The 113,235-nt window shown below is 39.9% G+C and overlaps 2 protein-coding genes across 4 annotated transcripts; one reads left to right on the forward strand and one right to left on the reverse strand.

Moving 5' to 3' along the window:
• Positions 1-8,036: 8,036 nt before the first annotated feature.
• Positions 8,037-97,469, forward strand: mtor (mechanistic target of rapamycin kinase). Of its 3 annotated transcripts, none has more exons than XM_067591519.1 (59): positions 8,037-8,196; positions 8,638-8,780; positions 9,078-9,186; positions 9,382-9,614; positions 10,262-10,462; positions 10,602-10,736; positions 10,815-11,090; positions 11,956-12,064; positions 12,358-12,541; positions 12,895-13,023; positions 13,273-13,517; positions 14,772-14,981; positions 15,119-15,324; positions 16,151-16,273; positions 16,499-16,582; positions 16,789-16,965; positions 17,402-17,494; positions 18,021-18,155; positions 19,089-19,218; positions 25,076-25,326; positions 25,460-25,546; positions 27,766-27,933; positions 31,796-31,908; positions 32,297-32,459; positions 32,938-33,030; positions 33,624-33,767; positions 34,349-34,491; positions 34,928-35,090; positions 36,654-36,799; positions 59,106-59,181; positions 63,261-63,400; positions 66,635-66,735; positions 67,478-67,593; positions 70,452-70,529; positions 71,113-71,220; positions 75,357-75,482; positions 76,570-76,701; positions 78,377-78,492; positions 81,635-81,752; positions 82,318-82,515; positions 83,062-83,162; positions 83,370-83,466; positions 83,766-83,864; positions 83,988-84,110; positions 84,332-84,514; positions 85,136-85,270; positions 87,538-87,712; positions 89,592-89,727; positions 89,933-90,080; positions 92,526-92,648; positions 93,207-93,289; positions 93,392-93,464; positions 93,553-93,627; positions 94,254-94,389; positions 95,422-95,487; positions 95,583-95,663; positions 95,933-96,013; positions 96,468-96,573; positions 96,906-97,469. In XM_067591519.1, the coding sequence occupies exons 2-59, from the start codon at positions 8,652-8,654 to the stop codon at positions 96,919-96,921; spliced, it is 7,725 nt and encodes a 2,574-aa protein (XP_067447620.1). In that variant the 5' UTR covers positions 8,037-8,196; positions 8,638-8,651; the 3' UTR covers positions 96,922-97,469. The 3 variants fall into 3 exon arrangements, with proteins under 3 accessions (XP_067447620.1, XP_067447622.1, XP_067447621.1); XM_067591520.1 differs by lacking the exon at positions 8,037-8,196 and adding an exon at positions 8,362-8,509; XM_067591521.1 differs by lacking the exon at positions 16,789-16,965.
• Positions 40,498-44,035, reverse strand: angptl7 (angiopoietin-like 7). The gene is made up of 5 exons (XM_067591517.1): positions 43,488-44,035; positions 42,135-42,235; positions 41,823-42,017; positions 41,375-41,570; positions 40,498-41,267 (listed from the first exon to the last, which is right to left on the reverse strand). The coding sequence occupies exons 1-5, from the start codon at positions 43,846-43,848 to the stop codon at positions 41,098-41,100; spliced, it is 1,023 nt and encodes a 340-aa protein (XP_067447618.1). The 5' UTR covers positions 43,849-44,035; the 3' UTR covers positions 40,498-41,097.
• Positions 97,470-113,235: the final 15,766 nt, after the last annotated feature.

Consider the following 113,235-nt stretch of genomic DNA (forward strand, 5'->3'; position numbering starts at 1 on the left):
AGAACCAGATGTTACCTGATGAATCCTTGCCCAGGAATCCGTGACTCATACCAAGCCCTCCTTCTGCTTAACAAAAACCCCTGAGAACACGTGGAGGAATGAAATGGGGAAAGGGAAAGAACATGGAGGTGGGAGGGGTGGGGTTAAATCATGAAGTGCGTGACAGGGGGAGGGAAGGATGAAGGTGGGAAGGATTAGTAGATGGATGGATGGTAGATGAATAAGGTGGGTGGAGGAGTAAATGCAGGAGTCAGCTCACCTTTTCAACCTCCCCACTCTCTCCTCCTTCAGTCTAGATGGAATGACAGGTTCCATCATGGGGGAAATATTTCAAAAGCATGGCTGAGTGAAGGGGCAAAGCAGAAAATAAACAGGAGTGACGGCGGAGGAATCAAAGCCTTGGACTGATGAAAGTGCGCCCAACATCCTGTCTGTCACTTAGTAGAGGGGGCTGAATGCCTGTTAGGACAAGAGCCCTGTGCGCCAGTGAGTGTGCATACATTTGTGGTGCTCGAGTGGTTTTTATGTGTGTGTTCAAGTCAAGTGACTGCATGTGTGTCATCTTCCTAAAGCATTCTTCCTCGTCTTTCTTTCTCTCTCTCTCTCTAACACACACACACCAGCTCTCCAGTGAAAGCATATTTCTAAAAGAAAGGTGAGTCTTGCTGATTGAGTGTGTCGATGTCTCATCTATGAAATATGTCTGGCCCGGCTAGGCTTGAGGGAAGGAGAGGGGCCCCCGGGTGCAAAGGTAGGGATCTGCTCCCCTTCCCACTGTCGTTAGGTTGCATTTCGTTTCCCACCCCCTCACCCTCTCATTTTCTCCATGTAAAGTGTTGTAAGGCTGCTGGGCTCTCTTGGCGCTTCTCCTCCCTCTGCAAAACCACATCACACACACACAGTATTACACATTATCATACATTATCATACAGTAGTGCACATACAAGGCAGGCTTACCCACATGCACTCTATGTACACACTTGCAGTGTCAGATGCACTCACACAGACACACACTGCTCTACCATGATTCCAGTAAACCAAATGGGTTTACTCACCTGCACATGGGTGTTTGGGTGTTAATTTTGGTGTCAATTACCAAATCATGCGCCAATTATCCGCAAAATCATCAATGAAAATGTACATTCATGTCATTTTTCTTTCTAACATAATAAGCTTATTATTTTTGAATAATAAAAAGACTTCAAACTATATACAATATTATATAATTATTATATTATAAGACAACATTAAATAGTTAACCAAAAGCAAAATCCGAAGAGAAAGGCTTTGATTGCAATCTCTGTGAATATTATTTTTACTGGAATACAGGGGTCTATCAGAATGAAAGCTTATGTGTTTATATAACTTAGTAAACAGATTAATCACTAGAATTTAAAATCCTTCTCCTCACCTACAAAGCCCTTAATGGCCAGGCGCCATCATCTCTTAAAGAGCTCATAGTACCCTATTACTCTACTAGAACACTGAGCTCCCTGAATGCACGTTTACTTGTGGTTCCTACAGTCTCAAAGTAAAATGAGAGGCAGAGCTTTCAGCTATCAGGCTCCTCTTGTGTGGAACCATCTTCCAGTTTAGGTCTGGGGGGCAGACACCCCTCTATGTTTAAGAGTAGGCTTAAAACTTTCCTTTTCGATAAAGCTTATAGTTAGGGCCAGCTCAGGTTTGCCTTGGACCAGTCCATAGTTATGCCGCCATAGGCCTAGGCTGCTGGGGGAACTTCCCATGATACACTGAGCTCCTCTCTCCTCCTCCCCCTCTCCATCTGTACACATTCATGTACCGTTAATGCATGTTACCAACTTAGCTTCTTCCCTGGAGTTTTTGTGCTTTCTTGTTTCATAGGTTCCTATGGATCATGGTAGTGGACCTCCTAGTTATGGATCGCAAGCTTCCATGGGTCATGGTTGTGAACCCCAATGCTGCCGTGGTCCTGCTTGATGCCCATGCCTGCAATTATTATTATTAGTCATATTTCTATTATAATTATTGTTGTTATTGTTATTATTGTTGTTATTTTGTTTCTCTGTGTCTCTCTCTCCCCCTCCCTCCTTCGTTCTCTCTCAACCCAACCAGTCAAGGCAGATGGCCGCCCACCTAGAGCCTGGTTCTGCTCGAGGTTTCTTCCAGTTAAAGTGGAGTTTTTCCTTGCTGCTGTCGCCAAGTGCTCATTCATGGGGGAATGTTGGGTCTCTGTAAAATAAAGAGTTGTAGATAGACCTGTTTGAAATTTATTTATTTAAAAAGTGCCCTGATTTGGCACTATATAAATCAAACTGAATATAATTGAATTGAACTAAATAAAAGAAATACAACTGTGCATGTGTCAAGGTGAATTAAGTCCCCCATTCACTAGAGTGCAGCAGAAACCGCTGCTTGCACTCTTGTACCAAATTGAATACAGTTGAAACAGGTTATTTTAAGACTGTTTTTAACCAGATGCTTGTGTGTGGCATTAACTTCCATATTAAGTGGTGGTCTCTCTTTTAGAGGCTTGTAAAGAGCAAGTTTAGTTCAGCTGCAGTTTTAGTTCTCTAAATGAAAGGCTCATGGTCAGACTTTAAGGCAAGTGTTGTTCCAGTTATTAAAAGTTAACAATTATAAGTTGAAGTCTGCACTTTAACTGTTTAAAAAACATTTTTGACAGGGTCATAGTAGCAATATCACCTGCTGCTTTCACATTCAAATAATTGTGTCAAAGAGGACACATGCTGTCATGCTTTCATGATACACTGCAAAATAAATCATTTTTTTCATTTTTTTGGTAATGATTGTTTTGCCTGAGAGCAATCTAAGACATCAGTGGAGGAAACTCAAAATGAAACTTGCTGGGAGTGCAGTCTCAGTACAATATCTTCACATAGTTGTCCAAGGTTGAGGGGTAAGTCAGTAAATACTACAACAGCTGGAGGATCAGCAGTTGTGGTGGATGATGAACAAATGGCTGCGGGGTAGCTTGAAAGATGGCTGAGACGCAGTTCTTTTAAACAAAAAAGCAGCATTGGATCCTGTCAACACAAAAACTGAAGCCAGGTCCCACAGAACACACAGAAACTGAAACTACAACTGCAGTGAAGACCAGCAAACCTCAGGACATGACCAAATATCAAGACCCTGACACAACCTATGACAGAAGAAGTAGGTTGGGTCTGGAAAGTCTCAGGAAGAAGAGAAAACATTGCTGGAAGGTTCCACGTAAGGAACGCTCATACTATTGAGGCATGTAATGCTGTAAGGCTAACTGCTGAATACTTTGCCCCATCCACTAATCTGAGCTATCACCGGGCTGGCAACTGACACTACTTGAGGTAAACCTACATCACTGGACAAACTGCATTAATCATGGTCACATTACATCAATTTTTCCCCAAATTTTTGACATTTAGAATCCTGAAATATGTCCCTAAGTAAATTGTTTTTTTTTTAAAAAACAACCCATTTGGTTAGACCTAGGCCACTTGCTGTATAAATCATATCCTATAACTGTCACCAACAACTAAAAACCAGTGACAACAGTAAATTGTTAAAACCAGTCATTGTTATAGCCCACATCTTTTAAACCCTTTTGCATGGGACTTCCTGAAACGACCCTTCATGATCTCTACATTCCAGTGTGGCAAACACTGATATACCTGGGTCCTTAAAAGAGTGAGTGAAATGTTTGTTTGCCAGAGGAAACATCTACCTTACCATGACCTCATCCTAATGACAGCAGAAATGTTAAAGATGATGTTAATTATGTTCATTTTGATGATGAAAATGTATTTGACATTTACGGTCCAATTGCTATAACTGAAAAATAAGAGACTACAGATCTGATTGGTGTGTTGCACTGTGGTAAATGTCACCTCTCAGGCCCAGAGCTACATAAAGTCAGATACTGTGTGTGTACCTCTTAGTTATAAAAGCTTATTGTTTACCTGGACAATGTCTCCCCCCTGAGGTTGAAAATGATTTACACTGTGAAGGATTTTCAGCCACACATGTACATAGTAACTGCATCTAAACCTATATTTAATATGTCCAGCTGTAATGATTTCATTTCACACCAGTTTATTTTGTGTCATGTCTTATGTGGAAGTTCAGTGCCATTTACAGTTTTTCATGTGGGCTTGAACAAGTTGCTCTCGATACATTCAGACTCTCATCCATTGATTCTGAATGTTGACAGCCATGTACTGTATGTACTTACACAGCATGTACGTCTCTCTATTTCTGTAGCACAATGGACATTACAATCTCGTAATTTTTATGCTCATCTATATTTCATAATAGTTTAATTAATCTTTTTCTTTGTGACATTTTCCGGTTCTTTTTAAAAAAAAAAAACTTTGAAGTAGTTTTATGGATGATGATTACAAGAGTGCAAACTAAGAATTTATTTTTTAGAATTCTCTTTTTATTGAGATAGATATTCACATATCCACCAAACATTATATTGTCTCATATACAGTTTTTTTAAACATGAAAAATATCCAAAAAAATGAAAGATACATATGAATTAAACTAAAAGGACTGATTTCAAGATACTGTATACACAATGATGCATATATCTATATATACCTATATATAGATCTATCTATCAATCTATCAATCTATCAATCAATCAATCAATCTATCTATCTATCTATCTATCTATCTATCTATCTATCTATCTATCTATCTATCTATGTTTATAATACATACACATGCACACACACACATATATGTATGTGTACATATATATATATATGTATATACACACACACTTTCAATTAGTCGTTTAAATCAAATAAAGAAAAGAAAAAGAAAAAGCACAGTGAATAATATTCTCAACTCTCTCTCCATGTACCTACATCTACCCTGTACCTTACCCCGTACATTACAGTTTTACTTCTGTCAGAGTAGAGAGTCTAAATATGTTATCAGTGTAGCCAGTAAAAGAACCTTTCAAAATCTGTAGCGATGAACCAAGGGGATTTGTGCACTCTCTCATGTAAAGTCTGACCTAATTGCTGATATATATTCAATCCAGTTTTCCCAAATTCTATTAAATCTGTCCAGTTCCAACCTGGAAGAGCATATATATATATATATATATATATATATATATATATATATATATATATATGTGTGTGTGTGTGTGTGCCAACCTACAAACCCAATCCTCAGTCTCCTCAAGGTACCTCTGTCTTCAGGCATTTTCTAGTAATAGCTTTTTTACTTGCCATTAACATTATTCTGAACATATGTTTGTCTCCAAATCTTGTAAGTCCTGTGTTTCTTTTCCCCAGGTACAATACCTCAAATATAAGTGGAAATTCTACCCTCTGTGTTTTCTCCGTACATTTCTTTAGTTCCTGCCAGTAAAGGGGAGGGGAAATCCCAGAAGACATGGAAGTGATCGGCTTTATTTGCTCTGCATAATCTCCAACACCTCGTATCTTGATATTTTTCTGTACCAGTGTTAAATAAAAAATCTTGTAATATTTTTCCATCCGTAATCTCTCCAAGATAAGGAGCAAGTTGTTTTCCACTGTTGCTCATTAATCTCTTCCCATTCATCCACTGATAACACAATATCAGCTTCTTTCCCTCACTTCTCTTAGTGTATCATTTCCTTTTAAATATTCCACTCTTTTATATAATTTTGAGATTAACTTTCAACCCAAATCTGATTTATATGCAGAGGTAAACATTTAAATAATTTCTAACTCCAACCATGTAGATTCTCCCTTCTCATTGTTCGTTCTAAATAATGTCTCAGTTGCAAGTATCTATGAAAGTCATGTTTGGTTAAGCCATATTTATCCTTTAATTCTTGAAAGCTTTTGATTTCCCTCTTTAAGAGCTCCCAATATATCGTAGGTCTCCTTTCCCAAGTTTTAAACACCTCTTGTCTGTTCTATTTGGTATAAACTCTGAGCCATGTGTGATCCATTGTAACACCCTACTCTGTGCTTTCAGGCTATTCTTTGTGATTATTTCAAACCAGATCTTAAGAGATATGCCCAACCATGCATACATTATCACCCAGTATAGCCTACATAGGAACGCCATCTGTTGTACTACTTTTGATTTTTTTCCATCTTGCTGAGTTGGAGGGATTGCACAGATTCAACAGAGTTTTTATTTGTACGGCTTGATAATAGCTCTTTAAACAAGGGAGAGCTAACCCTCCCTTAATTTTGGGTAACTGCAAAATTCTGTACCTGTCCTCAGTCTATTTCCTTGCCAAATACATCTCGAAATCATTTTATCACCTTCCATGAAATCTTTGTTACCTCTACTGGCAGAGAGAAAGTACAGTAACCTTGGAAGTATGTTCATTTTAACCACCTCAACTCTCGAGATGATGCTCATAAAAGGAATTAGACTCCATCTTCCAGTATCAGATTTTATTCTAGAGAGTAATTTCCAATCAATTCCATATCTCTCTCTGGTGGTTTGGTCTGGCCTATAATTAAAAGTAATAACCTGTGTTTATTGTACATTTAATAGTAGACCATAGTCTGTAAGAGCTGACATAAGTGCAGGGAGGGATGTAGTGGGTCTTGATAGGTATACCAGGACATCATCGACAAATAGCACTATCTCCTGCTATCTTCCCCCCATGTCTACACCTTTTATAGTTTAATTTTGTTTTATCCTTTGGTTCAGAGGTTCCAAAAAAATGGCAAAGAGAAACCCTGTCAACAACTCATTCTAGTGTGATAGAATTCGAGAGACACCCCATTAATCTTGATCCTCGCCATTGGTTTATTTAAATTAAGAATTTCATTATACCAAGTGAATCATTTCTCATATGACAGCAAAGCTTTTTGACTTTGACTTGACCCTATGTTAATTCACTGTGCCTCGATTTGTGGCTCTGCTTCTACAATCTGTACGCTGAATGTGATAACTATGGGGATGTTCTCATCAGTCTCATTTTATATCTTCTCACAATGAAAAAAGAAAGTTTTCAAATCCTTCACATATTAAGAGCTAGGGTGAATAATTGCTTGATTTTAAGGAAACGTCCTGAGTTCCTAATGCAACATATATAGAGAAGTATTAGCAGGGCTGGATTAACTGCTTGGGTCAAAAATAAACTGCTGGGCCCCATTTAACCCCCTTTACCTCCTACTCCCTGTGCAGGTGTGGTAATTCATTTCATAATGTACAACATATAAAGACAGAACTGAAATTATGAAGGTCTTAAAAAAAGGTGTTTTACACCAGGAAACTATGTCAGAACTGACTCAAACCTGTCAGGTTAAAGTGCCAATCAAAGTTTTATTTGAAATAGACAAACATAATACAAAAGCATAAGATGTGGAACTTTAGTTGCATCAGTAGTGTAGGAAATGTATGAATGAGTGAGGAACATACTGTATATGTGTGTTGAAGGCAGCACTGGCTTGACACACTGTGGTGTGCTGGTGCCATGGGACCCCTGGTGTTCTAATGCCAGGGGCCATTGCCTCATTTTGCCAAATTGGTAATCCAGCCTTCATTATACCCTTTTCACAGCAGACATATCTTTTACATATTATAGCAGGAAAGCACATGTGATAACATAAAAATGGGCTCCTTTGCATTCGAGTGTGTCAGAAAGGCATGTCAGTGAGCCAGTAAGCACAATGCCATGGAGCTGGAATACCTGAGTGAAGTGCGGCCATCATTAATCTTATTAATTACTGTGCTTTTAATTTGTCAGCCATGAAAAAGGTCCGTTAATAATGACCACAGACTGTATATAATACTTTACTTTATAATACTTGAATACTTTATATGCAGTCGATAGTAATGTATATATAATGTATATATAAATATACAGTCTATGGTAATGACACGTTCAGATGGTGTGGTAACTCATTTATATACACTACAACCTCCAGGAAAATGTAGTGGAATGAAAAGAACCATATTTCTGTGAATATGTGAATAAAAGTATAAAGTCATACAAGTACAAGTCATACAAATATTCAAGTAAAGTGTCACTACAGTTGAATCTGTTCTCAGCTGCTCTGCGCAGGCTGCGCAACTTCACGCTTGTGAAGTTTGTTGTCGTGCTGGAGTCGGTCCAACTCATCAGAAGAGATACATACATACAGCTAGCTCACCTTGCCCTGTACCGGCCGTGTAGTCGTACAATGAGAGATATTCCGCAAGAGTCGAATAGCAAATAAGTGGCCGGCATATTACTGTGAACACGTAAGTGATACAAAATGGTTACACGACTTTACCACGTAGCTAACGGTTTGCTATATCAGGTAGCTTAACGTCAGTGCTAGCTAACGTTAGCTAAACAAAACCAGCATGATACACTCACCAGGCTCTGAAATAGCCTGCGCCAAACCTGTACTCCTTGGACGTGCTAGGGTGTGGAGGATGCTATCTTTCCAGTTTAGCGTAATGTCTCTGTTTGGTGTAAATTATGTGTTACCTTACAAGCTTGATAATATGTTTTACTAGCTAACCAGACTTGCTAGCTAACGTTAGCTGTAGCGTCTACAACATTGACCTGGTATGTTACCAACTCAGGACATATATTCTGTCTCTCTCAAGTGTAGCAAATTTATACTTGTCATTCCTTGTTTTGGCAGCCTAGCACGTTGTAGTGAAAGCATATCCATTTTATTTGTCTCCTTGCAGATAAAGTCGTCCAAATGGTGATCATGTCAGGCACAGCCACTGTGCTGCAACAGTTTGTCAGTGGCCTGAAGAGTCGAAATGAAGACACCAGAGCAAAATCTGCCAAAGATCTGCAGCACTATGTGACTACAGAGCTCAGAGAGGTATGAGCAAAAACATACGTGGACATAACATAAATCTGCTGTGAAGTATCATTTCAGAAGGACTGCACTTCCCCACTGGAGCTGGAGAATGATCAGCTGTTTACACTGTGTTTCAGGAGTGGATGTGACTCCAGCTTTCCTTTTGTTATAAATATTACATAAAGTGCAGGGATAATAAGAAATGTTTTTCTTTTCCCAGATATTCTAGACTTTTTAGATATCCTTTTGTTGCAATCATCAATTTTGGTTTCCTCTTAACTGGTTTTTGTATTACTGGTTTGTTTGTGCCATCCACAGTTAAGCCAAGATGAAGCCACTACATTCTATGATGAGTTAAACCACCACATATTTGAGCTGGTATCCAGCTCTGATGTGAATGAGAAGAAAGGAGGGATTCTCGCCATAGGTAAGCCTAGAATAAGTAAATAAGTTTACTTTTATCTTTTACTTAGATTTAGTGGTATGAGCTTGAGATAAATTACTGCGCTTGGGGAACTGTTTAGCTTTTAAGCATTAAATGGTATATAACAATATACACACAATGAACCTATTACAGTACATACAGTATACACAGTAACTGTGAATTGATTATTTCTTCCAGTGAGTCTGATAGGAGTTGAGGGAGGCAATGCCACCAGGATCAGCCGCTTTGCCAACTACCTGCGCAACCTGCTCCCCTCCAGTGACCCTGTGGTGATGGAGATGGCCTCTAAAGCCATGGGCCACCTGTCTATGGCAGGGGACACCTTCACTGCTGAGTATGTGGAGTTTGAGGTGAAGAGGGCTCTGGAGTGGCTGGGAGCGGACAGGAATGAAGGCAGACGCCACGCTGCAGTAAGTGACTAGCAGAAAGCAAGGACTGTGTTGTTTGTTGTTGAAATACCACCACTTCTCTGTGGTGTTTATGTGTGGTGGAGATGAGGGTAGAGGACAGCCTTACTCAGGACTGTCCCTTTGCATTGTTGCTTTTTTTTCTTTTTTTCACTTTATAAAGCTGCACTAAGCACGTGACTCATAGCGGGTTTAATTTTCCTTGCATGGAGAACCCATTGCCATTCATGAGACAGTGTTGGATTTTCCTTGTAATACCAGTGTCGTTTGGAGTTAAGGCACTATTACTACTCCCTGTTATTCACTTTCCTCAAGTATTTGTAAATGCATGATTTTTGTGGAAAGATTTTGTCATACAAACCTTAAAGTTTATAAAAACTTGCTTGAAATGAGCTACTATTCCAGCTAACAAACTCACACTTTTTTCTTTGTTGTAAAAATACTCTCTATTACTTAAAAGTGAAGCAGTGAACACCTGTTGTACAGTTGTACACTTGATAAAGGGTTGAACTTAAGAGCACTGTTATGATATGATTACTACACAGAGAGGTCTGAAAAGCACAATGTTACCATTTATTTACACTCTAACAGAGTAAACCTAAGAAATGCAATTAATGACCAGTTACAAAACGATATTCTGTCTGTTCCAGGTGTTGGTGTTGAGGGAGCTGGCTGTGAGTGCGCCCACCTTCTTCTTTCAGCAAGTGCAGCCCTTCTTCGACAACATCTTCTATGCAGTATGGGACCCCAAGCAGGCTATCCGAGAGGGGGCTGTGTCTGCCCTGCGAGCCTGTCTCATCCTCACTACACAGAGGGAGACCAAGGAAATGCAGAAACCACAGTGGTACAAAGTATGGCATTCCACTGTATCCTGTCAAATCACATTTTTTGTCCTCATTGAAGTATTTTTCATCAGTATATGTTGTATTTGCCAGGGGGAAACCAATGTCCTTGTAATAGGTGACATGGATGTTTATTTTTCTGTGACAGCAAACCTTTGAGGAGGCAGAAAAGGGATTTGATGAGACTTTGGCCAAAGAGAAAGGGATGAATCGCGATGACAGGGTCCACGGTGCTCTTCTTATCCTGAACGAGTTGGTTCGCATCAGCAGCATGGAAGGAGAGGTGAGGGTTGACCTCACAGTAGAAACACTCTCACATCCAAAAGCAAAACATCGCACTCACTGTCTTGTCTCTCACTAGCGCATGCGTGAGGAGATGGAGGAGATCACACAGCAGCAGCTCGTCCACGATAAGTACTGCAAGGAGCTGATGGGATTTGGAACCAAGCCCCGCCACATCACACCGTTCACCAGCTTCCAGTCAGTGCAGCCACCGCAGTCCAACGCTCTTCTGGGCCTGCTGGGCTACAGCACACCTCAGGGCTTCCTCAGCTTCGGGGCCACACCAGTGCCTGCCAAGAGCTCGCTGGTGGAGAGCAGATACTGCCGAGAGCTGATGGAGGAGCGATTTGACCAGGTAGATTTTACAGCATGGGTCTGGCTGCAATAACTGGTCAATCTGACAGTTATTGTGTTCAGATTTGATTATTTCGCTCAAGAAAAATGCATATCTTGTGATAGAAACTGAAAGTCTTGTTATTGTTGTGTTACTTCAGTGATAAAGTTAACTCTATACTACTATACTGCAGTGTTCTTTGAATAATGCAGCAATAGTTTAGTTTATAGTGTTCAATTTTTTTGTACTGCAAGGGAGTAAATTGAATTGAACTTGGGTATGTTTCAAGGGTGTAGTTTGTGGTGGTGTCGGACTGGAACGCGTTACTTCGTAAGGTGGTGATTTGTCCACTTCTTGTTTGCGTGGGGGTTGATTACTGAATGTTTGCTTCAACAGGTGTGGAACAGGCTTTCAAAACTCTCTCTGGCTTTTATTTTTATCGGAAACAGTGCTCTATTTTTGGGTTGCCAATACAGGCTACAAAGTTGTTTATTACCCACTTAATGCAAAAATGATGTGCAGTCTCCTGCACAAGATGTTTTTATATACAAGATACTTGCAATAATCCTCAAATTTTTTCATCCCAAATTGGTTCAAGACTTCACTTCACCCAATAGCCGATGAAGATGGCCAAGAACAAACTGGGTCATGGGACAAACTATAAGTTATTGTACAATTAAGTAGCACGTTTTGAATATAAATATAATTTTCGACTGTCAAGGACTGTCAAGAAATAGAAACTTATATTCAATATCATAAATTAGGCAGAGTAGCTCTCATAGTATAACAGAGGGACAATGAAGAGATTTAAGACACAAGGTCAGAGCTGTTTTGAGCACCTAATAAATCATAGTTGACATAATCTTTCATGCTGTGATTTGTTTAGGTGTGTCGGTGGGTGCTGAAATACAAAACCAGTAAGAACCCTCTGATCCAGATGACCATCCTCAACCTGCTCCCACGCCTTGCTGCCTTCCAGCCACATACCTTTACAGGTGGGAATAGTAAATGATCCAAGATCTAGTTGAATCCATCTTTGATAGAGTAACTTGCAGTCATGCATTCTTTCCAATCATTATATCAACTGGGCTATTTTGGTGGTAATGGACAAGAAATGTAAAGAGATCATGAACACTTTTTGGTCTTGTCTGTCCAAATGTCTGTGGGCTTTGCCATAATAAATTGCATATAATATCTCCTAGTCAGTTGATTTATGTGTTGCAGCATGTATGAACCCCTACATATGTGTCTAATCATTTGCACTGTGGTTCTTCCATCCACTGTGCAGACCAATACCTGTCAGACACTATGGGCTACCTGCTGGGCTGTCTGAAGAAGGAGAAGGAGAGGACCGCAGCTTTCCAGGCTCTGGGGCTGCTGGTAGTGGCTGTCAGGGCAGAAATCCAGCCGTACCTCTCCAAGATCCTTGAGATCATCAAGGCTGCCCTGCCACCCAAAGACTTTGCACACAAGTCAGTAATTACAAACATGAAATTGGTTCTAGCTATGTGTTGTATCTATATATACTATAAATTGTATTTCTTCAGATTCAGACATACATAGATATGTTTTGATTTGCCTCATATATTTTAAGAGTTATTTTAGTTTTGTAGGTTTTGGTTGTGTTATGTTTGAGACCATCCTCAATCTAATTTCAAATCTGTTTATAAAAAATCTTGAGTCCAATTTTGTATCCAGTTTTGGCCATATTTTGGGAAGTCCTGCTTTATGTATCTACTTGTAAAAATAATTTTGGGATACAGTCTATTCTATGAAAGGAAATTTAAAATTGCCTAATGCATGATCCTGTCTTCCATGTGAACAGGAGGCAGAAGACCATGCAGGTAGACGCCACAGTGTTCACCTGTATCAGCATGCTTTCCAGAGCCATGGGTCCCAGCATCCAACCAGACATCAAGGAGCTGCTGGAGCCCATGCTCGCTGTGGGCCTCAGGTAGGACAAAATGCTTCCACCATAACTCAGTCTAATGTATTTTTTTAACTTCTGTCAATTTAAATAAGTAGCAGTATCGAAATATAAAGTTTGATCTACACTATATGGCTTTTAAAATTATGTCTTGGTTTGTAGATTAAAAAAAAACAAACTAACTTCACACTTGTATGTCCTTATCTAAAGGTGATGATATTGTGTCTATCCATTGTGTCGGGCCAACATTTTCTAAATGTGTCCCTGTCCGTTCAGTCCTGCATTGACAGCGGTGCTGTACGACCTGAGCCGTCAGATCCCCCAGCTGAAGAAGGACATCCAGGACGGTCTGCTGAAGATGCTTTCCCTGGTGTTGATGCACAAGCCACTGCGTCACCCCGGCATGCCCAAAGGCCTGGCTCACCAGCTGGCCTCGCCAAGCCTCACCAACATCCCAGAAGCCAGCGACGTAGGAAGCATCACACTGGCACTACGCACACTGGGAAGCTTTGAATTTGAGGGTAAGAATGTTGAAATACAGCTGAAGAAATCTTTAAAAACATATTGGGCCTAAAGCAGGACTTTCTCTTAATTTATTTCTTAGGAAACACAGGAAGAGAAAACCGACGTTATTGTTTATACATAAAGATATCTACATACCGTGTAACTTTAAATTATATAAACTTACCGGCATAAAGATGTTTATTACTGATGACAGCAGTTGAAAATTATAATTTTCAAGGATGGATAGTGGCACAACAGCCCTAGAAAATCATAAAACATGAAAAGACATAACTGATACAGGTAATGTGTTGGTGTCTGAATGAAATGTTGTGGTTTTAAATTAAAGGCATAAACCATCAGGCATAAGATTGGAGCCATAGAAGGTGAAGAGAACACGTCCATAATACATGATTAAGTAACTAACAAGAACTGCAGAAGTGTTTGAAGAGGTTGTGTTCATCTGTTCTCTGGACTGGACCTATAGAGTTTTAAACAGCATGCCATTGAATCACAATAATAGATAGCTCAGATACTTGGAGTGAAATGTAGACTTTTGTGCGCTCCATGTTACCTTTTCAAATGTTATCAATATTTTCCTTATAATTTAGGAGAGGAATGTTCTTGAAGAAGTAATGGTCAAAGGAAATTAAATCATCAGTTCAGTTCAGTCGAACAGAATCTGGGCACAGTGGTTTTAGTATTTCTGTCCACTACAGCGGTTGTCCATATGTAATACGTTAGCAATAATAAGGACAGCAGTGCATCGGGAATTGGGCAGTCCACATTGGAAGAAAAATGTGGAAAAATTAACATCCACTTCTTTGATGTTTTCCAACTGTTGGCTGTAAACAGCAGACCATGGTAAAGTAATTACATCTCAAAGTCTGTTGTCTTCCTGTAGGTGATGGAACGGCTGGCTTTTGTTTTGGGTTATTGGTAATGGCTTATTTATAGTCTTCTTTTAAATATGACTCATTCCTAATTGACTTATAAGTCAAATTGTAGTACAACACTGGACTTATTCAGAATTTAGTTGTGAAATCCAAAAATTGTGTGAAATAAACCAGATGGTCCTCTCTGGATCAAGAGAAAAAAATACAGGAAGAGTCATGAGTCAAGTTCTGTTGGCTGCACAGAGTCCAAAAATGTCCAGACACCTATAAAAGATTATGTGTATAACTGCCCTCATTTACCATAAACCACACCTATCTAAACAATTATTTGCCAAATAGTTCAGGAATTATTCTTTTAACTCTCTGTTCTTTCATCAGGACACTCCCTCACCCAGTTTGTGCGCCATTGTGCTGACCACTTCTTGAACAGTGAGCACAAGGAGATCCGGATGGAGGCAGCTCGGACCTGCTCACGCCTCCTCACCCCCTCCATCCACCTGATCAGTGGCCATGTTGTCAGTCAGACAGCAGTGCAGGTTGTTGCGGATGTGCTAAGCAAGCTGCTGGTTGTTGGCATCACTGACCCAGGTAACGCATGAAAGAAGAAGAAAAGGAGGAGGAGAGGGAACACAACTGTTGACACCTGTGATGACCATGATGATGAGGGTTATACGAGTGATAAGAGTTTTAATGTCTGACTCCTCCTTGTCCCTGTTGTCCTGTAGATCCAGACATTCGATACTGTGTGCTGGCGTCTCTTGATGAACGCTTTGATGCTCACCTTGCCCAGGCTGAGAATTTGCAGGCGCTGTTTGTGGCACTGAATGATGAGGTGTTTGAGATCAGAGAGCTGGCCATCTGCACAATCGGACGCCTCAGCAGCATGAACCCTGCCTTTGTCATGCCCTTCCTACGCAAGATGCTCATTCAGGTAGGAGAGGCACACAGATCATCAACATCAGTAGTTTAATGAGTTCTTTAATTGTAGCTTTTTTCCCTTTTTAAAGGGGAGTTTGTTGAATTGTTGAATGAAAAAAATTAAACAATCTGAGCTTAATTCTTTTAAACATTCAATTTGGCACACTGACATAGCTGGAAAGGGCAACGACAAATGTTTACCAGCTGCAGAAAGAGTGACATATTGTCAGTATTAAGGGTCATGTCGGGATTACAGTCCATCTAGTCAGGTTAGTTGCAGGCATGATGATGTACCAACATGGGCAAGAAGAATAAGGCTGTCTTGGCTAAAATCGGCCAAAATGTTACCAAATTATTATGTAGGATATTTTGAAAGATGCTGTACTAATAAAATATCTTCACACAAGTCCTTAAATGAAACTATAAATATAGCACTTGTGTTTCTGATGATGCTACTTTTTAGCCTGCCTTGGAAATTAAATTGAAGAACAAATTTCAAACACATTAGTTACATTTTTAAATTCATAAATTAACATGGTTTTGAGTGTGTATTTTAGATAATTATTGATTATATTCCCTGAGTGGATAATGTCATCATGCACATTTATCGTTACATATATTAGATCACTTGTTGTCTGCTATTTCCATTGGATACCTTTAGAGGGCAGCAAAGGCCACAATATCCTGCACAGCTTAAGACTCCAAAGTATACTATAACACCTAGTAAATGTTTCTTTTTATGAGACCCTGCTCCCATAACAACACGATGTACATTATAAATTAATCTCATTAAGTTGTCTACTTTGTTATGCTTAACTCTGTTTTGAATTTTGTTGCAGATCTTAACAGAGTTGGAGCACAGTGGTGTCGGCAGGAACAAGGAGCAGAGCGCCCGTATGCTTGGTCATCTGGTCTCCAATGCCCCCCGCCTCATACGGCCATATATGGAGCCCATCCTTAAGGTACAACTCTGCTAATTGTCCATTGCGAAGGTGTATAAGTTTATGAATGTAGCCAGAGTTTTACCTGAGAGGAGGATGTGTACTCTCTGAAGAAGAGAAGTTAATGTCCATTCCAACCTCATTTCCTGAAGCTCTTCAAATATTTTTTTTTCCTGACTGTGAAACTAAAGCCAAGACTAATGGAAGCGCTGGGTTAAGTAACCTCTTTACCTTTTACTTTTGCAGGCTCTCATTCTCAAGCTAAAAGACCCAGACCCCAACCCTGGAGTAGTCATCAGTGTCCTTGCGACCATCGGCGAGTTGGCTCAGGTAAGGGCAGACTTAATGTTTCACTTCCTTAATGTTTTGTGAGGACAGTGTTAGCCTGTGTTTTCCATGTTGATTCATTATTACATTATTTCAACATTTATCAACAATTTTAATGCAAGCATTCTGAGCTTGTCCTTTTCTAAGGTCAAATGTAGAGGGTAGAGCACCACCCATGGATGTGTGCCTTGCTCCAACCTGTTGTCCAGGTGGTTCGATGGTCCCCACTGAAGAGTCAGGGAAGCAGATTTAGAAGCAGGCAGTCCTTGCAGTGCAGACAGAGTGCAGGAGATGCGCAGGTAGATCAAGTGTTCTTGGTTGAATCAGTGCAGGAAGAGACAGAAGCCCAGCTGTTCAGGAACCAACTCAGGAAGATGCAAGAAAACGTAGGGAATAAATTAAATACATTTAAAATGCCATTAAATGCCATGCATGTTCTGTAAAAAAAAATATGTATACAAGCCAAAAGCCCCTATGTGTAGTGAAGATTTCTAATTTTGGTCACTCGCAGTATTAAAAAAAGACACTATAGTAAAAATTGCAGGCAGCAAAGCATCCCCCCTATTTTTCCTCAAACAAACAAAAAAAAGACATCAGAAAAATATGGAAAATGCTTAACAACAAATGTTCTTCACATAAGGGCTGTGGTTTGATCTTGTCAGTTTGAAACTGATGTGGGATCACCAGTCGTTTTAATGTCAAACTGTGTACCAAGTAATAATTCAGTCCTTTGTAGATTTCAGAACATCCTATTCACAGAAAGTTGGACAGATTATAAGGATTCTTCTGTTTTGATTGTTTCTCCTGTGCCTGTCCTGTCAGGTGAGTGGCCTGGAGATGAGGAAGTGGATGGATGAGCTTTTTCCAATCATTATGGACATGCTGCAGGACTCCTCCTCATTGGCTAAGCGACAGGTATGTGAAGAAATTAGTGTCTACTTCATCTGGTTCTAATCTTCTTGTCACATCTCTTCCCAGCACCACTTCAAGCTCTGAAAAATATTTGTTTCTCGGGTACAGTAAATACACATCACTTTCAGTAAACATAACAGGACATCAGATCTGGAAACATTTAAAGCCACTCAGAAAGCATTTTGAGACGATTGTGTTTCTGGTATTTCCTGTTTAAACAGGATTTTGTGCCAGGAACTAACACAGGGAGGGTTTATTGAAAAGCATTAACCAATGATGCATCAATATGGAACTGAAAAGTTGTTTGAATCGATGGCAGGGGCAGGCAGGCAGGATTACTGGTTGGGATTTATATTTAAGACTTTTTAATACGGTAGATGAATAACACAATTCACTAACTTTTTAGCGTTGTTTGTTGAATAGGTTTTACATGGATGATTAGCTAACATTGTAAAGAAAAGTGCATCCTAAACATGCTTTATGCTCCAACGGCATTGTTCATGAGAATCTGCCTCTGACTTTCCACCAGGTGGCGTTGTGGACCTTGGGCCAACAGGTGGCTAGTACAGGCTATGTGGTAGAGCCCTACCGCAAGTATCCTTCCCTTCTGGAGGTGCTGCTCAACTTCCTGAAGACAGAGCAAAACCAGGGCATCAGGAGAGAGGTATGCATGGTTGCCTCCATCTCGGGTCCTTACCTTTTGTTTCCCCCACAGTTTTCTTGACAGCAATGTGAACACAACTCTATGGCTCAGCGAGTCATAATGAAGCCAGAAACCCTGCCTGTCAACATATACTAAACAACCGAAGGTTTGTTTAGATGTATGGACTTTGACTAGTGAATTATAATCACATGAATACATACAGTACAACTCTATGCACATTTTCCACAATTATGTGGAATTTTTTCCTAAGTCATTTGCTGTGATGTAATTCATATTTTTTTCTTTCCTAGCCTATTACATTATGTGAGGCTCAGAGAGCACTTTGTCGCTGTGTATGGTCTGTGGCACAAATCCTGGCAGGCCAATTATCCAATGACAGTTGTGTACTTTGTGTGGTTTGACTATTTACTCTATTCTGCAGCATCTATGCTTCTTGAGGGAACTAACTACAAACCTTTTACAGCAACTATTCATATCTAGAAGGGCTGAGTGTTTGGTACTAAAAAGATTTATTAGGGGTAGAGTGTATGTTGTAAATTTTTATTAAAGGCATACTTCACCAAAATCAATTCACCAAATCTGTTTTTTTGAGTATCAAATACTCACCGTCTGTAGTCTTGAAAGGTGGCTCTGCATCCTTTTTACGGAGAGCAGCAGCTGCAGTCAGTTTGGATTTACAGCACTTTCATTGATTCCACCGGGGACCTAGAGTCATGGAAAAAAGTATCAAAACATAGAAACTGCTCAAACTACTGATGCAGTGTACTCCACTTCTCTGTTGTTGATGCCCATACTTATGTTTCAAACAATCACTTTGCTCAATATTTCAAAAAGTCGAAATTTTCTAACTATCCACAAATAGTGGAGTGACATATTGTTTCCAATTCTTCCACTGAAAGATTGCTAACTGTCCTTGTTGTGTATCTCCAACAGGCCATCCGTGTACTGGGTCTTCTCGGAGCTCTTGACCCCTACAAGCACAAGGTGAACATTGGCATGATTGACCAGTCACGAGACGCCTCCGCCGTCAGCCTCTCTGAATCCAAGTCAAGTCAGGACTCAGGTAGGCCTGTGATCACTATTACTAATCTCAGTTTTGGGAGCAATTTTAGTTGTACATTTTCACAATGAGTCAGCGTACCAATTACTTAAACTTTTTATTTGTGTTCCTCAAAGTAATAGCAGTATTGAATTCTCAGTGCAACAGCTGGAAAGTCTCTAAATCAACATGGACCCCTCTTGAAATCTTATGTGTGGTCTTCACACACTCCCACACTGGGTCTATCCACTGGGAACCTTGTTGTTGCTGTGATTTCAGTGTGTCAATGTGAACCTGATGGATAGTATTGTAAAGAGGTAGTATTTGTGATGTCTCTTAAATCAGATTGAATTTAAGGGGCAAGCAAACCACAAGGCAGAATTTGCAGTGTATTATATTTTCACATTTTTAGCCATTGTAGTTTGTGTTTTGATAGTAATTAAAAATATATATATATTTCCACTAAGGCATGGAGGATATACTGTATTAGCAGATCTGAAACCCTTTCAACATATGGTCAGATGCATCTGGAAACATTTATAGGATGTCTCTATATAAATATAAACACCCAGATCCAACCAGGACGTGCAGAAATCTGGCAGCAGGCAGCCTGGACAGTAGAACACTAAGTAAAGGTTGACTGAAGTAACTTATGGAAAAAATAATGTTGGTTTTAAAGGTTGCAAAACTTATGAAGGTGCAGTTTGCATTTTAGGAGATGCATGTAAATGTCATTCCGAAAAGGCATCTGAGGTGTAAAATAAAGCATTTTCAGTTGATCAGAAATGGTTTCATCAGTTCATCTGCAGTGTTTGGATTGATTAAATGTCAGCTTAAGATTGAGTCTCATGCATTTTTTTGTCACACTCATGAATGATTTAATGATGCAAAATAGCTGATGTGAATAGAAAAGGGGGTGATAGTTAATATAATTTCATGAGGTACCTGTTCACAGGGATTTGATACATTCTCTGCTTCCCTGAATTGAACAATATTTAATTGTGAAATAATTGGGAAATTGAATTGAGATATTAAACCATTTGTGCAGGTGTGTTCTTTACACATGGTTGCATGTTGAAACATGAATACGCTAACAGAATCTTCTCAGTTAATCAGTGCTATGGAAAGAGCTGTAAGTAAAACACACCTTTCCAGTTTTGCAGCACAGTTTTTCTGGGTCAGAATATAATCACTCCAGAGAGGAACTGATTTCATCTTCAATTATCTGAATTGCTGAATGTGTCTCACATAACTCATTGAAACCCTGTCTGGCCAAAAACACTTAGGATTATCCTTTACAGCTTGGCTGTCTTATATTTCATAAATCTACAGTTCATTAGAAGGAGAACACAGTGAAGTGATATGTCTACACAGTCAAGACAAAACACAATTTTTAGAGGTCTTGCCCCTGAATTTGAAAAGTCAACATCAAATGTGGCTTTGGTTTGCGATTTGCGTGAGCCTTCGATCTTCGGGATCTAATTCCTGGGTTCTGTCTGATCAGGGGGAAATTTGACCGGCACAGCTGCAGTGGGATCTTTTAGAGTGGACATATTTCATTTAAGGTGACCCACTTTAGGCAGATGTCTCTTCAAGCGTCTGTTTAAATGACTAAGAAGTGTAAATGATTTACATTACTATTTTTATGAGAGAGAGTTGATTACTGATATGGTCCATATTGTTTAAATGTATTATTGTATCAGCTGAATCATTCATTGTCCTAACACACATTGAAGAGCATTTTTCTATTTCTGTCTTAAGTGTATTTTTAGCCATGCTAGTGTATGGCCATAGAGATGGAATGTCGGTCTGTCGGTCTACCGCTGTGGTCCAGACTGAAATATCTCAACAACTATTAGATGGATTGCCATGAAATCTTGTACAGACGTTCATGGTCCCCAGAGGATGAGATCTACTGACTTTGGTGTTGCCTCTAGCAACATCAGGAGGTTGACATTTTGGGATTGAAATATCTCAACAACAGTTGGATGGATTGCCATTAAATGTGGTACACTCAATCATGGTACCCAGAGGATGAACTTTTGGTGATTCCCTGACTTTTTATCTAGTGGCATCATCAGGTTCAAATTGTTATTGTCCAGTACTTTGGTTAATGACCATATATTTGCGGAACTAATGACATTGCCAGCAGCCTTTGCTCTGTGTTAAGGGCTAATTACCAAATGTTAGGGTGCTAACATGCTAAACTAAGATAGTGAGCATGGTAAACATTATACATGCTTAACATCAACATGTTAGTGTTGTCATTGTGAGCATGTCAGCATACTGTACTACTGTATAAAACATTAGCATTTAGCTCAAAGCACCGCTGCACCTAAGTACAACCTCTTTTAGCTACTTGCATGACTATAGACTCAGTTTTGTTTCAGTATGTTTGTCATCACAAACTTAGAGAAGCATTTTCATGCCTTGGCAATGTCTGTATATAAAGATAAATATGTGTCAAAATCATACCAGGTTTCACATCTGGGTCATATTATTTTCCACCAATCTCCTTCTCCCCCCGCTGCGCTGACTTTCACCCCCTTGAATTACTGTTAGACAGTAATGGATAAAAACACTGAGGTCAGGTAGTCTTGACTCTTAATGTAAGCAAAGGTATCCATAAGAAGTAGTAACTGTCTTCAACTCATCTAAGAGAAATAACCTGATACTGATAACGTGTATGTCATGAGAATGACACTAGAGGAAAGAATACTGTGTCACCAAAACATTAGAATTCATTCTCTGTTGACCATGAAAATTCTCTTTGTAATCTGGTTTTTGACCAGATCTAGATGAGATCAAGCTGTCCCTAAAAAGACACCATCTCCTGGAGATTTTGAAAATTCACAACAATGACAATAAAACTGCACATCTGTATTGAGTCATGTACATTGCATATGGAGAATGTAGGTCTCCACTTGTCTGCTCCAGTCATATGTCTCAGAATATGACCTTGTACAATACTGTAATAGTTTTACCAGTTTGTTCCCCAGCTAAATGGACTGCAACGAGAATTGGAGGCTGTATATCTGTTGGCAGATTTGTCAGGGTCATTGTCTGGCATTGTCTAGCCTTTCTGATGACATTTATTTTGTAATGTGGGAGGTCACTGGTGAAGCCCATCTCCTCACCTGACTTCAAACTAGACCAATCACAGAACTTCAGGGTCATAAAACTGATGAAATAATGCATATTCCTTATTGGTTAGTTGCTTTATTTGCATCTGTTATTATGGCTAGGAAAGTTTTTTTTTCCTGCACAGCTGAAACCTGAATTACTACAGCACTGCTGCCTCACTTAGCTACACTGATGCCTGTTTGTGGGCTGTAAAGATACAGATGTGTAGCCATCTATCACCGTCATTAATCTGGACTTGGTGAAGGCCAGAATACTAAAAGATCCAACAGCAGAGCTACCCTCTTTAGCCTACAGGCTCTGTGCCAGTCTGTTATGTCTACAGTCCAGTCTGAAGGGAGACAACTGGAGCAGCTGAAACTGTACTCCTGCAGAAGGCCAGTGAAACGCTGAATACCAGACGTCTGTATTCTCAGCTCGCCTTTAAAACTCAATAGCTCTTCACAGATATATGGACAGACTGACCCCATATGCATTGCCTGTCACAAAAACATTAATAAAACTACTTGTTTAAAAATAAATATAGCCGCAAGCGGCAATAAACAGGGTCTAGGCTCAAATGGCAGTCTTTGACTTAATATGACCTTCAGAAGAATTTGAAAACATGCCACATGCATAAATTTCCACATGGTTGGCAAGTTTGAATTGGCCGCCTGGAGATTCAAACCCTGGACCTTTGTATACCCAGAAAAGGCGACTTACTGACTGTGCCACTGGGGAGACATGGTTTCCACACACCTTCTTACAACTTGAGCCAATGACATCACATGTGCCAGACGGGTAGCATATGAATGAAGACCTGTGGAGATATAGATGTGAATTGACTTTTCATATTTTGGAAAATATAGAGTGCTGCACTTCTGAATTGACCATAGGTTGCAGTGAGACAAACTTTTGTCACAGTTCAGTGGATGTGCTGAAAAAAAAATCAGATCTGTAGGGTGATTTATTTTAATTTTTTTAAAGTTTGGAATGTGAAATGTCTAGAAATGTAGATTTGTTGTAATAAGCCACGCCCACTTAAAATTGATCATCACCAGATTTTATGCATTGCCTGAGTCATCACTCTAGACTGTGCAAACCAAATTTTGTACAAATCTCTGCAGCCGATTATGAGGTATAAACTTCTCCCATTTGTGGTGCCCCCAAGTGACAGAATATTGCAGGATCATTTTCAGAGATCTTTTTTTTTTTTGTCTGAGTAGTGGGTGAGATTTCCAACCTATCTGCCAAGTTTGGTAAATGTAATTTTTATGGTTTCGAGACCCAGATACTTTTAGGGCACAAGGACAAGAAGAAAAATAAATAAATAAATAATCCTAACAAATACAGTTGGGTTCCAGCAGCTTTGCTTGGACCCCTAAATATGGATTATAAATGTTAAAAAGGCCACCACTGTTGCTTGGTTTATTTTAAGGAATACACAAAATTATGTTGTCTAACTCTGGGCATGAATGCTGAAACCCTTCTCAGATTTTTCTGTACTTTTTCTGTACCCACTAAGGTGATTCTGAAAGAGCTTATTACAGATTGCAGCAATTTCTTAAATTTGAAGGTAAAGGTAAGAATTACCAGACATTCAGACCAAAAATAGCACTGTTTAGAAAAAATACAATGAGTTTGAAAGCTTATCAAACACAAAACACACCATAGCAAGTGTAGACTCTTCATGTTCCAACCTTAATCTATCAGGAATGTAAGCGTGGACGTATTTGATTGGCCAAGGGTGACACTTTGGATTGTGCTTTGGCAAAAGTTCAGCTTCTGCTTTTTAGCTGGATGGCCAGTTTTTTTCCTCGAGCCATTAACATCAGATTACTGACTGTCCCAATGAAGAGGTCTCATTGAATTGAATGAGGGGGGTTTGATTTTTTTTTTCATGCAGTGTTATTGTTGGACTGAACTCAGCCTCAGCCCTGCAATTCATTGTAAATTTCGTGTAACATTGAACATGTTTGATCATGTGTTACCTCATTTGTAAACATGCAATGCCCATTATATGTACTATAGAATATTATTATTATTATAATTTGTGCTCTGCTGTGTGTCTGCCTGAAACTTGTATAACTGTGTGAACCCATATCAACGTGCATTACCTCATAGTGCTAGAACAAGAATGAAAAGTAGCCCAGAAGAGAAACAGTACTGTGTTGATGCTGGCAAACAGAGTTATTTTTCCATGGTTGTTCTTGGGGTCTGAACAAGACTAAACACACAGGACAAAGCCATCAACTACTGCAATCAAATTTAATCTCATTAGAAAAAAAGAAAAATCCCCATTTGATTTGTTGTGTAACACTATAATATAATACAGATTGGTGCCAGAACTGACAGACAGCCAGCAGCAACAGGCCAACAACATCAGCTCTCCCATCAGCCTCTTAATGTTGTCAATGACATACTCAAACTTGCACACTGGAGAATTGTTGCCTGACTAAGGGTCTTTGAGAGTCATGACAGAAGAGCCCTCTATCATAATCACGAGGTTTGGACTGATGAAGTTATGGTAGGAATTCACTTAATAGTTGTTAAATAAGCTCCAATTTTTTCTATGCAGTGATTAAATTTGGAAAATCCAGAAATAGTTTAAACATTTCCAAATTGCTGGATATTACAGAAAACTGATTCAAGTTTTTTATGTTTAGGTTTGTGACCCAAACAAGAATTTACTGAGGGTAAAACGGTTCAAGGTAAATATAGTCACAACTAAGTGAACCCCTCTATTTTTTCTTCCTCTCAGCGGACTACAGCACCAGTGAGATGCTAGTGAACATGGGCAACCTGCCCCTGGATGAGTTTTACCCTGCGGTGGCAATCGTCACTCTGATGCGCATCCTGAGGGACCCTTCACTCTCCAACCACCATACTATGGTGGTCCAGGCTGTCACCTTCATCTTTAAGTCTCTGGGCCTCAAGTGTGTCCAATTCCTGCCCCAGGTCATGCCCACTTTTCTCAACGTCATCCGTGTCTGTGATGCTAGTATCCGAGAGGTAGGTAGCACCACAGAATAAGAGGAAAGAGGCTGTCTGTCAGATTTGTTTGCTTTTATCCTCTGGTTAATAATGTGAGTTACTCACAAAGCAGGTGTAACTTTGTTTCCTGTCTTTCCTCTCTGTGTTCCAGTTCCTCTTCCAGCAGATGGGAATGGTTGTGTGCTTTGTCAAGATCCACATCCGCCCCTACATGGACGACATCTTCACCCTCATCAGAGTGAGTAATCGTGGGTGCTCTCCATTCTGCTAATTATGTTTCCTCCCATCCTCGCTCCTCTGTCCTCCAACCCGTGATTTGGACATTGATCATTGTCTGCCATCATCGAGGATGTTTCAAGTCCTTAAATGTGTCTTGGAGGAGATGTGGAGCAAGGAGAGAGGAATCAAAGTTGTATCCCATATGGAAGTTTCTTTACCGGATGGCAACACCCCTTCGTTCAGAATCTTTTTACTGATTGGTCAGCTGGCCTGATGGGACGGCTGCTGTAGACACAACAGCACATTTATATATGAATGCATCATTAAAACACTCTCGCAACACTTGACGTATGAAGAAGAATGCTGCAGTGTGTGTAGATGTCCCATTCGGTAAGTACAACTCTTCCGGCCTCGTGTTTTATTAAGGAATTACGATGCAAGGAAGAAACGCAAGTGAAGGAAGAGGAGCCATGTTAGCCAAATGGAAAGCACCCTGTGTCAACACCCCCCCCAACCCTTACCTCAATCCCTAAACACCGATCATCCAGTCCCTCTTATTTTCCTGTGAGTCAACCAAACAGCTGCAAACTCTTACTTGTGCTCCGTTGTGCTCTCCACTTTCCTCATTAGGAATAATGTGTTCAGTGCCCCTGGATGAAGTCTGGCCCCATGTCACAGCAGTACACATCATGTGTGGTGTGGTACTTAACGAGACTGTGGGACTGGGAGAATGAGAAAATCACATTATTTATATTTGAATAATATGCTTTTTACTCTCGCTTTTAGTGCGGGTCACTTGTTTAGAATTATACTTCGTAACAGCAGCGCTAGATGCAGTTTACGGCTCTCAGGTTTCCACTCACGTTGTCAAATTCATACCTAGGAGAAAACTGGTGATGACTCATGAAATTCATCCTTATCACATGATGTGGAACAACTGCTAAAGCCATAACCTCTGCACTTGCACAAACACACTTGTCTAGCACATGATTATATAGCAAGACACAAAATATCATATGACTGTCCTTGTATCGGAATCTTGGTAAAACTGTTACCAGCACTTTTGCAGTGGCGGGTGACTCCTCCTGGAGAGAAGAAATTGAGAGAGCAGAATCACTGCCCCTCAAGTCCTTCTGAGTTAATAAATGGCAAGTGAAACAAAGAATCTATTCATTTTTTGCTGCAGCTTGGCTCCTGCATCCAGATGAGGGGGCTGGAATAGCCATTCAGGATGTACACTCACTTGCTCTCTAGTCAGCGGCCACAGGCAGGGAAAGCAGGAAGTTGGGGGCTGCTCGAGACCTCTGGTCACTGACAAAACACCTCCGCCAGATCTCACAGCTGAAGCCCATTGACAGATTGACGTATTGCGTGACTGCAAGTCCTCCACCTTGAGTCCAATTGCCATTATCTCTAACGTACACAGTAGCCATGCCCAGATTTTTCAAAATGGTGTCATAAGCCACACAGACACGATGTCAGTCCCAGTTGTCAGGAAACTGTCTCCATTTCTCTCCATCTAGTATCATGATGCTCAGTGTCTGCAACTGACACGTGAAAGCTTTGTACTTCATGAGGGAAATCTGTCCAAACGTCTCTCACACTCAGATCATTAATGGAAACACATTTTGACCCAATTCCTCAGACCCACACAAACCTTCAGCACTATACCAGAGTAAGGCCGTTGAAGTAATGCCCTCTGAATATTGTAAAAAATTTATATTCAGGAATTGGACTGGCATTAATGTAGGCCACTCTTATTTTGGACAAACATTCAACTTACTACGACAGTCACATCTGTCTGTTAGCTTAAGCGTGATTCATTTTATGCATTCTTTTAGATCATATGATACAGTTTGGAAAGATTTTGTCCACAAATTAAGAGCTGATTCTGAGGGAATTCTCTCCATAGTCTGAACTGCTAATGTTATTTAACAATTGTTGTTCAGTGAGATGGTAAACTAATTATCATTACATAATGTTAGAGCTGGGAAACTGAATCCTAGCAACATGTGGGAGTGAATAATCATAATAAGAAATTCTGTAGTGTACATTTGGCTGATGTTATTGCAATGCAATCCCTTTTTAGAGCTATATAGTAGCAGAATGTGTTCTGCTTGTGTGCTACACAAAATTGAACTTGATCAGGACTCCTCAGTCAAGGTTATTAGTATCAGAAGAAGTACTCCATATGATGTTATTCTAATTCATGCCAACATATCATTTTCTGTGCTGTAGGAGTACTGGACACCAAACAACCCCATGCAAAACACCATCATCCTTCTGATCGAGCAGATTGTTGTGGCTCTAGGCGGAGAGTTCAAGCTCTACCTTCCTCAGCTCATCCCACACATGTTGCGTGTCTTCATGCACGACAACAGCACTGGACGCAGTGTTACCATCAAGGTGAGTGCAAGTTGGTGCAGTTCAGGTGACAAAGACATCAATCCTGGTGTGAGATTGTAGACCCACACCGGGCTGAAGAGGTTTATCTTCCATTCTTCCATGAACTTAAAAGCACGGTCTGTGATTGAAGTGTACAACCACTACAAAAAAGTTCGAATCAAACTATGACGTTTATAAGATGAGATTAAATTTCATTGAGTTGAGTTGAATTTTAGTTATTGCAGCAGGAAAACTTACATAATTATTAAAAAAGGAACATAAACATAAAAATATAATTGAAAAAATAAAAACAATGAAGATATATCAAATGTAGAGGTTAAATAAATTAATTTAGTAAGGCTGGAATTGAAATTATGGTCACAGAGCTGGAAACAGCTAAAAAAAATTGCTTTCAGAACCCTGAGCAGAGGCTTGACAAATAACAAGTCTTGCTTGCAGACAGGTTAATGCCGCCACGAATGCTTACTCGGCAGCTATGTGCACTCTTTAATAATGGACTTCCTGCATATTGCATTATGTGCCAAGTCCCCAAGCAATGCAAGATTTTCCATTTTGTACAAATTGCTGTCAATTTCTGTGTCCCCCTTTACATAATTTAAATGTTGGCCTTTATTCAAAAACCTTATTTACAACCCTCTCTTTCTAATTGACTTGGATAGCAATTATTCAGTCCTGTTTATGATGCTCTGCACCCATAGTAGCTTAAGCATCTATATAAAAAGTAAAGAAAGAGACTGTCAGTACATTGCCATGCTCATTTCTTTACAGTTTATGATTTAGGTCCCTTATATCAATTCTTGCTTTATTTGGTGGGTCGTATTTATAATATATAGCTTTCCTTTTTGACTACAGAGGGCTGTATGTAATATGAAACTGATAAATCGCACACTTTGCTTAGAAAAACAGACTATGTTTCACCCATGTGTACATCAGTAGTTCAGATAGCATCAGGCTTTTCAGAACCGTTGGTTTAGAACAGGTAAATAACATTTCTAAAATATTTACAAAATCAGCCTTGCAAAGTTTTTATGAGGAAGGAAATCTATTCAAAATGATAGGCCTTGAGGATGATGAGTAACACTGAGTTTAAACCTAACTTTTTTTGCTTGTTTACAAGAAAACTCAGCAGGGTACCATTAAACACCAATGGAACAAATGAATATTTGAGAATTCTCCAAGCAGGACAAACTTTGTGTAAGCAAAGATGTAGAAGGGAAAGAAAGTTTTAAATACGCTTTTAGTTGTTATCTACAGATGTTACTTGTTGAGAACTTAATAAAATATGAATAACTAAACATAAAATATGTGCTATATATCTTCACACAAATATGGGATAGCTATAATGTAGAGAAAAGTTAGTTAAAAGTTTGATGTCTGTAATTAATTATAGCAGTGAAACAGTAATTATCATGCAACATGATCTCAAATAACGTGTTATGTAACAGTTTTTTTATTTCAGAGTTGACCGCTTAGCTCATTTTGACATTTGACATCTGCACTGATTAATGGCTTAAACGTGACACATTGTATGTCATAATTCAGGTGGAGAAAGCACACTAACTAGATTTAAGAGATCATATGTCAGATTTGAGTTGTTATTTGGGTAGATAACTTAACGTTGCTCTGCCAAGAGGAGTGTGTTTAGAAAGTAATATCGTCACTCCACACTCTTTCAGAAAGCACAGGAGCTCAGCCCACAGTTGACTTAATGGAGTGCTGTTTTCTGTTTGTGGTTTTTGTCAAGATCTATCAAGACCCATTCAGGTCTAAGCTATTCACTTGTAATACAGAAGTTCAAAGACAGCATAGACCTGTAGCTGACACACTCTCCTGTTTCAGCAGCTGCTGCCAGTAGTTGTTGGGGTTTTCCCTCAAGCCCTAAATCATGGTTTGGGCACAGACCACAAAGACAGAATCATAAGTAGCATGGTCATCTGCAGTGCTTTCTCCTCTGGTGCTGTTTTGTCTCAAAGTCTGTAGTATAAGATAACCCAGCAGCCCACAGTCTGGATAGTCTATAACTCAGGCCTGGGTCTGGAGCCTAATCCAGACTCAGGCCTGAGGATGGGGGTCATGAAATGGGGGAACTGGGAATCGGGTTACCCACTAGTCCACAGGAGAAGAAAAGAAAAACATACTTCCATCATTTCAAGGAGCTGTTAAGTCCAGCCACCACGACCACCCCCCCCCTCCCCAGTACATGCACGCACACTTACACCTCCACCTCGGCTTCCTGCTGTCTCGCCGTGCGCAATTTAGACGTGGGGGTGGAGGTGCGGGGAGAGAGCACAAGTGGTCATGGTGTGTGTTGGGGGCCGGGCTGGGTTTGTTGGCTGCGACATACGTCATCCTTTAAGACCACCATCCATCCATCTACACCAGTCACACATGCTCCACACAACGTGATTGCGTACCATTACACCAAACTACAAAAATCTCTCTCAAGCAACAGCCACACATTTAATGTTAAAATTGTTATTTAAGACGTGGTGAAGACAGCTGTCTGGCTGTCTGGCTGGCTGGAATTGGCACTGAGAACACCCCGTGAGCCCTGCAAGCCCTGATACTGAATTTAGAACTTTATATTCAGATCATTGCGGCACAACAGCTTCCAAGTGCCTGTGCCACATTCAGATTTAGTGTCTATTAGAAATGGAAACTAGGAGATATATGACTACCTTAGTTGATAGAAATGTTTGTGCTCTCTAATAATGAAACCATTGATTTAGAATCCCATTAACCTCATGATAATACAAGCCTCCATTTGTTTTACATCACAGCTTGCTTGCTACTAATTTTAATCATATTGATGACATGAATAAATTATGCATAATTTTAACTGGCTAGGACTACCTTTTAAATAAATAATCATGTAATAAATGACTTAGGTTCCTTACACAATGTGAATGAACAGCAATCTTATATGTTCATTGCAGTGTCACACTTTGCAAATTGGGTTTACTGAGATCTTGGTTGTAAAGTGTGTAAAACTGTACGATATCATCATAGTGCTAGGATGTAAATCAGTTTATATGTGCATGTGGTGTACGTCTATGTGTGTATATGTACTGTATTGGTGCATATAACGTCAGCATCAATTCATGCTGTATACCAATTGGTTGGTTTATAGACATGGGTCGTGGCAGCAGTCATGAGTATTGGGGCTGTACGTTTTTGAAACTATCATGGGACCACTACTGTTTTGGATTGACAACCACGCCACGTTTTTCTTGTGATTGCCAAATTTGGTCTTTGAAAGCCCAAATTCACAGAGTACAGAGGCGTTAATGTAAAACTATATGTTCAATATGCTAAAGCTTTGTTGTCTGTCCCTCACAACGTCTTTGAAGTGGATCTCAGAAATTCTGTTTGTTTCAGATGAATGTGACCATATGTGTTTTTTTTTCCCTTGTCTTTATATTTTTAATTTAATTAATTGTTTTAATTTTTACAATTTGTTTGTTTTTTTCATTTTGAAGCCACAGTAGGAATCTACAGTCTAGGTTAAATAGTATACATCTTATTATGCTGGCCTCCCAGCAGCCCCACATTCTGTGTCTCTGTGGATTTTTGTACTTGAATGATGTCATATGTGTAGCTCTACTGTACTTTGTATTGTATTTTATGGTCTGTGTGCTGGGAAGTAACATACAAGTAAGATATTCAGTCATTCATTCACTCACTCAAAATAATGCAGAATTTTCCTGGAAGGCCAGCATGTGTGCCAGCACCTTGCTAAAATAAAACACCATCTGGCTTCTTTTTTTTTTTTGAGGATTCCCAAAGAAACCCCTTTAGCCATAAGAAGCTCATTAAAATGTTGTGGTATGTGTGACTGAGCCGTGTGTGCTCTCCTTTGCAGCTACTGAACGCTATCCAGCTGTTTGGTGCCAACCTAGACGACTACCTCCACTTGTTGTTGCCTCCCATTGTCAAACTCTTTGATGCCCCTGATGTGCCCCTGCAGGCCCGCAAGTCAGTACTATACTTGGCTGTCTAGTTAAAATCCATTCTCCTTGGATTCCACCATAAACTTTATTGATTTATTTGTTGTATTTCCTGAATCCCACTTCAGTTGTTTATACACTTGCACCAAAGAAATGGAAACATAAAACTAAACCAGCCCTATGATACCAGAGAGAAAAGCTAGTATCACAGGGCTGCTAGAAATTTTAACAGCATAATATTTTTTTGGTGCACTTTTTTTGATATAGAAGAATCTGACTGACACATACTTTTTTCACATGTCCTCTTGGCTATCTTAAAAGGTCTGTCAGAGCAGGCCGTGTCTCTTTGTGTCTGTGATCTACTACTGTTCAAGTAAAGCTGTGTTTTGTATTTGTTTTTCCTCTGTGTGGCTCAGGGTTGCCTTGGAGACACTGGACCGTTTGACAGAATCCCTGGACTTCACCGACTATGCTTCACGTATTATCCACCCAATTGTTCGGACACTTGACAGTACGCCTGAGCTGCGCTCCACCTCTATGGACACACTGTCCTCGCTAGTGTTCCAGCTGGGCAAGAAGGTAGCCGTAGCTGTCCCCCAGGCTCCTTTTTAGATGTAGCTATTATTCAGTAGACTGTTTCCAGCCTTCCTGCTGCTGGCTACACATGAACAGCATTTCGGTAACCCCCGCCCCCCTCAGTCTTTATTACTTCCTGCCAGACTGCTGATGTCATTTGCCGTTTGGCGGCAGGGGGTGGTGTTTATGAGAGTGGATGAGGTCACATTTACCTCTCCCTGTCCTTCCGAGCCTTCCCCTCCCTTATCCCTCAACCCTCCTATCGTTTTCAGGCCTAACCACCAACCGAAGTAGCAGCAGCTACGTCTGGCAACAATGTGACGGGGAAGCTTTTGATCTGAGACTTAGTGGTTAGATACAAGTGCAGGGTACTCAGTTATTTGGTTTATGGTGAGGGGAAAGAGGTAGCGAGACTAGACCACATAATTAAGCACACACACACCCTTTTATTTACTCTCCTTCCCTTTCCTCTCATTTGCAGTACCAGATCTTCATCCCCATGGTCAATAAAGTGATGCTGAAGCACAGGATCAACCACCAGCGTTATGACATACTTATATGTCGTATTGTTAAGGTATGTCCCCCCCAATAAATAAAGCTTTTCTCAAAAACATATTAAACTATGCACATTTCCAACTTTTCTCTTGAATTAATTGCCCATTGATTTTGTGGCCAACTTTTCATTATTCATTGTCTCTTGCTCAGTCAGACCCAAACATTAAAACCCGTCATGATCAGCTGCACATGATCAGGCAATAAATTACATAACCATAAATAAACAGAACTTTTTTTTTTATCTACAGTGCACCATGAGTAAGTCATTACCATGCTGTGTTTATCAACAGTTATCCCTCAGGAAGGAAGTGCACTTGTACATTCATAAAACATGTTTTGTGGCCTGACTCAACAGTTGTGTCTGACTCAACAGTCTGTGTGTGGGCTGCGTGTGTGTGTGTGTGTGTGTGTGTGTGTGTGTGTGTGTTCTGTGTATGTGTGTGTGTGTGTGTGTGTGTGTGTGTGTGTGTGTGTGTGTGTGGGTTCTGTGTATGTGTGTGTGTGTGTGTGTGTGTGGGTTCTGTGTATGTGTGTGTGTGTGTGTGTGTGTGTGTGTGTGTGTGTGTGTGTGGGCTGTGTGTGTGTGTGTGTGTGTGTCTGTGGTTATAACAGGGCTACACTCTGGCAGAGGAGGAAGAGGACCCTCTAATCTTCCAACATCGCCAACTTCGTGGTAATGGCGATGCCCTGGTCAGTGGGCCGGTAGAAGCGGGGCCTATGAAGAAGCTTCATGTCAGCACAACAGCACTTCAGAAGGTTAGAAGGGATCATTTTACTTTTAAAACTTCAATAAAGTAACACTTAACAAATCCAGTGTTTTTTTTTCAAGGGTGTAGTTGTTGACTGAAGGTATTATGATTGTGTACAATAAACAGTTCTGTGTAAAAGCAGCCAATAGTTTACTTGTGTTAATGATATGTTGACCAACAGACCAGTGACAAATTAAAGGAAAAACCTGAATAAATAAATGAAGAAACATAATGAATGCAGATGCTTCAATACAGGGCACAAGGGGTCACTGAATGACTTGATGAGTTGACTCATGATGATGTGAATCATATGCTATGACTCTCACAGTTCTGAACCCAGTTGAACATCCATTGTAGATTTTGGACTAACGCACTCTCCAGCACCATCATCAAAATAGCTAATGAGTGACTATCTTTTTGGAAGAATGGTGTTCCATTCTTCGTAATATTTGATGACTATGCACCTGCGTTCACCTCAGCCAGATCTTCCCACACACATCATCAGTGACTGTCAAGTCTGGAGAAACTGTGTTGTTCCCACGTAGTTCTCAGTGACCTCTGAAATGGACGATCCCTCTCTCCTCACAGGCGTGGGGTGCTGCCAGGAAGGTGTCCAAAGATGACTGGCTGGAGTGGCTGAGGCGCCTGAGTGTTGTCCTGCTGAAGGAGTCCTCTTCCCCGGCCCTACGATCGTGCTGGTCACTGGCCCAAACCTATATCCCTCTGGCCAGGTACACCACTCCTGTCATGTGTACTCTAGCTCACTTCCTCCTGCTTCTATTCCTCCTTTATTATTCCATGATAGACCACTATGGCTAAAATTATTTACATAATTCCCCATATTAATACAGATGCAGAACACAATTTGAAGCTTTTTCCTTACTTTTTCCATACTTTGTACCCCTAGTGTTTGGAAAGCCGGGGGGTTTGGATAGCCACCATTGAGCAAAGCAGTGAAGCATCATTATTATTGTTATTACGTAATATATTGTTGTGGAGCTGCTTAATGCAGAGCTGTTCAGTGACCAGCAGTACAAGTCTGGTCGCACTAGCTACTAGTTTCTAGATGTGACTATGTGCATCTTTAAATGTGAAGCAGACTGTGACTGAAAAATACTATGAATTGCATTTGTTATGCAATGATACAATGATTAATGTGCTCCACAGGGATCTGTTCAACGCGGCATTTCTGTCTTGTTGGTCCGAGCTGAGTGAGGACCAGCAGGATGAGCTCATCCGCAGCATTGAGTTAGCTCTCACCTCGCAGGACATTGCTGAGGTCACACAGACTCTGCTCAACTTGGCAGAGTTCATGGAGCACAGTGACAAGGTTAGCATTGAACTGCAGCTACTATATTAAACCACAGAATCACTGACATACATTTTAGTATTGCACACATCATGTTTTATTATGGTGCTTATAGGTTAATATCTCATGTTGCATTTTCTAAACTAGAGTCTTTTCCAGGTTTTGTTATTAGCTATTTTAAAGGGGTGATAAGGGAGCCTCTTCCTGCGTCATAGAATTTACTCTCAAACCGCCTGTCATAAATCTACAAGAGTTTATTCATTACTTCCAGTGACTCAACTTTAGTTTGTTTAAGTTTTGAGATTTTTGGCTTTTTATTTATCCCCTTTGTGAAACAAAAATGACATGCCCACTAGATTAGTATGACATTGCATGCACTGTATGACGGAAATGGGATGTACTTACATGGGTCTCCAGCTGGCAAAGCAGCAGCATTAAAACCTCATCTGTTTTAATGTTGTGGAAATGATGATGATGGTTCACTAGGCTCAGTTAATTTTATGTGTTCCATTGTCATCAAGGTATCTTCAAACTAAGTTGTGTGTGAAAGCATTCACTGTTTTCAATTTATGCATCTATCAATCAAGTCAAGCGTCGAACCAGATGCAAAGCAGAGTTTGTGACATTAAATAGCAGAACCTGCTTATAATAAATGTCTTAATCAAAAAGCAGATATCAACAAAGTCCCTTCATTTTTCCTGTTACTTTGTAGAGCCACCAATGCCACATTTCCATAAAGTTGGTTTAACTGTCCTGCACTGTGCCATGAACAACTGTGATGTGGACACAGTGCAAGTGGTTTTCCATGTAATAAAAATGACACTATACCTTTTACACAGTATCAGTTGATTGCTAAACTCTGACTTGTCAACACTTTCTACAGCTGCTTCAAAATAAAATCCAGCCGCAGGAAGTATTAACAACGGACTTCAATTGGATAGCAGACCAGAAATCATTGATTATTGATGAAAATATAAACAGGAAACTAGGAGAAAAAACTTGAAACCACAGCACCTCCTACTTTATGCAGGTGCTGCAGGACTACTAAAAGATTGCCAGAGCAACGTGTTTGAAGATTGCACTTTCTCTCAAGTCCACTGTTTGACCACATATGTTGAGCTCATTAGTGACGATACTGCAACGTTGAGGGTAGAGATAGTTATAGTTGGCCCATAATATAGCGTGTCGACAGGGTTACCCCTACCTGTGAAGCTGCAGTAGAAACACACAGAGGGTGTCCTATTCCAAGCCAGTGAAAAAAAGAGTGTAGGACGTTTTCTTGTAGACTACCACAGATTGTTTTGCATATTAACTCAGTTACAAAGGCACATTACTAAAATCATGAAAATGCTACATCAAACTACTGTATTTCAGTCCTTCACAGTAATTGAGCTGTAGTGTACGTATAAACAGTGAGTGAGACACAAATAATATGTTTTATTGATGGTGCAAACCCTACTAATTGCCAATAGAGGACCGTAAAGGTTGCAGATGACTCTTCATTCAAGTTCCATTTTATTTAGGAAAAACATTTTACCACCAGACCCCTGATGGTTGTTTTATACAATTTATTTCCCTTTCTAGGGCCCTTTGCCTCTGAGAGATGATAATGGCATTGTGCTGCTCGGCGAGAGGGCTGCCAAGTGTCGTGCCTATGCCAAGGCTCTGCATTACAAAGAGCTGGAGTTTCAGAAGGGTCCTTCTCCTCTCATCCTGGAGTCTCTTATCAGGTAGGAGGTCTGAACATCAGAAGTTAACATTTTTTAAAATGAAAAACAACTACAGCCTTTATTAACTGTGAGAAGTTGAATTCAGTTTTTCTTTATCACAGTATTTGACTGAGAACAGTTCTTTTTATGAACTAGGTAAATAAGAAGTGACTTTTTAATGGTCCACCTAATTTATTGGTTGCTTGTAATATAACAAAACTCACACAAGCCCCATGAAATGACTCGTTTCACTATCAGATTTTGATCTATTCGGTCCGATAACATTTGGAAAGTCTAGAAGAGCTGCACTATTAAATGATTTCATCCCCATTCAAGTTAGCAGAGGGCAAACCGGAAGTTAGCTGGTTCGGTTGGCTTAAGTCTGGTGCGGACTACCGTAATTACTGGTAATGCAGTAGCAAAAATTTAACAGAGCAAACGGAAGCAGATCAGAAAACAAGGAGGCTTCGTACTAAAATATGAGCAAATATATTTATCAAACAGAGGGAATTATAAATATAGGCTTTCTCTAATATAAGCCTTCTTCCAATAAAGGCCTGGTACCCTCTGCAGTTGAGGTAAATAAAGGCCCCAGCCAATATTAGAGGAAATACAGTGATTTTGTTTACTTAGTTACTCTTTAGTGTTCTTGATATTCCAAAGTGTAGTCGATTTAATAAAACCCAGAAATTTATTATTTATTAAAGGTATGAACTGAAGCGTGGCTTGAGCTGAACTGTGGATTTGAACAATCATTACACCCCTAATATATCGTGTCATACACAGCTGTATTATAATTCCTTGAAAATTAGGACTTGCTGATGACAAATAATCACTTGGTAACTTTGAGATCACACCATAATTTAGTGTCAGTGGGAAGTAAATAATAACATTTCTTTATAGTTCTTTTTTCGTCTTCCAGTTGGTGTAAATTAATCATTGTAACAAAAATTAGGTTTGACAAATGTCTCCATGATTAACAAGTTTTGCGTTGCGGGTTAAGACAAACATTAAACTGCTCTCTCAAAGTCAATTTTTAATCTAATAAATACACAAAGAAATGATATACACATCCTCATGTCCCATAACCCTTTGATATCTTCTGTCATCTTTTCCATCCACTTTTCTCATCCTTTTTTATTCCTCTGTCTTGGCATGGCGTGGAGAAATCTGTTTTCCAGGCATCTAATTGGACGCTTGCCCCCTTTTCATCTATGAGTGTCTGGACTCGTGTTTCTCAGGGGCCTGTTTTCAATTTCTTAGGAGCCTTGATGATGATGAATGATGGGAGCCGGCACTCTGGTGTTTTCAATATCCCCATCTGGTTCTCACCTCTCCAGGATTTCCCATAAAAGATCTAGGGGCTGGTGTGCAAAAAACACTATGTAAACCTGGCTCTACAGAGTTTTGGCTGTATTAGAAAAAAATTGCTTTCTTATCTGATTCACGCTTTTTGATGACGAGAAGGCATCGTCACTGTTATTTTAGTACCTGATGAGTCATTGTTTTTATAGATGGGTTTGTGAGATTATTGCAGGAATTGTTCTTTATATTCTCTCATATGGATCTTCCGCTACAAGTCAGGGTATTAAGTCGGAATAAGTGAAATAATAGTACAAATTTTATGAGTTGTAGCTGGTATGAATAATGTGTGAGGGATTTTAAGAAAATCAAAAGAATTAGTTTGTGGTTTCAGGCGCCATAGCTTTGGATACAGCCAGGAAATAGGTCACACTTTCCCCATTATCCCCAACAACAGAGGAACACTGTTAATTGAGCTTGAACCTAGGGTGTTATTGGTACATCAAGCAATGTCTGTAAATGGATTTGGATGATAGTCATTTGTTTCTGTTTTATTAATTTTCTCTTGGAAATTTTGTTTCCAAAAGAAAGTACATTTGACACTACCAGGTAGAATTTAATGATGGGGTGAAAGCTATGTTATAGGTATTATGAAGGTCTGTAAAAGTAGAGTGCTCCTTCATTTACAGAGTAACCGTGAATTTGGTGGTTCCATCACCACTGCAACGACTGGAGACGGGTATTGTTGCATCTGGACCATAGACTGTATGATCTGGACCATGTGTTAATAATAAATGTGTAGCCATAATGTTACCAGGCATCCATGGAAATGCTTGGAAATGGAATTTTAAATTAAGTTTAGTATGTTCAGATGTACAGGCGGCTGCAAACTGTTCTCTTATGCGAGCCATCCAGTGTGGCTTTTGTAAATTATTTTATTTCACCTCTCAACTGCTTAAATGGACTAAATGTATGAGTTGAAGGGGGGTGGACACAACTGCAGAAACACTTGTACAGTGTAATGCAATCCAGTAGCCCTGTGATGTACTACCTTTGTTGACCTTGGGACATTCTATTTTTTGGAATGACAGGTGTGGATTTCACCTGTCTGTGAAAAATGACAGATGGAACACCTCACACAGTATTAGTTTTTGTAGCTTAAACATACAAAAATATAAGTAGGTTTATATCAATATAAATAGCAGGAAGACAATATAAAGCAATTCAGTTCAACAACATCACAAACTGTGGCCTCAGACACAGTCCCAAGAAAATTTAAACCCTATAAATTTCTAAAAGGTAGTTTTTATTACAGGGATGTTTGGATTGCATTACAGTTATTATATTTAACAATTATATTACAGGGTCAGGTTGCTTAGGCTTAACATAAAATCTGCACTCCAGGTAAAAATTAGGTGAATATTAGATAAATTAATCACATGGACAAATTTATAAATACATATGTTTTTGCTTGTGTCAAACCAAGCCCATTAAGGTAATTTGATACCCTTTTACATAGCACAATCTATTTCCACAACATAGTTTCTGTGATTCTTTGGGTTTGGTATGAAGCCCAGCAGTCAAGCTGCACGCACCTTCACACATTATCTTCATCAAATATGAACTGTGACTTTTGCCAGCTCTAGTCACTAAAGTTTAATTCCCTTGAAAAATTCCATCTGCAGCATTTGGGTTTCCTAAATTAAGCATGCTAGCAATTAGACCTGTGTTGTACCTTCTATGGAGACAGAAGGGTTTATGTCAGTAGTAACTGACCCCTTATTTTTGCTTACTTACACTGTCCACACTGTTCAAGGTCTGCTTTTGTAGTTGGGGGCAACACGTTTGAATACTTTTAGACCTTAGAATAGAAAGACATGGTCATTTGTCACCTTCCAAAGGTCTTTTTAAAGTGCCCTTTACTCCACTGTGGTAATTCTTCCAAAGGGAAGAGATAGATGTCCAGCTTTAATTAGATGTTTGCAATGACTGAATGTGTCACCTTGTAAAAGGAAAAGAATCTGACTCAGCCTACCACTGAGCTTGTATAGGCAGTGCTCCCTCTCTTTAGGTATTTGAATGCTCTAAGGAATTCTTTGTTGGTTCAAAGCATAGCAAAATGCTGTTATTGTTTTCAAGGTAGTAAAGCTAGAGGCATTTACTAGCTGGCAGAATAGAGTGTGTGTGGTCTTCATTCCTGCATTTGGCTTAGGTGCCCTTGGACCTTTGGCCAGAATGTCAGGAGATGACCTAAGAGTCAGAGGTCAGTGGCTAATATGTTGCCATTATTGGACATGCATGAAGACCTTGATTTGTGTTTAGATGCCCTTTGAGTTGGTCACATTTATAATGTGCTATTTACCCAGTAAAGTATTGAAAACAATGTATAATTGTCTGTTTGAGACAGATGATGCACATTGTTTCTTTTAAAAAATATGTTTATTTTCTATCACATAAAACAACAACATTACAGAGCTGTACACATTTTACAAATTAGACATTCCCGTCATCAATGATTAGGGTTTTACAATAAAATGCAGCGTAATTCATAAGAAATACCATTGGTGGTTGGTCCCATTCCAGCAACTCACAAAGATCCTTTTTAATTAGTTCCTACCAGTCCTTAATGACTCATGCCTGCACCAGATTATACCAGTTTGGACTGACTCATAAATGGCTTGTGTTAACTGAAAAATACTTCCTAGTGCTTTCAAGTCAAATGAGAGAAGGAATCAAAATAAAGTTACCCATATGGGACAGTGGTGAAAGAGCGTCTATCAAAGCTTTTGAAAAATAAAATATTTTACTGATAAATACACAAAATTAACTACAATTTACAATCAAACACGGTAAAAACATTACACATTCATTTGACTTAAACTTAACCAGACCATTACAAACAACATTTTCATTCCTTTCCCAGTCAAGGGAAAATCACAATTTGGTTGAACAGGTATTAATGAGATCTCTCCACATTCACGCATATGATCTTGATCCAGGACACACAGCTGACGCACTTATGGTGCAAAACCCACTGGCCGCACCTTCATCTCCACTTTCTTGAGGGAGTAGTTGGACCCATGCCAGCCATACCAAGTGATCCCATCTGAGTTCTTCGTGTGCTTACCATAGCGGTAAAAAACGCCATTCAAATTTGAGTCAGTGCAGCAGTTGTACCAGTAACCACCTGTAAGGAGGTGAGGAAAACAAAGTTAGACATACACTTGATAGGAGGCAAATATCTCCCTGTAGCAACTAATGTAAATGACAACATGGATTGCTTTGATAATTTACCTTTGCGCAAAGAAGCACAGTCATCCACACATTTGTCATTGTCCTTGTTGTTGGTGCTGAAGTTGGTGTTGTTGTGGTAGCGCAGGGAGTCTCCAGCATTCCCACTGTAGTTTGCAAGGAAGAGCTTGTAGCTGTTGAGCTCATTACCCACAGTGAAAAAGCCATACTCAGCATAGCGTGTCTCTCCTTCCCAGTCCTGCACAGGAAAACACATATAACATGATATAGAGAGGGACAGTTATAGAGACTGAGAATAATGGCTCTCTTGGTCTGCCTAATGTCTGTAAAAGTTAGTCTGAATTATTATTCATTTTCTTACTCTTACTACCCATAGGAATAAATTGGCTCTGTATTTATGCCTATGTTCACTCTTTTGGCTATTAAATGGTTTATGCACGGTTACGTATTCTTGCTCTTTAGTGTCTAGCGCGTGTTTGCCAACACATACCTCCATCTCAATCCTGAGCGTACTGGGCTGCCTTGTTAGACGGAAGATGTGGTCATTGCCTATCCAGAAGTCTCCACGAATGGATCCAAATCCATTTTTGTACTGCTTCCAGTCTCGGTTGAATGATGTAAGGCCGACTTTGCGCCTTTGGATCACAGTCCAGCCACCTCCGTTTGTCTCCATGTCACAGAACACCTAAAAGCATTTATCAAAGTTCAATATAATGGACTGCAGGGAGAAGAGGGAGGCTAACCACCAAAAAATACACACAAAAAAACCCCATGATACACACAAGACTCATCTATAACTCACATTCAGCTCGGGTGTGCCCAGGAACTCATCTTTTGGCAGTTTGTACTCTCCAGAGATCTTGTAGTTCTTGCTGTAGAGTGATGCACAGTCATATATGGCATCTGGAGAAAAAAAAAAGATCTCTTTAGTTATGCTTAAACCATATGCAGTTTCAATAGATATATATTTTTTGAATGTCATAAATTCAAACAGCTTTATGGATATCTGAGTGATTGGACAGATGAAAAAATGGCCTTTACCCCAACAAAATGATCAAAACATGGGGGAATATGCACTGCATGGCTCAGATTTTTGTATTGTTCTTTCTTTTACTCCACAGTATGGTGATGCCATTAATAGGGCTTTTAAATCTCCAAGGGCATGAGCCCAATACTTGAAAGAGTCTGTGTAAAACAAAAAAGAGATGGAAACCCTCCACTTCTTCTAATCTTTGCGTGTCTTCCTGCTCTGCTCTCCTGTCTCGAATTTGCTCAAGTCATACAGAGGTCTCTGTGTTCCCTTTGCCAGTGACATAAATGTGGCCCTGTTAGACCACACAGTTAAGGTATTGAAATAATAAACTACGTCATGCCTGGTTAAGCTCTCTGCAGAAGCCAGTGCTGATTAGTGGTGTGCTAATGTTGAGATGAATGGTGGAGATGATTTGGCTTTGATGCAGCTCTTTATTGACAGCCCCGCAGATGGGACTCAACAGTTCCAAATTAATAGTTTTGACTCCTGGAGGGCAGCTCAGAAGAGTGTGTGCGCTGTAATCTCACAGCCTCACAACCATTTCAAAGCAGTTGTGTGGATGCCACAAAGCAACGGATAAGGCTGATTACAGTTCTTCACATCAAATAAATATACAGCATAGTGTTGCATGTACATAATAATTGGCTTATTTCAGAACTGCAGTGAAAATGGAAGAACTCAAATTCTTGTGAAATGATGGCTTATGATTCTCTCTGCGTGTTTACTAGAGTTTATAAATTAAACAAAACAAGAAGGCCGTTTTTCATTGAAAACAAAAGTGATACAAGCTGAGCAGGTTGGTAGACAAATGGTTCATTTCATTCAATGGTTCAACTTTTTCATTTCAAAAAGTTCATTCATATCTTTTTGATTTGTAAAATCTGTGTCCATTTGTGAACATAATTGTAACTCCTGGAGCATGAATCTGTAGCTGCTCAACAGTCTTAGAGAAAGACAGGAGCAGGTACTTCAGACTTGTTAAATTGAGCAAAAATAATTGTTGAGCTAAAATTTCTCCCTGCCGTTTTTGAGATGTTATCACCAACCTGCAGCACACAAAACTAGTTATGTCATTTAATTCCTACTCAGTTAACAGCTGTTACAGTTACTGTTAATGCTCACCTGATGTAGTCTGAGTAGCAGATTGCAGGGTTTGAAGCTGCATGATCTCCACACGGTTGTTAATCTCTGAGTACTTGCTCTCTGCCTCCGTGACCCGGGCTTCATGCTGACGGTTCTGCGTGTCCAGCTCCATGATTTGCCTCACAACGCTCATCAAGTCTGTCTCCTGCTTGCGACTCAGCTCCTCGAGGAGACTGGTCAGATTTGCCACCTGAACCTTGAGAGAGCGCACCTCATCGCAGCACTGACCCTTGGGAGGCTTTGGAGGTGCCAGTCTCTTCTTGGGATTCTGGGCCCACGTCTCTGCTAACAGGAGCAGTGTGATCCCCAAAGCCACTACGCTCAAATTTACTTTTGCCATTTTCTATAGAAAAATTCTAGATTTTCACACAATCTCAGGTGTGTCTGCTTGCTTTCAATGCTCGAACGCAGTTGATCCCTATGGATATCTGGAAATATCAGACTCAGGCTTTGATTGACCAGTCGAGTTGGAACTCTTCTTTGACAAACAGCTCACCCAGGCTCTGTCTTATTTCCTCTGTGAAGCTTGAGCTCTGCCTGAGCATCTTAAATATTTTGCATGTGGGTCCTCCCCCTCTCTCCCAGTGCGCACCAGTTACCGCACTGACCCTCTCCAACCTCCTGGGTGGAGGACCTTTCCCATCCCTCCTCCCCCTCCTCCCCCTGCTCCCCTCTACTTCTCCCCCCATCTTACTTTCACTCATTCCATAGAACATGTGCCCACGTTTGTCCTCTCTTTGTCAGGTGTTGAAGGCTTCTCGGCAGTAATGTTTTTTTGGGGTTTTTTTGCTTCTGTCTGGAGGACAGAGGCAAAAAAAAAAAGAGTAGAGGAAACAAAACAAAGTCTCCTGTCTGAAGTCATTGCATTTCCAGTTACGAGTCACTTGTTACTCTGTGGGAATGTCAATACTTATGCTGTATTTCATTTAAAGTTATTTAGCTTAGAAACATTGTTAAAAGATTTAAATACTTGTTTAAGACTTCACAGCAGTTATATGTAATTTCCCTTCCCTGTTTTCACACTTTAATTAGCCTGTTAATGACAGATTTTACTACATCCTTGGGGCTGACCGTTTCTTCTGTCTTCTCATGCCAGGAGATGTGTGAAGTCACTAAGTACCCTTAATTGTAGGTTAAGTGTGCTATTGATGCTACTCTTTTTTTGGGAGATGTTGAGGCAGGCATGTTTTCCGCAGAGCTTTTCGGCATCATGTTTCAAAGGGTGTTGATACAAGGAGAAAGGCTTAGTGAAACCTTCAGGATAAAATTAGACCAAAAAACACGTTTTGCATTAACCAGAAAGAATTTGTCCGGGAGAAGACTGGCAAAGCCTCATTATGCTGTCTACATGAGTAAGGGATTAACATTTTGCCATCACACATGTATTGCATTTTTTAAAATAGGTAAAACGGTATACTGTTACCTACTAGAGAACCACAGGGCAACAAAATGAAGTGATTTTCTTGTGGCTTTTATGAATAGCAGAAGGAAATCAGCTGCTTGTATTTTTTCTTACATGTTACAGAAGGCAACACTGATATCAGCTTTCATGTTGTGTTAGCGCTGCAAAATCTACAGTTTGGGAATTATTTCTTGGAAACAGTAAGCGTTGGCAAGCAAATATACTAACATCTCATTTTCTTTTTATGATATGACTACTAGAGCTGAAATGATGAATCAGTCGGCAGAAGATTAATCAGTAACTGTTTCTTGACCTTACAGTTATTCAGCGAAACTCCTGCTCCAGATTCGCTGCTGATAAACTGAAATATAATGCATAAATAATCTTTTATATGAATTTTTTTTTGACAGAGGGAAGTGCCGAGAGACAGGAAACTTGGGTAGAGAGATGGGAATGACATGTGACAAAGGACAGAATGTGAAAGACGACATGGCCAGAATCGAACTATGGACATATTAGTTATGTGGCATGTGCCTCAGCCAGCAGGCCACCCCACAAAAGAAAATAAAAAAGTTGTTGGGTAACATTAGATAAATATTCCAGCAGAATAGCGCCACAGGAAAGGACTCCGCATTAGACTCATTCATATGAGACAGCTGTCACAGGTTATTCTCTGGCTGTCGCTGTAAGCAGACTTCTGTCCATACACCTCACTGATTAACCACAGTAACATCGAGTTTCATCTCTCTTCCTCTGTCCATAGACACACACTCTCGCTCTCTCTGTCTCACTCGCCCACACGTACAATCTTTCTTTCCTTCCTTCCTTCTCTCGCTCTCTTTTCAGGGAGTTGACCACATTTTATTTAAACATCTGTATCATTACATTCATTTCCCTGATAGCAACACAAGTTCACCATAGCTGGGTAGTGTATGACTCATGGCCTGTCTGAATTGGGTATTAGGAAGCTTGTACGCTGATCTAAAACATGTTACAATAGTAATAGGATTTATTGTGATACTGATGAATTTGTAGGAGTAACATTGCTGAAAGGATACTCTTACAGACACTTAATATGATCATTGCAGTCAGCAGTTGGAGCCGGTTTTTTGACACCTGCATTTATGGAGGATGCAAAGCAGCCTTGGACCAGTCAAAGTAGTGTCCTTGCGGTGTTTGTGGTGGTTTTGAACTACAATCTGCTGCTGATTGCGGTGTATTGGCACAGCTTAATGACAATGTTTTCAGAATTCCTGCTCCTGGACTGTCTTCTCTATTAAAAGGTATAACATGCCAATCACTGGCAGAGGGTGAAAATAATGCCTTTATAATATCAGACATCAGAGAGGCTTTCTTGAATTTCCACTCTGTGGAATTTCTATCTTATCCCAACTTCCCTGAGGACCTGCCAGCCCTGCCAGAAGATGCCTTTGGAGAGCAAGCCAAAGGAGGGGTTTGGGGGTGGGTGAGTGTCAGACAATGCCTTGGACATTGAGACAACAGATCACACATGACGTCTATGATACTTGGTTATGTATGATCATTGCTGAGAAAAATAGATAAAGTGCCATGATGGAATGCTGTAAATACAGGGAGTTGTGCTAACTGAGACACAGCAGAACCAGGACATTCCTGTCAATTTTTACTTGAATTTTATGGCTTTCCCTTCTCCACATGGACAGGAATGAGCTGTCTGGAAAAGGCAGGGATGGAGGTGTTCATAGAAGATAAATACAGTAGTGGATTTAACAACTTACCGTTAAGCCTGTGGAGTTTTTGAAGAGAGAAATGTTTTGATGAGTTGGTCTGTATCTCGTGTTCGTGCATATCAGTGATGCAAGACACATTTCTGCTTAACTAAAAATCTTAAAGTCAGGATATCTCGGGCTCAGCTGCACACAGTTTGATCACTGACCATCCTTTTTTCTTTCCTGTTCATCTTACTTTATGGAAGTGCAACACTATTTCCAATTTGAGACACATGATGATGCCATATGTGTCCATATTTATGCCAAGACTTACTTTTAAATTTCTTGTCTATGAATATACACTTTCATATACTGCACAGGACATGCATCGAGATATTAGTGTTACTACATATTAGTATTATTAGTCAGTTACATGAGTTTATGTAACCCATGGAAACCCATGGAAAACTGGGAGCAGAGGGGCAGACGGGGTTGAAAGATTATAACAGATGTGCAGCAAAAACAACACTTGACACTTTACCCTCCTCTACCATCTGATTACATAATCTCACATCAACAACGCAGCCTTGTTTTTGAAAAAAACCTCAGGCTCTTTGTGTCTCTCCTGCCAAATGTTTGGCAGGCGTCCCTCACTTAACCTCACTTATTCAGTCAGGCAAATGAGGAAACATTTTCGAATGTCCTGCTCAGCATCATCTTTGTGTCATGGCAACTGCGGTTCAGAGCGCAAATAAAAAGTACGACTTTCCTCCAATTCCAAATTATTACATAACTATAAAACGGTCTGTTACTGCTTTGATGTGTCAAAGTGTCCAAGCTAAATATTTAAATGTGTGTAGTTCTTCCTCTTCCTGGGCATTTCACTCACTGAATGTTACTGGCTACTTTTTACAACAGGTCACCACTTTGCAATTTCCTTTTTATTCATTGCATTGTATTGTTTTGTTGAATGTTGACATGTGCTTTTAGTTTTATGTATTTGTTTGCTTTGTCATACACATATGGGAGTAATAAGCCATTTATTCTCTTTATATAACATAATTGAAAGATATTCTCTTCGTGCTGAGTTTGCTGCAAGGTTTTAATTTTCTGACAAGCCTAAATTTGACCTTCCTCTTGATTTCCCCAGTTTTTCAAACTATTAAACTTAAACAAATTTTCATATTTTTATGGTCAGCCCTAACATTTATATGGCTCAGTCACATATACCTACTGGTGCTTTAAGCATAGAACAGCTACCAAATGTGTGTAACATTCAAGGTAGGTTCAGTTACCACATAATGTTCTCCTAAATGTTCAGTCTTACCTTTCAATTTTATTTTAAAGTATTAAGATTATAGCTACCAGAGAGAAACTATTTAAAGTTTAATTTTCAATTCAATTTCAATTTTATTTTGAACATGTTAAAAGAAAAAAAAGTATATAAGCAAGAAAACAAGACAAACAAACAAAATCATCAGCAAACATATATATCAAAATCCCAGTTAACAATTAAAATATTCCATGTTCAGAAAGTAAAGTTTAATTCATTTAAGTATCTTTGCTATGATTAAATCAGCTTTCAAAATAATCAGAATGTTTGCCTAAATAATAACTGTACAGTTGGCGGATGTTTAATGTGATATGTGATGGTGTTTGGTTCTTAATGACCTCCCCATAAATCTTAACCTTAAGTCATTGATGTGCGTCAGTCTTTTTCGGAAAAATACAGATAATTTGCCTTCCTGGATTTTCTCATTGTCCTAACTGCCCTGTGAGTCACATTTCACTCTCCAGCAGTGCATACCAGTGGCATCACTTTCCTCTGTCCCTGGACTCTGTCATTCAGAGCTAGTACAGGAAAGTCCAGCTGGATGCTGTTTTATACGTTAAGCATCACGCTGTTTTTCCCTTAGAAACAGCTTCTTTAAACACCGTTTACCCTCTAACTATGTCTCACCAGCCTCTGTGTAAAGAATGCACATCTCCTGTCAACATTAGAGGTATTCACTAAGCTTTAACTAAAGCCCCCTTCTTTATATGACTTCCTCAGGAACCCTACAACAGATTTTTTCCTTTGCCTTTTGAGAAAAGTTGGACACCCTGCTATGCTAATTGCATCTGTCATCTATCTTTGATAAGTGTGAGCTGACAAAGCAAAGTTTTTAGTTAGAACGTACTCACAGACGGATTTTGTGTCCCTAAATACACTGGAAAATGTTTTGTAATCACAACAGTGACCACCGGGGCCAAGCTGTCAGCAGAGAACTCATGGGTTCAATTACAGGAAAGGCAGGAGGTGAAAGCAGGAGCCAGTAGATTCCAGGGCTTCTAGCTAAAAACTTGGAATTACATAATCTTTATTAACAGAAACCTCTTCCACCTGTTCGCTCTTTGTGCACAGAAGATCCTCTGTTTGAACTATACAAATTCTGCTATCAGTTTTAATCAATTTGAAGGCATCTTTTAAGGTGCTTACGCTCAATATTTCCTTCATTAATGTGTTTCGATTAACAAAACATATCAAAGCTTAAGGTAACATTTCATTTTTTTTTATCTTGGATTATCATAGTAGCAATATGGTTTTGATTAGTCTTTGAAGTTTGAAATAATGTAAGGCAGATCTTTGTCATCTAAATGAGATATGAAAAGATATGAAAAATAATGTTGATGCTGTAGGACAGTGGGTTTGATTTTAAACACAGTCTTACATTACTTTTTATTATTTACGGCACCTGGGGAAAGCAACTGACTTACCATTGATTTAAATTTCAAAATAATACAACGGATAATGATCTGCAACTCAGTTAAACCTGGTCACGTACAAGGGTTAAATAAACTGTTCCATATTTTCCATAATGAGGGAGACGGTATGCACCGGGGTATCCTCCAGCTCTGAGAGTGGCAGACTTCATGCCCTGGCAGACCATCAAGAGGTCTGGTGGCTTAGGCTGGTGATGGCTACCAGGTGGCGTCTGTTGTCATGTAGCCGAAGTAGGCCAGGCATCAGGCGTCTGCTCGCCACCCTACCAACCAGTAGCTGGGACAAATAGTACTGGAGGGAAGGAGGATGGATTAGCCACTATCCCCTTTAGAGTAGTTTCCCCTGCTTCGTGTAAGCACAGTTGGCCATGTGGCACTGCTTCAGAGGGACGTTTCGTGACATCGGGATATAAAAAAGATTGTGTCACAGGACAGAAAACAAAAAACACTTGTGCCAACATTTCGGGATTCCATTGTTTTTCGCTAACCATTAAAGGTATTTAGCTTTGTTGGTATGAAAAATGATCACATGCTTTTAAGTTGGTTTTATTATTAATTTAAGTAAGTGGAAATGCAAAAACTGCCACTTTGTCTTTATCATATAGCTGTATAAGCTTTAACTAATATCATATCTATCTTCATGCAATTAGAAAAGATTCCTCAATGATTTCGAATACAGTGTGTAACCAAACAAGTATGAATGCTACAAATATAGATACTTTTGCCTTTTTGACCAATAGCTAGCGTTTTGCTACTTTATGATTCTGATTAAATCTTTTTGTTAAATGAGTCAACTACACTCGTTGTTTGTTTCCATTGTTTAGAAGAAAAGTCAATTTTAGCCTGAGTCACTGTCAGTTAAACTCAAAAAAAAATCAATGTATCAAAGAACTGGCGTCTTTCATTGGAAATATGTAACAGATAATATTACTGAAAATGTAGTCAATATGTTGCCCGCGGAAACTCATGTCCCTCCAAAAACACTGGATACGGATCTCTTTGTTCACATAGCAACAGCAGCATTCCAATGAGGTAACTTTTTTTTTTTTTTTTTTTCTGGACGGCCAGAGATGCTTTGTTCTGTTGGCCTCTTGACCTGAAGGTGAGGAACCCAGGAGACACATTCTGCAGTGGTATCCCAAATGTGGTCATAGTGTGTTGTAAACGTGGGTGGAATGGTTTCTCCGGCTGATGTCTCCGTGGTCCCCTAACATGCCTAACTTACTTCAGGGAGAAGAAAAACAGAAAAATGTCATGTAAAATTATGCAATAGATGAACGGCCTGTTTTCTCTATATAAATCATTTCAGCAGAGAGGTATTACCTGCAAAACCTCCTCTTAAAAATACATGGTAATGTCTTATTTTCACTATACCTGTTTACACGACTACATTCCAGAGCACTAAGCTATATAATAAGATTCTCTGTGAGAGAGGTGGTTTTGGTCATTTCGAAGAAACTGCGTTAAAGTCAAAGGGTGCTAAGTGTTTCCCCATGCAGTGGCATCTGCTTGGTGATGAAACAGCCAACTTTTTGTCTTGACGGTTTTAGAGAAACGAGAGACAATGGGCTAGTCATATGGTGTCTGAGATGAGTTCAGCCCTCCTTTAGCCACATGCATCCCAGGACAATCTGGAAGGAAGTGAGTGACTAACTGAGGGTTACCGCTTCCTATGCCTCCATGCTTGTCTCACACAGTGATGCATTGCTGTCTCTAAAGACACATAGAGGCCAAGGTCTGTGTTTGATAATGACAAGATGTAACTCATTATTTCCATAAGGGTGTGTTCATGCCAAACTTGAAGATGGATGTTGTGTTCCTGTATTACAAGTTCAAGACATGGGTCCATAGTTTTAGATGGTGTTGACTGACGCTGTTCAGATATGGTATAGTTTGTTAGGATGTTATCTAAATGAAAGATAGTGTGTTGGTTATGTCACAACATCTATCAGAGTGCCATATCTCTTCACCTCAATCTATTTGAGATCATTATTTCATTGTATGCCCTTTAAAGTAATTGCTTTTCATAACTAGATTCTTAAAAGCAAGAGGTGAGATGTCAGTATCAAACAGTGGTTTTTAGATAACAAATTTCTACAATGTACTTAAGGTTCCTGTTAGATAATCAGGTGAGATTGCAATGTAACAATTTGCTTCATTCCTCAATATGCTTCTGGTGAGTTATAGATTACATTTTAAAGTGCAGCTGCTAGTTTATAATTTATTCAATGGCTAAAGCCCAGACTATATTTCTGATATGCTTGAAGAATGTAAACCCATTACAGTTGGAGTACAGTTTCTGTGTAAAACTACACCGGAACCGCACATTGATTTGTTGAAAGGGGTTATACAAATAAACCTGCCATGCCTTGCCCTGCGTTCATTCATCCTCTGATTCGTGTGTCAACAGTCAGAAGTACAGTATCATTTTCTTTCAAAGCTCAGTCAAGCAGTTAGAAAATATCCAGCTGAAAAAATAGGAATGGTTTGGACCCATTAATGTCAATCATTCTCTAATTGCCCCTGACTGATGTCTGAATGGGATTGTTGATGCAACTTTTTCTGGAGAAAGAAGGAAAACAAAGCTGGTCTTGGTTCTCCATGCTACATTGCTCACTATGATGCAAAATGTGGATATTTTGATATTGTCCATTTAGAAAAAAAGAAGGGTTTTAGAAAAAGTAAAAGTCTTATATTTATATTTTAGTTTTTGAAGGACCATCAATCTTCCAATGCTTTCAAGAGCTTCTATTTAATGTAAGTCTCAATTCAGACCAAAGATTCACGATGAGACAAAATCGTTTTAGAGCATCGCAGGGGGAAGTTGCAGTGGTGTGAACTGGTCTGTCTCGGCTCAACTGAAGCTGGCTGATGATCTCACCTGCGACTCAGCTTGTCAAGTCGCCAGTGGCTGGTTTTAGAATGTAAGGCACATCACCTGTTTCAACAGCCAATCAACTCATAGCAAAGTCAGCTGATCAAGTCAGCAAACTTTCATCTGATCGAAATGGAAGAGTTTTGGATGAAAGAAAAGAGCCTCAACCTTCCTGTTTTTTTCCTGTTTTCGCCATTCATGCAACACTACAAATGCATCTGTAGCAAATAACTCACTATCACTATCTTCATTCATATTTTAAGATGCTACAAACTATATCCTGCTACAAAAAAAAGCCTGAAAAGCCGTCAGTTAGAATGGAAGTACAGAAAGTCTAGTCGTGTTGGTGTAAACTGGCAGGTTTTGCAGACCGGCACATTGCAAGTAGTTGCAAGTTTCAACTCATGTCGTTGTGAATCTTTGGTCTGAACTGGGCCTAAGGCTTAACCGGTTGTGAATTCTCAGTCTAGAGAAAAAGGCAGATGTTGCTTTAGTTCCAATATTTCATAAACGGTGTTATTTTTAAATTACACAGAGTTTTGCATTTCTTAGAAAATGAATGTCTCCACCTCAATGAAAACAGCAGCTGTTTACCAGTTGTGCCATGTACAGGATTAAAGTGTGTTTTCCTCTTTTATAGCTGCTGTTTTTGTGTGCATATTGTACCACCTGTTAGCCAGGATTAAATAACTGTTGTTTTGTAAAACAGTTTCTCCATTTTAATTTCTCCAAATGCCCTTCTCATGGCCTGTTGCCTGGGGAAGTGTTTGTTTCTTAGACAATGGTTCATTGAAGCAGTGTAGGGACTGTTGTCAAGAAAGTCATAAAGCCCTAATCCCACCCATTCCTCATCTGTAGTCAGCTAGGACAAGGCGTGCGCAATGGAAAGAGCTCCCACAAGGTGCTAGATAGATTGGTTAATTCTGCCTAGGAATCTTGTTGATTGTACTTTGGCTGCCCCACGAATCAACAGTTCTTCAGACACAAAGTCCCGAGATTTGTCAGACAGCCATTGTCATTTTTCCACTCTGCATGTCGTAGAGCAAAATGTAATGGTTAGTGGTGTGAAGGATCTGCCACTTTAATGGACCAGCTAAGCAGTTGCTGTTTCACTTGGTCTCAATCACATGTAAGGATCCAGCCCAATTTGTAGTGTCCATATTCATGCCTCCAACAACCCTCAACCAAACCATCAACCAAAAATATAAATTTATATCAGCAGCTTTTTCTCTCTTATAAAGTGACTAAACACTTTGCTCAGCCCCATTAGTTGATCAGCTAGAGCTCCAAACTTCCTTCGTGTCCATTTCAACAACTTACTCCTCGCGTACAGCTCTTCCTCATGTGGTCTTCATGCATGATTTCCTCATATTAATCATCTTCATAAGGTTAAACTCAGTTTTCTAGATTCTTTTCTTTGTTTGTACCTTGACAATAGAACACCCTTGGGTTTGGCAGTTTTCTGAGAACCCCTGCGCTTAAATGATCTGCAGGAATCATAATGCCTCCTTTGAGTGATGAATCATTGTACCTCTATTGTAGGCCTGTTCATAACCTCTGCCAATATTATATAAGATGTTTTTAAGAAATATCCAAACTTACAAATATATTTCCAGCATTAAAAGTGAGAAAGAGAATGCATTAACTGGACCTTGAGTCAGCCTTTCCTTGAACAGTGTTTAGATAGCCATTCCCATTTTGAAGTTATTATGTTCAACATTAAGAATGGAGCCAGCATTTGGCAAGCAAAAGGCCCTAAAAATCAGCAAGGATCAAGTAGATATCTTCCTAATTAGATTAGATTAGGTCCAGTAGTGAGGCCCGATTTTTCCTCTGTCTGAGCTTTACATGCATCTTACCCGCGGTGGGGGGAAATATCTCCAATTTCCTCAGGGATCAGCTCTCTCCTCTCAATGAAAAGCCAAGCCACTTTAGAATAGCTAAGATGGGGATTGAGAATTATTTTATTGGACTGGAGGGGATTTTCTCTCTATCCTGCATTTTTAGTTCTCATTTGTGATCAAGAGCGTAACATTTGAAAAGAAAATGTATATCTCTACCAGGTTCTTTCTGACCCAAACTAATCGTGTCTAAATGTATTATATGAATCAAAATTTTGTGTATTCTGGTTTAGAGTTTGCAATGTTATAAATCATTTATGTTGCACTCTGGAGACATTCGAGTAGAAAGTGATTTGTTTCTGACTGTGTTAATAATTTAACAGCATGACACTACCATGGCCCTAAATGAAAGATTCATTCTACTTTTGGATTAAGCCAAATACAAGATATTAGTTTATTTACGGTGATAAATTATTTTTGATTTTAACCTACTGTACATAGTGAGTTTTTTTTCCCCTAGTCATAGATACTTCAACAGCAATGGTAGAGCAGAGTTCTGTTTTTGCAATAGAAGGGCAATAAAAATTCCCAGTCATAAAGTAAGCTGAACGGCAAAACTATTTATTCTGTATGTGGGAACCAACTGTAGGATATGGCCAATGTAGGTATATGATCTGAATTTGTCCTGTAAAATATGTTATTCAATTCCAGCTCAGGTATTTGTGTTTTGTTTTCATCATAAAGTCTACAGACTGGCCCCAAACATTTAAAAGTAGTATCAAGGATTTTCTCTTCTGAACTTGTGTGGGAAAGAGTTGCATGCAAATCTCATTCAGGGTCTAGAATTTAACATCAAAGAAATCTGATTCAGGATACACGGCACATTTTTTAAAATTTCATGGCAACATACAATAAATCATGTTGTTTTACAGTTGACATAACCTAAGCTTGAGCTCTTTTCAGTGACTTCCCAATTTTTCAAAGGAACAAATCAGAGAAAAGTTCTTGGTAGGAAGTGATGCTTGTGGCCCTGAACAAGAAAGAGGCTTGACAGTGGTCTCAAGAAGTTTTCTGCTTGCTAATAGTATGATGGAATTTTTACTTTAGGAGAACAGTACGTGAGCCTTGTCATCTGGATGTGTTTAGACTGCATGTGCTCGGAGCTGGCAGCCAGATGGCTTCAGCTGAGGGACAATGAAATCTCCAGGGTAAGCAGAGAGAAGGCTCCTATTCTGATTTGTCTCCTCAGATGAAACCACATCTGGGCAGCTTTAGCATACCTCAGCAGCTTGTGTGTGGTGGGACATGGAGGCCTTGCAATGCTATGTTCATTTGATGCTTGATAGTTGATTATTTGACAACAAGTGGTAATTTGTAGGTCCAATCTAAATGAACAAATATACACAACATACCTGTGTGATATTGTCAGGGTTAGTCAGAGTACTGGATGATAGTTGTATTTGTTGAAGACTGTGAGATAGTCATTTAATTCTTTGCTGAAACAGTGCATGGCACTCTGTCAAGCCCCGTGAGAGTTTCAGACAAATGCTTATTCACTAAAATGAGCTCACTTTCTCATGTTATGCAATCACACCGTCTGGTTCGATTTCTGTCTTTCTGTCACGTTCTTAAGTCTTGCACACCCCGTCATGTGTTAACACCAGGCTCTTTTGAAAAATCACCTCATATGCACAAGTGTGTGAAAGGACATAATCGATTATCACGAGACATCAAAATATGTTAAGGCCTGTTTTGTTTAATTTGTGATAAATCTTAGAATTTATTTTTCACTTCTTATTATCTTGTTGTAACATAAGAGTTAAACCAGTTAAACAGCACTATGATTGGTCAAAACCTTTAATTTAATAAAACAATAATCCATGTGTTATGCACATAAGTCAGTTTAAAAATGGTTTATAAGACATTGGGCTTCGCCGTTATGACACTCAATTCTGTCTTGATGGTCTTGACAACCTTTTTAGGGTTAGTATCAAACATGAACCTATCTGTAAACATTGTTTATCATTAAAAGTGTCCCGCTTATGGAATGTTGGAGTATGAACGCTTGTAGGCAAAAAATTATATATTGTTACACATAGGGGAGTATTTTTGACAATTTTAGGTTTTTCAGAATATTAACATATATCAAACAATAGATCTTCCTACCCATCCTGCCCCAAAACAAAAAAATACAACGAAAAAAATAAAAACAAATGAAAAGCCAGACAGCAGTCAAATAAACACTTTTGCCTATGATATTCACAGTCAGAACAAGTACAGAATACGGTGAGATACAGGAATGACTATTGGATCAGGATTTGTTGTCAGTCAGAATTTAGGTGTCAGTATCAGGAGACAAAAAGTGTAATCAGAATTGTAAGTTGCGTGAAGTCTTTCTTGAAGACAGGACACTGCAAAAATGTGAAACTTATCACACAAATCTTACTTTATTGGCACATGATTAGCAACTCAGTTCATTGAGTCCCTAAAATCAGGGAGAGGAAGATTACTTACAGTGGTCAGATTGTCTTCTGTTTCCAATTATGTACAAGATAGCTCCTGATGTGAATATTTGTTATTTTATCTGTCAAGTACTCAGGTTTGTACAAGCAGCTTCTTGTGCTTTGTGGTGACCACTTGCTGTGTCATTTCATCACATTTTTTGGCCTTTACCCTGTGTCAAACCAGGTTTCTGACATATATGCTCAAGTATCCTTCATCAACTTTTGCCTGCTGTCCTCAGGAACTCCACTGCATACCAGCACTCTTCAAACGCTACATTTTACAGATGTATTGGCCGTGGCTGCATGGGTTTTGCAGTTGAGGAAATATAATAGACTTGCGTTTCACAGGAGTGTTTCCAGATGTGGTGGCGGTGCGGGTGAGTGGAGGGTGTACAAACGGGAATTGTGGTGTCTTGAGGCATCATTTTTCAAACAACTGTGACAAATGTCAATAGGTGCATTTACTTTTCACAATAAACACGTGTGATGAAAGAGGAAACATTCATTTTACATTGCCAAAAATGCATTTAGGCGTGTTTCTTACTTGACTAGTAATGATAAGAGTGCCTCATTATCGGATAAATGACTTTTCGGAAAGCACATAGATGATGTAGGGGCCAATTTCTTACCCACCACAAGAGAAACACAGGGTTCAATGTCAATTAGTGGTTCTTCTGGCTTGATTGTGCATTCTTATCATCTTAGTTTGCAGTGTTTGTGGGTGGGAAGCTGGTGAGGGATCACCACCTTGTCTCCTTGCCCCACTGGGTCCCATTGGTGGGCTGAGGTGCCTGCACCCAGAGGAGTAGGATTTGGGAGGGATATCCTAAACCTCCTGGTGAAGCTGGCATGTGAAATGAAGCGCCTGATGTCTTGCATGCTGCACGCTGTCTTTACCTCCCCAGGTCAACGGCAGAGTTAGCAGTGTGTGCATTACAGGCCATTACAAATTGTTCTTGGAAATAATGTTAGCTTTAGCTATGTCAAGACGGTAAAGGTGTCAAAAGTTTCTTCCTAGAAACCACAAGGAGGATATACAGTTCCAGTTTCAGTTCCAGAAAGAGAGCTAACATAAACTCGGGGTCAGTTACCACGGTTACTGACTCTGTGAACCTAACCAGTTCGCTGGCAGGTTTTTAATTAATTAATAATTTCCTCATTCATTCAGTCCGTATCACAGCGCGTATCGAAGCACATTAATTAGTGGAGGTTTACAGTCTGTCAGAATCAATTAGTTTAGTTACTCAGGACTTTCTAAAGTTACCGCTTTTATGTGCATCAGTTATTTCTTTGAATGGTGGTTTTTGCCTTCACATTCAAATATTACACAGCATGAATTGATCCCCAGCTCAGAATAAAACCTCTGCATGTCCTTCTGTTTTAACGCTGTGACTCTGTCAGTTTGTTAGAGCAGCTCCTGCACTGAAATGTTTATTGCACATAATGTGTCATCTCAGTATAAATCTAAAATAAATTGGTATGAAGCTTTAGACATGTGGGATCAATGAATAATTATCTCTATCACTCATGATGTGATTGGTTGCACTTACGGAACATCATTCTTATAATGTTGGTGAACATATGTTAATATTTCTAAGTGAGCAGGATTGAAAAGCTTTACTGAATGCTGCTGAGCCAAGATACAAATACGTCTGTATTACTCTACTGTATTTTAACCTTGACACCTTTTCAAGTGCACATCACCAAACACATTATTACCTGATCAGACTGTGTCATGTCTCTATGTCTTTGATCTATATCATTTCAAATCTTTAACTATAATTTATTTTATTTAATTTATTTATTTATCTTTTATTTATATTTTGTCCCCTGTCAGATTAAAGCTGAACAAATATATTTAAAATATAAAAAAAGAAAAATGAAGGCTACAGCCTGATACACAGCCTGCTTCCACTTTATCATCATTAAGGAAATGGACAACACTGAATAAAACTTTATTGTGTTAACTTACTGACACTTTATCTTGCTCTCACTCAGCCTTTTTTTTTTTAAAGATAAATGTACACCGTCCACATACACATGCATTAATATCTTTATGTCCACTGGATTAAAAATGGAGGCTCTGCCTTTTATTTACCTGTTGCCATGGTGAATCATTAGTATTAGAGCGCCATTGATGATGGCTTTTTTCATTCATCAAGCACGCGCTTAACTCAGAATTGATTGAACTGACTCTGATCAGATGTTCTGGAACCTAAAAGAGTTTCCCATCTCGCGGTTCATCAACTCAGAGTTCAGTGTTCAGGCTCAGAGTTTCTTAAGCCTGCTTTCTGAAACAGCCTCCTGAACTTATTGTTCTGTTTATTTCCCTCACACACATATCTTAACTTTCCAAATGGTTTCTCTTTGCTTTAACAGTGGGCCGTCAGTTTTGATGACATTATTAACTGCATGTACATATTGTCCACATATTGAATCAGAAATCTCCCTGAGTGTAGTTTGCCCCTGGTTTTGTGTTCAGAATGGCCTAAAAGCTCAGCTTTGTTTGTGTCATTTCTTGCAGTATCAACAATAAATTGCAGCAGCCAGAAGCCGCATCTGGAGTGCTGGAGTACGCCATGAAACATTTTGGTGAGCTGGTGAGTACTTTTTTTTTTCTTGTGTAATTTTTTTTATCTCCAAATAAAAAGTGTAACTTTTCTTAGACTGCATTCATTTCGGCAATAGCACTGGAAAAAAACTGCAGCCTCCTCTTTCCTTCCAATGCTACCATTGTGTTTGCACAGCAAGGGCGCTGCTGAACAGGGCTGGGGGTTTTTCATAAAAAATATTTAAACTGGCTCTATTGTTGCAGCAGGCCGACATCACCCAGGACTGCATTACATTGGCCAATAAAATACATGCAAGTGCACGTGCCAGATACAGTACCTTGTAGCATGTTCTCTATGTGCAACATTGTGTTAATTCTACTGTTTACTTGGCAATTAGAGGAGAAAATGACTGATGTAATAACTTTCTAAAGTTGTAAAATCATGCATCATACAAGTACAAACTACATTTCAGTGTCTTTGCATCTGGTACATCTTCAAACTCTTCCTGGATTTTCAAACTGGACTTATTGGTTTGTATTTCATGTTCTCACCAGTACCTGTAGCAACAGCCCACACCAAGGCAGAGGTTTGCATTTTGGGTCCATTCTCAGTTGAAATACAGCCTTTAGTGGACTGAATTATATGCTTTTTCCTGGGGTATCCTTCACCCACACATAGAGTTTAACATGGGGATGAGGGTCATTTAAGACACCTACCCCCAGAACACCCTGTTCTTAATGTGCAGCACGTGGAAAAACCATCTGCTCCTCTGAACAATTGTTAAGAGCACGCAGCAAAAATAGACTTTCTCATCCAATTCACAGGATGTCTGAATTTACTTGTGACTACTTTGTGTTCTTTTCCAGTGGTAAAAGAATGTAATGTTTCATACCAAAAAATACAAATAGTGATTATTTGTTAACAGTGAGTTTTTTTAGGGGGCCTAAATGGCTTCATTTACTGTAATTCCTCTACGTGACTTCTGACGGGCCAAGTTGAAAGCCACAAAATGCGTCACTCCTGTATGTCAGTATTAATATTTATATTTAGCCAATGCTTGAATTAGCCTGTATTAATTATGTTAGTTACATTGAAAAACTTTATCTTTTGTATTTTCTTTCTGTCATTATGGAACTATATATTTATCTCTTGATTGTTTTTTTCTGTTTGTGTAAAGGAGTGTTGCTCCCTGTGTTTCATGTTCTTTGTAGATGGACCTGATCCAGATATGAAATAAGATTAGATTAGACACCATCACAGATTTTCTTTATCAATTACCTAAGAGGAAAATACATGTTTTTGTTCTAAACCTTCGCCTTCCCTGTTAACAAAATTGCACAATTTAGTTACTGTGGTTTTTGTTTGTTTGTTGTATGGATGTACTTTTTTCCATTATCCACAGCTGCCACAGATCCAAATTCAAGGTTTCAGCTGGTGTTGATGACATACTTAATTAATGCGGTCAGTGTAGCAATAAAGCAGTACTTTGTTTTAGAGATAGCCTAAACATAGTATTTCTGTGTGGTTAATTTAAGCCCAAAGCCAATGTGTTTTCTCACTCCCGTGGAAAAGGTCTTTCCTTCTGCCTTTGTGAACTGCGTTTATGTTTCCCTTTAAAAGCACAGTAAAAGTGAAAAGACTTGGTAAAAAAACGGTTTAACTGTGCACTCCCTTGTTTATGAGGTGACCGTTTGGAAAGCTTAACTGTGGGAGGATGCAACGTTTCCCTGTTTTGTATACTAGTAAGCAATCATCGGTTAAACAAAGGTTGAAAGAAATCTATGTACTTTATCAATGGTTGATGTCACCAGAGAGAAGTATATACCTACATAGAAGTCACTTTGTTGCATCTTTGCAAAGACTTGAACTTCTCACAGACTGGTAATTCTGATGCTGCACTCATTGTTACTGGAGACTTCAATGAGGCTAACCTTAAGAAGGTTATGTCTGAATTCCATCAACATATTGAATGCACCACAAGGGGAATAAACACTCTGGATCACTGCTACATGCCATTCAAAAATGGCCACAGAGCAGAATGCTACCCGCGTTCGGGAAGAGCGACCATGCGGCCATCTTGCTGAGGTCAAAGTATGTAAAGTGACGTGAGGATTACATTTGATCCTCACTACCCAGCACACTGGACCCACTACAGTTTGCCTAGCATCCAAACTGATCAACGGCAGATGCCATAGCACACATCCTCTACACCACCCTATCTTACCTGGACAAGAAAGGGAGTGATGTGAGATTACTGTTCATTGACTACAGTTCAGAGTTTAACCCCATAGTTTCCTCCAGGCTCATCAGAGCTCAAGGACCTGAAATTAAACACCTCACTGTGCATGTGGATCCTTGACTTCCTGATGGGAGACCCGAGGTGGTGAGGGTTGGTGGACACACCTCTTCTACCCTCATACTTAACACCAGAGCACCCCAGGGCTGCGTTTTGAGCCCCCTGCTGTACTCCCTGTACACACACGACTGTGTAGCCACTTTTGACTCCAACAGCATCATCAAGTTTTCTGATGACACAGCTGTGGTGGGCCTGATCACAGATAACAATGAAAAGGCCTATCTGAAGGAAGTAGAGGACCTGACCCGCAGTTGTCAGGACAACAACCTAAAGGCAAGGAAGAAACTGTTTCACCTCAGATGCCCGGATATCCCCTCAAATACTGAGGAATTTCTAGTGCTGCACCTTTGAGAGTGTCCTGACAGAGAACATCATTGCCTGGTACGGAATCAGCGCCCAACAGGACTGCAAGTCCCTGCAAAGAGTAGTTTGTTCAGCTGAACATAAAATAGGTGGTGCTCTACCCTTCCCAAAGGATATTTACACCAGGCACTGCAAGAATAATAGTCTTTGCACACCAAGTCCGTATGCGTTTTTTAAATCTGTTATCTGACAAAAATCGTTACGCACAGAAACCTTGCACACTGAGTCAGATGTGTTTTATTACTATATTCTTTGCGAAAATTCGCAATACGAGGCACAATGGAGTTGTCAAGCAGTGAGGATGATTTTGTGGTCCTCTAAATTCTTGAAAGAAAAAGAAAGAACTACACAGTAAAGAGGACCACCAATTTCCACGATCCAATTGATCCTGAACAGCGGCTGGCAGCACACACACACACCTGATCACAGATGATCACAGGTGATCAGCCTTTCGACTGGATCCGCAGATATTTAGGGCACAGCCTCAAAACGCTGCAACATACAGACAAGATCATGGTCAATAGTTGTCCTGTGATCAGTCTGTGTATAACTTCTCTGCTGGAGCTGATAGTATCAGTGTTTCGAGGCTGTGTTGTTTGTGTGTACGGTGGCTCTGAGTGGTCAAACAACTCTGTAAAGGCTTTTGACGGATGCAAAAAAATGCAGAAAATCGAACCTGCTCAGAAAACTTTAATGACAGATGAAACTTTCGGAGTTGGTGTGTAAACATTATTGACACAACGTGGCATCGTATTTATTTTTTAACATGCAACAATTTCGGACAAAAAAAACAGACTTGGTGTGCAAAGACCTTAAGGATCCCAACCCCCCGGATATCGACCTTTTTTCTCTGCTGTGGTCTGGAAGAAGGTACCAGATACACCAGGCTAGCACTGAGAGGCCCTGGAAGAGTTTCTACCCTCTGGTGACTAGGATCCTCAATGACGTCACTGCCAAAGACTTTCCCCCCATCATACACATATATTTATTACTATTCCTATTCTATTAAAACTCTTTTGAATGCACAAATTGAAGGGACTGGCAGGATTACATTTCACTGTGATTGTACCTTATGTGATTACATGTGACAAATAAACTTCATTGAGTGATGATTGACAGGAGGTAAACATTAAGGTGGGAATCTCCAATGATCCATATGATATTATAATGAAAGTTAGTTGTGGAAGTCTGTCTGACTGTAAATGGACAAGGAGCTTAGTTTCAAAACTATTTGCTTAAACTAAAAAACTATCTATAAAAATTTTCAATTTTTCAAGGCCACGTGATGAAACAAAGTATTCATGGCAGAGAAATAGTTCAAGTTAAATGTGTGGATTTTATAGTTACATAGTTGAAGTTTTTCTGTGACACTCTTCTACTCTCTATTTTTTTTATTATTTTTTTTTAGGAAATTCAAGCCACCTGGTACGAGAAGCTGCATGAGTGGGAAGATGCCCTGGTGGCATATGACAAGAAGATCGACATGAACAAAGAGGATCCAGAGCTCATCCTCGGCAGAATGCGCTGCTTAGAGGCCTTGGGAGAATGGTATGTCATTAGTCATATCTGTTGTGAGCTCAGTAGGTGCTGCTACAGTTTGTTCAAATTATCTCAGATTCATAAATACATATATATTCATATATAAACCCTTACAGTAGAGTCCGTTTTTGTAATATTTGCTGACTGTATTCCTTTTACCATAACTTTGTTTTTTTTGAACACACAGCCCTGGTCTTCTTGGTATAGATATATTGTGTGATTCACTGAAGTGATAAAATAAAGGGTGCACTGGGTTCTTCAATTTTCCACTTTAGCTCTAATGGATAAAGACAGCGTCTGAGGTAGTAGTTTTACTGTGAGTGCTTTAATCTCCAACTTTGTATTTGCTCACTGTGCGTAGGAAGCCCATTCCTAATGAGTCCTGACATTAGACCTTTGATGACTGGTTGAAAAGAGAGAGAAAACAGGTCTTACCAGTTGACCAGAGTATTTTTTACCGGTAAATGCATGAACAGACATCCAACGCCACTTAGAGGTGCCGCCAATCCAATGAAACTTCACCACAGCCGAGGCTTAACTTCATAACGACCGCCCACTTTCTAAGAGCATTTTTAGGGAAAAAGAAAGTCACAAGATGTCAGAGGGATCCAACTATGTGGATCGTCACAGAACTCATGACACTAAGCAGATGTTAATTTGCTTATGTAACCTGCCATCCTTGTGCCATTGTTGTATACACTGTTATTCATTTCTCAAGAGAATGATTCAATCAATTTTACAAGAACATTACTCAGCTGAAGTGAAGCTTCTGGTTTATATTTGTGTATTTGTGGATTGGTAAGGCTTGGCGATGATATAACAGTTGACTGGATCATTAGTCAAATGAGATCAGACTTATAAGAACGTGTTTTTCTCTGTCGAGGTAAGGGGTATTGTATATGTCTTGTCTAATCCAAAACTGGTGAGAGAAAGATTGTTAAGGTGCAGTTAATGTTTTTGTCTGTCAAACTGAGGCCTTATGTTGGACACTTTTTAAGGAAACTTTAACACTAGAATGTCCATCTTAAGGTTTTTAAGTATAACATTAAGGCGATTGACAAAAAAATTTAAATATTTCATGAAAAAGGACTCAGGAAGAACTAAATTAATGCTGCAGCCATTGTTGGTCATATTAGGCTCCATACCAGTTTGAGGTATGAATCCACACCCTTTACTATGTATCTGTCCAGCATACTGTGTACAGTACATGTTGCTTACTTTCAATTATGACTGCTAATCCTCTCTGTCAGCAGCGTTTGTCAGTATATGGTAATTATTATTTTGAGATATTTATATTTTGACATAAGAAATAATTGTGATATTTAAAATGTTTTGCATGTGTGTTCTCAGCTCAGATGATTTGACCTGTTGGTCCTGTTAAATTTTGTTTTGTTTTGTTTTTTTTATTTACAAGTTTTGCACTCCACTTTATTCACACATACTTTAAAATGTATTTTGCCACGTAATTGAATTAGCATAGTTAACAGTATTTCAAGATTGGAATTTTGAGAAGCCAAAGGCACACGGACTCACATGCATAGATGCAAAAAACAGTGGGATGATTCAGGTATTTTTTCTGGGAAGAGGGATTAGATTTTACAAAGAATTTACCACAAAATACCGGGATGTCATATTCCTGGTGTTCAGCCCTAGTAGTGTTCTGTTATAGTATGATGCTAACGTGTTGCTTTGTGCCCTGCACACCTTTGTAGGTGTTTTCACATATTTTGGCTAATTAGGCCTCTGTAGGTATTAATGGGTACAACAAAACTAACGAGAGTGAGGAAGATATCAATCAAACACCCACACTGTCCTGAGGGGTCTGAGCAAATGACAATACCTGTTAGTGTGGGTGGACCAAATGTACCGTGGAGCCTTAAAATAAATAAACAAACAGAAATCAGCTTTAACTACGGTTAGCCCGGGAGACAAAACTGTTTTTAAAGTTTTCTATTACTAGATTAAGGACTCTTTTTAAGCTGACAGGGTTTATTTTAGGGTTTATTTTTGAAATTCTGAAGATGGGAACGATAATCTGCTGAGTCAAACTATAACTCAAGATCTCCCTTCCGCTGGACTTTTTGTTTGTTGTAGACACACATACACCCAGTGTACCGGAGCTTTTCCTACTTGTTGCTTTCATGTTATACAATAGCCAGGCAGCTGGAGAACGGCTTCACTTCAGTGACCCCCATCCAAACCTGTCTCTCTTTTTTTCTCTGGCGGTTCCTCCCTCTGTTTCTCTTCTCATCCAAGCTTGCATGCGGTTGGTTTGATCTCATGCTGGACAATGCAGAACTGATTATTGTTAATGAGGAATTAGTCTTGGGTAGATGCACCTGACCCCAACGGGAACATTCATCTGTTTGCTGGGATACTTGATATTATCAGACTGTTGTGGGACAGACAGTACACCGTGTTCATCTTTGAGAACAAATGAAGAAATAAATAATGGCAGATGTAATAGGAACCAAAGCTCACCTTACCTTCAGTTTCTTTCTCATCGTTGGCCAAAAGTGCTTGGCTGTTCTGGTAAATTATTTCTTCAATTGTTGTTTGGCACAGGAAAATGGAAATAATAAAATATAGTGTCTTAACATTATTTGTAATATCATAATGACTTGGATTTTAGAGGAGCCTTTTTTCCATTGAGGATAACATTGTCCATTGTCATTTTTTGTTTTTTTAACAGTATTATGAAGGCCCTTGTAAACATGTTGTAAAAGTTATTTTTAAGTCAGAACACGATATGTTGTAGGGTTGCTTTGGTCTGTGAAGCACAATGACACAATTAATGTGTGTCAAGAATGAGCACTTCAGTCCAACTTCACGTTCTACAGAGGAAAATCCTACCATTTACTGTATGTATGTTCTTCATTTAGCTGCAAAATCACATAGCTCTCAGACACCAGGTAATATGCAAATCATTTCATATGCATCACTCAATGACACACCGTAATTCTGGGTCGTTGAAAACCCTTTTTTGCTCTTTTTTATATCCAGTGTCTTGTTGGCAGTCCATGTCACTATACTGCAATGCATATAATAATACTCTGCACCTGATTTCCTGATCAACTAGGTAGCCAGATGATGGCACAGATCAATTTCTGAAACTTAGCTGCAAACTGCATCACTGTGAACATGCAGTAGAATTTAACTAATGTCAACACTTATAACAGGGGACTGAACAGAATCTGGATTTGTTTTTTCTACCATCTGAAGCCTGTGGTTCATGTTTTCTAGGGGCCAGTTGCACCAGCAGTGCTGTGAGGAGTGGACATTGGTCAGTGAGGAAACCCAGGCCAAGATGGCTCGTATGGCTGCCGCTGCTGCCTGGGGTCTAGGTAACCACTCAGATACTTCATATCTTATATGCTGAAAAAGATAAATTAGCAAAAAGATTCAAGATATTTATTGTCACTTCGGTTGTACAGTTACACTTGTGTGAAATTAATATAAATCAGTAATCATCATTAATACAAATATAACCATCATTCATCATTAATATAAAATATTAATGATGAACAATATAATAGCAGTCAGTGAAACCTGAAGCCTGACTCAACAATGCAATCGAACCGAGCAGCAATGAAATCAGCAACAGTTCTTGCCAAGCCCCCCTTGTATAACCAGATGGGAATGGCATCCAGTCATAACATTGACATATCGTAACGTGCAATGATGGGGAAAAGCCGGGACCAGAGTGCAGAAGCAACGCCTAAGGTTTGCGGTCTGTGGCTTTGACTTTCCAAAGTCAGTCGTAAACTCTGAGACGATACACAACCAGCTGGCCCTTCTATCTGAAAAGTCAGACAATCTTTTATTGGTGCCGTTGGGAAGCAAAATACTGGGTTGCAATTTTATATTTATAATATAAATTTAATATAAATTTTCATTTATATTATAGCAAGCAGAGGTGGAGTGTGGTTCAAAGCGGCAGTGATAGGCTTCTGAACTTCAATAGGCTCCAGTCTTCAGTTGTTAGGTTATATGACGTCCATGATTAGATGTTGCACTCTTTTTCAAACACTTCCTGCTTAGGGCTGCCTTTGTGAATTTCTTCACTTGATTTGGTTTTTTCTGCAGGGCACTGGGACAGCATGGAGGAGTACACGTGTATGATCCCAAGAGACACACATGATGGTGCTTTCTATAGAGCAGTGCTAGCGCTGCATCAGGACCTCTTCTCATTGGCCCAGCAGGTGGGATACATCATTACTCAAAAAAACACCCGATGGAGTAGACCCTCCCCCCTCTATTCAATATACAGTAAAGTAGACCCTCCCCCCTCTATTCAGTATACAGTAAAGTAGACCCTCCCCCCTCTATTCAGTATACAGTAAAGTAGACCCTCCCCCCTCTATTCAGTATACAGTAAAGTCTATATTTTTAGAAAACATCTCATAAAGACATACCACATGGGAATTTGCCTAGTCTCATGGCTTCTGGAATTTTCATTAGTTTTCATAGCAAGATATGAAAAGCTAAAACACTGGAAACAAACACTGTAAAAAACATGAAAATGTCTTTACGGCTATTCCAGACAGGATCGAATTCCCCCATCAACTCTGGGTTTTCATTAAATGTAATAAAATGTGTAAGGTTTTTCTTTTTCTCTTTTCTTTTACAATGTTGTACATCCTTGGTGTGGAAACGTTATGTAACTCTTGAAATTGTAAATCATCACAACATTCAGCTTCAAAAAAATAATAAGCCCTTTACCCCTCCTGTCTGCCTGTCAGCAGGGTCTGGTGGAGGTCAGGGTGGTATTTCCCTTGTTTGATGAAGGTTGGGGATAGTAGATGAGCTCATGTTCCCTAGAGATGGATTTGTTCAAGCTGGATGCCAGCACGACTAACGAACACAAGCTCAAGCACTGAGACCAATAAACACCTGTTCCTCTAATTTCCCTGAACTCATCCTCCAAGTTCCCTTTTTACCACAAAGCCTTTGAGACTTGCTCTCCGTGCCCCCCTCTTCTAATTCTGAGATTAGGTCCAGGTGTGGCCTCTAGGATTCTGCATCAGCTGAATAGGGAAAGCAGACTTTTGACTCTTACTGACAATGAGGCCACTCACAATGAATGATGAAGAATGAGAAGCAGATGGAGCAAGGGTGAAAGCTTAAATGTCAACATGAGCTCAGGCTAGTCTTCCGGATGTGGTTGGTAATCCTTGCACTTAAGTCCTTTTGATTCCATAGGGCTGGGTCTTTCCTCTCTCTATACCTCCAATAACCAGACATGTGCTCCACGAGTCTCCGCGTGCATCTGTGCGAAAGGTTTCAGGTTGCTTTGTAAATCTCTGCATTTGGTTTGTTCCAACAATGATGTGTAGACACACGCAGTCATGTTCCCCTCCAGAAAAGTAGTCTCATGGAACCAGTTTCATGATATATGATACCCAGTCCACTGTGTGTCTGATTTGTAAATTGTCTCTTGGTTTTTACAGCAAGACCCATCTTTTTGACTTCGATAAGACAGACTTCTCAGTCATGTTTGGGTCTTATTTTGAGTCTGTGTTGATTTGGCCCAAACCATTCAGATAGCGGCTTACATACCACACTCTAATGATAAAGTAGTATCACTGGACTTAAACCTGTGTAAGTGCATATAGGTGTAACCTTTATATAAGAGAATGAAAAATTGGGTCACGGTTTGTTTGTGCTGCCAGGAGCCAGACACTGCATTTATCAGGAGGCGTCTGGACTGCACATTTACAGTGAGGCCCCACCGCAGTAATTCAGGAGTAAACAGAACCATAACTGAGTTGAGGCTGTAAAGAAGCAGCCTCATTGTCACCTCATCCCCACCACTGTCCCACAATCCCTCCTCTTGTTGTGCGTGTCTGAAGAGGTCTTTTGGCATGCCATTCCTCCTTTCCCTCCCCGCGAAAAAAATAATTGGTAGGAATCGTTCTGAAACAGCTGTGTGTCCTAGCCTCAGAGAACTTCCTTAGTCATCCTCCCTCATTTTACCCTCCCATTAATAACAGTTGTCAAAAACATTGGCTGTAGTAGCCCGAGAAATCAGCAGGCTTTCAACCGCAATACATGTGTCCTTGTTTGTCCCTTTTGCTGCTCTGGATCAGGTCTTTCTCTCTTTCCATCGCTCAGTGTTCTCACTGGTGATGAAATACATGCAGTATCCTTGAATATAGAGATGTGTAGTCTGGTGAGGAAAAGTCAGGAAACTTTTACAATAGTAAAAGTCAGTAACATACATAAATACACCAAGAAAACAGGGAAACTAGGCATGAATATGCTCTGAAAGTTTATGAACATCATGAAAGAAAGGTTTCAGAAATTGCAACATAGTCATGACTGACGGCCCTTATTTTGAATCCTTCTTTATCACCTTTCAATTCTTCCCCTTTTCGCTGAATGTGCATGGAAATGTAGGCTGTTTTTTGATGATAAATTTGATATCCACAACATTGGTTACATAACTTTCACACTCTTACTCTTAACAGCTCATTAACCTCTCCTCATAAAACACTTGGCACTCAGCAGTGCATCAAACCATTTTACTATACAAGCAGGCTTACTAGTCCTAGTCGCATTAATATGTCACTGTTGGCAGGAATTAAGGAGGTAAGAAGGGTGTAAGCAGTAAGCAATAACATGCATTCTCTCATTTGTACAAAGTGTTTTTATAGTCTGGGTTTAGTCCAATATAAGCTGGTCCTGATGTAAGGAGCTTTTAGGAGAGTGTGATATTATGTTATTGTACATTCTGTGGTCATGCTAACATTACATTATTGAGGAAATGCCATTATCGCCATTATTAGTCATGGATTAAACCAGTGTTTGCAATGTTGAGGATTTACAGTGAATTGAGAAGCCAACTTATAATTGCACATCGGTGCACTATTCAGGCAGACCTTTCAATAAAATCTGTAGTTTCAACTGCACATTTTAAGAAAAAATGTAATAGACTAAAGAAAAAAAGGGGCAAATGTATGTTGGTGAGTGAGAGAATGATTGTCATCGTAATCTTTATGTATAATAATGCATCTACAGTTAAAATGTCAGATCTCACTGTAAATGTTTTTTTATGTAGTGTATTGACAAAGCAAGAGACCTCCTGGATGCTGAGCTGACAGCCATGGCTGGAGAGAGCTACAGTCGAGCCTACGGGGTAAGTGTTCCTCTGAGACAGCCAAAATATTCAGCGCCTGGCCTCGGTCGACCATCTCATTTTTCATAGCATTCATGTGCAGAAGGATAATGCCACTGCAACAAAATTTTATTGAAGCAATGATTTGTAAAGTGTAAGTCTCTGATCTACGTTCTTTAGAAGTCAAATGATTCATGTTTACTGTTTCTCCGCAGCTGGAGGAACTGCTGTTATTTTACTGTCTATATAAGTGGAATTATCTGGTCAACATTTCAAATCTGTTGTTGAAACCTGAAAACAGCCGTGTTTCTCTCATACCGATGTTGTCAGGTAACATTATCATGAAAGCCATTTGATCCTAGTTGATTTAGATGTGCGTACTGTAGCTGTTCACTATGAAGACTGACAGCAGACAAAAAGCAGACATATCAGTTCTGGATGTTGTTGCAAACGGCAGATGTAAACAAATCTTTTCTGACAGATGCCACACAAGAAGGTTCACACAGAAGGAGCTTTTGCCCTATCTGTGCAATATACATTTGCAACTATAATGCTGAGTGTGTGGATAAGAATGAATGTCCGTATGTGCTTGTTTGTTTCCCAGGCCATGGTCTCTTGCCAGATGCTGTCAGAGTTGGAGGAGGTGATCCAGTACAAGCTGGTGCCAGAGAGGAGGGACATCATCAGGGAAACATGGTGGGAGAGGCTTCAGGTGACTACAGCACATGATATATGGAAACACACACACACACTCACGTGTGCAACTAAAAATGCAAGATAAAGCAGATGTTTGAAAGGCTACTGTTACTAATAGGAAACATTACCAGCCAGACACCAAACGTGCAAACAAAGACCCACACTAATACCTCAGTGACTAAGACTATTTTGTAGATATGTTTTTTAAAAAAGTAGAATCATTTTGTGCTCTCGTAAGTAAAATTTATGTTCTTTGCAACCAACTTCAGATGATGGTCAGTAAAAATAATAATAATAATTTATCTAGACTAGTCCATTGGTCTACAGAAATTCAGTCACAACCATAGAACTGCATCAACAAAAAAATTAATCCATCACTTGAGCTACAGCACAGTCTGAAAGCAGGAAAATCTAGTTTCTTTTATAAATCTGATTTTTTTTGCTTACTGTCCACTCAGTGCAGCTTTACCATCGTACTTCTCTTTGGTATTGTTATTTCAAAGGGTGTATGAAATAATACTGGAGGTGGTTTTTTCATGTTGCTCACTGAATGCCATAAGCAGGACCAAGTAAGCTAGCCTTTCACCTTTGGTCTTGATTATAGGTGAGCCAACATAAAGTATATTGATTTGGAAACCATGAATTTAAACTTGTTGCCACTCTGGTTAATAGTTTGTTCCTTACAAACACACATTTATACATTTAAAAAGAAAATAAGATAATTGGTGCCCTTGCTTGCCATTCCCAGCATGCAATGACCCTTGTTGTTGACAACCAGGAATATTCAGAAAAAACTCGTTTCGCAGTTTCGTAGCTCGTTTCGCGTAACTCACAGTGTAACTGATCCAAACTCTTCCTCCTTCCTGAAACTGATTATTATTACTATTATTATCATTACTAATCATGAGTTACAGAGTTGTACATGCTGTTAAATGAGACAGGAAGACGTGTGGAAGAACCACAAATCCACAAGTGGTTTGGAAAAATTCAGCCACCTGCCAGTTCTTCGGAATTTGAGACAAATGCCATCCGATGTAAGACGATACTATTCAAGTTCTTCTTTTCCATGTCTGCCTTTTTACAGCTGAATCAAATGAACTTATTTGAAAGGCTTCTGCCTTGTATGTGCATGTCGAGAGAAGTCAGTCAGGCAGCCAAACTGATAAGCCGTTGTGTGATGTACCATTCCTGACCCTTGATACCATTGCATCCAAGCTGCTCAGTTTAATGCGGCATGTATAATACTGCTTACTCTCAGTCCCTGTTGGCATACCTGTCACTCTTCTCCTGCTCAAGTGTTACTGACATTTTGGAAAATCCTCTTCACCAAAGAAACAAAAACCCCCTTCATCCTGTACCCTGACTGCAGCCCAGCAAGATTGTATTTGTCTGAAGGCTGCATGTGCCTGCCCAGAGGGCTCTGGTGTACTTTTTTCAAAACCAGATTTGACGTATTCTAAAATGCTGTCAATAACGTCGCTGCGTGCGGGGACTTATTGCGTCCAGAAGTCTGTTCTTCCACAGCCAAAGGTCACTGTGAAGGAGTTTTTGCTGGAAATAATCCAAAACAAACACAACATGCATTTTGACTGCACAAACATTTCATTTAATAATACAGGGCCATTATTTAGAACTGGCCCTCGCTCAATTGTACAGCCTCAGAAAAACAGGTAATGAGATGGTACGTTTGTTCCTAAAGCCAAAGAAGGAAATCAGATGGAGAAATTGCAGTTTTCTAGAAGAGGCGATGAGTATGAATGTGGATGTGAATTTATGTCAGCCAATGTGATGATCGTGAGAAATTGGTGACTGTCCATCATGTGCAGCAAGCAGTTAATTACACTGAAAAGACATCATTCACAAAATAATTGGGCGGCAGTGAAAGAGACTTCGCAAAAATTGTGTGAAAGTTTAACCATTAGCATTATAGTATTACAATGTACATTTTTGTGTTTAGCTTTAGATAAAGGCACCAAGAACATGTCAAAGACAAAAAATACTCTTTTGTTTCCATCCAAACAAAAAAAATGTATTACTTATCTCTTAGAATTGCACCTAACTAATTTCCTTGTGACTTTTCAAAGGTTTCTATAAAATTAGCTTGACAGTTGAATGGAAACAGTTGCACACTCAAACCCTTGTGTAGTAAAATGAAGATACTCTTGATCATCTTGACTTTTTCCATTCATAAAAGATGAAGGCTGCTTGGAGGTGGTATTTGGGTTCAGGAGGGGTCTTCTGTTGAGCAAACAGACAAGGTCCATAATGCCAGCGCCAGACCTGGGGCTGCGATGCCTGACAGGTTTCTTCTCTCAATAGTGATTTATTTGAGGCTGACCTCCCACATCTGTCAAGGAGTCACTGTCCCACTCCTTTACACTTTCTTTTTTCCTCTACCAGTCTCTCCCTCATCAAAGGATTAGAGGTACAGCTGAGGGTGTATGAAAACACTGCTCACCGTTTATGTGTAAACGTATCAGTGAGTTCTTGCACTTCTGTCCTTGTGAGAACCAGTCTGAATATTGAACTCTTTGCCCTAGATTGCAGTTGGAAAGTATTGATCTTCTTTTGATCCCAGCTCTTTCTGCTGTCTCAGCATCGCTAATGAAGATCATGTGACATTTTTTTTCACTTTCCTCTCAGAAATAGTTGAGAATATCTCCTTCTATTTTTCTCTCACTAATGTTTTCTGCTCTCCTCTACACACATGGTCTCATTTTAAAATATTTCACCATATGCCTAAGCCATATATTAACCATTCCCTTTTGACAATATAACAGTCAAATTCATTTTGGCTAATTTACACTTTATGGGTCCAAGCTTTATGGGTCCAAGCTTTTTGTTGTTTAGTTGTGCTTTAAATTATAGACAGCTAGCTGTTCATCATCCTCTAAAAAGGGGGAAAAAGAAAATGGTATTCACACTCAAAAATCAATGAAAAAACGGTGGAAACTTATTTAAATGTTGAATATTTGTTAAAGAGAGAACCCACATCGACTTCCTCATTTCATAGACTTCTAATTCACACCGCATTATGCTGAATCAAAGCCTGACTTATGCCTTCATCAGTGGCCAAACACCATTAGTTGGATTGCAAACCACTTACTGGTAATATTCATTTTCAAACATCACACAACTGTTACTTGTAGACGAAGGCAGTGGGTTTGGTGTATTTGTGGTTTCCCTCACCGGGGTGAGAGGTGGGGAAGAACATGCAACAAGGTCCGCTATTGGAATCAAACCACTAACACTGCTGTTATGTGGCATTGGTCTTAACCAGTAGGCTACCGGGCGTGCCAAAATTTCTTTTCACTTCCACTGTGACGCACACAAGTTTACAGTGAGGCCCCAGCGCAGTAATTCAGGAGTAAACAGAACCATAACTAATGCACTCAGTTGCTTACAGTTGTTCATTTGTTTTTTTTCAGTCCAGTTGAATAAATTGAGTAAATTGAGCCTTCCTAATGATTTCAGTAATTTTTTGCTGTTAAATCCAGACTAAACTGTAGTAGTCACTGTAATCACTGAGCATAGCTGCTGCCATTCAACCTGCACTCGGCCCCTCATCCCATCATGTTAAGCCTGCTTCAGAAACGTAGGTGTAGTATTTAATTCTATCCTTATCGTTCAACAGCTTACTAAAAGCCTTGTCCAGACCTGCTCTTGCCATCTAAGGAATACAGTAAAAAATGGGTTGGACGAGAAAAGGTCAACTCTTCATTGAAAAGGACTTTGACTATTAAGGAACTAAATAACTGTTTTAGACATAAAGAAGGATTGTATTATCTTTGAAACTTGTTATGTTGCTTCATTTGTTGCTGCCATGCAGTCAAATAGGACCCCTTCTTGTAGCAATGTTTGTAATTACATATCACATTCCTTTTTCATGAAATGATTATATTATTTTGTCTAGCTCATGTAGATGTGTGTGTGTGTATGTGTGTGTTTTCTCCTGGCACGTGAACCTGCACGTGTAGGGGTGTTGAAGACAGGGACCACTGGTAGTAATAGTGGCCCCCAGGGGTTTTAAACGTACCCCCCCTCTCACATGTGTTCATTCTCTTGATTGTAACGAGTAGGTGCCTCTCTTTGAAAGGAGTAACTGAATGGTAATACGTCTGTCCCTTGTTATTTTTGCGTTTCTCCCTCCAGGGTTGTCAGCGTATCGTAGAAGACTGGCAAAGGATCCTGATGGTCAGATCCCTGGTGATCAGCCCACACGAGGACATGAGGACTTGGTTGAAGTACGCCAGCCTCTGTGGCAAGAGTGGACGCCTGGTCAGTACATTCAATGAAAGCAGCCCTTTTAATTAATAAATAATCCACATATCATGGACATCATTGGTTCATCAAATTGGGTGTTTAATTCATTATGTATAAAACGAAAGGATCCAGATTGTGTGTATAAATGAATAAATTGTGATATTGAGTTAACCAATAAGAAATGAGATGAATTCATGCACATTTTTTGACTTAAAGATTGGAAAACCTACTTTGACAAATCTAGATCTGTTATGCAGATGTAAGCCTTGTACTGTAGATACTCTACCCCTCCCCAAGTGCATACATAGTTGAAATGTCAGAATTTACACAATGATTTGGCCACTAATTTAAAGCCCCTATGTGTTTGATTTGGAAATTTCTGAGTTCGCCGACTCCCGTTGGTGGTAGTATAAAAGAAGATACTGTGGAAATTTCTACAAAGCTCTCTCAGTATTCTCTGACCCCGGATCATGCATAATTAATTATAGTCCTATAACATTCAGGAGGAATAAATCAGAATTGATTTAATCAGTCTTGTCAAACGGAAAAGGGAAGTCAGGCTTCGACAGAGTTAAGTGCAACCATGAACCCCAGCCATGAAATTAAACTGCATTTCAACCTGTTTTAAGTTGGCGCTGATGAAAGTTGCAAAGAACTCTCAATCACACTGTTTAGAAACCTGAAACCACATATCTGCTCAATTAAAGTGCTGCAATTTTCCATCCTTTACCTCACTGTTATTCTAATTGATTGCAAGGGGTGGCAGACAATGGGCCAATTTTTCTGTCTACACACACTATTCAAGCGCCCACGTACACACACAACGCCAGAAACTTCAACTATGATGTTATCGAAAAAAAAGAGATGTGATTGGCTAATGGCAAACATGACAGGGAATGTGATTATGAAGTGTTGGAAAAAATGACCCCTCTAAGACTTTTACCTCATGGAGTGGTGTGGTTTAAGTTTGTTGCACCTCTCTTTGTGTCTCTCTTTGTCTTTTAAATATGTCTTTATTTATATAATCTTAATTACTTACTTGTGCTCAGACCAGTTTGTTTGTGTTTTCCTTTTTCCTCTGTTGCCCTCTTCATCCCTCCAGGCATTGGCCCATAAGACTCTGGTGCTGCTTCTGGGTGTTGACCCCTCCAAGCAACTCGATCACCCACTGCCCACAGCCCACCCACACGTCACCTACGCTTATATGAAGTACATGTGGAAGAGTGCCCGCAAGGTAAGCGCAAACAACTTTGTTGTGTTAAGGTGATGGTTTGCAAATTGCAGTTTGTAAATGTTTGCTTCCTATCAGACATCATACTTCTTTTAGGCCAAATGGAAAAGGGAAACATTTCGACCTGGTTACGATCTTCATATGCAAGCTTTTAAAGCAACACCAGGCAACAATCTGTTTCAAAAAGGCCAGATAGGCAGCCTAAGAAACACTTTATCAACAAACTACATCTCCAAGAAGGAAATTGAAGTCATAACCTGCTTGATAGGATGACTTAATAGGTCATTTTCTTCACTTATAAACATCTGAGTAGATCAGTAAAACCGACTGCCACTGATGTCATTAGTCCATTATATCCATGGCAACGGTGAATGAAGTAAGCCCCACTTTGTAGATAACCATCAAATGTCAGAATTTGTTCAGAAAGATGTATACTTTGAGGCTGAACATCCAGCACAGGAAAACCCACCAGACCTCCCAACTACCAGCAGTAGTGACTAACCATTATACAATACCGTACATTTCATACTACATGTCATCATCACCATCAGCATGGGACTGCACTGCTCTATCCTGTGTCATTTGTCTACTGCTCATACATGCATTCAAATATTGTATATGTACCCCCAAGCACACATAAACACACCCACATTTATTGCCAGGTGTTGAATAGTGTTTGAGGTTACAGAGTGCAGGTCTCATTAGAGGGCTTAGGTAAGTGTGAGCGTAAGCATTGCTGTTGCCAGGGCCAGCTGCACTGCTAACCAGACATCTCACAATATAAAAATACACACACACACACACACACAGCTGGAAAGGATCTATTCCCTGTCTTCAATGTTTTGTAACAGTAGGGAACATCAGCTCAGACTGTCACTCATCAGACTTGTCACGACTTGGGTGTTACTGAGTAGAAACCACGTAAGAGAGGGTCATCTACCAGGGATAGCCGCTCAGTAGTAAATGCAAATCACATGTGGAGCCTTAACTTTAATGAACAGGGTCTGAATCAGTCAAATTCTTCTGTCATTTTTTTGGAAGTCATTTCGACATAAATGATTTTAAAGTTCATGTGAAGTTTTCTAGAAGTTCCCATGTAAAAGATACAAAACCAGGCCATAGTAAATATGGCAGTCTGGATTGCATCCCATGCTTTCAGTATATCTGTCCCCCATTTTCTGCAGTGTGGTCAACATCTCATCTCACGGTGGAAGCTGCAGGGTGTGTAGTACGAGGCTGCCACGCTATGTCACAGGGGTCTGAACTAAAATTTAAGTTCATGTAACAAAAACAGTGTATCCATGACAGCAGATGTGGCCTTTACAGATGGAGTAGCAGGATTGTCCCAATGGGACAATGAGAAGTCCAGCAACACTGATATGAATAGAAAAGAATGTTTTTGACAGTCCTGCAAATGACTGGTCAGTTGGCTCTGTAGATGCAGTGAGATGATGACAACAGGTAGCATGCCAAATATGTAAAAAAATGATAAATAAATAAATAAAATTGTGAACACAGTTGTTAATTTAGCACCGTCTGTTCTCTGTTTATCACAAATCACATGTTTATGTATACAGTAATTTAGAATGATGTCAGAAAGGTCTAAAGCCCCCAAACAAACACATTTCTCTCACGCAGTCTTAAACTAAACGTGTGTATTTGTTTTCTCTCTCTCCAGATCGATGCCTTCCAGCATATGCAGCATTTTGTGCAAGGAATGCAACAGCAAGCCCAGCACGCCATTGCTGCCGAGGACCAACAGCACAAGCAGGAGCTCCACAAACTGATGGCCAGGTCTGTTGCTATATTGTGGTGCAGCAGCCACCCAATACTGGATATTAAGTGCATACATACAGCACCCTTCCAGACCTTTTCAGTTGTATTGCTGGAGGGTCTGAAATTCAGACATTAATCCAGAAAATGCTCACAATCATTTCATTAAAATAAGCAGCAAAGTAAGAGCAAGTACCTTAGTTTTGACATAACAATTTCTGAGTTATTTTAACGATTGCACATCTTTATCCAGGCAAGCCAGACACTGATCAGAACAATCTGCACATCCTTGTGCTCAAATACTCACAGGCACAGTGAAATTTCTAAATGATGTTGCTATAAAGTAAAATTATTGGACTTGCTTAGTTCAGAAGCAGCGTGTATAAAGGGAGTAAGTGAATGTAGACAAATAATAGAGAAACAACATGATCCTCTTGAGAGTTGTAGTAGTTTATGAGATTGTGAACAGTGTTCAGCACCTGCCGCTTCCAATTGTTAATATCACATAGAAATTTCACCAGTGAAAGGAAGGTTTTAATAGTTACATCACTATACAGTTCCAGCAAATTACAATAATTTGAGTGTGGAACTAAGTTTATAATTGCCATTAAGTACAGTTTATTTTTCAACAGCAAAAATGAAATGCTGAAACTCAAGTGATGTACAGCAGATTTACATGTAAAAGTTTGGTTCCACATTGCATGTAACTTTTAATCAATTTCATTGATGAGCCTATGCCAAGATAGCATAGGTGCACTCGGGTACCTGAGTTTGTCACATATCTCAGTGCTTTGAAGAAAACTCCTATTTTATTCCTTCAGATAGAAGCACAGATAAGCTTGACTAAATGGCTTTGGTTTCTTGGCACATATCACAAGCTGAAACTCCTGTGGGAAAGTTAAAGTAATTCACAGTTAGTCAAAATCACCAGAATTAATGCCAATGTGTCATTATCATTTAGATGTGATTCAGTATTTTTAAACGTCGTGCCAGCCTCCGTACACCCACAATGGAGAAAGCACAAAGCAAGCTGCTGAAGCAAGGAAAAAGTAGCCTCATGTATTTTCTGCCCTAACGTTGTAAACACAAAGGGTCATGTACAGTGTGTTCTGCCTCTTTTCCATGTGCATAACCCAATCTGGCATGGCACCTTTTACAAGTCCATTGGCATCCTGTGGTCCTTTTCAAGACTGGCCAGATTCAATGAATGTTTCACCTCAAACTTCTAAATAAAGTTATCCCCTTCGGCAGTTTGTCCCAGACAGCTACTTATCACAAACCAAACATGGCACCATGCTGATAGATACTGTATCACAGACCAGGTGTGTCTCCTCCAAGCTTTTCCTATTGGTTGCTGGGTTCCTCATCTGATTATTCTGGCACAGCCTTAGCACCTTTCCACTGTCATCACCTCACCTCACTGTGGGAAGAGAAGCAGTAAGGAGTCGGTTTCAAACAGCTGTCAACACAACACCAGATATTTGAAAACCTGACATTCAAATAACTATCATATGTTCGCAGACACTGATTTTGGAGATTCGAAAATGGAAAGTTTTGCATATCCAATAATTGTTGGGAATGACTTCAAAGCCTTAAAGAAGTTGTTTGTATTCTCTGCAGGCTCATCAAAATATTTTTGAATTATATCTAAAACGCTCTCATTACGGGAATTTGACCGCACTGCATTGTGTGTCTGGTTGGTCAAACAACTCAAAACAAGCAAGAGGTGCAACCTGAGAGTAGACAGGTATAATCCTACATACAGTAAATCATACAGTAGTCTCATCTGGCCTCGTGCACAAACACACAACAGTCATATGTCCCTTCCCATCTCATAAATCATACACGACAACACAGAAGCGTGACAACAGGCAAAAGGGGCTTTTTTCATTTTTGCATCTTCCAGACAGTGACTCTGGCTGTCTGAGGAATGCATGTTAGGGGGAAAAACACCTGTATAGCGTCAGTCTGGACGGGTTTTCTCCAGACGTGCTGACACACTTTCATGAATGCAGGTCGGCTGTGTGGTATGGAGCACACCTGGACTGCTCAGTCAGAGCACACAATCACATGGACGTCACTGCTGTTTTACTTAAGATCAGTAACTCTGGCGTCTCCTGTCTAAATAAACACGTTGTTCCAACGTTGCCAAACACCTCGTCCTCCTCCTGCTTCTTTCCCAAAAGTCCAACCTGTTAACAGTTCCCCGCAGTTTAAGGAAACTGTTCAACACGCGTTGTACCCAAACTGTACAGTCACATGGAAAAGCACTCACAAGAAATTACGTAATCCCAAAGACAATTTATGGGAGGTGCTCTGCATGTAGTCTTCAGACCGCTGATGGATGGGTCAACAATACAGTGCTTGTCAGTTGCTCAGTTTAGTTGTTCTGTATGTGAATTATATGTCTTGGCTCTGCCAAACAAAACTAGATCGACTATTTGCCTGTAAGCATCTGTGCTTCTGAGGGTGATGGATGAAGCTGAGTCCCCGTCAGGCACACCACAGAGCTCACTGTCAGGTTACATTATAGGAAAAGTGGTTTGGATAATTAAAAACCTCCAGATGTGATCCCAGAACCTTTCAGCAGATAAATGCACTGCTGCCTTAAGTAGCGATACTTTAAATGTCTTATATCATTATCAAGCTATTTTATAATAAACTGCTCTTGGGTATATTGACTGTCGCTACCAGCTCTTTATAAGCAATGACAACATAAGCATGTTCAAAGACTTCTTTGTAACTTGTCCCAGCAGTGGATTTAATTCCTTGTTGCTAATGTAGTCATGGAATTATTTAAATTGTTACTGTAGAGCTTCAACAACAATATTGACCTCTGACATCAGTGGCTTTTATGGTCTCAAAAAAGTTTAGATGATGGTTTTATCTGCTGAATGGTATAAAATATCAGTTAGTGAATTTATTATTTGCAGAATAAAATTCAAGGGCTTTTCATAAGAGCCTGATTGGTCAGATACCACTTCATTATCAGTGGGTAGTATTAATGTTTATGGACACAACAGAATTGCACCAGGTTGGTTAGGGTTTCTGTAAATAAAGTAGAATGTACAAGTTTTGATGAAAAGAGAAGTATTTTTTTAAGTAATAATCTTAGATGAAATATCCCCCTCTGTCTTTTTGTCTCTCTCTTTCCTCTATGTAGATGTTTCCTGAAGCTGGGTGAGTGGCAGCTCAGTCTGCAGGGCATCAACGAAAGCACCATCCCCAAGGTTCTGCAGTATTATAGCCATTCCACGGAACATGACCGAAACTGGTACAAGGTCAGTCCCTCTCTTTCAACTCTAACCTTTCACTTTTGACCTCTCTCTGTCCACAGTAAAATCCCAGCTGTCTTGGCAGGAGGTTGCCTTGACACCGATGTGTCACAAGGAAAACCTTAGACCCCATTTTATCACCCTTTAGCCAAAAATGTCACAACATCATTGTTTGTTTAGGTTTTCTGTCGGTGTAAAGCTCATTTGTTCTGCTTATTCGTGCCTCTTCTGAAGCATCAAAGATTTAAGGAGATGGAAGAGCTCAGAACATCTCTGCTTTTTCTTGTTCATGCATGTGCTGCAGGCTACAAAAATGTCACTATACAGTACTCACATACCCAACTCCCCATCCATCCTCACCAACTCCTTTCAGCTTTCAACCTTTTAATAGCTGGTTGCATAACCCAGCAACCATCAAACACATATGTTTGGATCACAAAAAATAAAGCCCCCTGGGAGATATCTGTCCTCAATAAACTGGAAAATTACACCATGAACAAACATGAAAGTCATTTCCAGTAATAAGCTCTTAGAAACCCAGTCTCATCCAGTTTGTACCATCTTTGGACAGGCCTGGCATGCCTGGGCCGTGATGAATTTCGAGGCGGTGCTGCACTACAAACACCAGAACCAGGGACGCGATGAGAAGAAGAAACTGCGACATGCCAGTGGTGCCAGTGCTAACAGTGAAGCCAGCAACAGTGACAGCGAGGTTGACAGCACTGACCACAGTCCTGTGCCTTCACCTGGCCAGAAAAAGGTTAATGAGGTGAGAGTCACAGAAACAGACATGTCCCAAATTACAGTAAGCCTTTTTTACACTTGTCCACATCAGACATTCAGTGCTCTCCTCTTCTTCTAGCACTGTGTCAAACCAAGGCAAACATCTTTAGTTAAGATACTCATAACTGCATTGTCTGAATTGTCCATGCAGTTTTTCAGCTGGTCACATTTCTGATATTATATGACTGTGTCATATCTCATATTTTTGAGATATGACACAGTCCCTGCTTCTTGTACAGTTTAAAACAACACAACTTGAAAACAGACAAATTTAGAATTAATTTTTACCTGACGAGATACTACTACGGTAATGCTCTTCTCTTGTGACTGTTCGTAGAAAGAGCTTTGAAACTTTCATTTCACTTTAATAAATGCTGTCCCTAGTAATGATAAAATAATACATTTTCTTTAGATTATAGTGACTCTTCAGAGCTTGACATCTCCAGTCAGCACCTACAACATGTTCTTCAGTGTAGCTTGTTTCTTCTTGTCATGCATGAAAAAGCATCTGTTGTGTGTTCCCCCTTCATAGGACCTCTCAAAGACGTTGCTCCTGTACACAGTTCCTGCTGTTCAAGGTTTCTTCCGCTCCATTTCCCTGTCCAGAGGCAATAACCTGCAGGACACACTCAGGTGAGTGAAATGACTATAACTCACGCTGCTCAAGTGGTCCAAGCAAACAAACAGCACCCATATTCATGGATAACCAGCAGACGTGTTAATGTGGGGATAGGACGACCTCTAGTGGTTGGTTGCAATCACACTGTCATCATGATCCTTTATAATTAGGCAAAAAATAATCTGTTTTCAATGTTTTCTTTTATTGTTTGTACTCTTCAGGGTTCTGACACTGTGGTTTGACTATGGTCACTGGCCTGAAGTGAATGAAGCTCTGGTGGAGGGCATCAAGACCATTCAAATAGACACCTGGCTACAGGTAATATATGCATACTTACACAAATACACATATGAAATGGAGGTAGACTCGAGATAAAGAAGTGTGATAAATTAATTGCCATGAATGTGAGAAGGTTTTGACAGGGAAAAAGTTTTATGCTGGTCTATAAGAAAGTTCCATTAGGCATTGCACCCTAATCCATATAAAACAGATATTAAAAATACTGTACTGTCCGTTCATGCTGAGTTGAGCACACATTGTGTCTGTGCTGTATTTTTTGTTTTGCATTTAAATCCTGTTTACTGAGTTATTATTCCCTTTTCCATTTTCCTGTGCAGGTGATCCCTCAGCTCATAGCTCGAATCGACACCCCTCGAGCCCTGGTGGGTCGCCTCATCCACCAGCTGCTAACAGACATTGGACGCTATCATCCTCAAGTAAGTCTGCAAACACTACGACTGAATTTGTTTCACAAATTAAAACAGAACCAAGAACACATTTCCTGTGGTAATCAGTGACCAGTAATTAATTGCTGAACTCTGTTCTTTGTTCACCTCCAGGCTTTGATCTACCCACTGACTGTGGCGTCCAAGTCCACCACCACCGCCCGCCACAATGCTGCTAACAAAATCCTCAAGAACATGTGTGAACACTGCAACACTCTGGTTCAGCAGGCCATCATGGTACAGAAATTTAATGCTAGTGAAAAAAAAATCATCTTCATCCTTTAAAGAAAATTGTAGCAAAATTGTAAACTTCTTTTTTGTCATATGCTGTAGGAAACTAATCTAAAATGTAAATATTATCAAACAAGACCAGACATCTGATATTGTATACCTCTGGGTTTTTAGAGGTAACGTGAGAGAAAAGTCCAACCTTTTCAACTTCATTTTCCTTCATTCAGGTGAGCGAGGAGCTTATCCGAGTAGCCATCTTGTGGCATGAGATGTGGCACGAAGGCCTTGAAGAGGCTTCACGTCTTTACTTTGGTGAGCGCAACGTCAAGGGCATGTTTGCTGTGCTGGAGCCTCTACATGCTATGATGGAAAGGGGACCACAGACCCTCAAAGAGACCTCTTTTAATCAGGTGTGTGTCATCTCAGATTGGGGTTGAATTCAGATTCAAGCTGTTGTTGTTGTTGACAGTCAGTGGAAACTCAAATACAAAAGCACATACAGAACATTTAGTGGTTTAGTTTCTAAATTTAGTTCTTTAGAGGCGAAGACAAAACATATATAATGTGCTTAATATTTGTATTTAAATCAGATCAGTTTGTAGGGATTTGTTTTCACTTTGACGTCAGTTGTTAATGTTGATTCGTGTCAAAAAAGCTTCATTAATCCATTGTAATTAAAAGTTGTAAAACAATACAACATAAAAAAGTTTAAGAGGGGGTGAATATTTGTCCATAGACATTGTAAAATTGACTACATATATTTCACCACCACAAAATAAATGCAAGGTTATTTACCACATAGCCATAAGTTATACAAGTGACCCAGACTCTCTGCACGAGCATCATCAGATGGTTCCATTCAGCCTGTTTTTGCAGATGTGCACTATTAAAAACAACATACTTGTTAAAGTCCTGGATTATCCAAGTTGGAACTTTGAGTTTTATAGTCCCCATTTTGGTAATCCATGTTCATTTAACTGAATGAGTCATCGTACAAGGACTGAGTATGTCTGTCTTATTTCATTTGACAGGCTTATGGCAGGGACTTGATGGAGGCTCAAGACTGGTGCAGGAAGTACATGCGCTCTGGAAACGTAAAAGACTTGACTCAGGCCTGGGACCTCTACTACCACGTGTTTAGACGCATCTCCAAACAGTTACCACAGGTGAGTAAAACTATGGAGTCTCTGCACTAACTCTGCTGTACTAGTGTTCCCTATAAAACACCTTCTAATGATTACTGCAGTCTGCCTCAGGTGACAATATGTACATACATGTAAATGTAGTTTTTATAAGCATTTTTGTAAGTATAGGAAAAACTAAGCATGCTTTATTAGCAAAGAACAAAGAGTCTCCAACCTGTACCCAACTACACAAAATCATGTAAATCATAGAAATGTGGTTTCAAAAAGTGAAACAACAACTATAAGACTCCCTGGAAAATTAGAGCTGACATTCCAACACTTCTGCATTCCTCTCTCTCATCAGGTATGATGAGATATATTTTTCCTTCCTAATTCTTTGATCTCATGGCACATAAATTCAATATATTGTATCTTTGTCATGTTAAGTGGTATCAAGAAGGAGAGAGATTCCACAGAGATGGAAACTTTGTTTTTGGCAGGAAGATAACGAAAGAGGCACAAGGGACTTCTTTCATTCTTCCTTTTCTAGGTGTAGTCACTGAATAAGATGCCAAAACAGTGTTGAAAGATGTTGAAATATGGCGGGACATGATGAGACTGAGGGTTGATAGAGGTCAGGGAAGGTATTTTAATATACACTCAGCAGCCAGTTTATTCAGTAAATTATAAGGGAAAATTAAATAATACAAAGTTAAATGTTTTGTGACATTGATTGTTCAAGTTGTTACAAATTTTCCTCTGGGCGTTTGCGGTAATGATTTTTACTTATCTTTATTTTCTGGCTCAGCTATTAGCCCTCACAAGTTGTACTATTATCCTTCAGCCTTTTTTATTCATTGTGACCACAGCGCCTAGAACCTAATTTAACAGCCCAAACAAAGGGCAGCTGTTCTCTTAATAAAACAGAACTGCCTGTTCCTTCACCAAAGATTACAATATACTCAGTTAGTAATTATATCTTTTTACGTATGCTTCTATTTTTTTACACCCTCCCATTCCCTTGAATGAGAAAGTGTGTCCAAACGTTTGACTGGTACTGTACCAAATCCTGCATATGATCACATTTATATTCCCATAATGTTCTGTATACTCAAGTATTCTGTTTATGAGCTCGCACATGTAAACACTACAACCCACAAGCACAATAAGCTATTTTGGTTATGATGAACCTGTCTTAAGGTACAGTAAGTGATGCAGATACATGCAGGCTGTTTGCTATTTGCTTTGGTAACTTAACCCAAACTCAGTTTTCTACAGCGACATGGTTTGATGGCTTAAACTTTACTAACACCAGGTCCTGTCGCTCCTGGAGTGAATATGAAGTTGAACTGATAGATGTCATTTCTTGCGGCTATCATCATGTTGTTGAAGAATGACATTAAATATAGTTCTGTCAGGAGCACTCTCTCCACTTTGCAAATGGAGACAGCAATACTATTTGACATTGTGGCATGCTCCCCCTCTTGGGGATGCTCCCTGCTGCAACATTACAGTAAGCAGCATGAAATACACAGCAACATAATAACATGCGGAGAGCATTGCAAATATTCTCCCACAGGGCATTAACATAGAAATAAACCCCACTTCAGGGTGCATCCGAACAGCAGAGCCAAAGCAGTTTGAGGCTGTGATGAAATAACCTTACATCAGCATTCAAAATTGTACCGTAAAAGCCTTTAAATAGGCTGCGAAAGTCATTGCACAGAGATGTGATGCCATTTAAACCACTGATGGTTGAATGTAGACAAGTAGAGAACACATTTATTGATGGGCACGTAGAAAGTGAAATATTTCATAGCATGTGTATAAACAACTTACCTCGCGAGGCAGCTGGATTCGTGAGATCACAACATCACGAGATCATATGAGAACCCATCTTGTCAGGCTTCAAGTTAGGCGCTTGTGTCTGAACCATCAGTGGTTTCGGACCAATTAGCGTCCTATGAGGATTCTCGCATGATCTTGCAAATCCAGATGCCTCGCAAGGTAAGACAGTGATAGACAGATGGTTCATCCAATCACCTGCCAGGTATTTTTTTGAAAGTGCCTGCCCTTTTCGAAACAGTTTCCAAGGACGACTTCTCAGATGAATCTGTAACCAACCATCTGGTGCATAAACAACCTTTTACAGATAAGACATTAACTTGGATATGATCCAGTGTCTGTAAAACTGTGCATGTTAGTTTAGGCACTGTTGGCAGGAGCTGTTTTGTCACTGCAGTTTTTTTTACACAACAGACTAAAAACTAATTGTTTTTTCCTGTGCTCCTCATCAACTCTCCACACAGCTGACCTCCTTGGAGCTGCAATATGTGTCTCCAAAGCTGCTGATGTGCCGGGACCTGGAGCTGGCTGTACCAGGCACTTATGACCCCAACCAGGCTATCATCCGCATCCAGTCCATCGCCCCCTCCCTGCAGGTCATCACCTCCAAGCAGCGCCCACGCAAACTCACCATCATGGGTAAGATAAGGCGAAAATTGCACAGGCCTTGTGCCTCTGAACTCGTTATATTAGGAAAACAGATTACGCAATATTTCTAGTCGGCATCATATGCTTTCAGCAGGTGTGGGCCATCGCGGTAGTGAAAATTCAATATTAATTGTATCTTTACCCAAACAACAAACAGCTGCAAGGCCACAATTTATTTTGAATTCATAAGTCATGGCAAAGTTCTGTGTGTGGATAATACACATTGTCTTTACAAACAGAAACAAGATCAAACTACTGATGAACTTAAACACCATTTTCATTTTCTGTTCCAGGAGAAATGGTGCATGCAGGCACAAATCAATTTGTCAGGAATCCTCCTAACACTGTTCATTGGCATTAATTTGAATACAGAAATAAATAATACTGACACCTCATCCCCTACTCTGCTGTGTGATATGAAAAACGACACTGAAATGCTTCTAAAATGGCACAGCACTATAAAGTCACCTTGTCTTGAGGCCAAATCCTAAGACTATCAATCACAAATGGTTCACTTTACTTAACACTCTTTCCACTGGACAATGTGATACCTTGTTCTGATGTATCCCATCAGTGTTACACATCATACTCTGCAAAAGATGATAGCCAGTAAATCAACTGACCTCTGGAGCAAGACTTCAGTTTAAGACCTATCACCCACTACAGGTCACATAGATCTACTGTCAGTGCTCTGTCCCCCTAGCGACAGACAACACATTGCTTACTGGGATTGTCATTAGGAGTAAACTCAGGGTAGACAAAGGACTATATAGATCCAGTGTCTTACTCATTTCACTGGGAGTCTCAGATAACTCCATTAAAGGTAGTCGGACAATTACGGTGTTGGTGAAGTCATTGTTATGTGGTCTGTTGAGAATACTGTGGACACTAAAAGAAACAGTTACATAACTGACATCTGCACCTAAGTTAAAAACTACTACTACTACATTTTCCTCTCTGTCATGCAGCAGACTTCACTGTCCTTGAGAGGATTGAGTTAATGCCACAGTTCAAGCAGTACATAGGTACATTTTTCCACAAGAGTTGGGAAAAATCATAACTGACACTTTCAAGAAACTTAAAGGAACAGTGTGGCAATTTAGTGGCATCTAGCAGAGCGGACTTGGCAGAAATATAATATTCATAAGTATGTTTTAATTGATGTATAATCCCATGAAAATAAGAATGGTTGTGTTTTCATTACCTTAGAATGAGTCCTTTATATCTACATAGGGAGTAAGTCCTCTTCCACAGAGCCCGCCATGTTGCACCACCATGTTTCTACAGTAGTCCAGAACAGAAAACCAAACACTGGCTCTAGAGAGGACCTTTCACATTTTTCACCAGGTTCACGACCACCGTAGATTCTCCTACATGCTTGGAAGGGGAGGGTGAGGGGAGGTATTCAGTTGGTTGCAGTCTGCAACTTCACCACTAGATGTCACTAAGTCCTACACACTGCACCTTTAAAATTAACTTTGAAAGGTACTTGCATTTTATTGTGAAGGTCTGTTAGTTCTGCTGTCAGCTTCTTATGGTTTTTACAAATCACAAGTGCAGTTCCTTTCCAGAGCAGCGTTATTTTACCACGACCACTCATATACTTGCGATCTTTTTAGAGCGCCACTCTAAACTGAGGGTGACCTCAAAGTGAGGGGTTACTGAGTAAAAAGCCCACTGAATGAGTGATGTGGTTCATATGAAATCATTTATTGCCATCACTAGACATTGCTTCAGGCGAAGGTAATGGCAATGCAGCTGCTGGAGAAAACAGCCAGTACTGCCAAAAACCATGTAATAATTCTTACATAATACTTTCGTTTCCTTTTGAGCAGTGCATCACTGTTGTGTTTTGTGGCTCCCTCTGCAGGCAGTAATGGCCATGAGTTCATGTTCCTGTTGAAGGGCCACGAGGACCTGAGGCAGGATGAGAGAGTCATGCAGCTGTTTGGTCTGGTCAACACACTGCTGGCCAATGACCCCGCGTCCTTGCGCAAGAACCTCAGGTAGACAAACACACACACACACACACACACACACACACACACACACACACACACACACACACAGAGCAGTCTTTGGTACAGTGCAGTTCATAAAGATGGCTTGAGCACACACATTTGCAAAGTCTCACAGCTATGGACATAAAAAAATAGAAATCCTGAAAATGAGTTGTTCGTATGTTTGTGTTTCTCCCTGCGTGTTCATCAGCATCCAGCGCTATGCAGTAATCCCGCTGTCCACCAACTCAGGCCTGATTGGCTGGGTGCCCCACTGTGACACCCTGCATGCCCTCATCAGAGACTACAGAGAGAAGAAAAAGATTTTACTCAACATTGAACATCGCATCATGCTCAGGGTGAGGAACCACTAACGTCATTATTATTAGGCGTCTGACTGAAAACAACATGAGCATATGTTTCCTGCCTAGATACTGTTAGAGTGCTGTTTTCTCTGTTTCAGTCAGTTAACTTACAACCACATTCCCATGATGCACTTGCTATCTTATTAAATACAAGATGATATGTAAATGAGCATATGTGCCTGCATGGTATTCACTGTTCTGTGACAACTGTTGGTCCCATTCATGAACCGTTTGTAAATGTTTAGTTTTAATATAAAAACATTCATACTAAATACTAAATAGATTCATAAAAGCTGAGGAAGCATCTGTTTTCAGTGATTATATCAATGAATACCAATCACTCTCTAATGGAAACACATTCACAGGACCTTAATTGTCACAAATTAACTAAATATCCCTGCCTCAGATTAGGCAAAAGAGAACACACACACACACACACAATCATGCATAATCTTCCTCACTAAAATGTCACTGCAGAAAGTGAAAGTGCTGCTGATAAAAACAAAAAGGCTAAGATGATATACGTGTGGAGGAAGAGACCACAGAGCAGGTTAAGACTAGGGCTCGACTGATATAACGGCTTATTACAGATGCACCTGTATCTGTGTATATGTTGGCTTTGAGGAAATTAAGACACAGTGTGACCATGACGTGGTTTGTCCACCAGAGAGAACTGACAAGCTTATTCTTCAACTGTAAAATGTCTTGCTCAGTGTCTGTCACCGTTCTTTAATCAAATAAAATCTAGTGAATCCAGTATCTTTCATGTTGTATTTAAGAACGTGACTTGATTGAAAACTGTACACTGAAAAGACATCACACCCAAGCAAAGGAACATCAAGGCCATAGAAAAAGGGCAGGGCTGTTCAAATTTCATTAGTTCATGGTAAGATGAGGACATCATGTCCAACCATGATCTTATTCACTGGGCAACAGTATAAAAAAACAACAGACCTCATCAGACTGTGAGTAGACAAGCAGGAAACGTCTCTCGTCTCTCCCTCCCAGTTGTCCTTTAATCACAAAATAACATGTTTGTGTTATAAAGAATTGGCATTTTTTCAAGAAGCCTTATTAATAGTTTAATCTGCAACAGTGAAAACTGATACAAAACATGAACTGTAGAGCCTGCACAGTTCACACATACAGGGTCTAATTTCATCCAGATTTGAGAATAAACTGAAGCAACTAAACATTCGAAGGAAATTACCTTGTGCACAAATTTTCCTCTGCTGACATTCTTTGAATAAAACTCTGTGGTGTTTTACATTTGCTAATGATGTTTGAGTTACTAATGATGTATTTTGTTTAAGCCTCCAAAATGGCAACATATTAAGCTGACCAGTCAATCAGTCAAGCCATTAATCAATTTCACATAAAATATGAGGGAGATGAGAGGGTGACAAAATGATAGATTATAGTATTTTGGAGTGTGTGTCACGGTGTTTCTTTCTAAAGCCAAACCTTCACAGTTAATTAAAGGTAAAGCATCATTCTGGTTATTTTCAGTGCGCAGGGAGCTCTGCTATCCAATACACACCTGTAGGGCAAACATAGTCTCTAATAATTGAACACCGACAACTATTAAAGCATTTTCTTTCAAATCAATTAACCCCCCCACTGTAATGGGACCTGCTTACACCCAGTTTCTGATTTTCCATGACCTTAAAAACAGTTTAATATTTCAGCATTAACACAACACAACCTTCTAATTGTAATTACATAAACAACAACATAACATTAATCATATTAACTTGATTTCACTTGATTTCAGTAGATGGTTGTACAGATAGGTATAATCTAAAATAGACAGTAAACATTAATTATAAGGAAGTCCATCAACATAATTAATCCAATATTCATTAAATAAAACATTAACCTCCAAATGGCACATTATACAGTAGCTGCTGTAGTTAATTAGAGGCTAAAAGCAGCAGAAACTCAGCAGCCAGCAGAATGAAGGCAGACATGTATCAACGACGTTAAAAAAGTATTTTAATAACCTTTTGGAAATTGTGTTTGCCCTGTAGCTGTGTATTGCACAGCAGCACTCCTGGTAATTGAAATTCTTTGAAACATCAAACTCTGGAATGAAGTAAGTGATGACATTTTCACACAATCAGTTGTCATGGCGGTGGAGACGAGGAAATTGAGGCCTGTGTTGAAAATTAGAATTATTATCCTTTTTAAATACATTACATCAGCTCTTCTATTCACTTTTAGGTCTTTAAATATTGCTGTTTTTCAGTTCTCAGGCTGCTTGACAAATAAATGTCTAAATATGAAGTAGTAATAGTTTGAAATTCAATCTCATTCTTTTGTAACTGGTTTTAAATATGTTTAACGAGCTTTGAATTTAACTTTCCTAAGCGTGCAACATAGCATTTATATTCATATCAAAGTGTGCTTTAGTAACGTAATGGGCTTTGCATATTTCAGATGGCCCCGGACTACGACCACCTGACGCTGATGGAGAAGGTGGAGGTGTTTGAGCACGCTGTCAACAACACAGCCGGAGACGACCTGGCCAAGCTCTTGTGGCTCAAGAGCCCCAGCTCTGAGGTGAGATGCTCTGCTTCTTTACAATCTACAGCGCCGCTTGAGTGTACTTGATCTTTTCAACATCCGTCCTCACATTTTATCGGTTCAGGGGTAAAATGTCAAGAGCACGCCGTTACAGAAAAGATAACATACAGATGAATTCTTCTGTTTTTTTCAAGAAGCTGGTGTTTCACTGACAGACTGGCGGTTATTTTGGAAAGAAAAAAGGGAACACAGTAGGGAGGGAGAAACTTTCTGTTTGTAGTGTATCTAACGTCTCAATCCAGTTTCTCACTTTTCTAATAATTGAGAGAAAAACAGTAGTAGTGAAATAAAAGAGTTGTTTTCCCTGAAGAATCAGTTTTCTGGGTTGTGTGTCCTACTTTCAAACCACTGACTTAGCAGGACTTCACAAACAAACCTTCAAACTGAATCCATTTTTAGGACCATTAGTACCTTGTGTACATGATGTTCTGCAAAGATGTATCAAGCCAGTGATTTCTGTGCCATTTTCTGCTCTATACACTTACTCAGTGAAGCAGTAGAGCTTTCATAATCCAGATGTTATTTCTCCTCCAGGTGTGGTTTGACAGGAGGACCAATTACACGCGCTCCCTGGCTGTGATGTCAATGGTGGGCTACATCCTCGGATTGGGTGACAGGTGACAGCTGAAAATCTTGAAGTCTTGCATTATTTCAAACAGACTCTTAGAATAATGACAACATTGTAAGACATTAATGAGGAGATGATTCATTTTTTTCAGGCATCCTTCCAACTTGATGTTAGACCGTTTAAGCGGCAAGATCCTCCACATCGACTTTGGAGACTGTTTTGAGGTGAGAGAGAGTTATTCTGTCAATATATCATCCACAGATTATTCTCTTAATTTATCTGAGATTGAACTTTATTACAATCTTCCAACAGGTCGCCATGACCAGAGAGAAGTTCCCTGAAAAGATCCCGTTCAGACTGACGAGGATGCTGACCAACGCCATGGAGGTAACTCTGCAGAACCTCATGCTGTGATAAAGACATGTGTGTGTTGGTTACCTCAAAGCAGCCAGAAGGCTGTTTGGTTTAGTCTGTAAAGTCAGAAATTCTGTTGGAGAAAAATCCTTTCAATAGCTTCTGACTTTTCAAGAGTTAGTCGCCAACCTTAAACCCTACAAGTACTCCTTTACTGACATTAAACTAAACCCTTTCTGACCAGCTTCTCCTGTGTCTTTATTTTAGTCAAAAATAATTAATCTTTTCCTAGTCTGCAGTGTTTTATCCAAAGTTCTGACTCACTGTGACATTTATTTAATGAGAAAAGAAGAAAAGGGATTAAAGATGAAAGCATTAAGAATAAAGTTAGATATTTTGAAGAGGTAAAGTTGTATCATCTCCTAAATTAGTAGAAAAGTTTGTTAAAGTTAGAAATCTGTTCAAAAAGCTTTTAAAAGCACAATTCAAGGAGCACTACTACCAAACTTCAAAACACCAGATTGGAACCGGCTGTTAAATACCAAATTGATTGAACTCTTTTACAAACACAAGATAAAAACTACAACCAAGTCATTATCTTGTGATGCTGGGAAAGGGTTTGGTTCCATCAGTAAAGTTTGTGTCTGATTGTCTGCCAGGTGACGGGCTTGGACGGAAACTACCGCATCACCTGCCACACAGTGATGGAGGTGCTGAGGGAGCACAGAGACAGCGTCATGGCTGTGCTGGAGGCCTTCGTCTACGACCCGTTGCTCAACTGGAGGCTCATGGACAGTAAGAGATCATCAGCTGTTCACATTCAGGACATTTTAGCACAATAATTAACCATGACACCATTAAATGACAGTAACAATGAACTTGGATCTGGACAAGTTCAGCCCAGTGAAATCATTTTGTGAAGGTCAGCGCAGATTACTCCACTTACAGTAGAAACTCCTTTTCTGAGGAGGTTGAGAGTGTGAAGCATTAAATTTAATCAGATCAGGCTGACAAAGTAAAGTGTTGTCCCAGTCGTATAATGGAAATCTATTTGGGAGAAATGACCTTATGGTTAAATAAGTGGTTTAGACATCTAAAGGTTGTATAAAGGTTAAATTTAGGTGAACAAAGTGAATGAATTTCTCTGCTACTCTCTCAACTAATAAGGTTCAGTATTGACAGTAAGCAAGCACATTTAATCCCTGACAGTAGAAGAAACTGCTTTTATAAATGAGGGTCATTATTTTAAAAATGTAAAAATAATTCAGGAACTTGTAGGTGTTTATATTGATTATTAAAATGTTTTTAAAACATTGACTAAAAAAATATTACAGAGGAATCTGCATGAAAATTGGATCTTAATAATAAAATTTGCAGCACAAACAGGAAGTTATTAAATTATTTCTGATTATGATTTCTGATTTACTTACAGGGACTGCAGAGTGCTTTAGTTAGATTTTCATTGGTATTTTCTCCACATTTTTTCCTCACTTTGCATCACTGCAACCTTTTTCTGGATTGTCAATGTCACAGGAGGACCTTATGTAATGTTCAATGTGTTGAGCATTTTCTTCTTGCAGCAGGAAACAACTTTTGGGTGCATGGAGACATAAAATCTGGGAGAGGATCAGTGAAAGCAGAACCTTAACTATGTGTAATGGTTAAAAAATAGCTTCATTTTCTGCATTTAAAAGGTCGAATAATGCTGCAGCTCTCTCTGTTGTATCAAAAATAGAATTTAGAGTACTTTATTGAAAAAATAAGAGTAGCAATGGTGATGTCAGTAAGAAAAACTCTTCTCACACACCTTACCTTTGTCCCCTACAGCAAACACCAAAGGCAACAAGCGTTCCCGTACCAGGACTGACTCGTACACCGCTGGACAGTCAGTGGGTGAGTCTACAAACTGCAGCTATAAATGCTTCCAATTTTCTATTTAATGATGTAGCAAAGTACTCAAGTCTGTGACTGTGTGTTTTCCTCTGCAGAGGCTCTTGAGGGAATAGACCTTGGAGAGACCACACACAAGAAACCAGGGACCACAGTGCCTGAATCCATTCACTCTTTCAGTGAGTTGCCAGTCCTCTCTGTCATTTCATGGATTAGTTGTTGTTGTACAGCCCTTTAGTTTTTCTGTGCTTCTTCTACCACAACAATACCAAGCTCTCTGGCTGTCATAAATGATTGGTGCAACCGCTGTGCTATTGTAAGGCAGCACTTTAGTCCATTTTGATTTCCTTCAGCTGCAAAGAGGTTTGGTGCAGAGAGAGCACTTGAATTTGTGTCTTCATAAGTTGTTAGTAGTTGTTGATGCAGGGATTGTTTTTGTTTCTTTTAGTTGGAGATGGCTTGGTACAGCCTGAGGCACTCAACAAGAAAGCTATTCAGATTATTAACAGAGTGCGAGACAAGCTTACAGGTAAGTTCTGCACTACCCACCTTTACATAAAAAAAGGGTCAAAACTTGGAAAGCTTTTGTTTTACTGTTTTATTTATGCAGGAATCAGATATCTTCTTAGCATTGTTAAAATCACATACATGACATATTTCTACTTCACATATTACTCTCTACAATAAAGAAAAATGTATTCACATGTGTGTGTATATACATTATTTCAGTTGCTCAAAAAAAACAATACTTTAGTGCAGACGTCCTGTATAGAAAATGTCAGGTGGTCAGATGTTTGCTTCTTCAGCCACATTATCATACTGTTATGCTAACCCACCACATTTTCTGTAGAGCAAAGGTCGATCTTAAACAATTCTAAAACGTCAATGGTTAAAGTCCTTGAAATCAGAAGAAAGTTAAGCCTTACCAGATTCAATTTTCCAGTCAAAGGTCACATGTTTTGATGAGAGTTTGTTGCTTCCAGGTCGAGACTTCTCTCATGATGAGACTCTGGATGTGCCAACACAAGTAGAGCTGCTCATCAAGCAAGCCACGTCACATGAGAACCTGTGCCAGTGCTACATTGGATGGTCAGTATTGCTGTTCGGTGTTTGTACCTGATGTTTGCATTTGACATCGTCTGTTTCAGAATTTATTTAGACCGGTGATGTAGCGCAGCAGAAATCCACCTAAAAACTCTTTGCACTGACTTAAGTCGACTGTACGTCATATGTAGAAGTGTGAAGTCGCCTTTTTTTGAACGTGTATTTGGTTGGTGTTTATATGGTGGTTGTTGCAGATAATACTGTAGTTTGTCCACATTTTTATAGGATTACTACATCACTGGTATAGATGTAGCACAATGAGAAGGTTATCAAGCCTTTACATGACTTTGGTGAATAATTAATTTTTCTATCTTTAGGTGTCCATTTTGGTGAAGGACGGTCTTTGGCAGCCAAGGTTACGCTTGACATTCTTTCTCACTGATAAACCAAGAAGAAGCACTCGATTCAAATAGCTGTCCACTGAACAATGTACTTAATTCACAGTGCACAGCATTTGAGAATATTTTTTTTCTTGTTTTAGAATTATCTGACTTTTCAGTGGCATGTTTTAAATTTATGAGAAAGTTCCTTAAGAGCTCTATTTTTACCTGATTATCATAACTTAAGTCAACAAGCATTCATTTCTTAAAATGACTCTCCACAACTTGAACATTATAATTACCTGCTAAAAGCTTTCTACAGTGGCCATATTGTAATAAGTTATGATATTTCTTACTCCACACACTATAAGCTTCATAGAAACCCACCAGTCAGTTGTATCATTGTTTATTAATGTGACAAATTTCAACAATATGGTATGCCTTTTAATAAATTAAACATTCTTTAAATGTTACCCATGACAAGGTATAAGTGAAATTTGATCTGAGATGATTATAATATACTGTATGGGCATTTGTGTGCCATTAAACCTTGTACAGATACCACCGTGACTGTGCTGTTTTCATTTAATAGGTCGTTCATTTGGCTGAACATGTCACACCCACTGTAATTAAAATAAGGGGCAAAACTAAGGCATAAAAATGAAAAATCTTACATTTTGGCAGCAGGCAGATTTTGTGCCTGTCTTCCCTTGTTTTTCATTTAGTGCCCACAGAGGGCACTCTGACTCCTAATAAGACTAATCTTCTCAGGAAACACTTTGGAAGAGGATGCACTCATCAGGCCAGAGATGATAAGACCAGACTATATTCTCATCTAAAACCAGAACAAAAAACCAGAAATATTTGTATTTTGAACATTTGCTCTTGAATTGAAATGAGACTGCTTGTTCTAACAGCAGCTACTCTATATTTATCTTCATCTTAAGACCACAGTGAGACGCAGTCATTTACAGCGAATGCAGTCCCTGAAAGAAATAAAACTGAATCAGATGCAAATTGCAGAGGCAGCGGTGAAGACAACTATTAATTTGGTTTCCTGTGCTGTTATCTGTAATGCAAGGTAGCTTCTGTTTTACTTGTGCTCATTGTTATTCCTTCTCTTATTTCTCCATTTATTTCTTCCCTGCATTCTCCTCTGAAGGTTAATTACTTATAGATAGTTAAGGATTACAGATCAACAAAAAGCAGCCCATTGATCTCTTCCCTGCCGTGGCCACCTCTGCAATGTCACACTCTTTACACATTGGGACAGAGCCCTGGTGATTATCTGTTCATATCGATCGATTCCTCCTCTGTTTTCCCTCGCTTTTCCCCCCTCCCCTGCTTCCCTTACCTCCACTCTGTCACTTTCTTCCCTCCTGCCGCCAAAAGCTCATTATTGAAAATGTGACTTTTCATAGTCTGCACCACCATTTCTGTTGTTCTTTCTCACTCGTCTAATTTGTATTTTTTCAGCCTCTCAAGTCTGTTGAGGGGCAGGTGAGTCAATAGCTCAAGTTAAATAGGCTCCATTGATTGGGAGAGGGATTTAGCTGTTTACCAACTGTGGAAATGGGCTAGGGCCACAGAAAAACAGCACGGGTGTCTGCATGGAGCAAGTCAATGGTGACAAATGATACTCATTGGGAGACAATACCCCTAAATGACGGAGGGTGAAGGGCTTGGCGGCAAAGGCTGTGGATGTATCAGGCCACGCTCCATCAGGCTTTAAGGTTGTCACATGAAGCCGTCCAGGCCCGGCACCTTGAGCCAAAACATGAGGAATGATGGAATACAGCAAGACATTCACAAGTGTGCGTTCCCTGCTGGGAACCAAGCCTGGTTTTTGCCTGTTTGCATTTCCTCCATCCCTGAGTTTGTATTCCTCCACAAGAGCTTCCCTCTGGATGTTATTCCACTTCCTTGCACCCTCTTAAGCTCTTCATGACCTCTAGAGATTTCATAAGTGCTGTACTCAATGCTTGCCATGTTTGGAGTGTATTCACACAAACTAAAACTCTCCTGATGGAGGAGATTCTAATTTTCTTGTAAAAGCAGCTAATCTCATGAAAATTTTCAATGATTAATAAAGAACAATGAGAGTCAATCAGTTTACTTTCAACAGTAACATCCTTGAAGACTTAGACGGTCTCTACAAGATAAATGTACACTGTTGTACATGTAGCCTACAATGTTTCTCAATGCCAACCAAGGCCTGAAAGAAAGAACAATGACTGAATCTGTAAAAAAGCTACTCATTCCCTTCCTTTCCACGAAGGCAGCAGTGATGTTCATGTAAAAGATCACTTTACTGAATTCATAAAATTGGGGAACTCCTAGGAGACAAATTTTATGGTCAAAATTGAAGCTGCAGAGGTCAAGATATCTTGACTTTCAGTGCCCGGCTCATCCAGAAAGCAACAAGAGGAAATGATTTTGCACTATAATGTGAGGTAGTTCTTGGTGCAAGTCTGGTAAAGTAGTGGATACGTGCACTTGCAGTCATTAACCGAACAATAAGTCAATGTGGTTAAATCAAACGATGTATTTCTACCATCCAGTCCTGTCTTAGGACTGACATCAAACCATGTATATCTCTTTTGAGGAACAGGTTATATAAGGGTTATATAAATTCCTCCATTTTAGACTCTCAAGTTCTGTCCTACAGCTTGCAATAGCGAACCGGAATTAAACCGGAGCAGTCATTCACAATCGCATTGATAATAGCAGCAGGACAGGGAGGACTGAACAGTGTGGACATTTTTAGAGTGCAGAGGTTACAGCTAAAACGTTGGAAAAATTACATTTGAAGAGAGTTTTGGTGGGAATCACTGATATGGGAGAAACCACATCATGATAAAATCACAAAGGGCTAAAATTCTATTATCAAGTGCTGTAGTAGTACTAATTTGCCATAGAATATACTGTAGGTAGTAAACTGCAGGAACAGCTTATCTTTTCAGAAAGGCTGATGAAAGAAACCACATGAGCTAGCCACCACCAGGGTAGCTGGTAAGCTAGCCTGGTGATGGCACCAGGACTTTGGCTCTCTGTTGGACAAATTTACAAAGTTGAACCCCAAGAACCCCAAAGCATTGTGTAAATGTTCTTCACCTAAGCAAGAGGATTCACTGATTGCTGTGATTCTATTGTAAAGAATAAGTTTGAGATTTCTGTTATAAACGCTGCTGTTAGCGGCTCAAGTGATGGGACATTAGTTATTCTCTCAAGCTTGATATAAAGCTCTTCCAGAGCCATAGAGGACATTAGTCTAGACATGCCGAGGAGTACTCTTCGAAACTAGCAAGTAGATGTGTAAAATTAGTGAAGTTTGTTGTTTTCCTTCAAGTCTGAGGGCTTGAGGAAGATAATAGAAGGATTAAAGTACGAACAGTGAGTGCGAACTCTGAATAAAGGGCACAAATCATCTTCCCTTCAGGGATCACAGGCGATGTGGGATGGAGCATAGGTCTTTGCTTCAGCTTGACGGCTGCACACCGGATCTAATTAAGGTGTCACGAAAATGTATAGCTCTTGTAGATCAGGTGTGAAGAAGTCGGGGCTGGAGGAGAAACTTGCAGTATTTAAGTTCAGTTGGAAAGAGTCCAGCACAAGTGAAGTAAATGTGCAGAATGCTAGCTGGGTGCTCTCTCCTTGACTTATCCACCAAGTATCTTTCTGAGGCTCACATTCTTCAGCTTCCCGTTGGTTACGAGAACACTTTGTTTCTGATACCACACAACCCCCCTCCAACTCTTTCTCTCTGGCATGGCTAACAGCTGTGAAGAGAAAGACAGAGACAGAGGCGATATTGACAGCCAACCAGAGGCGTTCGATAGCAGGCTCTGGAGTTGTTTAAAGCAGGAGCCTGCAGCCAGGACTCGGGCTGTCTTTGTGCACTGTGGCGTATAGCCGGTATCGATGAACTTGACAGCAGTTTAGCCCGCCGAGTTCTGCTGCCCTCTGAGGACACTTGAAACACATTCTCCCGCCAGCTTTTTTGATTACGTAATCGGCCTTTTTTAAAATTTCAGCAGCAAAGTAGAGGGATAATTTAAGTTATATACAATGACTTAAACCTCCAGCTTAAAAAAAAAAGTTATCTTCATGGGGAAAAAAGTGCAACTGTGCTGTAAACACAAATAGAAGCAGGCCAAGCAAGGACAAGACAAAAAACTGGGTCAGTTTCAACTGAAAGCAGCACTGGGCATCTTGCATGTTGGCGCCTCCAAATGGCACCAAGTGTTTGTTAGCTGTTTGAAAAATTACAAGTTTAATACCCAGTGACATCAGCAAATGGCACACAGTATGCTCATGTTTGCGCCGAGTGACTCCGCTAGTCTTATAACTTTCCACGAAAAAATACAAAAGGACAAGACAAGAAGCAGATCGAACTGGTGAGTAGAGTTTTGTGTTTTACTTCACCATTTACACCTGCACTCACCTGACAACAGGATTAAATTTGACTAAATAGCATGCTAAATCTGACAACTGTATGTGAGGGGACACTCTACTGCCTTACTTTGTGTTTTTATGCAGAAAGATAGTTTTACTAGCTGTAAATACAGTTGAGGTGAAGGGAATTTTATTTGTGGTGCTCACAGCATTAAAAGAATTGATTTGACTCAACAGTAGTGTCTATGTCACAGTTAGTCTGGATAATCCACAGACCTCAGGGTCACCTTTTTTATTTGTTCTATTCCTTTGTTAAAAATAGTCCCAATGGAAACTGTTGGCATTCAGCTTAGGGACACTGACCTGTTTATGCTTTATGCCATTACTGTGTTTTCTTATTTAATGCTTTCGAAAGAGCATTTCAAAGTGTTGTGTTTTCATAACCGTGCTACAATATGGTTGTACTTAATATCATTTCTGTTATTCTGGTTAAAGCCTCCTTGTCTAGTTTTGAACATTTCTGACTTTGGCATGAAATAAATACAAAACAAACAAAATACATGAACTGCTGGAACTGTTCATGTATTTTGTTTGTTTAATCTGTTTATTTTTTTTGATAATAATAGAGTTCATTGACAAAGTTGCTATTTCATTTCAGAATGCATCTACGCAGAGAATGCTCATCAGTAGGTCAAGTTTGTTGGGTTTAATCTTTTGTTGGATTTCTTACTGATAATAAAAAGATAACACCAAACGTATCCTTGAAATACTACTGCACATTTAAGTGATGAACAAAACACATTCCACAGTCTTTAGGTATGTGTACAGAAACAGACTGAAAATTCAAGCACAGCCTTTTAGGAGCTGAGTGAGACTCTACTATAATATGATTTACAGTTAAAAACTTCTTATTTATCTTATACTGACTTTCAGGGAGCGTTTTTTTTTTACATACATTCTCAAGTTTTGGACCTTTGACCATGTTTAACATAGACATCCGACATCATAACAGAAAGTCATAAATAGCATGATATGACCCCTTTAAAGCTATCTCTGCATTGGTTCCAGTGTTTGGCCATGCTGGTGGAAACTTGGTGACAGCCAACATTTGCTCCCACCAGCATGTGTTACCACTGTGCAGACTAAACTCTCAGTGATGTGAGGCAGGTCAGGGGGAGGTAAAGGTCTCCATTAGCCGAGAGCCTGGACAGTTGAGTCATCCGTGTATTCAACACTGTGGTAACAAAGCGTACGGCAGAGACACAAACAGAGGCTGTGTTATTGTTTAGCAGTCAAAGGACAGCACTGTGAGGCTGATAATATTATTCCACACTTGATGCAGTTATTGGGCTGTCTGACCAAAAGCGACCTTACCATTGTATTTGCTTCAGCTGAGCTGCTCGGTGGCTCGCAGTACAGCGTGAGTGGCTGTCTGCAGTTGTATGTGACAGCTCCCAGGTGTGAGTGTATGGGACTGTATGAATGTGCTCAAAGAGGCTGCACGCTCAGCGAAATCCTTCCCTGGATAAATAAAGATTGTTAAAGCGTTGTTTGTCTCAGTGCTTACTGTAGATTCAGTTGCGGCACCGCTCGCAGTGACTGACGCTATTCAATTTGACATTTCTATTGCATTTCGGCTTTATTGGATTGCAGAGAGAGATAGGAGACAGACAGATGCCTTAACTGACTCTTTTCAAACACATTTTCACACACAGTCTAAAAAGCAAAAAATCAGCAGCCAAGACAAAGATTAGATTGGAAAGCTCTGTGGCAGCATTTCAGCCACTCACTGCATTTATACATACAATACAACGCATTCACAGCTTAACTGATTATTGACTTTAACTGTGATGCTCTTAATCATGTGCCTGCTTGTGTTTATGTGTGTGCAGGTGGGTCCAATCTCCGTAATTTTAATTTTCAGGTACAACGAACAGAATCATCAAGCAGAGACACAACAAACTTGAATTCAAGCCGACCTTGAATTCAGGTTTTGAAACCATAATATTTAAGCTGAAACATAAATACTGTATATCTTAGATACAACGTCTTTAGTATGACATGAAGTCTTAAAAACGTCATTACTGCAGATTGTTCTCGTTTCAGCTCATGCCAGCGGTGCCTCTATGAGGTTGGTGTCAGGAGATTGTGCAGGTCAACAGACTGGACAAAAGTTATTCTTTCTGTTTCACAACCATCCTGAGTGGATAAATGCTGCCTGACCAGTTATCCTGCTGGAACTGTTCATTTAAGAATGAACTTGGTGGACACCAAGTGAAGCACCTGATCAGCGGTGAGGCTTAGGTGCACTGTGGCATTCCAATGACGCTATTATGGACATCATGTGTGCCAAGAATGCACCGTCCACACCATTACACTCTGTTTACCAGCCTCCACCTCTGACACTGAGCCATCTGCTTGCTGCAACACAAATTTCGATTTCTCGGGCCAGGCAAAACATTTTATTTTTCATTTTGTAACATACTTTTATGAGGTATTTAATAGTTTCACTGAGACAAAGGCTCCTCTTCCCCACTGAGCAGCACCAGGATCAGCAGGGTGTTGAGTGCATTGCTCAGGGACACTTCACTGGCCGTAAAGAAGAAGGGACAAGCTCTGCTTTTGTTCTCCCCATGCACATTTATCCTGCCAGTTCAGAGAATTCAACCAGCAACACCAGAGTGTGGCACAGTTAAATTAATTCAGGCATTCTTGCAAAACAAGTGATGTTAAGAACTTGTGATGCCGTGGCTAATTTTGGTTGTTGCTTGATTTGTGTGTAGCAAAATGGATACACACAGGAAAACCCGGTTATATCAAATTGAATAGTGAGAAACAGGTAATATAATACAGGAGAGAGAACCAAGAGAAAGAGCTGAAAGGTCGGCACTGTCAGGACAGTTCGCAGTTAGTCAACAGCGCGGATTCACATGTCAAACTACAGCAAAGTTGAACTCTTAAGTGACAGAATTGCACAAATGTATTTTTGCCTCAGCAAAGGAAACAGCACTCTCATCTTGTTCCTTAGCTGGTTGGTCTTCTGCTGCTGTTGCTGAACGGTTTGACAAGTTTATTATTTACAGATATCCTCTTGCTGGTCACCATTGTAATGAGCTGTTTGTAACAGCCCCTTATGTTGGCTTGAACAAGTTTGTGTTCATCCTCTGACCTGTCTCATTGATAAGGTGTTTTCTCCTGCACAGCTGCCGGTGTATGTGCCTTTTTGTTCACACCGTTTTGTGAGAATGTGTGAAAATCTCTGGAGGATGACCAACAATACCAGCTGGCACGCACGCGATTCGATCTCGTGTCTTGTCCACGTGTAGTCAAATACCTCTGAATGCTCTACTGTGTGTATTACAGTTGCGGTCACGTGATTGGCTGTGTGGAAGCTGCTTGCAGTGCGGAGGTTTACCTGATAAACTGAGACCTGAGTGCAGATTAGTAGACGGCCACTCTGCAGTATTAAAACGTTGGACATTGTTGTCACTTTAAGAACTGAAAGCTTAGATTGGATGCCAGTGATCTCAGAAACAGCCTTCACGTCTGATTGTTGAATTGCCTGAAGCCCTTCAGAGCCATGTACCCAATCATTCAGCCTAAGTAACTTGTTGACGTGGGACTGTCCTCCAGCTGTCTGGGCGGCCCATCCTCTTGTCTCCCTGCTCAGATTTACTCACCAGGGGGAATAGCTATTACATCTCCTGTTATTATTTGCCATAAAAATGCGCTGAATGGCGACCAACTCTGAGGTGCTATAAAAAGCAGCGGGGTGTGAGATGGCGTCTGCGCGTCATCAATCAGACACAGTGGTGAAACATTGGGCCTCTCCACTGGGTAGTGGAAATTGATTTTTCTGTAAGTCTCAACGATTAGGGTGTGAAAGAAGGAGCGAGGGGGGATGGGAATGGGAGGAGAGGAGCTGGGAGGAATGGGATGAGATGGGACGGGGTACTGTGAGAAAATGGAGGAAAAGCTAATGGTTTCAACTGGGTTCATAACTGTTGGTCTGCCCCTTGCTCTGTTTCTCTTAAATGTTAAATCAAGGTCGACTTGCTCCAGGGGGTTTTTGCAGCCTGTCCCAATCACTGTTTCTCAAAAGCAGGACTCAAAAGCTTCAAACGTGAACTAAAACATTCAATACCCAAGATCGAAGTCAATGAAAAGACCTTTCTCACAGCAGACACTTTTACGTTCTAGCAGGAAAAGCACAGGTGTAATTAATAACCTCAATAAAAGCTGCATTTCAGGTAGGTGTTTCATTTCCAGGGCCTTGGTATTGTGCAAGCTGGATTACTGACATGACTTTACTTAACTACACCTGCGATTTTGCTGCTATGACAAGTCAGAATGTCTGCTGCCATTACAAAGATCTATCATTGCCTTCAGAGCAGCATCCTACAAGAAATATCTTTTAGTGATGAATCAATTTTTTTGATTGACAGAAACTTAATCGCCTTAAGATTTGATAATTATGTAATTTAAAGAATAAGGCTGTTGATATTATATATTTATCTTAATTTCAATGAAAAAACAAAACCAATGATGATTTGAACCTGCTAACCTGCTAAGTGTTGTCTGTGTAGCTAAAGCATAAGATATATATCTTATTGCTCTCTTCCATGGACTTCCAGTTTTGTCCAAAAACTATTAAAAACACAAGTTAGCAACACAGTTTCACTGAGTCACCATGAACACTCCCACTGTAGTTTATGTTGTGTGCTGCTTCCGTAAAAACACACTAGCAAACCATATTTGTATTCATCCGAGGCTTAAAGTAGTCCCCAACAAATGCAGTATTTGCGAAAAACTGCAGTGCCCAGCTTTCTAAGCAAATTACTGAACCTTTTATGAAATAAAACTACATTATAACCTGTTTTTAAAAATGTACATCTTCAGTAGGAACCTATGGGCTTTGGTCTGAGTGCTACAGACTAGTAGGGAAGTCAGAAAATACTGAGAGGTGGACTAACACATTGTAGATTTTCGGCTGTGTCTGAAATCACACCATTGTGCACATATTCACTATTCCCTCAACAACAAACACGAAACAGTTTGCTCTTCTGAGCAGTAAATTGAGATATCGGACACTCATGAATCATCATCATTTCATGTCATCACTGACAGGTGTGGTGTCACATAAGTGTAATTATCACATCTATCAAACTGTGTCTGGTAGTGCATTAAAAATGTAGTGTACATGCCGTGTACACAACCTTTTTCATTGCACTGTGGGATTTTTTAGGGCACAATATAGTTTATAAATTCCACACTGTGAATTCTATCACTTAAATAAAACAGCAAACAGGGAGAACAGATTTTAAGCACAGCCTCTCTTTGCTGACAGCAAGAGAAATAGAGAACAATGCCATCCTCATCCTTTAAAAGCATTTATGAAGCAAAACTTAGCCAAAAATGTGAAAATCCTCATATTTCTCAAATGTTTCTCTGTCTGTTTCTTATGTGAGTTGAGTATCTTTGGGTTTTGGATTGTTGGGTGGACAAAAAAAAAAGCTACGTGAAGATATGACTTTGTGCTCTGGGAACTGGTAATGGGTATTTTCCATTCACATATCTGACATTTCATAGACCAATTGTAGTAGCATTAGCATCTTTTTGACTCCCTCATCCTTATCCGTTCACATTTAACCAGAAAGCTTTGGAAACATTTTTGACTGTGCACTATTTTACTCCAGAAGACATTAAATCTTAAACAGGAGAAATGAGGAGCGGAAGAAAATAAAGGAAACCTAAACCCCTCTTATGTGTAATTCAGCCTTCCGAGGATCCTTGAGCCTTGGAAATTGTGATTCACAAGCCGAATGGATCCACACACACATACACACATACACACACACACACACACACACACACACACACACACACACACGCCCCGCGTCGTTGAGAAGTGTAGCCGTGTCCAGACCATCCAGCTCCCTGGCCTTATCTTCAATTCATTCACCATGCATCATCCATACACATAACTGCACTGTAAGCTATGATTCAGTGCACTATTCTTATCATAACCCAGGCACGGTGATGTTCTGAGGCATGCTGGTGCAGTGACCCCCCCTCGCCTGTGTCTCCAATAAGCATAACCATATCTGACAAGGCCAGAGCTATTGAAGGAGGGGGAATTCTCGCCTCCTTTAGATAGCTTTCCACCCTTCTGTTCTCTTGGCTTATTTCCACCGGCGCTCTACGGCCTAAACCTCCTTCTTCTTCTCCTCCTCCTTGAAATGTAGCTGATTTCTTTTTCCATATTGTTTGCTCAACCGTTTCTTTTTGCATCCCTGGGCATTTAGCATCAACAGGCAGATGAGTAAACAATAACTCCTCCAGTAGCTTCAGACAAGAGGAGACTGGATCCAGCAGAGATGAGTAGAGATATGGAGTCGTAGTGTGAAGCAATTGGATGCATGTTACAGGATATAAGCCCACCAATCATTCCCTACAGTCCTGTGAGAATACTTAAGAATGATAGGAGGGTTGGATACAGGAGCCACACACACATACACACGAATGAATTTCATTTACTACCCACACACTGCCTTTTTTTTTTTTTTTTTTAAGTTGATCTTGTGTCTACAGAAATAATGTGCATGCACCCATTATCTCAAGAAGAGGCCGCCAGAGCGTGAGGGGCATCTTTCGCCTGACTGACTTTCATTTACAAAGTGGCGATGTTACTTTTGTGTGGGGAAATGAGATAGCACTGCAGCAGACAGTAGGCTACATTATCCCAAGCCATGCGCACATCCTGCTCTTTCTTTTTTTCCCCCTTTATCAGCGGCTTTTTCTCACATTGTTCATCAGCCCCCCTGTCCCCGAGACACAAAAAAGCCTGTCTCCCAGGATCAATTAGTCACTTCCAGGGAGTTGTGGAGCAGAGAGGGAGCTGAGGAGACAAAAGCCACGGCCATGTTGGCGTATCAGTGAGGTGATAAAGTGACATGGTCTTCCTTCCAGGCCATTAACGTGACAAGCAGTCCTTGTCCAGTGAAGGTGGACCTGACAGCGGAGTGGTGCCCCGCCAGGTCATGAAGAGAGCTCTCAAAAGAGCAGCCTCTTCCTTTGACACCCTCCCAGCCCCCTGCATCTTTACTCCTCTCTCCCTCTTTCTCTCTCCAGCTGTTTTCATTTTGCCTGCTCTCTCTCTCTCTCTCTCTCTCTCTCTCTCTCTCTCTCTCTCTCTCTCTCTCTCTCTCTCTCTGTCTTTTTTTCAAACTCCATCTCTGTCCTCCCCCTGGAGCTTTTTTCCCCTCTCAGTCTCTCCCTCCATCCCCCTCACTTTCTTAAAAGCTGTCTCTTTCTAAAGCTCCAAAGTCCTCTCCTCGCCCCTCAAAATTTCTCCCCTTTTATCTTTGACTCCACTGCAGCCTCCCTCTAGCTTTTCCTTTCTTACCTCTTTTCTATTTTGAATATCACCCATCTCAAGTCTTTGTTCCGTGTCCACCTTTTCTTCTCCAGTAACTACTCGTCTGCCCGCTCTACTCTTAAGGCTATCGAAGTTGACACTGGCAATGCAAAACAGTGAGCTGGCACAGAGAGTCACAGCAGGACACAGGCCCAACAAAACACAGGAGGGTAAACAAGGATTATTTTTAGGATGCTGTCGCCCATCCTTAAGAAGCCAAAAGCAGCGTGGCCTCTGTGTACGACTGTTAAATCAAGGACCAGATTTGTTATGCTGGGGTTGTTAATGAGACATAGAATGGATAAGATGCAAGCTTTTTCTGCTGGGAGCCAATTTTCACAATGTATAATGATATGTCAGGTGGTGTTATGACCAGCAATGTAACAGCAATGAAAGAAGGTAAACTAGCCCCCAGCCACTGACTGAATTAATTCAAATGAAGGAACCGATTTACTTTAAACCTCAATACTTATGTTTAGTGTCGGGCAACTTTCCTGAAAAATGTGATCATTACTTATCACTCATTTAAAATATAGTAACATTACTAGTTTCCATGTTTCAGAACTTTATGTATTTTGTTTGTTGTTTCAGGCATCCACTCATTTCCATACGGTACGATATGAAAATGTATTATTTCTCATATTATGTAATCCATCACAGTAAATATAAAGCCTGCATTCATCTGTGTCCAATTTTCATTGTTTTGAAGTAATGCAGTGCAGACTTTTACAATTAATCTCTCCTTAAACTGCATTACCACTCACCTATAATGAAATATGACAAAAAGAAAAAAGTCCAGACTTGAAGTTCAAATCCACATTTGCATAACAGGAACACCTTTCAACTGTGGCTTTCTGGACCCACAATCATTAGTTTTACCCTCTGTGTGTTTTTAGTTTGAGCTGCTAAAATTGTGCGGATACAATGTGATGTCTACGCATCACTCTGTGAGTTTGGCCACTGATACATCTTTTAAATCTTTTCTTCTTGGCTGTCATTTGCTCCTTATAGTAAATAAGGGGTATCCACCCTTTACAATGTGCTGTAAGTGTGTTGCATCAATCAGTGTGAAATGTCTAAGGATGTGAAGAATGTGTGTATGCATGGACAGGCTTTATTTGCGATGGTCCATCACACTCTTATTCCCAATTGGAGAAATTGGTTGAACAGGGAACAAATCTTGCATCTCGTTAATTCTGCTCGGCGTGTTCACCTCTGTGAATAAAAACTCTGTTATTTCTGCTTTTATGGGATTTATTCGGCGCGTAACTATGCTTCGCCCGCGGCGTTGGTCTTCACAATGTGTGAAGCGAGGGGAAGGAAGAAGGAATGACACACAAACGCTGCCCCCACCCTCTCTGTCTCCTCCTATCAGCCTCGCTTCCTGGACGGTTCCACCACTGAGTTTGACCCTGCCGCGCTTCCTCCTCTAAACAAGCCTGTGGCATGACCTGCTAAAGGTACAGTACATCACTGCTGCTGTGAGCTCTTTCTGGGAATATGGATGGAGGCTTGCAGTGTTTTTTTTTTTCTTGGGTTTGTTTTGTGTGTGCTGTGGTTGATTTAGTCTCAGATGTGACTTAATTAACTTCATTAATCGCAGACCAAGGCCAGAGATATACAATGTTCATACAACATTTCACTTTCAATTCAAAGTGGACCATTTAAAGCAAATTGTTCACCCAAATTACTAAAAGAAAATTTCCTCACTTACCAAAAATGATTAGTGAGAATATCACTAATCTCTTCTGGACAGTTTTCAACTACCTTTTACCCAAAAAATAGTAAAAGCCTGTTCTGTGGATTATTTAGAGTAACTGGGACACTGCTGCTGGTTTATTGTTTTTTTTCAATTCTGTTTTCCCATTTCATTTTTTTTTTCCCACATTGTCTCTGAGAAATCATGTTTTGTCCATCAGCTTGGCATTGCAGGGCAGGTGTAAATAGTACAATACCCATGAGCCTCGGCCTCCATTGCTATGGAGAATAAGCAGGCAAAACAATTTTGTGCCATAGTTGCTGAATTCATCCAAAAATGGACCCAAAATCTGAAAGTGAATTGATTTCAGCTGCAGATTGTATTGTCAGTACACTTTAGTTTAGTGCTGTTTAGCATGCTAATGCTAAAGAAAATTTACAAAGCTGTGAGCACCACAAACAAAATTCCATTCACCTCCATGGTATAGGGATGGATGCAGACATCAGTGACAGATATCTCAGAACATGGGTAAATAAAATTCAAACTATCCATATAATAATGTGTCACAATGTTTAAGTGAGAAAATATTTTTTTTGCCATTTGGATGAACTCACCCTTTAATGAGCAGCTCAACTCAGCCATATGAAGCTTTGAGTCTCGAGGCGCTGATGTCAAGCTGTTCAGCTGCAGTAGAAATGAACACAGAGTGTAGATGCCGACAATTTCTGACACTTTTTCTCCAAACTACTCCACAGGGCAACCCAAGCGTCTGTAAGCTGCTTACATTTGTAGCTGTAAAAAAAAAAAAAAAAAAAAAAAAAAAATCACATTTCATTGTTGGTAATGTCAAACTCATGAGATGGAATGTCACACTTTTTACTGGCAGCAAATTCAAAGCTAAAGGTGGTCATCACACCAGCACACTACTGCATACAACAATACTGACGGCAAATTCCTGTGCTAACTTCTTTTCACCATTCCCCAATACAGTATACACACACACACACACACACACATATACACACTGTCTCCTCCGCCCCTTTTACGCTGCCGTGACAGCTTTGTCACAAAGATGAATTCATCGTCAGCACTGCAGCCAAAACAAGTAATTTGATTGCCCCGACCACAAATTAAGTTAGTGTGATTCAATTTTCGATTTGGGCTTCTCCTGCAACCATACATCAAGGGAGACATATTTCATTACACAGCGAAACCACAGGCGAGCAGGCAGCGGTGGCCCACTCCCTCCATAGGAAGACATCATGGGAGCATTATGGCATTTGCTCGATACTGCTGCAAGTCCAGTGAGGCCGGTGGTGGCATTGGTGCCATTGGTGGGCTTGTTATCCACAGGGCAACACAGCCGCGAACTCTACAGCCAACAACATTTAGCTTGTTTGGATCGCTGAAAGCCAAGCTGTGACAACGTACTGGCAAGGCCTGGCTGCACGAGAAATCACAGGACACTGGTGCAGAGTTTGAGATTTTCATTTCGCCGGAAGACTGATGTCACCAAGAAGCTCCTCAACCTCCTGAAGTAGGTATGCTAATGAGTGCAATCACCTGGTTGAATGAAGACCTACAGCTTTGAAGGAAGTGCGTGCTCTCATCCTCTCCCTTTTTAGGATTCTGATACAATCACACAATCTCCCACTTTCTCACCCTCCTCCGCCTTTCCTTCGCCTCCTCCTTAAGGTTTCTTCCTGGGTTCGCGTCTACTAAATGGGTTTGAAGACAGAGTGCTCAATCAGTGACTGTTACCACCACCTCCTCCTCCTCGTCCTCCTCCTCCTCCTCCCCCCCCCCCCCCCCCCTTCACAATGGAGCCAAGAGATTTCTAATTAAACTGCAGGCAGTTCTTCTGGGTAACCAGAGTTTGAAAGCTGTGAAGTGAATATGCACCACTTGGCCATTAATTCAAATGAATATCACTGATGTGGTGCTGAAACGTGCCCCTGCTTTAGCTTCTTTCTTTTTTTTTTAAATGATATCGACAGCAGACCTTGTCCTTGTGTAGATTGTTGTGGTACTTTACAAATTACCTTGCTGTTATATTCATGAACTACAAGAGAAAAATGTCTTTGAAGTAATGGGCCGTGATCAAACGCTCAGCCAGATTAAAACTGAAAGCATTTGATGATTGTGGTATTGTCCAATACAAGAGTTTGCTCAGTAAGAAGTTGTGATGCAAGAGAAAGTTTCTTGGCACATAACTTTGCCGTGTGAAGCTCTGCCTCTTCTAATTTAATTTGCAGCTGTAAAAGGAAAACAGTGACTGATTTTTGTTTTTCTGTTCTGTTGCAGCAATGTGACAAGCCAGTCAGAACCTGACATGAAACAAAACAGTGTACAAAAGATCGTCAATGATTGTGGAACTTGTTGCAGCTGCACATGCAGTGTTGTAAGGCCTGTTTATGTGTTCTTTTGTGATTCATCAAAAAACAACAAGTTTCTAGGCCTACATGTTCACAGATGACACTGATGGATTGTGATGTAACCCAGTCCATCTGAAGTTTATAGAATTTCAAGTTGCTGCTGAAGATTGGAAAGCATCCAGATTGTTGACCTCTGGATTGAATCTCTTTGTTTTTTGCTGATGGTGGACTTCCTCTGACCTCATCAAGTCGTGACCTGGTCAGCACCTCAAACTTGGTTCACTGTCACTGAAAAATGCGGATAACCCTCCTCAAGGTTTTAAGCTAATTGTTGCCCCAGGTGAAGGATTTGAAGTATCTCGAGGTCTTGCTTGCAGGGGAGGCTACAAGAGACCATGAGAAGGGAGCTACGCCTGAAGACAAATTTCTCGATTAACCAGT

Source organism: Thunnus thynnus, chromosome 6 (assembly GCF_963924715.1).
Source record: "Thunnus thynnus chromosome 6, fThuThy2.1, whole genome shotgun sequence".
Lineage (NCBI taxonomy): Eukaryota > Metazoa > Chordata > Actinopteri > Scombriformes > Scombridae > Thunnus > Thunnus thynnus.

Coding starts and splice junctions, on each gene's coding strand:
- mtor (XM_067591519.1), top strand. CDS start 8,652: ATGGTGATCATGTCAGGCACAGCCACTGTGCTGCAACAGTTTGTCAGT. Junction 66,736..67,477: donor CGCTGCTGCCTGGGGTCTAG/GTAACCACTCAG, acceptor TTTTTTCTGCAG/GGCACTGGGACAGCATGGAG. Junction 95,488..95,582: donor CACCGCTGGACAGTCAGTGG/GTGAGTCTACAA, acceptor TTTCCTCTGCAG/AGGCTCTTGAGGGAATAGAC.
- angptl7 (XM_067591517.1), bottom strand. CDS start 43,848: ATGGCAAAAGTAAATTTGAGCGTAGTGGCTTTGGGGATCACACTGCTC. Junction 42,236..43,487: donor TGCTACTCAGACTACATCAG/GTGAGCATTAAC, acceptor TTTTTTCTCCAG/ATGCCATATATGACTGTGCA. Junction 42,018..42,134: donor TGGGCACACCCGAGCTGAAT/GTGAGTTATAGA, acceptor AAATGCTTTTAG/GTGTTCTGTGACATGGAGAC.